Below are 144,179 nucleotides of genomic sequence, written 5' to 3'. Positions count from 1 at the left end.
GTAAATGCTTTTTCCTACACTCCAAACATAATGAATCCTTTGAAGATAAATATGTTGAACGACTATCATTAACGAGGAAAATAACAACACATTATCACAACAAACATTTTACATACACATCCCTTTTTTGAATTACAAACTATCATTTGGGCAGAAGATTTTATCGCTCGACCAGCACCCAGCGATACCATTTCGACACACGGAATGGCCGGCACTCCTCCCTTCAGCAACAGCTGCGAGAGAGCATAATTTTGCGATCACAGTGGGTCATGAGTTCGTGTCCCGATAATCCTGTTGCATCCCGATGTTCTTTAGGCCATTTCTGTCTGCTTTCACTCTTCCTAGAAAAAGAAAAGGTTAACGTGAAGTCTCTCCCACACGCTTGTTCTTTAAAGCCTGTTCTTGGACCATTGGATTTACCTGTTTTGTTTTGCTGCAGATGTGGGTTGTGGATCTGGACTTGTGAATGATCCTGATTGAAGTTCAGAGCTTCCTTGATAAGCGCTTAGATCTGAATAAGAATAAAAAATAGATTATCAAAACATCCTAAAAAACCATAAATTGCTGATTTTAAAAATATTTCCAATTCGACGTTGAGCTTCAAAAGATTTAATAGGAGAAAAAAATGTTGCAAAATTCTTTTGGAAAAAAGTCAAAATCCTGTTTTAGTGCAGTCCATTACAACGAATATCCCATTTCAGCAAAGACTTAGGTACCCAACTAAAATGATAGAGGAACAATGTCGGCATTCGTAATATCGTTTTAACGGTCCCTCGGATTCATTTCAACGAGTTTGACTGTATTTGGCCATCAGTTGTAAATATTGCAATTTAAAAAGAACACATCTGCGATGACCACGTGATACTTCAGAACTGCTTGGTTGATTTCAAATGAAGAGGTATAAATTCATGTCATCCCAACGGTCTTCAGGCCATTCTGTCTGCTTTTACTTATCCCAGAAAAAGAAAGTGTTAACGCGAAGTCTCTCCCACACGCGCTTATTCTTTAAATCCAGTTCTTTGGCCAATGGATTTATCTGCTTTGTTTTGCTGAAGATGTGGGCTGTTGATCTGGACTTCTGAATAATACTGATTGAAATTCGGAGCTTCCTCGATAAGTGCTTCGATCTGAAGAATAAAAAGTAGATTATCAAAACAGATTAAGAAACAAACAATAATATAAGTTCCCCAAGTCAGGGCTTTTCAATGCATGAATGACAAAGGCATTGTTCAAAAGAAACAACATGATACAAATTAAATATTTAAGTGTGCCGAAAAAGTAAGCATGGATACGCGATTATCCTAAGAATATTATGCTCTTACTTTTCTTTTTGTGTTGCATCAATATTTTTAGCACGTTCCGAACAATTATGTCGTTGAACAGATATTATTTTAGAATCAATGATTTTTCAAAAAAAAAAGAGAGAGAGAAACAAATGTACGCGGAGAAAGAAGTAATTTGCCGAAAATTGCGTAATTTTACAAGTTTTGGTTGTCACCGTCAGTTTCAAAAAGTTATTTTGTGGGACCTGTACTCATAAATGTGGAAATTCTCTGTAAGTTTGCCTGAAGAGGGCGCTGGAGTAAGTTTTTATTGTCATTCGAACAGTTGGCCTCGAACGAGGAAGATCGAAATAAGATTTGTGCATCTCTTCACTCAAATGATATTTTATGTTGTGTAATGTTTGTGTCCGTTAATAAAATTCTAATTGTGCTGTTATCGACTATCGAACATTATCCACTGAACCACAAATTGCACTATCGAACCTGTAGGACATTTCCATAATAAATGCTTTGCGAAAATTACAGTTTTACGCTGTGCACAATAATGTATTAAAATTATTTCAATAGAATGCCTTTCTTTTTTCTTTCGTATGCAGAGAAGGGTTCTCTTAACAAAATTACTTGGCAGATAAAATAAGAAAACGTTTTTAAAAAGTTGTACCAGCTCAAGTGACTTAAAGAGTAACGCATGGACAATAACAGTATCAGGGAGATATTTAAGTTGGCAAAAGTTGACCTAAAAGCTTTTGCAATTGATAGAAACAGATGCGGAAATTTTTGACCAAATTCAAAAAATTTACTGGATACTTTCTGATCAACATACTTTATCTATATTGCTTAATGAAACAGGTTTGTTGCTGAACGAATCTGTTCAACTTTTTCGAAAACTTATCTCGGATTTTATTTGTGGATCAGTTTAATCAGAATGACAAATTATGTTTCTTTAACATTTTAGTGAACTGAAATGGTGTTATTGTGTTGTTGCATTGCGGTTTTAAAGAGTAACAATTCGAAACTTCTAAAAATCTTCGTCGTTTTGTGCTTTTTTTCCTTGTATCATAAGTGGATAAGGTTACAGTTATTACGCCGTTAACGTTCTTAATGAAAAATTATCGTCAAGAAAAATTGTACATACTAGTAACTAGTAACTACATAGGAATTCACAAAGATTTTGTAGCTTTTCTCAAATTTCAGGCCTTTGTTTTAAAAAAAAATCATGATTATTCAATTTGAAAGCTGGAACTTCAGTTGCCCTCCTAATTTTTCCTTTCATTGAAAAAAATTTTCCTCGTAAGTTCAAAGCGCAAAATGCTTCATAACATGCAATTTTCATTGTCATTAAGATCGCCTAATTTTCGTGGGATTGATTCAAGAGAAAAAAAAGAAAAGAAAGTTATTTAGTTGGCAGTATTTATTTACTTTTACATTCAGTTTTTTTTTTTTTTTTTTTTTTTTTTTTTTTTTTTTTTTTACCACGTAACATATTTTTGATGAATAAAGAAGATATCTTCACACTTTCAAATAATTGTCAGTTGGTCAAAGTTTTAAAGAGCCGCACAGGCGGCTAATGAGGTCTTTTTTTTTACTACCCATTAAAACAAAGTATCCGCAAATTTTATTTTTCACAGAAAGACAAATTATTTTTAAATAAAGTGTGTTTTCATTTATCTCATGAGAATAAGACTTATTTTGAAGTGGTTCTAGGCCAACCACTTAAAAGCCTGCTTTTTTTTTTTTTTTTGCTTTGTTTTGTTTGCAACGGAAACAATAAAAAAATATATGAGTAAAAATAAAAACGAAAGTAATCGTTACTGCAATATTTTTTCTTTTTTTTTTCAGGAACACTCTTCCAGAGGTTTTAGTTAGGTTTTCAAAGTCAAGGTTCATTATTTTCTTCGTTAAAGAAGGAGGGTATCCGTGAATTTTAGATTAGCCTACGAACAGCAACGTGCAGCTAAATTTCTCCCTGTGTTATAACTAATTTTATTCAAAATGCGTACCTTAATGGCTAAAAAGGCAGCTGTTTTTATGCCACTTTCCACAGTTTTTAGGTAAGACGAAAAGATAATTTGATGGGTTGCGTAACTATACACTGTGTTTACTGATATTTGTAAACGACAGCGTGGCAGATTATTTTAAAACGGATGCAAAAGCACTTTTGACAAAGATTGAAAATGAAACACTTGCACTTTTACCTGATACTTGTTTCTGCGAAATCTACATCCAAATCTAGTCTAGCACAGAACTATTGAGTTGTCCTACAGAAAATAATAAACATCGATTTTGCAAGAGCTTGAATTTGTTTTTACAACCAGATTTTCCCAGGTACACAACAAATATCAACATTAACCTGAATCCTTCATTGTTTTTAGTGCAATATGCTACTCGTGTGGACGAAATTGGTCGTTTTAAGTAGCTTGTACTTCATCTCTGTCTGCCTGAGAAAGTTGAGAATGGCATGACATTACTAGATGGAGCAGTGCCTGAGGAAGATGATATCGCAGAATATCAAGCGGCAGTTCCACCAGCGGGGTCACTGAAGGTTAGAAAGAAATTGGCCAATTCATTACTGAATTTCGATTAGCTGTCACTCGCTGCATGTCAATGAAATGTCCATGAATCTAAGTGTTTGGAATAAAATCTCAAGTTCTTCCATCATACGCAAACAATGGTGAACTTGTATTTGCTGCATGTTTGTCTTCCAAAAGTGATTTTGTTTGCGTTTTCCTGCAAAACCATAGCAACTTCTTCAATCTTTAAAATAACCTCCTCTTTATAACGAACATCGTAGTCGACTTTGTAAAATCTGGGGATTTATTAGAAAATTTACAAAATTTACACTGACTCTACAAACATTAATTTTTTGATGATTGATTCTATCTATCTCCCATCTATATTTTCAACAATTCGAAAGGAACTTGAGGAAAGAGCTATTTCTTTTAGAGCTATTTGGCTAATTTGATTTAATATTGAGATTTAATAAACAATTTTCTTTGTAAGTCTTAGATACATTTCTTTTATTAAATAGGTATTGTCTATAGAAGCATTTAATACATAAATTTTTCATTAATGTAATATATATATATATATATATATATATATATATATATATATATATATATATATATATATATATATATATATATATATATATATATATATATATATATATATATATATATATATATATATATATATATATATATATATATATATATATATATATATATTACATTAATGAAAAATTTATGTATTAAATGCTTCTATAGACAATACCTATTTAATAAAAGAAATGTATCTAAGACTTACAAAGAAAATTGTTTATTAAATCTCAATATTAAATCAAATTAGCCAAATAGCTCTAAAAGAAATATATATATATATATATATATATATATATATATATATATATATATATATATATATATATATATATATATATATATATATATATATATATATATATATATATATATATATATATATATATATATATATATATATTATATATATATATATATATATATATATATATATATATAGTATATATATATATATATATATATATATATATATATATATATATATATATATATATATATATATATATATATATATATATATATATATATATATATATATATATATATATATATATATCTTTCGACACACCTCACGTTGAAAATCAGAGAGTTTCGAACTCCTGGAGTACTTTAAAGTACCCAAGTGAGTTTTCATTTGCAGTTTTTAGCGTAAATAACGTACTAATCTGTAAAAATTTAAGCTGTATAGGTAATGCTTAAACTATTTTTAAAATAACCATTTTATACTCAAGAGTGAACTTCTCAAAAATATCAAGAGGTGGAACTGCTGACAGGGTGGCTAAGCCTGGAGGGGAGGGGAGAGAGCGAGAGAATTGAGGACATTTTAGATTTAATTTCAGAAATCTTACTTTTATTTCAAACAAGTTTATAAGTGCAAAAGCATTCAGTTCTGCATACACAAATACAAAAGTATAGCACCACTATTAAAAATCAAAACCAGCTTTAAAAGCACAAAACAGCATTAAAAAAGGTCAGACGTTTGTTTTAGGGTTACAAGAAACTTCTTTTTCAATGCAAAATGTGGGCTTATATTTGAAAAGAAGTGTGACAACAGTGTATTTTCGTCAATAGGTTTTAAAAAGGGGTACTGGTGACTTTGAAATGCGCATTCACAATTCTTATAGCAAGTTTGTGTTGTTAACATTAACATAGCTACTAAAAAAGAAAAAATAATAACTTTTTCCTTTTTTATTTTTTCGATTTTTTGAATAATTCTTTTTTTTTTATTATTATTATTCTTCTATATATATATAAATGAATGTTTGTCTGTATGTCATCCATGAACTCAAAAACTACCCGGCAGATTTGGCTGAAACTTTCACCGTTTGTTATTTTTGGTACTGGGAATGTTTATAGACCAGTTCGAAAAAAATCCGATCGATAGTTCCTTTTTTATTCCAATTTAAGTCACAATCCATTGGATAAATACGAATAAAATTATCGGCTGCAGAAATTAATTCGCGTGAAAGATCTCATTGATAAGAAGTTAGCTGTTGCCATTTTCTTGAGTTTGAACAAATAAATTCTTTCTTTATTGTTTTATGGCTTTTCATGCAACGGGGGGATTTAAAACTTTTTCTATTTGATATATTTAGCGATTGATTGATCTTGCAAACTGCGTGAGTACAAAATTTGAGTATAGTCACGGCTTCACTTGATACCTGGACCGATTATTATGAAAACTGCTATATATATGTATTTTTCCACGGAGAAGGTGCATAATATGCTCATTTAAACCCTCTTCGCCACCAGGTGGCACTACAGAGTAGCAACTTCTGCCCCGTTCAACCGATCGTCATGAAAATCAGTATAATGATGTTTTTTTTTTGTTGGCGTAGCAACGCGCGTCGGGTAAAGCTAGTTCATGATAATTATTTTCTCCAAAATGAGAAGGAATTCACCCAATAGTCAAAGGAAAGCAGGAATGCAATCAATTAACGGGGAAAAGAGAGGAGAGGGTAATGAGAATGTGAAACAGAAGATTGAAAAGAGTGAAAGATAACACAGGGAAACAGTCACTTTGGTGCCGGGGTATTTGAAACTTCGTATGAATTTGGTGCCCAGAATTCAAATATGACTGTAGTTTTTGCCAAGAAGCACAAATTTCTACGATATAACATTTTAGTGAAATACACATGACACGAGTTTAAAAGATAAATTCATAGATCAAACAGATAACAAAACATGGAATTTTTATCACTATTATATTATACAAAAGTTCAGAGTCTGATTACTCAACAAACAGTTTGAAGGAGTGTTTGAGCACCTCACAACACCCCTGAATCGCCACTCCTGGTGCTTCGTGAGTATTTGTGTTTGTATGGTTTGACTACAGAGGGCTCCCAAAAAGCATTTGTCCTTGGATGACCCAATATCTTAACCGGAATGTTCAAATTGTATATACGTAGATCCAATGCGTCCCATTTCGTGCGAAGCGAACATTTATACAAGGCAAGAAATCCAAATAGACCTTAACTCATTGAAACGTTGTTACTAATCTGGCAAAGGATTTACCCCACCTAGTGGATTTTCCTCTAAATAATAATTTCCTATTTTGATTCAGCGCCCCGAACACAACTAAAATCAACGCTAAAGCTCTGAATACTAAAGGGTAAAAAATGTTGTCGTGCGTAACAATAGCTATAGTTATAGCTATTGTTGCCTAACTTTTGTAATTCACATTACGGAAATATAACCAAAAATATCATACACATTGCAATTTTTCACTTTTCCTATACAAATTTTTCGAAGTGTGCAATTTTGGGGGAACATGATCCGTGGGACAGGTTGCACCATTGAAAAATTTAGGGGAGGAGTGTAATTTGAAAGGGTAGTATATAGGTTTAATGATAAGAGATAAAAGAATTTTTCTTATTTTTTTCCCTAAACAGCCTCATTTGAGTTAATTGCTTAAATTTACAGAAACGTAATGTGCTCAACACATAACGAATCATGCTATTTCCGAACATTTGTCTATTAACAGCAAAAAACACGACGAGTTATTTCGCAGTTTTTGCAAACAATAAAACATTTTTGTCATTTTCCAACAACATGAACTGAAGAAAAGTTTCTCTCTCAGTTAGAAACACGTGTCTTCAATCGTCGTTCCGAATTTATTTTCCCCAATTCATGCGTGGACATTGAATGAAAAATGGTAGAAAAACCTGTTGCATTCAATTAATTAAAAGAATAATAATATAATAGTCTCAATAATAATGTGTGCTAATAATCCGACTAAAAAGTAATTGATTAATTGTAATGATTACGAAATCCTCAACCTCAGGGGGAAAAACCAAGAAAAAATGGTAATTATCGTTCCCCCTTAATTTCCCTCTTTCGGAAGAGCAATTAATGATTCGTGCAACCGAATTCCCTGCGGGCGAGAGAAGGGAAATTTACAACTACTGAATAATCAATGCCATTTATCGTAATGTTCGGCAGAGGCGGAATGAGATCTTTTTTTCGTGACACCGCTCACCTCACGTAGCGACACAGGCGCCCGTGATGGATCTGCTTTTCCTCCGGGCAACAGGTGACGACACCTTTGATCCCAAGTCCTTTTGTGGGCAGTCTCTGCAAATATGCGCTGATTGTGGCTGTCAGGAGCTTGAAGAACTCATCCTGGACGGAAGAAAAGAATGCAAATCATTCGGAATAGGGTTTGATTTGTGATTGCTGCACAAATGAGTCCCAATAATTAAAAATACATTTTTCTAATCAGATACAGTAGAATCTCCCTTAAAGGACACCTCCGAATAAGGGACATCTTTATATAAGGGACATTTTTTCTGGTCCCAGTCCCTTTGAATAGGGACTTCCGTGTATTTGCCTCTAAATAAGGGACACTCTGTTTAAGGGACAGTCATAGAAAAAATAAAATTACAAAAACGATGTACAAGTGCATAAGAAAGAGTGAATTTACTGGGATTCAAGTTTCACTTTTCCTTTAAAAATTAATTGAAGAGAGTTAAACATTAACATATGTTGAAGAAACAAGTATTATACATTGTAAAAATCTAGCTGAAAGTTACATGCATGATTTGCCCACCCAGATATTTATTCAAGTAGGATCAGGGTCAAAGAAGAGGGCACAGAAACTGACTAGCTTTTTATATAAAAATTGAAACGTGAACGCTAATTGTAATTCACAATGTCTTGCATAGTAAATTACATGACACGAAGCAAATTCATGCAATGAATTACTTCAAAATAATTGCTTTATGGGGGAAAAACTTTGAACTTACCAAATTTTTTACTCAATTATAATTAATAAAATAATAAAAAAGTTAAAAAATTATTCAGTGTGAATTTTATTTAGTTGTGTATGAAAAATGAAAAGTATTTAATTTTAAGTGTTAATAGGGTTTGTAAGTTCATAAAAAAAATATACTGAGTAAAGTTCATTGCATGTATAAACTAAAATACCTTCCAAGAAGGGGCACCTCTATTTAAGGGACATAATGACGGGTCCCATTAGTGCCCCTTATTGAGAGTTTCTATTGTATTTACATGATTTTGAGCAGTTAAGCAAGTTGAACGTGCATTTGTGTGATGCATTTGTTAAATGTTATCATTTTACTGCAATTATTTATTTAATACCAGTGTTGTATTAAGCAGTAAGTTGCCGTCCCTAAGCCAGGGCTAAGGTAAAACTGCATTCAATATACCAACCGTCCCGTTATCCCATCCCGAGGCTGCCATTTTGTCCTTATTACGAATTCATCAGTCTAGAATAGGAAATAACCGAGTTGGAGGCGGATTTCATCTCATTGAAGCTGAGAGTGCCATCAAACTGGTGGATAAAGTAAATTTATCTCACCAGGGGATACCATAAGATAGATTTACGTTGTTCCCCAGTTTGATGGCACTCTTAGCTTCAAAGAGATGACATCTGCCTCCAGCTCGGTTGTTCCTTATTCCAGATTGAGGAGTCCATAACAAGGACGAAACTGGCCTTACAGTTCCATTATTTTTGCAATTAAAAAATGTCAAAGATTTCGAGGAACCTCATAAACCCGTGTTCCCCCCCCCCCCCCTCCACCAAATGTAGCACTGTTCAAGATTAATATTAAATTATTATTTGAGTGCTATACTTTTTCAAATTATGTCGCTCACTCATAATTGTGCTGTCCGTCTAGTGGCATAGATAGTTGAGCAGAAGCTCCAAAGACCAAGGTTCAAATCCCGGCAAAGACATATTTGTTATTGATCGGTATTGCAAATTTTCTGATTAAATCCTTCCACTAAAAGCTATTGGATCCACAGGGATACTTTGCGACTGGTCTAGTTATAAAGTAATGTAAAAGCACAAAACAGTTGTTCATAACAACTTAAGTACCCATCCTTTAGTTGGTTGGGGTACTGTTCCAGATACCCCACATACCAGTGGTTCCCAACTTGGGGGCGATAGTCAAAAGGGGGATCTCAAGGGAAAGAGTCTAAAGGGGGGAAATCGTAGAAAAACCTGTTGCATTCAATTAATTTAAAAAATAATGTAATAGTTTAAATAATAATGTGTTCTAATAATCCGACTGAAAAGTAATTGATCAATTAAATTGTAATGATTACGAAATCCTCAACCTTAGGGGAAAAAAACCAAGAAAAAAATGATTATGAGTATTTAAAAGACAAAATAACAATGAAAAGGCAGCGAATATCGAAAGTAAAAACGTATACTAAACATATTGTTCATAATTCCAAAAACGAATCAAAAGTTTAAAAATGAAATAAAATTCAAGTACAGGAGCTTCCTTCATTATACCTCTGTTAAACCTTCTCAAAGGCAAAGAATTTTTTCCTTATTCAGCGTAAAGTTTGATATTTGCAAGGCAAATAGATTCGTAAAAAGCTCAAATTCCGAAACTAAAAAACCATTTAATAACAGATAACCAGATTCCCGAACTTCCTGCAGACAAAAGTACTACAAATCACCTTGACCAGTTAAAAACTGACTTGAAATTAAAATTTAAAGACTTGTCCAAGTAAGAAATTTCAGATTGAATTTTAGATCCCAGTTCAGGAAACACTTTCAAGCAGTACGGTTACAAGTGAAGCTTATGAACCCTTACCCACAACTGTGGAAAAAAACCTAAACCGCTTCTCATCTCGTTCCTGTCAACATTAATTCAAAAAGGATTTAGTTATGTTGTACAGCTCCTCACAAATAGGTTGGTCACTTGCAGTTTCAAAGTCTTTTTTTTTTTTTTTCACAATACGCTAAAAGTTTTAATTTCTCATGATGCCAATTTTAAAGGTAAAATTAATTCATCAAAAATGTACTTCTGTTTTTTAAAGTACGTTAATGATCTTAGTCAAGCATTTCTTTTCAAGTGTAAATTTTTTGTGGGAAAGGAAAAAAAAAGGAAAAAGGTACTTTTATTAATTTATTTATTTTAAGTTTAAGAGTGATTGAATAATATTGCTTAATTATTCACTAGAAATTAAAATTAGGCATTTATATTTATACTAGCTGCGTCGCCCGGCTTTGCACGGTCCACCTCGAAAATAAAAGTTATGTCAAGTGACGCGAGTTCAACACTCAGGCTTGAACCAAAAAAAAAAAAAAAAAGTCAGTGTAGTTTTGCGGCAGATTGCGGAAAACCCCCCAAAAAAGTAAACAATTTAAATCCCCTGATTACAGGAAAAGCCTCAAAACAAAAACAAGAATTTTACCTGTTCATATTCGAGAAAAAGAAATGGCAACAGATGTTTCTTTTCAATGATTTTCTTCACGCTGTAAATTTTAATAAAAGCGTTCATCCGGAAAGTTGAGTTGAAGCACTGAATAATAATTTGAATGGAGGAAAGCCTTCGAAAAATATGGATTTTATTTTGAAATCTAAGAGTCATAATTAATAATTTTTAATTGATATCTCCGCTAATTATTATCGGAGGATTATGTTAAATAGCCAAACATGAAGACGGGAAGATGACGAATCCATCGATACCTGGTTCGATGGTCAGTTCACTGTCGTTCGGGAGAAGAAGCTTGGACATAGATAGATAGATAGATACTCAGATTTTATATGTATAAGATTATATTAGAGGGGGGGGCAATGGGTCCAAAAGAATTGAGAACCAATGCCCTGCTTGCACTATATAGGGTGAAAAAATACTTCCTTTGCTGAACATCCTTTATCATTTCCGTTTTAAAAAAACTGTTTCTCAAAGACATTGATACATAAATCATGTTCAAGAATAGTACTGTTTTGTATTTACCAGAAACTTTTTTAAAGCTATTTACATGATCTAAAAATTATTTATCTCAGTATCTTTCGACTAAAAACTTTCGTCTCAAAATCCATTCTGAAATTGTAACAAATCTTCGGATAATTGAAAATGTTCTCTTAAATTCAAAAGCATCCTATTATAAAAAGCTGTCGATTGAAATAATTAGAAGATGTTGGGGTACAATCTTGGTCTCAAAGTTTTGTATTTCCTATTTCATTCTGAGATAAGGGCATAAACACAATAAGCTCTTACCAAAAGAAAAAAGAAAGAAATTCTGGCGGATGTAATTTCTAGCACAATTGATTTCCCATGAGTTCAAGGACTCCCTATTTGTCTAACCCAGCATGTGGCTGAAACGCCCTTGTGGGTCCCTAATAGGATTTATATTCAGAAGCGCGCTTCTGCAACATTGTTTTGAGATTTTGAAGCTTTTTCCCACTATCTGTAAACCAAAAAATGACAAAATACCTCAGAAAGCTCACCTGACAGCTATATCCCATCCATCCATCATGAAACATTAGACCAATTAGAGAGAAATTCACCCTGGATGCCGTTTGTAAACAGAGAAGTTCAAAAGTTTTTAGCAAGAAGCAGAAAACTCACTTTCACTAAGGTTTTCTAAATATTAGTGGGTTTAATTACTAAATTTCACGATGAGATTGAATATAAATTACAGTTTTTATTTTCGAGTAAAAATGTCTTTTATATTTTGAATTTTAGATTACAAACATTTGAATTTGTTAATTTACATATTTCTCAATTTTTTGAGCAATCACGATTGCTTATTGTTCTCACTTGACTGTTTTGATGTCCTATCATTTCATTTTCCCACCGCCACCCTTCGCACCATCACTGTCGACCGGCTCCTCACGATGCTGCTCCTATAGCGAAAGCCGTCTCCAGGTTGCATCCATGTCCTACACACACGCGCATACATACACAACTACACACACACGCACACATACACACACACATAAACACATACTCACACAAACACATACACACACATACACCTACAAGCACATACACATCCGCATACATACAGACACCTACACACACACGCACACACAAACATACACACACAGACACAAACACACATGCCTGCACACACATACACATACCCCTACACACAATACACATACTCTTACACACAATACACATACCCCTACACACACTATACATACCCCTACACACAATACACATACCCCTACACACAATACACATACCCCTACACACAATACACATATCCCTACACACAATACACATACCCCTACACACAACACACATACCCCCCCCACACACAAACACACACGCCCACATACACACACTCGTGGTTGAGAAAAACGTAATTTAAATTCAAAATGTCAAAATTCAAATTAATTATTATTTTTATTTTTAAAGTAACGGCAAGTTTAAAAGGAAATAACGAATGTTTTGTGGCACAAAATTAAATATTACTGCAGATGCGTGTTTCGGGGTTTCGAAGAAATCCCTTTTCAATGCAAAATAGTGAGCTTTTGGATGCTACCAGATCTAAAAATATTTGTTTAAAAGTCTTTACATTCATTCATTTACTTAAAAGATGAATCAGCTTTTTTTTTTTTTTTTTTTTTTTTTTTTTTTGAGCAATCACGAATGTTTATTGCTTTCATTTCACAGTCCTTGGCGTTGTGGTTCCTTTTCCAGCTTGGACCAGGTACACCAGCACCACCACCCACCGGCCTCCGCAGGCGCGGCTCCGAGCACTGCCTCCTGGAATCCGTTTCTCCTGGTCAATGGCGTCCATGTCCTACACACACGCGCGCTCATACACACACACACACACACACACACACACACACACACACACACACACACACACACACATACACACACTCATGCCTGCACACAGACAAACACACACGCCTACACACACACACACACACACACACACACACATACACACACTCATGCCTGCACACAGACAAACACACACGCCTACACACACACACACACACACACACACTCGTGATTGCGAAAAACATAATTTGAATACAAGATGTCAAAATTCATTTTTTTTTTTTTTTACAGCCCGAAATGTACCTACGTATGTATGTACTTTACGTAAGTTTTGTTTAAAAAGATAATAGTTAACACCATCATTTTTTTTTCATTAATTGGGTAAAAATATAACGAAAAGATATAACGAAAATTATATCATATTTCACGTCAATGTTAAATGATCTAAATGTTAAAAAGAAAGTTTTTGATGCAAAAACAATATTTTCGAAGTGGATTAAAACGCTAATTTTTATAAGCCTGATTCTAGAAGCAATTGGTAGCAGTTCGCTGTAAAAAAAAAAAAAAAAAAAAAAGAAAAAAAAAAGAAAAAAAGAAAAAAAAGAAAAAACGTCATTTTGTAGCCTAGCCTTATTTTCCTATTCTCGTTCAGTGATATTTGGCAATGAAAATTTTCTTATTTTGCAAAGTTTTATTTGTGAAATTTGATTGGTTACTACATACTTGATAAACAAATTACGTCAGTCTTATATCCTCACTTTAAAAAGACGGACTCGGAAGAAGTCGCTTTGAATGTAATCTTACTTTCAGCTTAATAACTGTATTCGATCAATTTTTGTTCCAAAAAATGCTCCATTTTTGTCTACACTATAATCGGTGGATAATCGTTTTAAATATGCTTGATAAATTACAAAATTCTGCATATTCTATAATTAACTTGTTGAACCGATTCAAAAATCTCGTCTTTTTAAACAATCTAATTTTTGTGGTCGGTAAGGAAAAATCCGCTGTTGTAAATTTACAAATTGTAAAGTCAAAAAACATGCTGTCCATCTAAAAATGAAGATTATAGATGGACAGTATGTTTTTCTGTTAATTTGAAATAATATCTTTTCAGAGCTATCAGCAATAAATGTTTAGAATTAAGTGCGATTTAAAGGTTTTAAAATTTAAACCAAACTTGAAATGGTTTGTCTAACTGTATCATCTAAACATTCGAATAGAAAGAACTTAAAACTTATTTTAAAGTTTTCTTCAATTGGTGGCTAAATTCATATTTTCTTAGAATCACTGCATTTTGCTGAACTATTTAGTGAAAAGCTGGGTTTGTAAATTATATTAATAGGCCATCATGATTGTGCAATTTTGGTTCATGTAGTATTTTTAGAGTATTATTTGGACTAATCTTGTTGGAAGAATGCAAGTTCAAAACCTCTTGGCATCTCTTTTTGGAACCTATTTCCGCTCAGAGATTTATACAGAAATGTAGCAATATTTTAAAGAAATAGACACCATTGTGTCATCTGCTATCTAAATTTCTTGACCTTTACCACATTTTGCTCGCATCTTATTTAAGATCTACAAAGAAATTTCCTCAGTTTTTCTTCGAGGAAAAATGATGTCAGTTGGAAAAAGAACGCACACGAACACCTTTAAGACGTAGCTGTTGTCAGAGTTTTTATGCTGTACGATAGATCAAACGACACTTTCACTGGTGTGAAGTTGATTTCTGTAATCTATTTTTCACAGCTATACAGGTCATGACGGTCATTTCAAAACAGACATAGCTTTCAACGATTTTTTAACCACAAATAAAAGCTAAACAACCGTACAAAACAACTCAATGTACCCGTAAATTTAAACCCTATTTATAAAGAGAGGAACGTTTTGTTTCTAGCAGCTATATAGAAATTGCTTTAGCAAACTTATTCGAGATTCACGAAGGAATTATGAATTCTAATTCACTGAAAATGGGGTGGAGGGCTAATAGCATACACATTGCTTAACTTCACTGTAGAAATGAATTTTTGTTTAAGAACAGCCGAGACTGGGGTGAAAGGTTTGAAGCAGAGTTAAGTAGTAATACAGTTTGAAATGGAAAAAAAAAAAACGCACGAAATGCTGAATGTTAGTGTTCAATCAAACATATTCTAGGGTCATTCCGTAGTGACGAACGTAATTTTCAGACTCTGTTTCGTTAAAAAGAGTTTTAAACGTTTAATAATCTATTACTTGTAGTTTTGCGTAATTTTGTGAAAGAATAAAATTTCTGTGTAATACTTCATACAAGAAAACACACTATAAATTGGTACATTTTTGCACAATGTCATTTATCACAGTACATTTTTGCAACCTTGATTACTTATACGAAATTCAGCTCTGTATTTCTCTAAAGTTTAGGTGATATTATTGAAAAAATAATGTATTGCGTTATTTTCATTCCTAAACTTTATTTTTCATGCAGAATAATACTGATTTTTACTTACAATGAAACAGAAACTAATATTTATTCAAAATATGACGTGTGACGCGCAACTCTGAAGATGGAACATTTTAGAAATTGACTCGTTTAGTTTTTTGGTCAGATACATGTCTAAATATTAATTAATAAGTAAGCACTGTTACTTTGTCTTAAAGTTAACACTTCTTTCAACAAATTTTCAACTAGAATTTAATAATGCTTTTTTATTTGCTTTTTGCAAAATTTATACTTTTCGCCTCTGTTTTGAAGTGAAACGTTTCATGATAGAGCTTTGAATTTCTGATTCCAACATTTTTGCGTGGCGGAAGTGACGTAGTTGTTTTTAATCGTTGTAAAAAACAATGAAAAATGATAGAAATTATAAAGTTAGTTATGTTCTGTTCTGAACATGCCTAAGTCAGGTGCAGAAAGAAGAATATTTTGCTTAGATCAAGCGCAGAAAGGAGAAGAGTTTGCCATGAGAAAAAACGTTCGGGGGACAGTTTGGAATGTAAAAAAAATTAAAGAAAAAAAATTCACTTCTGTCGTGGGTCTTTGCCTCACACATATATATTATTTTTATCACGCACAAGCAGAATACCTTTTTCGAGACGACTACCAAGAATTGGGAAGTTCTTTACAAAAAAAAAAGGTTCAATTGTAAGAAATATTTCATCAAGAAGGCTTCTTCTGGGAACCTTTGTGACTTTATCAATTTTTAAACCGTGTAGCTATTAGAAAAAGTTACCAGGTAGATAAGTGAAGGAATCGCCAGTCATCTTTCACACGACAGTCAACTGTACTTGATATGCACAGCACATCAGGCACATGTGTCGATACCATTCTCTTCCTGACAAGTGTTAGCAACTTTTTAGTTAATTACACTCATCGGGACATTGCCAAGTGTTTTCTTTACACACAAGTAAACTAGTTGACAGTCAACTCAGATTAGTTTTAACAGCGTCGTGGAGCAACTGCTCGAATAAATTCCGTTTATTAGAAGAAAAGTTGATTCAATATAAAGTTGCCCATTGTGAAAACAACGAAAAGCGACAATCAACTAGTTAACAAGCAACTTTTTCGAAAAGTTGATTCCACTAACTGCCTCATGTGTAGCCCTAAGGCTTTGTTTTTTAAATTTCAAATATTCTTCTATTTTTAATTACCTTATTCTTCTATTTTTAATATTCTTCTTCTTCTTCTATTCTTAATATTCTTATTCTTCTATTCTTAATATTCGTATTTTCTTACAATATTTTATTTGTAAGAAAATAGGAATAAAAACTTATATTCAGATTTTTTGTAAGAGTTATTCTCGAACTTCGCAAACTTTGTATTATATTCTTCAACTCTACAGGATCACGGTGGTTATGTCCAAGAGTCCATGAGTGTCAGTCCTTCGTCACAGTATAAAGGCTCAAAATTTTTTGCGTAAGCACATCACAGCATGTAAGAAAAGTTCACGATTATTTTAGCTAAGTCACGTTGGTTTTGGCAGGAAATAGGTAGCAAAGGTACGCGCGCGCGCGCGCGTAAAATTGCTTCAAAAACTAAACATCATAGATTCATTCCCTGTCACGTTACTTGGTGGCCCTCATCTCACCATCTCCGATTTGGAGAACGTTTTAGAGAGGTGCAGACATGCCTTCGAAACTAACCAATGCAAATTTTTAACTTCCAAGATATAAATCCTGGAGATCTAGGATAACTCAAAAAGAAAAAAAAAAGTGGGCTCCAAAATGGCCTCCAATGGAAGATCAGCCTGAACATGGCAATTCGTTTCACAAAGCTGATCCACCATTTTGGAGCCCCCCCCCCTTCTTTTTTTTCTTATTGATCATAGATCCTCAAGATTTGAGTCTTCGAAGCTGAAAATTTGTACGGATTAGTTTTAAGACATGTCTGCACTTCTATAAAAATTTCTTTCAAATTGGGGATGGTCGGATGGAGACGACGAAATCACTTGATATGGAATGAATGAATGATGTTTAATTTTTCACGCACCTTTGCAACCTGTTTTTTGCCAAAGCCTGCGTGATTCAACTTAAATAAGCGATCCCTTTTTACCTACTTGATGTGCTTAAGCAGAAAAATTTTAGGCTTTTATAGTATGACGCAGGTCTGGCGCTCACGGGCTCTTGCTCTACTAAACTAAGGACAGTTTATATTGTTTTATTCATCTGATGTGCAGAAGTACACCAACAAGATTAGCACATGTCACATTCATCTGATACAAAGAAGACAGACACTCAATACAATAACAATAAATTAAATCTACATCAACTAAAAAGAAGTCGGATAATATATTTTACTCAAGCATCATCAATTCAGAGATACCGACACAATGGATAGGCGAGACGCAACTGTGAAAAGAAAATTTCATGGTAAATTATTCTAACATAGGCATAAAAAATTCATTACTCTTCTTTCAGTACCAAAAAGGTTATCAGACAGTAACGGTTCTCTCTTCACAGGCGAAAACATTCATAAATTCATTCTTATCTGAAACACGTGAAAATGTTCATTTGTGCATGCAAATGAATGGAGCATTTTTGTTATTCAAGTGCGAAGGAACTTTCAATGTCACCTTTTCCAACCTCGAAATTCCCACTGACACCACATGCGCAAAAACTTGTTCATTGGGTCGAGATTTGAGCAACGTTTCATTTCGCGTTTTTAGAATGCAAAGAGAAATTTATATTTACTCATTGAACGATTTTTTGGCGGGAAATGAGTGAAACCCTTCGCTAAAGCTATTATTCTTTGGTGTTTATTTTATTTTACTAGAAAATCGACCGTCAAGGTATGACGGGTGAAAATTGCTCTTCATTTGAACGAAGGTGATATTTTGATGGTTGAAATTGTAACCCTAACTCCAGTGGATTAAACCTCAACTCCAGTAGATAACGTTGGTTGTCCACCTTTTTTTTTTTTTTTTTCATTCGCTTAAAATGAGTCTTACCGGTAAAACAGTTAAGTTACCGGATCCAGTTCAGCTTTGTCAAAATAAAGTATTTCCCTGCATGTCAAACATTACAAAAAATATTGTCATTTTCTCATGCTGTGGCACGAATTTCATTGCTGATGACGTCAGTGTTACGCGATCAGTGAATTTGCTATTATCTTAATATATAAAAATCTTCTGTGCGGACCTTTGTTACCATAAGGCTTTTAAACGGCTGGACCGATTTTGATCAAATTTTTTGTGTGTAATTAAGTTGTGGCAAGCATGGTTTCGAAGCGCGATGGATCGAATCGGAAACGTTTTTGTTAATTAATTAATAAATTAAAACATTGGATGGTTACATCTCCCAAATGATTAATATTTATTTTAGCCTATTGTTGAGCGAGAATTTGAAATAAATATTTAACCTGTTGCCAAAGGACAATAAGAAAGCCAGCTCTGCTTTTTGTAATGAAATTTCCTACTGTGATATGTCAGTTGAGAATAGAAAAAACGTAGAAAGAGAGAGAAAGAGAAACCTTTATTTCTTGAAAGCAACGATTTTAGGTCTCGAGATATATTTTAAAGTAAAGTACTGGTAAAGTTTCACGCAAAACGTGTGCTCTGTCGTTGTAGTTGAACCATGTGACCGGATCGGTGATTTAGGTTTTCCTAACGCAAATGATCAGAAAGTACCGTCCCCAACAATATTTGTTTCTCGGCTCAAATCATTCTGAGTTTTGTCACCAATGTCAAGAATATTTTGATATTAAACTGATTAGTTTGATAATCCTTAAAGGAAAAGATGATGGAATTTAAAGACGAAACAAATTTTATTTTCGTCCAGATAAGTTACAACAGGGTAGTTCTGTACACAGAAGTATTTGAAGTTTTAAAAGTTTTCATTCAAAAGATCGGACCGCTAATCGGTCAGCGTTAGCTTCGCTCACTGATCCGCTGGATTACAGTAACGTGGTAGCTTGGCGGCTTTGGCTCTAAACAATAGAATTGCTTGATCATTTTTTTACATTTTAAAGCTACTGTTAATGTAATTTATTGTATTTTTTTTGTTTATTTGGCGAAATATTTCGAATTGCAAAGAATTTTTTTTTGTTTTTGAAGAGTGTTTCGTATTTTAATTGAAGAATGTGTTTATTTTACATCGGAGGGGGGGGGGAGTGATTTTCGCTTATGCAGAGAAATGTTTTTACCTTTATCATTTTTTTAAACGATATCCTTTCGATTGTTTTATTCTTTTTCATATAGGGGATGTTGCAGCGGGATTTTCCGTTTATTCTGGGTGGGTAGTTTTTTACACTTATTATCTGAGGACGCTTCTTCTCCTTTGAGTATGGCTGAAGGAACAAACCATCAAGTACGGGAGAAAAAATAATTAATAAAACAACTACCCAGTGGGCATTAGATAAATCAATTTGTAATAAATGAATGCATTCTGACACCAAGCAGCTTAAAACCTTTTCTTTTTACTTATTTTTTTCAACAAAACGGTTCATACACTTGATAGTTTATTGAAGTTTTTTAACATTTCAATTTACAAAGTTTGAACAGAACAACGTCTGTCGGGTCCTCTAGTATATATATATATATATATATATATATATATATATGAGGATTTTCATTAATTCGTTTGTTTTCCGCCCTCAGGCCAAGTCTTGCTATTTTAGCTTTTGGAAAAGTCAAAATTGATTCAGTTTATTTCAGTATTTCAGTTAAATTTTCAATATAAACTTTTCTGTGCGTAATCATTGTTGGTTTATTAGTGTAAAAAAGCGGAAAAAACCAAGGTAAGCTTTGAATGTAATTTATGAAATATTTAAGGTGTTCTAACAGCTGATCCGTTATGTAACATTTTCACTCTATGACTGCAAAAATTTGAAATTTATTTCAAAATATATATATATATATTTTTTTTTTCATTATTATAAGGTCAAGTGACAAGAAGGTGAGGAACAATGTTTGTATTGCCGATTTTTCTGAAAATGTTTGGGCACGATGCATTGGATGTGGGCTTTAGACCCACAATTCCTGTGCAGGGATAGAGAGTGAACACGATGTGGTAGTTCACATGTTCACACCTGTGTATTGTGAGTAAGTCATAAAAAATATTTGATAAAAAAGGCATAAAATGATAAGTGTTTAAAGTTGTATTCTGCCTGTAGACGGTTAAATAGCAATATCTTCAGAAATGAGTTTTCGAAATAGTTGAAGAAACGCGTTTTCGATTTAATATTAATACTATAAAATAGGAAAATGTTGGATAGATTTTTTCAACGGAAACCAAATAAGCAAACTTGTACATTAAAAACTTGTTACGCAATAGAAAACAAAAATTCAAAAATATTAAAAAATAAAAATTTGCAGTTATTGTCATTTACTTGCCCACGGCAGCATTAATTTTCGTTTCCCATCTCACCTCGCATGTTGGGCAAGATGAAAAATAAGTAATTGTCCGTTTTTCACGAGAAGGCACTTCGCCCTGCCTCCTCGAGCGCAGAGTTCCATTTTACACGGGGGTGATCGGTAAGCAATCCACGCGCTTGTAATGAGACAACTAGACAGCCTTAAATTGGGCGTGCATTTTAATGAGCAAAAAAGTCTTGGCGTCCTTTACATCACTTGCTTCACTTGTCTGTTGTCATTTTAGTTATTCTTACATTTTAAAAACTGTTGCTTTTGCAACAAAATGCTATGATCCGAATATACCTTCTGCCGAAACCAGCGAAAAAGAATCATCGGATACCACGTGACAAAGGAGGAGTTAAGTGCCTTCTCGTGGAAAACGGATAATATATTTTTTCTTTCAACTTGTTACACCTCATGATTATCACTACATTTTTTTTTTAAATTTCTCTGCGCAGTATTGCAGTAATGTTCAAACAAACAAAACGAAATTAAAATGATTTTTACCTATTTTGTGAAGGGTTAAAGTTAGAGAGAAGGCCCAACGTGAACAACAGATGAACAAATGAAGGTAAGCTCTTTGCTTATCTATTATCAATCTTGTTTTATTTAAATTGATTTCATATAAATGGATAATTATTATTAAAATGGCCTACCGAGTCATAACAGATTATGAGACTGATGCGCTCTTTCGCTCGGATCTCATTTAAAGGCAAAAGCTAATTAATACAATTGAATTAAATTATTATAATATCCAAGCACATCTAATAAAGGTCAGAAAAATGGTATAATTAAAATGGCTTCTTCTTCAAAAGAAAGCTTTACAATTGATAAATTAAATCAAAACAATTATGCCGTGTGGAAATTCAAAGCTGAAATGCTTCTCATTAAAGAAGATTTGTATGACCATATAATCGGTAATCCACCGAACCCTCTAACTGAAGCTTGGACTAAAAAAGATCAAAAAGCAAGAGCGTTAATAAATTTATCCATTGATGATAAACAAATAGTTCACGTAAAAAATGAAGTCTCTCTCGAACCACCGTAGTGTGTAGATATGTGATGTAACGTTAGCTAATAAATGTATTTAATTTCTTTATTAGTTAAATTATTGAGCAGTGACTACATAAAGCATGTAATAATGACAACACTACACAATTAAAGGAAATATAAAATGATTATAGAGAGAAGGCCCAACGTGAACAACAGATGAACAAATGAAGGTAAGCTCTTTGCTTATCTATTATCAATCTTGTTTTATTTAAATTGATTTCATATAAATGGATAATTATTATTAAAATGGCCTACCGAGTCATAACAGCTTACCCATCTTGCCCCGCTTTCCCTTATTTTCATGGATTCAAAATCTAAGCTTTATTCTTAGGCTTATTGTTCTTAGTTGAAGTTACAATGTATCAAATAGTTTTGAAAGTCATCGAAACTCTCAGACAGCATGGCTTCGAAAGAAGGTTAAGCTGAAGGACGAGCTGAGTGGAAATTAAATTCAGGACAAGACTCCATCCAATTAAACAACTGTGTAATTATGCTCTGAATATGCATCGACAACAAGAAGTGCACAATAAAAAGGCGACGAAGAGTAACGGAAGTGTGTTTTGCATGACAAGATGCGCATTTGCCTTCCTGGATCCATTATGGCGGACAAAAGCAATCGATGGGAATTAAGAACAATGATTCTTCTGAACAATTTGTTTCGGTGTAATGTTTAAACTCTGTGCTCATAAAAGAGTTTCTTATTCCGTTTCATCACACTTGTTTGGTTTACTTAATTTGGAACGTATGGAATTTATGATAGTACGGGACATTGAAAATTGTAGGGCACAAACTAATGCTAGGAGTTTGTCACAAATTAGTGTAAATCATCGTAAATGATAAATTATTTTCACATTTAAAAAAAAAATGCCACCAAAAAACTCCCAAGAACTGAAAAGCAAAATATAATTGGCCGCATTTACATACGGTTTCCTATCCAAACCTATAAAACAAATTTATTTTACAATTACAGTACAAAAACCAATTAAACTAAACACCGGATTATAAAATGAACACTGAGTTTAGTTACTGTACGATAAATTATTTTAATGCCTAACTCATTATGTGTTACGATTTATTAATTTTTAATTACCTTTTTAAGTCGATGCCTCCTATAAACTACTACCTAACTTAACTGACTACCCACCGAATCCTGAATTAAACACTAATTTAAATAAACACCAAATGGGTCTTTAAAACCAAACCTAGTCAAATAGGTAGGGTAGTTGTTTACAGGAGGCACCGACTTCAAGAGGTGATTAAAAATATCATAAATCGCAACACATAATTAGTTAGGAATAAAAATAATTTACAGTAATCAAAATCAGTGTTTATTTTATAATCGTGTGTTTAGTTAAGTGTGACATGAATTTCTAGTGTTACAGTACAAACCAAATCATTTCGAAAGAGAATTTCCTAAATCAGATGTGTTCATGATATAACTAAATCATTTTTTTCTAATCTATTACTTCCGTCTATCAACCACCAATTTATTTGAAATCGACTAATGGAATATTCACAAAAAATTCTTGTAACCACTTCCAAATGTCAAATAAATTGAATATATGAGTTTAAAAATGTCAAAAAATTGACAATAAAAAAATAAATAAGTGAAATGTTAGTTCCTGCTCATTATATTTTATAGTTCTATTCTGGATTATATAGATATAACGCCAGTTTAAGAACAGCGCTCGTTTTCTGTATCAAAAAATTGACAGTTGCGAATCAAAAGTGACTTGTGATTACTCACTCATAACTTTGCCGTGTGATGTTTTGCTCTGATGCAGAGGTTTTCAACCTGTGCACCACGGAACCAGGGTTCCTTAGAAATTTGACAGGGGTTCCACAAGTGTTTACTATTTGTCCAATAAAAGAGCCAACATTTTTGAAGATTTTAGCGTATTTTAGAATTCAAAAAAAAAAAAAAACTCATTATCTACCTTACCCATCTTTATCCCATTAAGATGTTTCTATTCTGTTAAAATCAAGAATCAATAATATTTCTGAAATTTGAGTAAAATAAAGCTTTGATGTCCTATTTTTCTGCCCTTTGATCAAAAAAGAGACTCCTTCAAGAAAATGGTAAACTGAAAGAGTTTCCCAAACTATAAGTTTGAATACCCCTGCTCTTATAAAAGGTGTCCACTGTAGCATAATAGTGAATTTTTGATGATTTACGTTGATTCACTTTACGCATACTTTAGCACACAGAGTTTTTGATTTTTTTTTTTTTTTTTTTTCATAGCTCTCAATGGAGTTCCTGAAAACAAAAAGGAACAAACTGATCCAGTAATTGATTTTTGTTTTTCACTTCTAAGAGCAAAAACCATTATCTCCCATTTTTTGGGAAAGAATACTAACAACCGGACGCTGCACGCTTCATTTTTTTTACTCTACATTTCATATTAATCCCGTTCTGAAAGAAATATGAATCAACCTATTTGCATAAGAATTAAATTGGGCTTCCTGCCCCTTTTGTGATAATTCGTCGCTAACAATTCTTACTGGAGCCACCCACCCGTAAAGATGTTTTCCAAACCGTCCGCGGACCTCTCTAAAGTTTCAGACATTTTCTTTGAATGTTGTGGTCACATTCAAATCGCTACCAGGGTTAGAAGTGAAAGCTCTGGTTAGGATAATAACCCGGAAGAGCTAAAGCGAGAACAAAGCGTTCGTCAATTTATCACCTTTGCTTTCTTAACCTGCCTTTGGGGGATTTGCGCACTCATCGTTTTCTACATTAAGCTCATAGACTGGTTCTGTTCTCATAGTAGCGACTTCTCGTTTCGTTGGTAACCTTTTTTGGATGCAAACAGCATGATGCATCTTTAAAGTCTTAGTGTAGTTTATTGTTGTTTGTGATTGAAGTACAGGTTTAAGAGTCATTAACGTCAGTTGATTTGTTCAATTTATTTCTACTGAGTCAAAATTGGTACGGAAACACCAAATAGTTGTTGAGCCATTCCAGAAAAAGTCAACTCTTTGTCCCGCACGAGACGGTTCATATATTTCATTAAAAAGTATTAATTTTATAAATTGTAATGCGAAATTTTTTGCGAAAGAAATCACACATAAGTTTGTATTGTTAACCAGAAGAAATTTGTTCATTAATGTTTAAAAGTATTATTTTTAATGAAATGTATGAGGCGTCACGTGCGAGATAAAATGACCGTTTTCCGTGGAATGGCCCGATTTAAGTTCCGTAATAAAACAACAAGCAAAGAAATTAGTTTTTAGTGTAATTGCAGTAGATTCTCTCTATAATGAACACTAATTGAACTGAATATAAGTGTTCAGATTATGGGGATGTTCATTGTAGAGAAAGAATGAATAATGCATGTATATTCGCCAGGACCATCGAAATGTGCCTCCGAATATCGCGGTGTTCACATTAGGGAGTGTTCAGATAGAGTCCACTGTATTACCAATAAGATCCGTAAAGCAACAAAATTTTGAGTGAGATAAAAACGAACTAATTTGAAAATTGTGAGCAGAATAAATGTTAGCTTTACTGTTATCATCGAGAAAAATAGCTTGAGTAGATAAAGCCAGGAGAAATGCGTCGATCTCGATATAGTGCATAAATTATCTGAAAGCAATTCATAGTTTAAAGCTAGCAAAAATTAGTTTTATTCTATTTGAAATCGAACAAATTAATAAATAAATCGCAGTAAAATGAATTACGAGAAGCACTTTATTTACCTTCGTTCTCTCTTCCTTTTGAATAAACTGTAGCTTAAAGAGCACGAGAAATAAATTGTACATATTTTGATTTATTTTCGGTATCCCTTCGCATTAAATTAAATATAACTTTAAAAACCCGGAAAATAAATTGCGCAATATTTTTGTTTTCTTTCAACATTTCATCTCATTGAATAAATTTTAGTTTAAAGAGGGCGATAAATAAATTTTATCAAAAAACTAAAGTGAGTGGGACAAAATAGGAAACCAAAACTGTTACTTCGCAAAAATAGTTTCTACTATCAATGGATTTGACGCTAAGCATGTTTCATCTCTACATAATGGTATTATCTCTACATAGAATAAAATAAAAGTCTACAAAAAGCGTCTGTGGGTTTGAACTCGCAAAAACTCGAGAACTACCTGGCCGATTTCGTTGAAATTTTCACAGTTTGTTCCTTTAAATCCTGAGAAGGTTTGCAGACCAGTTTGAAAAAAATTCGAAGAATAGTTCTTTTTTTTTACTCCACTTTAGGCCCATTTTCACATAAATTCCTGAATATAGAGGTGAAAGATTACTTGCACATATATTAATATTATCTATCGTTGGAAAGAGTAGAATTTCCCGCGTTCTACGCAATTTGCTTCAATGCTCTACCCCACTTACGGCGGGAGTTTTTTGCTTTTTTAGCTCGAATTTGTTTAGGATCATCTGAAATTTAGGCACTACTTTCTTTATTAAATCCATCAATAAAAGTAAAGGAACTGTCCAACAGTTTTCTTTTTGACACCATTGAAAAAAGCGACATTTTTTACTCCAGATCCATCTCGACCTATGGTCGCAAAACTAAGCTTCTTTCTCAAAAGGAAAAAAAAGTTACAAGCCTTTTTAAATCAAGTTCAAAATTCGCATTTCCATTCAAATTATTTTAACCATTTTCTTTCGCATTTTAATTCCTTAAACTTACTTTATTTTGTGTTTGTTTCCATGGTTGCGCCTTTTAAATCTATCTTTCTCGATTTAATTTCTTAAAAGTATTTTAATATCTGTCGTCATTGTTTGGAAAAGAAATTTTGCATGATGTTTTTTTTTTAATTTATTTAAACCTGATTGTTGAGTATGCATCACTTGACACAATTTGTGTTTTCAAGGTGGATCGGACAAAGCCGGGCAACGTAGCTAGTTTTACATAAAATGCATGAGTATGAAAAGGGTTAGGAGTTTTACTTACGTGAAAAATATGATAAATAAATTTTCAAACGAAAAGACTTTAAACTAGAACCATCAGAGGAAAATTTATAAAGCGACATTGAAATTAAAATCAGTGGCTTATTAAGTAACACTACAGAATCATTTGAACTTTTCCTTGCCGAAATCTTATCATAAATTGGTTAGTTACTTGTTTTAAATTTCATGGCCAAACATTAAAGGTGTAGTTTGTGCTTTACTTTTTGAACACATTATTGACAGTAGTCATTCTTATACTTGGCATAGCAGAATTTCAGAACAACTTTCATGTTGAAATTTTTTTTGCAGCAGAATTTTTTAATAGTATCCATTTTTGTTTTGGCATAAAACGATTAAAAAAAATATATTTAAAAAAATCGTGAGAAAAATTCCTCTACTTCATTGCACTTCTTAAACATTTGAAAATAAAACACGAATTCAATTTTCTTGTTGGGGCCACATCAATATTTCCTTCAAGCAATGATTGATGTTGTGCCATATTTTACCCAAACGCATGAAACAATAGTAAAAACATGCACCACCAATTATGGGATCGAACCATAATGATTTAATAATGCATTGTTAGTGTTATTTTTACTGCTCTCAAATAACAATGACAGAGAAGTTAAAAGTACACCCACTTAGAAGCAATCCTGTTCACTTATAAACAAGTAAAAACAGTTGAGAGGCAGAGTTGCATAGTGCTTATGTGAAGCGGAAGCAAATACCCAACTGCGATTCCTTACTTACTAGCTTCAAGTATAAAAATAAAATATGAATGAAGTAAGTTTAGTGTAGTCTCGATTTACGCAAGGGATGCGTTCCAAGATCCTTCGTGTAAGTCGAAGTTTCACTTTGTGAAAAAGGGTATGTATACGACGTTTTGATATAGTACATGCACAATTATTTTAGACACTTCTAAGCACCCATAAAACTGTTTAAAACCATTCCTTAAGAAAATATCAACGCATCTCACATGAACTGAATCTGTATTGTATTTTTAAAACAATCTGCGTTATTCAACATAAAATATTGTTACGATGCACAAAATAAATGATCAATGGGAGAGAGAAGCATAAAGTAGAACATTGTATGTACAGTATCGATAATGATAGTAAAATGCAGCACTATAATACCACTGTACAGTAGATAGAGTTATAAAAATTATAACTTTAAAAAAAATGAAGATGATGATGATTTGTGCTGTGCAGCTAATAAAATCGTTATCTGTATTTGTTTTCTTGCTTACAGAAAATCTTCACCTTTTGTTTAATTGTAAGAAACTTTCTTTTTCATAGCTTTAGATGAAGCATCGCGCTTAGGTGCCATTATATTTCATCATTATTTAGAGTAAAAAAATAAACTAAAAATGTGGAGTGATTATTTGTATGCGCTAATAAAGCAATGTTTAGACTAGTGCGGTGTGGGAGCTTCCACTTTCAGAGAGAGTTCTATTCATAAAACCAATTATTTACTTATAGTAGCCTTCAAAGGAACCGATCCTTACCTCCCCCACAGGTTCCCTTCTGAAAATTTTCGTGTTTGCGAGCGAGCAATTCGCGTTAGCTCTAAACTTTAATTCGTGAAAAACTCGCGTTATAGCTATTTCGCGTAAGTCGAATCGCGTTGTAGCACAGGTCCACTTTATAAATGTTAATTTAATTAAAATAAAGTATCCTTGCTGGTATAAGCAAAAAAACCTGGAAATTAGCATTTTATTTTTTATTGATTCCACGTTTTAACTAAATTAACAATCCTAAGCATCATCACGTATTTATATTACGAATTAATGCTGTTAGTAATGTCTGCTTTGGAATTAAGCATTATTGAGCAATGTTTTCTCAGATCGATAACTTATTTTGGATTTACTCATCATTTTAGATACCGTGCAATATCTCCTTGACACATTTTTTTAACACAACATTCAATGAACATCCATATTCGGCCATTCACTGATACGCAAATTTTCATAGTCCGGAATCCACTGATTTACAACATCTTTAAATAAACTACCATTAATTAGTAATGAAATTTAATAATTTTTGAAATGATAAATAAAATTTTAGCGGCATGATTTTATTCATCTGCTCAAAGATTACACGGATAAGTGAAGGTCGTGTTCTCATTCAAGGAAAGCTGAGGTGGGAGGCAAAAGGTCAAGAGAATGACCTTGAGACTACGTGTTGTATTTAATGATTGTGGGAGTGGATTTAAAACTTAGACTTGATCTTTTTTTTCTTTTTCCCCATTTTGAATTGCATTAGGAAAATATAAAAATATAACCTTCGTTTTCGTCCATTTTTGTTGCATTCAAAATTACTGAATAAATGCAACTAGTGAAAAATCTTTACCTGCAAATAAAGTACGTAGTACAGATCGTGGAAAGTAACTATCACTGCTCAAGTTCAGTACTCAGATATGTTATGAAATTGCTGTTTTTACACAACCTCAGTAAAGCGTTCATTTTTCTTCGTGGTAATGCAGAAAATGAGCCTAGAAAAATTCAGTTGGAGAGTGAAAATCTCTGTAATTCGACATATTTCAACACAGAACTGCACAAAGCATGAATTTTTTTTATGTACCAAGACAGAAATTTCAAATTTTCGGGTTTTTTTTTTTTATTTATTTATTTTTTTTTTAGATACCTTTTTTGGAACAAGAGCACAGGTACATTAAGATAAATAAAAACCTTTGTGCTGTGCTGAAAAATAAAGTCAAAAAGCACAAATTGAAGATTTTGAAACAGATCGATCGTATATATATATTATGATCGTTACTATATTCAAACTCATTTTTTATTACATTCAGTAAGCTTCTTTTAGCTTACTTCAGTTCTCTTTACTAATTATCCCTAAAGAGTTCATCTTCAAATCGTCTGTTGTTTCTTCGCTTAATTTTGACTCGTCATGTTTAAAAAGTATTTTTCCATGACTTATTTCCAACAACTAAAAAAAATGTTTCTCAAGTCTTCACAAACTTTTTCTTACTTTGGGTTAGCTCGCGCCCACATCATAAGTTGAGGTAACCTGTGACCACATAATACGGTGCAAATTTTTTATGAAAAATGCATATCCTTCACAGCAATCCGTTTCCAAGCACAGAAGTAGGCCTTCCTTGTAAATCTGAAACACGTCCATGCAGTTGTAAGGCAAAGTCATGGTTTATTAGTTGGCTAATTGTCCAAAACCCTGACATTTTCCAATCACAGTTTTTACAAGTAGAACTTTTTTTAAATTTAAAACAGAAACGTTGTCCAAGAGAGAGACAGGAAAAATTTTTACACACCCCATTCTTGAACTTCAAACTTTTACTAAGAGCAACAGACAAATCATTTTAACAAAATACTCTAGGAATCTAACAAAATGGTAAGAATAAACATGGTTGTACTACAGCAGATTAAAATTTACTTTTTCTTTTATCAACAAACATTGAACTCGTTCCTAGGCCAGGAGAGTGACATGAAAATCTTGGGATAAACTTTAAAATGATGTACCTTGATTATTTAAATGATTAAATAAATTTAAATAATATTATTTTACACCTTTAAGTACGCATAATTTAGTACTACAAATTGAATTTGCGAAATGCTGATATAAAATTTTAAAATAATTTAAGTACATTCAAGAAACGGACAGGGACAGACTTTCTGGGAAGGACTTTCTGGTTATACAAAAATTTTCGTAGGAAAAGTTAAATGAGCTATTGTTTTAACAAGAATGGAATAACATCGGAAGAGTTATTTCTAACTTTTAAAACAGGAAGAAAAACTTAGTTATGCTTCTGACACATGATATTGTTAGGATTTTGGAGAATCACCAAGTTGTTTAAATATTAGAAGAGTTGTAAAGAAGCCATCGCGTGAAACAAAAATATTTTTGCAGATATCTTGAAACAAAAATACGAGTAGATTCAAAAATTGTGCAAGTTTTTTAAATTACTCTATTTTTCTGTTTTTTTTTTTTTTTTTTCTTTTTGACTCCCTGTCACTAATTTCGTTGCCATAATAATCAATCATAAAAAAATAGAAAAATATAGATTTTACTTGAAAAAAAAAATTAAAATTGCTTGTATCCTTTCTCTTTTAAAAACGAACAGAAGTACCATCTACTTCACGGTAAGCGTTCTTTCGAAAAATGCTGGGATCTGAACATTTTAAAATGTTTCTAAAGTCCCTGGGATATTATCAGTTAAATTCTAGAAGCAGATGGCAGATAGCAAAGTTTATAAAATTGATCAGCTCTTATAGGTAGCCATTTAGTCAGTGGGGAAAACGTAGAACTGCCATACATGAGCAATTTTCATTTATTGAGGACTTTTAAAACAAGCCTATTTATGTTATCAGACACCGAAGCACATTACGGCCTTTACATTAAACAGTAGGACATTTAAAACATTAAAAAGCATGCAGTCCAAAACAGATTTTATTTCAATTTGCAGCAGGAATTTTTCTTTTATTTTCTTTCTTTTTTTTCTTTTTTTGAAATCAGCTTTTTGTTAACACTGACAGTGTTTTTGAATAAATAGTCAATTTCTTGACCTAAATGGATAGCATTACAGAAAACTTAGCATGAGATAACACATCAGACTTGAAACACTTGTCGTTGGCGATGGGGTCAAAACAGAAGTCGCGTGGTGAAATCTATATCCCAGACTCATCATCCAGGTATCCAGTCATAAAAATACGAGTTAATTTTTAAAAAAATGATCACGTTCCGAAATCATGAGACCAAGAACTGAACAAGTTGAATGATTGAACCTTCAGAAACTTGTTGCGATGCCGAATTGCAGTTTTTTATGGAAAATCAATATTTTCCTATAGACTAGACAGCGTTCCCCAAACCGGATCCCTAGAGTAACTGGTATCTCTCCATTATGTTTTAGTGGGTCTCAATACTCAAATAAATATTATATTTAGTTTTACAGTTGGAAAATTGTTTTCTATCCAACTCTGAAAATTATTTTCTGTAATTGAAATATTATGAAACAAAGCAAAAGTCAGAATTTCGTTTTTTTATTTTTAGAAAACTTCGCTAGAAAATTTCACTTTGTACATAAAGGAACAAAGGAACAACTAAATTTTAAAAGGTAAAAGTTCTAGGAACTTTTACCTTTTAAAATTTAGGAAAAAAATGTTTTAAGATAAATATTAATAATAAATAAATATTCTGTTCCTTAGGGCAGTTCCCGCTTAAAAATAAATATGAAGTTAAAAGAAAAAACAAAAGCATAAGAAATTTCTCTTTCTGATGTGTTTATCTAAGTAATGAAGTATGGGAGTGTGGAGCAAAGTGAAATAGTTGAGATAACTTGCTTTTTTGAAATGAACTAATTGGAAATTTGTTCTGAAAATAAAGAAAGAATAATGTATTGCAATGAAACATTATTTTTTGTTTTTGACAGTAAAATTGTACCTCCAAAAAAAGGTTGAATTTTTTCACTTTTTTCTGCTATCGGGCAAATTCAAAAATTAAGTATTTTTCTAATGGAATATTTTTTATTCGATCATTAAAGATATTTTAAACAAATAAATGCGTAATATTACGATATGAGTATAATTTTTTAAATTTTTCTTGTATTATCGTATTCTTTGATTTTCAGAGGCAATTTTTTTTCTTGACTGGAATAGACTATACATGTTTTACTACATAGTTAATATATTACAAGATAGGTTGCGCAAAAGCAGAGTAAATGTTTGATCATTTGACTTTGCCCCATTATTTCACTTTGCCCCACCTTTCACTACTACATTTTTTTTTACAAACATGGGTAGCATTGTTTAAAAATTTGAGAACAGGTAACATTTAGCGGGAACCAAATAAGCAAGTTTGTAAAATAAAGCTAACGTACAATAAAAGACAAAAATGCAAAAAAAATGCAAAATTTGCTGTTACTGCCTTTTATCTGCTTGCGGCAGAATTGTAGATAATAGCATGCTTCGGCTCACTACGATGCATTCACTATTGCATACTCTTACTATACGCGCACACAAAACTTCGTTATTCTAGGAAATTGACCTAAATACGGAGAACGTGCAAATCAGAAAGTTAAACCGGAAACGTAAGCAAATTGCAAACTTCCCATCGTGTTTTAAAAAAGCGGAATCTTTTTCTATCATTGCAAAATAATATACGAAGTTGCCCGCGGGGCAATAAAATTCGTGATTATCACTCGTGATTTGCAGAAAGGCGTTTGCTTGGATTAATAAACGGTTTTTCAAATCACGACTCAACAAGTATGATGCTCAACAAGTTTTATGACGAGTTAAGGTAGAAAAAGTAGGGTAATATTTTTTAAATCTATTCATTTTCTCCTTGGATGATGTGCTTAGCAGTTTTGCAAGCAAAGTGCTTACTAACAAATATGTGTTCACACAAATGTTTCAAATGCATTATCAGTATACACTTTTAAAAGCCATATCCAGAACTACGAGAAATTAATGTTTTTATTGTTATTTCTTTGACGAGCGTGTTTTATACACCTCTTTCGCAACCACCTGTCCCCTGTAGGTATAATGTTTTTGTTCATGTTCAAACAAGCTATTATTAAATATGAAGTTTCTTTGAAGCGTATAAATGTTGCAAACAATCTTAATGAATAATGTGATACTGAAATAAATGCAGAGATATATTTAACGCTCTTACCAGCATATTTCACGCGTTGCAAAATCGAAAAGACTCCTCAAAAATTTTGTTAAACTTACTCTCATGGTTTGTGTTTTAAATAAAAATTTAGCGGCAGGGAGAATGGAAATAATCAATCGAAATTTTAGTATTTTATTTCAAAGTTTTTCGAATTTTCACGAATTCAAAATGTTGAACACACTCTAAAGGGTAAAAATCAAACTACACATTTTTTTCCTTGCAATTTTCTATCTCGTCCTCAGGAAGTTAATCTTTTTATGGGATTCATCACTATTATCGTCTAGACTCTATTCGCATTTCACTCCTCTAAAATGTGTCCAGGAGTATTTTCACATCTTCAGAGAAAACAAAAAACTCTACTAATATCTATGAACATATGTAAACAAATTACTTTTTACTTATTTATTTTTTTTAACTTGGCTTGGTTTTTCCGTAAAGTATTGGTAACACATTTTAAGCGTTTCGATTTTTAAACGATTTAAAAACCGTCTGGGGAGTATTGCTATTTTCTGCTAATTTATCTGCGTTGTTCGTCTTATTCTTATCTGGTTCTTTAATTCAAAAGTCTGAAATTCATGCTGCCTGCTTTCAGCTACACTGAACATACACTCTTACAATCTTTTAACAATCCGGCTTTTGTATGTACATAGTGCACATTGTGGCGCTTCAATAAGTTTAACTGAAATACTTCTTACCATCTTCTAAACTACAAATTTTGATTGTCATTTTTTTTTTCTTCTTATTTTTTTTTTTTTTTTTTTTTTTTGAGTTAGCTTCTTTATTAAAACACTAGCTGTACCAGACGCGCGTTGCTACGCCAACAAAAAAATACATCATTATACTGATTTTCATGACAATCGGTTGAACGGGGCAGAAGTTGCTACTCTGCAGTGCTAAAGCCCTGGATCTGTCTCTTAAGTGGCGACACACTTTGATCCATGCACTGCGCGCCGCTTTCGACTGCGATTGGAGGCGGGCAGTCACGTGGGTTCTGTCCGCCATTTTGTGTCGTTGCCTGTGTGATTTCACTGTGCGGAATACTAGATTATTTCTCTTTGCTATTCGTATTTTTCATCAAACGCTATCTTTAATGTGAAGATGCTTTGGTGTAGTGCATTAAGATATTCTAACAGTTCAAAATTACTAGATTGAAGTACATTGAAAGATTATTTATGTATTTTAAATGTTTTCATCAATACTGCTGCGCAATTTCAGATACTTTATGTAACTCTTGTTGAAATTGTAATATTTTTTTACTTTTCATGAAACTGTCTGATGGTTTGTTAATTTTCATAAGGACATTCACTAAGGGATAATAAGGACATTCACTAAAATCATCATAAATAGTTCCTTCAAATATTGTAAAGCTCAACTATGTAACGGCACCTAATAAATTACTAGCAGTAGTAAAATATTTGCCCTGTTTTCAAAACTGATTTTTCTGAGTTTAGGATAACAAAACCGCCAAAATTTAAATATACTAGTTATTTTATTTGTTTTTAATGTAAATTTTCTATTGTTTAGTTAGTTTCAAAATGTCTCAATAACTGTAGCAAAATTATTTTAAGAACACGTCGTTTTGCTTTTAATTGTGTCATAGCCATGAGTTTCAGTGTGTTGCCAAGTTAATTATTTATCTATTTTGCGCGTAAAAATTAAGATATTAAAAGTATTAAAATATTCATATTAAAAAAATTAAGCTTCTTTGAGATTACAGTAACATGTAACTCAAGTCAAGTTATATAATTACGTGAATTTTTTTTTTTGTCCGGAAAAAATCTGTTTTCGTTTAATTTTTATTTTGATGTGAAAACTTTTTTAATAAAAAAATATACATATATATATATATATATGATTTATCCCAGTATCTGTAAATTTACAAATTCATTATTACTATTTATAACAGTTCGTCACAGATGTAATCTGCACTCTTTTATTTGAATTCCTATTGGTATCAAATATTTCAATTATTATCATTATTTTTAAATATTGATTTAAAACTGGTTACATTTTATTATCAGTTCGTTGAATTTTTAAGAACTAGTAGTATCCTTAAAAATCAGTTTTAAATGAAAGGCATTTTTTAATGTAAAATCGTCATGAGAAACAAGAAAGTGTTGGTAAAAAAAAAAAAAGAAAGAAAGAAAGAAAACTACACACATTAGAATATAAATGATACTGCTTTGCATGAATAAGTTCAAACTGTTGCCCACAAATAATTTATGACACAATTAATTTAGATCACTACTGTTCTACTCAGTAGTGGATTTAAGGAGGGGGGGGAGGAGGCCCGTGCCCCTCAACCCCAAAAGGATGAATTTATTTAAATATTTTATTCACAATTTTTTAATTGACTTCTCCATAGCGTTTTTTTTATATAGTTAATTAAACAGAACACAAAACACACATAGAGCATATTTTGAATAATAGCATTTTTGTTTGCTAAAGAAGTCATACTGGAGTCCTAGAGTGGCAGAATACATTTATACATTTAACTCGCTGGTTTTGAATTCAAGGGAACGTAATATCGCGATTCGTCCATTAATTTTTCTTTGATGGAATCAATAACTAACATTCTTCAAAAAATATGCAGACGTGCCTAAAATAATTATTTTGATCCAGGAAGCTATTTGCGAAATAATAGCTTTTTCTTTTTCAGCTTATAAAAAATGCAAAATGAAAGAAATCGTATCGTAGTTTCTTGAGAAAACCATGATATTAATGGAGACGGTATGTAATATGAATATGTTATCTCAACTGTATCATGGCTTCAAGAACAATCAGCAACTGCTTCGAAATCCACACAGAAATTGTCCTGAATTTTTCAGTAAAACTTATATGTTTAATAGCTATGATTTTCTTAATTAAATAATATTTTATAGTTAAAATACTATAAAATAATATTAAAACCTCAAATGAGATATGGGTATATTTTTTTATTGAATAACCTTGCCCTCGTGTTATAATCATTACGACATTGTTCCTAAAATTAAAACCGCTAATTGTATAGTATTTCGGTAACATTATTATGGTTTAGTATTTAATTGGCTTGAAACGTTAAAGATGTTTTACGTCCACATTCAAAGTATATTGGTACATAATATGTATGTTCTTAGAAATGGATCATTAATTTAAGGGATCCTAAAAAAATTAAAAAAAGACATTTTAAAATAAAGTAACGAAAACTTTGTTATGAAACACCGTATGTGGCAGGGGGAAGGAGGAGGTGCTATTCAATTTCCCGGGTCCCCTCCGAGAGATTTTTCTGTATCCGCCCCTGGTTCTACTACACCAACTTTCTAATAATAAAACGCATATTTAAAACACTTCAAGTAATTTAACTCAGAAGGTCTATATGAGGGAAAAAAAGAAATTACTCTTAAAAATAGTCGAAAATTTCTTCAAAACACCTTTTTACTAATATTCGGTTTAATAATAAAAAAAATATTTTACTAAGGTAAAATTCAACATTTTTGTATGTATATTATCAGTTACATAAGTTACGATCAAAAATCTGCAAACATTCGTTGATAAAAAGATACTTTTCAATGAGCGAAACTCTGCATTTTTCTACTGTTGAGATAGGGAGAAAGTTGCGGAACGACACAAAATGGCGGACGCTGGAGCGTGTCGCCACTTAAGAGACGGATCGAGGGCTTTATGCAGTGCCACCTGCTGGCGAGTGGCTTCAATGAGCATATTATGCACCTTCTCCGTGGAAAAATACATATATATGTGGTGATGTGTTATTTTCTAAGACACTTTATTAAGAACTCGAACTCTTGTGAATTATGTTTTTATTATCCTACGCGCGGAATGAGATTGTGCGCGACGCGACCAGTTTTGGCGGGTTGAAAAGGAAGGAATGATGGGAAGTGTGGTGGAAGACGTGTTGTTCTCGATGTTTTAATGTTTCTTGTTCTCTGTTCCTGTATTCGTCTTGGGCTGTCAATTATTAAATGTTTATTACTGTACGATGTCGTCATTATGCTCTGTTGTGTGAAGAATACCCCTAGACCAGCCGAGATCCTTACATATATAGCAATTTTCATTATAATCGGTCCAGGTATCAAGTGAAGCCGTAAATATACTCAAATTTTGTACTCACGCAGTTTGCAAGATCAATCAATCGCTAAAAATATCAAATAGAAAAAGTTTTAAATCCCCCCGTTCCATGAAAAGCCATAAAACAATAAAGAAAGAATTTATTTGTTCAAACTCAAGAAAATGGCAACAGCTAACTTCTTATCAATGAGATCTTTCACGCGAATTAATTTCTGCAGCCGATAATTTTATTCGTATTTATCCAATGGATTGTGACTTAAATTGGAATAAAAAAGGAACTATCGATCGGATTTTTTTCGAACTGGTCTATAAACATTCCCAGTTCCAAAAATAACAAACGGTGAAAGTTTCAGCCAAATCTGCCGGGTAGTTTTTGAGTTCATGGATGACATACAGAGAAACATTCATTTTTATATATATAGATGTCGCTTAGTGAGAATGCAAGTGTTCTGTTGAGCTTAAAATATTTATAAACTACTTTTTACCGTACCCGCATCTACTTTACACAACAAAAAACACAATTGTATATTTTACAAAACATTCATGCGGAAAGTATTTCAAGCACATAGACACTAGATTCAAAACAGTTTTATTTTTCTCAGCAATACAGTACAGTTCTAGTGTTATATTTTTCTTATCTTTAACTTGATCCGATTCTACTGATCGAACAAAAGTTGCTGAAGAAGCAAATTAAGAAATTATCTGATGAACATATATTTTTCTGATAAATCATTTATATGAAATATAGTAAGGTATAATACTATCCGAGAAGTGCTTTCTCTACCAAAGAGAAAAAAATTGAATTTCAAAGATCTAATCTTGAAAATTTATATTGAAAAAAAACTTGATTAAGTGTAGATATGACTTGGAAAAAGCTCGCATAACCACTGGGAGTATAGCCATGAGCTTAAGCATCTTCAACTGTTCTTGGGACAAACTTAACCTGGCTGTATTTGCATGTTGCGGTTAGGATCTACGTAGCCTTCACGATGCTGCCAGGTTAGGTTGACCCCATCTAATAGTCATTAATGAGATTCAAAATCGCTGCTTCTTAAAACCCAATTTGACACTGCTTGCCAAAATAATTACAAAGTATTTGGGTTCTTCTTTTCTTTTTTCAGCCATTCCACGAGTCAAATCCTACACATCGTAATTATTGAAATAAAACTTCGAATCAAACAGATATGAGCTACCGTGAAAATTTTTACGAGCAGATATTGTTAAATAATGCTCTTTGGTTTGCAATATCTGTGAATTTACGGCTCGACTGATAGCCTATTGCAAACGCTAATTGCAGTGACCTACGTGCCCAAAGGCAGTGAAGAAACCCCATTTTTCGATAGTCGAAAGGATACAGGAAAAAAAAACGTCTTGCAGACAGCGAAAACTCGGAAGACAATATTCTATTGATTTTACGAGCGCCATAAAATTTCAAATTCTGTCTGGATCGCAGACGAGATTTTGCTTTGAGAGGGTTGTCTGTCCAGTTTCAAGGATAACGACGACATAAATATGAAATCTCTTTCATCACGTTAGTTCCTTTAAAGAATAACAGGATAGACTACCAGTTTTCAGTTAGTTAGTTATCTTTTTATGAATTTCAAACTTCTTCCATCCGCACAGTGTAAGAAAGTTTTATGTATTCTCATACAGCACATGGAGGATTATCCTTATTGTCGCGTTCTAGCAAAGCCGTGAAGATATAACATCCTCATATAAATAATAGCCAATGATCGAGTAACCCGCGAGTTTCAACAATGAAATCGCGCCATGGCATGATAATTTGATAATATGTTTTGGTAATGTTCAACATGCAAGGAAAGCTTTATTGTGACAAGGCTGAACTCGATCCGGTATCTTAACTGTTTTACTGGTAAGACAGTCATTTTAGGGGAATGAAGAATAAAAAAAAGTGGTTGAAAATTTCCGCTATCCACTGGAGTTTAGGATTAATCCACTGGAGTTAGGGTTAAAATTTCAAGTATCAAAATATCATCAAACAGGCAGTGGCGTCGTTCAAATGTAGAAGAGTAGAAGCAATTTTCACCCGTCATACCCTGACGGGCGACTTTCTAGTAATACAATAAAGGCAAGATTATTTATCGACGCCAATCTAAGGCACAGTTTATGTGACTGCTGTTTAACGACCGGTAATAAAATAACTTTCTAGTTTTAAGTAAAATCAGTGGTAATAAAATAGTACTATAAGATGCAATATACCAGACAGCCCGGTTGTTACATCCTGAGACTGCAGTTTCGTTCTTATTAGAACTCCTCAAGACACTCGCTGGTGAGATAAATTCATTTTTATCTACCAGTTTGATGGCACTCTCAGCTTCAATGAGATGACATCTGCCTCCATCTCGGTTATTCACTCTTCCTAACTGAGAAGTTCTAATAAGAACGAAGCTGCAGTCTCAGGATGTGATACCGAGCTGTCTGGTTTACTGCATGTAGTTCTGCCTTAGCCCTGGCTTAGGTGCGGTAACGTACTGCATGGTACTATAAGAGTTGCTTCGAGCAATGGGTAACAAATTTTGATATTTTCAGTTCAAATACATCTCTACCTTGTGAATAAATTGAGATAACATTGTGTGCGTTGTAAGCAAGAAGAACGACTTTCACTTGCTCCAGAATTGAAAATTGATGGACTTCCACTTCAATAAATTTAAGTATGCCTTTGTCCAGACTTTTGAGACCCTATTACATATGATTGAGAACTATGAGCAGATCGCATATAAAGTGACTTGGTTTTTCATCCGAAGCTCCTTTACTTTTTTGTGTGTAGCCTTAGAATTGCCTTATAGCATGTTAAAACATAAAGTAACTGGATCCTATATCGGTTGCCTCTCAATAATTCAACCGAATATAAGTATAGAGATTGATGTTAGCGTTAGCTGACCTCATGTAGGTCACCTCACTCAACTGATGCCTCAGAAGATCTTTACGGAATCATTAGTCTTCATCATATGATGGCAGGTTTTTTTTTTTTTTATCTATTTGCTTTTTACTTCCATTACCATCTTAAATTTCCCTTTTTTTCTTCAATTGTTTTTACGCACCTCTCTCCTAGTTTCTCACTTCCCAAGACATGCTTGCCATGCTTGCTCTTTTGATGTTTTTACACCATTTTATTCTCTTCAGCTTCTTCTAGTTCGTCAAGAACATCGTCGAATTACTTTTACATAAAATACATATGAAATCATAATTCACAATGTAATCTTACGTTTCTATTTTTTTTTTTTTTTTTTTGGAAAAGAGCAAGTAAAGTTAAAACACGTCCAAACGCAACCTTAGATTATTGCTTGAGAAAACTTCTCATGAATTAAGTTACATACCTACTAAAGTTAAGTATAATGCAGTCGGAAAGTAACGTTTGTTGTCCTTGAGAGAGACGAAAAGTACATTAAACTTAACTGGAGTAAACCAACGCAATGAAGGCACAAATACACGGATTACTGCATACATATATTTCGGGGTTTTGATGAAACCCTTTTCAATGCAAAAGTCGTGAGCTTTTGGATGTTAAGACATCCGGTAAAAGCTTTACATCCAAAAGCTCACAATGTATGCATTAAAAAGGGGGTTCATTGAAACCCCGAAACATATTTATAAAGTAATATATACATATATTACTGTATATTTGTACTGTATACATGCATATTTGTACTTTCATTGCGTTGGTTTTCTCCAGTTACTTTTCAGCACAAAGGTAATTAGTTATTTATAGATTAAACTTAGTTTTTTTTTTTTTTTTCAGTCATTTTAAATTGCAGTGCATATGTAGTTGGAAACAACTTGTATATCAAAGATGAAAGAGAAGATGACATTTATTATAAAAATATTTAGTAACCTCCAGTATGACAAATAAAAACAGTTAGAACCACTTACTTTACCTCTGCTGACCGCTGAGGAGAAAAAGATCACAAATCACCAAGTTGCGGTAAACGTCTTTTGCACAACGTCAGTCTCCAACAAAGGTGATGGATCCACAGCACTTTGGTAAACGCATAATGTCCTCCTTACTTTGCATTACCAATGTTTAGGTTAGCCCACTGAACCTACTTAAATCTACCATAAAATGTATGTTTTCATCTACATAATGCAAATTATTTACCAGAATTTTTATGTGAAAACTATAAACGTCTTTTAGTTCCTCTAAGCAATGTAAAAATTTCAAGTTTGCAGGGCATCACTAGAAATAGTTCAGTTGATAAAATTACAGTTGAGAACTCAGTTAGTACGAAACATCAAAAATCCTCTAATTTGTTCGTATTAACAGTTCGTAATAACCGTGAATAAGTGATACTGTGAATAATTTTAAAGAAATGCTTCCCTGTAGTTAAAAATAATTGCTACTTGTTATTACTGTTAATATACACATTGTAGTCTAATTAGTAGCATATTCAGAAAAGTTTAACTGATTTCTTAAAATTGTTTGTGGAAAATTTTGAAAAGGGAAGATGCTAATCAGCTATTGCGGGACAGGTTAAATTCCAAAGTGGAAGATAAACAGTTTTATCACCGAGCAGATGTCAAGCAAGTTCATCGTCTTTATTCTAAATGAAAAACATTCAACTTTTTTCTTTTATAGATACACATGGGCCCTCTACAACCTCACAAAATAAAGAATAATTTCTACACAGAACATTGCAGTATTCAACACGAAAATTTTCATTGAAGAGGTGAAAAATTTTTTGTTCGTCTTGGCTGAGATTATCAATTTAATGTAAATAAGTCAAGCTTAACGAACAAAATGTTCATTATAGCCGTGATTTTGCATTAAACGTGTTCATATAAAGAGAGTTTAACTGAAAATGCGAAACATTATCATTCAAAAGCTCTTAAATATAAACGTGTAATGAGAAATATGATTATGTAAAATTAAAATGTAGTTTTGCAAAAGAATCCATAACGATTTCCTTTAGAACTATTTTGTTACTCTTAGAGTATTATATTCAACGTGAGGAGCAATTGAGGAATAAGCAGTCAATACATAAAGTGACTTGATAGTGTTAAGTCCATTGCAACCAGAGGGCGCATTGACCGTGTGCAGAAGAAACTCACACGTGCCTCAATGTTATAAAAACCTTTTCTTTTTTTAAATCATTTTTGGTTAGCTGAGTGTATTTTCTGTTGATATTGCTTAGTTTATTTCATTATTGTTGATTATGATTTTAGAGCTGCTAAATAAACGTATTTGATTTTACTATGAATTGAAAACTGAAATGAAAATTGCAGCTTACATAAAGTATTAAGAGCATTGAAAATATAGCAGAATAAGTAATGTGGGTCCTCAATGAGGAATAAAGAATGTTTGATAGTGAATACTGAATAATGCAAAAGAAAAAAAGCTAAGTAAATGCAGAAATTAACTGATAATGAAATTTTGGGTAAGTAAAATGAATTTCCTAAATGCAGCGGAATATTTTATGACATGAACTCGTATGATCAGGTTTAGTAAAATTATTTCTTGACTTTAAAATTTATGTCTTCTAACCAAGGCTTGATTTTCGCTAAGGTGCACGACAGTTCAAATCCAGCACTAATTATTTATATTATATGGTATTTTTTATCTTAAACATTTTGAAAGAAATTCAGACTACTTACGTATGAAAATAAGTTCTGAAGACTACTTCTTTTGTTAGAAATTGGACCCTGTTTTAAACGATACACTTAATAATTATGGGGATTTTAGTTATAAGTGCCTTGGCTACTTTGGGCGAAGGGCTCTAAACATGAACTAGAAAGTGCTAGAGTCCTTAGGCGTGGTTTTCCATTGCAGTAAGTCTACAACCGAATTCAAAAGAATTATGAATGCCTTGCTAACATAAAAAAAAGTGTAGGTTCATTGTCATATATAACTGCATCTTTACATCTTAATACTTTTAGGCAAGCTACGAAAAATGTAAAAGTGAAGATTAACGCTTCACATTTAAATTCATTTTTAAAGAGTTCTGCCCAAAACTAAACGAATCTCTCAAATATTTAAATCTACTGCGGATAGTACAACAGATATTGGGAGACATAACAAAATTCCTTTTATTTTAATCTTCTCAATATTCGTTGGAAGACTGGCACAGTGTGGTCAAGAAGCAATTTCACAAGATAAAAATTTTCTGAAAACCACTTTTTTTAGGCCATAAATGTTTTTTACATAACAAACAGGTGCTGATTTCTGTCAAGGAAATATAGACAAACAATTAGAGATCAATTATTATAACTTATCGCATTAGCTACTTTGAAGTCGAATAAAGTAACCGACTTAAGCTTAAACCAACCGAAAATACTGATTTGATAAACTTATTCACTTACACCGCTATATAATGCTAAGTAATATAAGAATCCAGATCTATTTGGCAAGGATTGGTAAAAAGGAGCGAACCAGGAGATTGACAGCAAACATAAATGACATAGTTTGTAGCTATTTTTCAAGATTCAATACTGCATTCACATTCGCTATGCATACATACAAGGTGAACAGTCATCAAATGTCGAAAAAATATTTTTTGACATTTATGTTTAACTCCATATTTCAAGTAATCAGTAATCTTAAATAGGTTACCGGCAGCACACACTTATTCCGAGGTTAAATCTACTTGAAATTCTAAAGCTGTAAAACATGCGAAAGTTTGGCTTTTGTGTCGGTAATTTCTTGTAAAATGTACCAAATATGACGAAGATAGATTTGTCACCGGCTTTCCCCCTGACTTCCCAGAATGCAAAGTTAACAAATTAATCATTGTTATGAAACTGACTTATGTTTTTTGTTTACCTGTTTTTCAAAAATATGTAAATGTTTGACTAACATCAAAGAGATTATGAGATACTGGAAGATGCTGTTTGAATTTTCTTCAGCTCTTATGCATTTCACTCTTGAACCAGTTTTTCACCCTTTGCTAGAATAGACTAAGGTTTTTCTCAAAAGCTTATTTGCGTCTATTTCATTTTGTACAACTAAGAAAAATTGTAAGAAATAACGAAATTTATTTGAAATGTCTAGCTTTAGATTAAATTTTCAAAGAAACGATAATTTAATGTAAGTAGAACCTCCCTTAATAGACCAGTGCCAATAGCTTTGAAAATGGTAAAAAGTCGAAAAAATTTAGAACAGGATAAAACCAGTTAGAAAGGTAAGAAAATCTAATAACATTAATAGGAAAAATAAATTACGGGCGAGCTGAGTTCGGGAAAGGGGGTGTAGGGGGGTTTAAGGGGGGGAAAACGGTTTATCACAATTTCCGGAAAAACTAAGAGTCCTATCGAAAAAAACAAAATTGCAAAGTTGTTGGTAATAAAAAGATCTACAACTTTTGTATTTGCACTTTTTTTCTATAACCTCAAAATATATGCGAAAAATTCAAAAAACCGACTTTTTGGTTTTTTATTTTTATCTCCCACAAAAAAATTTTTTTTTTCACTAAATTTAATGAAAAGTTACCTTATTATGTCCCAAATACACTGTAATTTTTTGGATTTAAAATATTTATTTTTTCTCCTTATTTTGATTCAGTAGTAAAAAATCATCAGAATTTTCAATCAAAAATTCTCACGTCAAAATATCTGATTTTTTTAAAAAATCGGAGCAAGTTTTTTTCGTTGGAATCTCTACTTTTTGATGGTATAAAAAACAATATACAATACTATAGAAATTTTTCGCAAAAAATGAAGAAAATCAAAAAACTCGAATTTGAAAAAAAAAAAAAAAAATGTCATAACTATGTAAAAATTTTAAGCTCCTTATTAAAATGTACACTTTAATTACTCGAAAAATGAAATTTTCCATGTGACATTGTCACAAACTGAAAATAAAAATATATTAAAATAATTAAAAATCAATCTACAGCATGCATTTGTTTTATACCCTTCTCATCCATCATTAGACGGTGACTGCAGTGCCCCCTATAGTTCTTTGGAGTTACGAATATCAAGCTACACTGTAGGATGGGATAAATGAGTAATTTCCGCAATTTCGAACTGTGTAACCTTGAATATTATGAAAAATAATCAGTTTTCCAATTGTGTTTGCTGTTAATTATTGTGTTTGCTGTTAATTTAATAAATAGCTTAAAATTTTACATAGTGATGATTTTTTTTTTTTTTTTCAAATTCGAGTTTTTTTGATTTTCTTCATTTTTTGCAAAAAGTTTCCATAGTATTGTATATTGTTTTTTATACCATCAAAAAGTAGAGATTCCAACGAAAAAAACTTGCTCCGATTTTTTAAAAAAATCAGATATTTTGACGTGAGAATTTTTGATTGAAAATTCTGATGCTTTTTTACTACTGAACCAAAATAAGGAGAAAAAATAAATATTTTAAATCCAAAAAATTACAGTGTATTTGGGACATAATAAGGTAACTTTTCATTAAATTTAGTGAAAAAAAATTTTTTTTTGTGGGAGATAAAAATAAAAAACCAAAAAGTCGGTTTTTTGAATTTTTCGCATTATTTTGAGGTTATAGAAAAAAAGTGAAAATGAAAAAGTTGTAGATCTTTTTATTACCAACAACTTTGCAATTTAGATTTTTTCGATAGGACTCTTAGTTTTTCCGGAAATCGTGATAAACCGTTTTCCCCCCCTTAAACCCCCCTACACCCCCCTTCCCGAACTCAGCTCGCCCGTAATTTATTTTTCCTATTAATGTTATTAGATTTTCTTGCCTTTCGAACTGGTTTTATCCTGTTCTAAATTTTTTTGGTCTCAAACATTATTGGCACTGGCCTATAAGGGTCACCTCCGAATAAGGGACACTTCTATTTAAGCGACATTTTTTCTGGTCCCAATCCCTTTGAATGCAGATTTCCATGCATTTGCCTCTAAATAAGGGACACTCTATTTAAGGGACAGTCATGGGGAAAACAAAATTACAAAAAATTATGTACAAGTGCATAAGAAAAAGTGAATTTACTGGAATTCAAGCTTCACTTTTCCTTTAAAAATTAATTGAGGAGAGTAGAACATTAGCATATGTTGAAGAAACAAGTATTATACATTGTAAAAATCTTGCTGAAAGTTACATGCATGATTTGCCAACGCAGATATTTATTCAAGTAGGCTCAGGGTCAAAGGAGAGAGCACAGAAACTGACTAGCTTTTTATATAAAAATTGAAATGTGAATAATATAATTGTAATTCACAATGCATACATACAAGGTGAACAGTCACCAAATGTCGAAAAAATATTTTTTGACTTTTATGTTTGACTCCATATTTCAAGTAATCAGTAATCAGTCAAGCATTGTAAATTACATGACATGAAGCAAATTCATGCAATGAATTACTTCAAAATAATAGGTTTATGGAGAAAAACTTCGGACTTACCAAATTTTTAACTCAGTTATAATTAATAAAATAATAAAAAATTTAAAAAATCATTAAGTGTGAATTTGATTTAGTTGTGTATGAAAAATTAAAAGTATTAAATCTAAAGTGTTAATAGTGTTTGTAAGTTCATAACAAAATTATACTGCATTAACACACTGCATGTATAAACTAAAATGCCTCCGAAGAAGGGACACCTCTATTTAAGGAACATTATGTCGGGTCCCATAAGTGTCCCTTATTGAGAGGGGTTCTATACTGTATTATTTTCTCTCTTCCTTTCTTTCTTCTAACTGTATTATGTATAGAGCATATGTATCTTCAATGCCCATTTTCTGGTATTTCTTGATACAAATTTTATTCGGACTCGATACATTTATTCAATGGTAATGAATACGAGTTGTGATCTTGAGTTTATAAAGTAATTTGAAGGCAACTGTTTTTCTGATGCCAAAATTCAGAAAGCTATCGGATTTTGTTACATATTTTCAGTACTTAAAAAAAAACTACTTAAATGTTTTATATAAATAACCGTCAAAATGCTTTAAGATTTGATATAAATAACCGCGAAGAAAGCTTCACTTAAATTTCGGCAAAAATTTTGATTTTGCTCACTCCCGAATGAATGTTGGGATTACCCCCCCCCCCTCCCCAGCCCAACCGCACTTGCTTATGTACCAACGTATGGACAGTAGAAATACTAATTTTGACTATCCCTGAGTTAATAATTATCATGAGTTTTCCCGTGATGTCTGCATATACGTATGTAGAGGAAAGTGGGGTAAACCCGGGACCCTAAGGTTTGCAGGCTTCTAGAAATCACAGTTTTTGTCATAAAGGAACAAAATTTTGCAAAAGTATGCACTACTTATCTATTAATGTAACCACAGTTTCAAAAACATAGGTGTTTTTTTTTTAATTTTTATTAATTTTTTTGTAAAAAAGGTCATTTTACCCGGTTTTACCCCACTAGTTGGATAAAACCGGGTACACATGTTATTGCTGTGGGAAAATAAAAATTATAAAAGTTTCCACAAAATTCAAGTTTTATTTAGTGACCTATGTTGACTATTGTCATAACATAATAGAATAAGTATAAAAGGACACATATTGATGACTTGTCAGAAAATTTAATTGTCTTTATCTTTAATTTTTCGCTGTAATATAAAGATTATTGACACCAGTCGCAAGAAAAATAGTTCCTCTTCACCCCAGAGCAGCTTTCATGGACCCAACGACGACATTGAATGCATTGGATCTATCCCTCACCACCCTTGGAGTCCGAGTAAAGCTCATTGCAGTAAATGCAGGCAGTATTGTCATCCTCTTCACCGGACTCATCCCTCATTTGCTCCTTCGGTTCTTCATTGTTTGGATGTTTTATTTTCTGCCTGTTCCTTTTTGGAATCTTTATAATGTTGTCTTTTCTTTGATTCGTTTATCTTTCCTTCAGGTTTTTTTTTTTTCTTCCGTCCATCTTTGGTCTTCATTCCATCATTTTTCTTTTTCTTTTCTTCTAATATTGCCTGAAGATGAAGCTTTAATATATATTGTTTTGTGACCTTATTGTAAAATAATTTGGTCAAATAAAAGTTTTATTATCATTATATAATAGACTTACTATCGTTTAAAAATCAAGGGGCAAAACCGGGTACTACCCGGTTTTGCCCATCGGTTAGTATCCGGTTTTGCTCCGACGTACAGCTTTCATAAAAAATGTCGTCATATGACTATACAGAACGCTACAGACAATTACTTAGAATGATAATGAAATTAATTAAATGTTATACAAAGAGAGCTAAATACCTTTACTGTTGCAGAAACAGAAACGCAGTATAACTTTCTAGTTCTGTTCAAACATTTTAAGCAAAAACCACTCAAACAGAATTTTCTTCACAGGAACGAAAGAAGCGTGTCTATTTACGTTCTTATTTAATTGCCGCTGCTTCTTCATCAAGGTGGAAGGTAGTTTCTCTCTTGTCCACGCGATGCAGCGCTTTCAGGGGCTCGAAGGGGGTACCCGGTTTGCTCCCGACTTCTCGGTTTTATCCCACTTTCCCCTATATATATAAGTATCTCACATAACTCAAAAACGCTAGGTTGAAATTTTGTTAAATGTCTGAGTGAGACAGTGAACTTTCTCATCTGTACGATTTAAATGTCTGAGTGGAGTAAATCGGTGCTAATTTCAATACGCACTCAAGTGATGGTTCAATTTGGCGACCACTTACCATTATATGCCCATGATTATGGTCGCCGATAAACGGGGTTTTTTTTCTCAATTTTCCTCTGTTGGCGATATTTAGCGATGATGAATGAATGATAATAAACTGCTGTAAAACACTTTTTGGCATCAGTTTGCACTTTAAGGTACTATTATATATTGTATTTTTGTTCTTAAAGCACGTTCCATAGTTTTATGCAAATTTAGATCGCACACGCTGACAAATGTAAAGACAGGGACTTTTTTACATCCCTTTTCTTTATACTTGAAAGTACAATTCTGTATACTTTTCCGTTGCAGGTATGCAGGTATGACATTTTTACTTTCTCTACCCTAAGCGAAAATAGAAAAATAACATTTACTTCGTCGCCATTCTGGCTCCCCTTTCACTGATCAAAAATTTTAATGAAACTCCATGTTCAGCATTTGGTTTAACATTTTGTTTTGATTTCTTTTCATTTAGTTTGCGGATTATTTGAATTGCACTTTTTATGTTATTTAATGGTTTGTTCGTGACTTGGCAATTTTTTTTACATTTTAATGCGTTTCTTTAATTACGAGTATTTCGTGGGCTTTATTTATTTTTTTTAGTGGAACTTTTAGTCTTGTTTAAAGTCCATTAAAAATCCAAAATAACTTATGGCTTTTTCTAACGAAGTAGTTTGTATGTAACTTTGACCAAACATGACGGCAATGAACGAAATGAAAAATGATCGATCAGATTTAAAATTAGCCAATTGGCGTAAAATGGTAATGTATCCAATTCTCTTTGTTTACCATACTCTTTATATGTGTAGGAAAATTTCTAAAAATATATTCATGCAAGAAGTATTGCTTCTAACGCTCGCACATGAGTACATGCACCCATACTTTAGAGTTATAACTGCACAATTATTATTTAACAGACGTAAAAGGAGGCAGTGTGGGGTCCACATCAATTTTGTTCGTTTTTTTAATTCAATGAAGACTAGTTCAATGGACTAGCCCCGTCAACATTCTTGATTTCTTGGGAGAATCTGTAACGATGTTTTGTGGAACACTTGTGGTCTACTATGAATTTTATTAAAAGCACCGTTTTCTACATTGCGGGTAGGAATTATAGTTCCTTTTTATGAGCACCTACTCATTTAAAGGGAAAAGACATTAACATTTAAAAACTCCTTACCTGCAACAAAGTCCTTACCTGCGTAAGGGTTTTTTTCCTGGGTGGTCAAAACCTGCCAATTTATTTTGGAATATGTTGTGTTTGATGTACTGCTCATTTCAGAGTTCAGTTCGGTTTCTATTAAACATAACACATAGGAGCTTTTTAATCTACATGATGATGTGAAATTATAATTTATTTCACTTTCATCTAAAGCATCAATTCTCAGCTCAAAATTTTATATCCTGATATTAAAAAACCTTTCTGACGCCAGAAGTTAAAAAACATTTTCAAACGTTTCAAAATACAATTGTCTGAAGAAATTTGCTGAAACTAAAAAAAAACTTCTCAAAGTCATCCAGAAAACATCTTCAGGTAGTTCCAATAATTTCTTACACTCAAAAACATGGCCTGGCGACTGATATTATTTTTAGAGATACATTGGTCAAATCTTAAAAGAGCCAGTTAAAAACTATTTTAACAGACCTGTCAGAAAAATAAAAACATGAGCTTCTTTCGAATGTGAAACTCTTTATCTGCTAACAATGAATTCAGATTCATCTTTTCTTCAAAACTGTAGGTTCTTTAAAAAAGCTTTTAATGATTACATGATGTTTTTATCTTTTATGCAGACAACTTACTGCACAAAGTTTTGGAACTTGAAAGAAAACAAACGACATCGGCGCATTGAATTATCATTACTGAAGTATACATGTGCAAAAAAAAAAAAAAAAAAAATGGCATCAAATGTTATTCATACGTGCATCTTTTTCTAACATATTGCTGCTGTTGGCTACTTTTTCTTCAAAGTATAGTCGAAGTAAAGTTATTCCGTGTCCCAGACGCTTATATAGGACAAGTAGCATGTTTGCTTTTCAATCCTCTAAGGAAGATTCATATATCATGGTGGATTAATACTCGTGTCGACTTGCAAATCTTGACCTCACTTCCGACAAAAATGTTTTATGAGTTTCAGAATGATAGTTTACTAGAAATCGTTTGGTAAATATTTTTCGTGACCCTGAGCGAATTTTTTTTTTTTCGAAGGAAATTAATTCAGCTTCTGAAAGGTAATATTCACTGTTTATTTTTTCTCCCCTGAATGGTAACTACAGATCGCAATATCTGTGTCTGTAAAATTGCTTCAAATGAATATAGATCAACAATTAATTCGAAAAAAGAAATTTCATACAGATATAAGCTTTAAAAAAAAAAAAAAAATTTGAACTTGTTTTTAAACAATAATTGCCTTGCAACCAGGCCTGTCATTTACGGCGGGTCAATGACAACTTTCCCACTGACTTTGGGCAATTAGTGTGGTTTCTTGGAAGTGAGCGTGATGTTTTTCAGTTTTTTGGTATAATTTACATGGAGTGTATAACCTTTTTTCCCCACTAGAAAAATTTCAACTGACGTGTTTGCTCGCAACCAAGGATTACTTGAGTTTTTTTCCTCCGTTAACACTTGCTAAACGGTTCCATGATAGAAAATTGAAATTTACTAAAATTGTCTGGTTCCTTATAGATAGCATTAACATTGTTTATCGATATGTCCTTTGCAGAAAAAAACCTCTTATATTGTTGCCAGTTGTCCTTGGGAACGTGGTGTAAGAGCAGTTTTTAGCAGTAATGTCTACTGAAAAATCTTATTACAACAGGCAACTATAGCTTTACTCAAAATGCCTACCACAAGCAAACGAGAGTCCAAAGAAGTTTTCTGTTTTGAATAGTGACTGATATTTTTTATCCGGTGAAGTTAGGAATGGAAGGTGCGCTAAATATGTGGGATAAAATTTCAAAAAAATAAAAGAGTATACTTTAAATATGCTGGTAAAAAGACGCTTTGCGAATATTATTCTATCTTCTATTCCTTTGCTTGTAGAAGAGAGAAAAAATATCCTTACATGAACTTCATTGTTTGCTCAAAACAAAAAGTAAATGATTACAAATACAATTTCGACTAATATTCCATCCTTTAAATTTTGTTTCAAAATTTTATATTTTAAATGACCGAAATTTGTATTTTAAAACATTGAAATGTACAAAGGCAAACGGGGGATAGCATTAAATTATAAAGCAGCGCGTCGAAAAAAGTTGAATACGCAAACGAACAGTTTTACTAATATAAATTACAAATGATTTTTAAGTACACAAACTTGTTTGTTTCTGTGTAAGGAATAGGAACCGCATAAGAAAACTGTTTTCTGTAAAGTAATTTCCATACAGTATAACAATAAAGCACATTATTTTCAGCACACTAAAAAATGTGTATTTATGCGATAGCCATTGATTAAAAAAGCGCGTTGAGTATACTTAATATAAATGTATTTTAACTGATAAACCAAATAAAAATTTTGAAAAGAGTTTCTGTGATAACTTAAGTTACTTTATAAACGACCTAAATGACAATAATATTTTATCACTTGGCACTTGGCAATAAAGACATGGAACAACAAATCGTGAGCTTAAATAATGTCTTTGATATGGAGGGAAACTTTCGAGGATTAGGGTAAAATTTATGCATTTTACTTAAATAAAAGAAAAGTATTTTAAGTCTCAGATATTCTCCCTCCCCTCCCCCCCCCCCCCAAATAAAAACTTATGCTCAAAAAAAAGAGAAAAATATTTTGAATGTGTCTAAAACTTTGAATGAATTTAAAATTAGAAAACATAAAAACAAATCTGCATAAAAACTACCTCATTGAATTTAAATTCTACTTTTTAGTTTGAAATATTTGAGGAACTCCAAAATTATTAGCATCACGTTTTTACTTTTGTATTTTATTGTTATTATTATTACTACGAGTATTAAAACTAGTTACTTCTTTCACATCATGAGTAATCGTAATCGATCCATCGAAAATAACTTACAAGTCTTACTGAACCGAAATAAACCAGATTCCCCACCACCATCCCCATCTAAATTCAAAAAACAACAAGTATATAGTAAATTAACTTGAGTTTAGCAACTCAACATTTTTTATTTCAACACGAAAGTTACCGAAAAATACAAATGAAATAATTGCATAGAGTCAGTTGGGGAATAAGAAATGTAGGGTAGATGGATACAAACTCTATTACCAGGCTTGTAGTTATTTTTGTAACTAAATTGTTGATGTATGAAGACTAGGTAGCATCTGTAGGAGAAGCAGACCCGACAAGATGCCATGTCAGTCTAGTCGGAAACTAGGGACCGGGGCCTTGGGGGAGGGGGTGCGACACTGACGCAAAAAAAAGAAAGAAAGAAAAGTAGGAAAGAAAAGAAGGAAAGAAATAAGAAAGAAAGGGGGAAGAACTCCGAATAAGAGAAAACGTAAAGATAAAGTAAAATTTACTGTTTTGGTATTTGTTGCTGTACCAATTAAAATAGAGTTAATTGTTTCCTAGTAAGCAGTTTTGACTCTCCCCCCCCCCTTCGCTTTTTCTTCTCCTCTCCTTTTTTCTTCTTTTCTCCATCTTCTTTTCTACCCCCCCCCCCCCTTTTTCTTTTCTTTGTTTTTTACGGGGGGGGACGGCAATTTTATTGACAAAAGGCCCGCCTTGGCTTTCTGCGGCCCTGAGGAGAAGAGTTGAACAGTTTGAGCTTGAAAAGTTTTTAAAAAATGACAACAGTAACACACAAAATTTCATGTTACTGCAGACACGTGTTTTGACGTTGCAAGGAACGCCTTTTTCATTGCAAAAGAAATGAGCTTTTGGATGAAAAGACAGTCGGCAAATGACTTTTGAACTTGTTAGTTTCTGTCGGATTTCTTTTCATCCACAAGTTCATTTCTTTTGCATTGAAAACGGCGTTCCTTGTGCCGCCGAAAAACGTAGCTTCAGTAATCTGCAATTTCGTGCAATTAAACGTTATTATTTCTTATTTTGCTACCTAGAAGAGATTCTGAGAACTTCGCGTGTTGGCGCTGAGTAGAGTTGGATTACTTTCTGAGTATGTTTGAAAAAGTATTTGAACTCAAATCCGTGCCAATAACACATCTCTTTTTCACTGAACTCCTCAAAAGGTGGGAAACAAATTCGCGGTCATAGCTCAACTTATCAGGGCCACACTATAACGTTCCTTATCGTTATCTTCTTCATTATGTTGAAATATTTGCAGCACGAATTACAATTCCAATAGCATTGGAAGAATGCAAGAAAATATGCAGGGTGTCTGAAAAGTCCTTGACACATTTTAAAAAATTCATCGAAAATCAGCAAATTGTCGTATGAATATGCAGTTTGCGCCATAATACTTCAAAAGTCCAAGAATTTTTATAATATCATAAAAAAGAAAAATGATAGAGTGTAATTATAAGTAAGAAAAAGAGAGAAAGAAAAGAGTAATTATACGAAATCACTGTATATCGTCATAGTAGAAAAAACAAAAGTCCTGTGAGTTTGTTTAATCATTTAATTTGGCAAAAAGCAATACCTTTCGTTACCATTGCTTGAACCACATCTAAACGGTACTCAAGTTCATCCCATGTCCTCAAACGGTACACACATTGTACTGTGGTATTGAAAGGTATTGCTTTCTGTTTCATAAAATGAATTAACACCCCACATGACGTTTGCTTTTTCTTACCGTGATGTAGGCCCCGACGACATGTTTGAATGGTTGTCTTTTCTGGCAAATCACGTTTGATGATTTTTCACGGCGAGCAATTATTAACGGCATTCGTGAATTGTTTATTAAATAAAATACTATTTTTGGCCAATTTGGAAAAACCATAGATTAATAATAGGAGTATTATTATTAGTCTCTTATTATTAGTCTTTGGGCAAAACCGCTACCGTCGTAACGGCAAACCCGAAACTTTGTTCTGGTAACCCTACCTCCGCAACAATGAATAAATCCGATCCAAAATGGCTAAACTATAGCTGATGCACCGGCCTGAAAATATCGTCGCCTCAGAGCAACACTAAAACATCTAATCCCAGGAATAGCGCTAAGATATCCTACTGTTGCTCTGAGGCGACGATATAGCTGCTCCCTCTTGATGATACGGCAATTTAGAATAATTACACTTTTTTTTTTCATTAAAAAATCTGGAATTTTGCTATGGCGCAAACCGCATATTCAAACGACATTTTGTTCATTTTCTGTGAATTTTCAAAATGTGTCAAGGACTTTTCGGACACCCTGTATATCAACGCAATGCATTCGTTAACTTGTAGGAGACAAAATTTTAACTGTGGGAACTTCATAACTGAGGAGATATTAGCTGAAATAGCACACACCTTTTTTATAATTAAGTGAACCCTCAAAAAAACCGAGGTGGGAAATATGGCTAAAATGTCTTACAACGAAACTGACATACTATAAGTGTCATTCTCTCACACGAACAAATATCAAAAGTAGGTGAAGAAAAAAAAAGGAAAATAAAATACTTTCTAGAAATGAACAAAAACTATATGCAACAATATAAAGATGTCAACTACGTTGTTTGAAACGCAAATAAACTTTAAATAAAACACGAATAAAAGCATTCACTTAACAGGAAAATCTAAACTCCTTTTTATGTCTTCCTGATTGTAATAAATTATTTTTGACGTGCTTCAAGTTTTGATACTTTTCATGCCAGTCGAAGATGAGATAAAAGAAATCGTAAAAAAAAAAAAAACAGCAAATATCATATTTAAGTTAAAAGGGTCGGTAAATTTAAGGCTTACTTTCATATTAAATGGCTCATTTATTTATTTTATTATTTATGTTTGTTTATAGATTTTTTTACAAAATCAAACGATGACTGAAGAAAAACAATTATAACATAGATGCAAGTTTTTAAAACGGTCCAAAATGCAATTTCTAAAAACGTTCCAAAATGCAGTTTTTAAAAACATTCCAAAATGCAGGTTTTAAAAACGTTCCAAAGTGAAGGTTTTAAAAACGTCCCATAATACAGTTTTTAAAAATTCTCTGAAATTCAGTTTTTGATAACGGTCCAAAATGCAGTTTTTAAAAACGTTCCAAAATGCAGTTCTTTAACACCGTTCCGAAACGCTTTTAAAACATTTGCGTGTTTCGTGTGAGGATATCCTTTACAAAACAAAAATAAAATGCGATTTCAAAAAAAAAATCAATAGTATTTTGGATTCCTCAATGCAATAATAATGCTTCGAGATAGTCTGCATTTTCATTATTTTGAGGGCTCTACATACACAATAAGGTTATTATGTCTTGCTAAAAAACGCAATGAAAATAAGAAATATTTCTCTAAAAGAATACAAATTTTCTGCTTTATTATATAACTCTGTTGCATCTTAGCTTTGTGACTAGTCTTTTAAGCCAAAAATTGCGACAGACATTATTTTCGTAAGATGAAAAAAAAATTCACATTGTTCACGTGATCAAAAATTTTTCTCCACAAATGCTTGAATTTGTTTTTTTAAGTATGCACAAAATGTTTTGATCAATATTCAGACACTTACTTAGTTTTGTATATTTGTGTGTAAAAATAGAACCAAACACGTAATTCTTAGAAATAAGAGATAGAATTTCTTATTTCGCTTTAGTTTTACGATTATCGCTGATTTGTGACACTGGCCTTCAAATGTTATCCAGGAGGTAGAAAAAAACCTCTTTCGCATTCCGTAACGGTGGAGAAAAAATAAATGTGAATTTTCTTCCAAATCTCTATGAACAAGTTTTAAAGATATAAGCAGACGTTTTAATGGCATGGCTGCATTCATTTGAATAATTAATGTATAGATTGTACAGATAATACGCAAACGCTGTAAAACAAGTATTACTTGATAAGAGGTCAGTTCACAAATTTAGACATGAAATATACTTCTGGCATAAGCTCATGCATCTTCAAACTTTAGTAATGATTCTTTAAAATACCTTTAAGATAATTGATTAATCTGTAATTGATTAAATTTGTTTAGTTGCTAGCATTGAATGCATTTGAAATCAAGAAATCATTGTAACAAGGGAAGTCAAAAGGAAAAGTTATTCCACCAATTGTTTCTCTTTTACTTGTTTAACAACTTCTACTTCACGTCATTCACTGCTTGCGATTTTCTTGAAAAAACTGAAGTAAGATACGCCGTTTTATAGAACTCAAATTACAATAAAATTCCTTTTGGAACAAAATTTCTTAAGAGAAACAAGAGGTAGGCAATGTCGTTCTTTTTAAAGATCCGTGCGCAGAGGATCGTTCATTTTTTTACCCGTTTATTGAACTTATTCATTTGAACGACGCCATTCGTTTAAAAAAATTTCAAGTGCTGCGAGAGTTGCTTACATACCTTGAAAAAGGTTTTTTCAGTCAGCAGTGTTATTTTAAGCAAAATCAACTAAAATTAGTCAACTGCAAGAAAATATCCCGATAAAAATTTAATCCAAAAATATTTTATTCAGGTTTAGATGCATAAAGCAGCTATCGTTCATCTTGTGAGATATTTCTTGATGACTGAGTCGAGTAAAGTATCTGCTTTCCATTCCAAAATTCGCGGTTTGATTCCAGCTTGGTGCAAATTTAAATAAGTAAATTTTATTGAATAAAAAGAAAAAAATAAAACGTGGCGTAATATGAAGTGGCGTCAGAAAACTAACAAATTGATCTTTAAAGAAACTACGGAACCCTATCCTCTAAAACATTTTCAATGTTACAAAAATAGTAATAATAAAGTACAAAATAGGAACTTAAATAAATTAGTGAATTAATTTAAAACATAAATATCGTATCTCCAAGTGTAGCCGGATCACAGGTGAAAATGAAACAAAAAAAAATGATTTTGAATGTGTAAAAAAATGGAATTAATATCAAAAAGATTAAAAAAAATAACTAAATTTAAAAAAATGAGAGAGAGAGAGAGAGCTATAAAATACGGGGGATTACACTAGGCCTACAAAAGGCTAAATAGCCTAATTTATCCCCTTTACAAATGACAAAGAACATTGAAATATTTTAATTATGTTAGTAAAAGTTACCATCACTAATTTATCAGTTTTTCAACGCTCAGGATTTTTCCTCTGTTTGTAAAAAAACTGGTTAGCGAAAGTTTTTAACCAATTTTGCTTTTTCGTGGACCAAAGAAAGGTTGTGAAACGCGGTATTTGGAAACTTCAAAAAACATTATCAACAAAAAAAGGTGTTCATAACGTATTACTTCTTAATTTTTTTTAATACGTTCTGTTATTTTTCTCGCCAACGGCGCTCTTTATCAATGTATCAAACTCAGACTCGAACAATACCAATAAACTCCATTTTAAAACTTAAATTTCACACGCTATTTCTAACATCTCATTAATTCTAACAGCAAATTATTTCCTAGCTTCACTACCTCCGACAACTCGCTGTCGAAGACCCAATTCTATCACACTGTCTATAATCTCCTCCAAAAAATTACCAAGATTCTCGACGGGAAAGAAAAGAGCATACGTAATCACATCAACAAATCCGGTAATGGGGAAAGACTCAAGGAAAATGGTTTCCGTGTTAAATAAAGTTGGCATGTTGCAAGCATTTGCAAGACTGTTTCAAATCTCTCGGTTTTGATGAAACCGTCAAATGCTTAGCCACAAAAGATCTAACTACAGACGGAATCTTCAGTGTGAAAGAGAAATTTGTGTCATTCCGGCGGGTCAAAAGACATCCCACAGATCACGAGGTCAACGGAGTAATAATCACTTTTCTCCAACTTGCTTGTCTGAAGATGCTGGGATTTTGCTTTTTTTAGAGAACAAGTCTTCAAAATAAGATATAAATGAGAAGAAAAAAAAAAGAAACTTTAAAAATGATTTGAACTGCAGATTTTTTACCTACGAAAAATGAAGACGATGTATTTGAATGGACATACACAAGAAAAAGGAAATTTGAGAGGACATTTTCGCTTTAGCAGAAGTGTTTCTATTGCAATTTTTAAACTTTAGAGCATATATAGCTCCAGAAACAATCCCTTGATTTACTTAATTTTTTAAAACGTTCTTGTCTGTGCGTCGTTTTATTTTTTTATAGCAAATACAAAGCGAAATAAGTATGTGCTGTAGTTCAACAAATAAACGAACTGCATAGAACTGAACTTCGAAGTCTCGCTGGATTTTAAATTAAAAATAGAAGTTTTACAGGCAGCAACGAAAATGAGAAGTCTCCTAAGCAAACAGAGAGCTGAAAGTCAGTTGTTTGAAAGTATGCTGCAAGCAGAGCTACAGTGAAGGGGTATTAGGACATTATGAGTCCCCCCCCCCTCCGAAAAAAACTTTCTTTCAAATCATATTACCAATTTAACATGTTAACGTAATGACCAAAATCTTCCCCAACAGGGGAAAATCCTAGTATGTTATTATGAACAAATCCTCCCTCTTCCCTATGTAGAAAATTGTGACTGCTCAGTAACATTAGTAAAATTTCTTCTCCTTTATTTATTTATTTATTTATTTATTGGATTGAATGTTTTGCACTAAACATGAGTCAAGAGTATCACCAAAAGAAAGATATGGCTGCGACAGAATGTAATTCAGTTTGAATGACATTCAAATGCATCGCTCATCAAATGCATTCATCACGCTCTTACTCAATGTTTTTACTAGTGGTACCCACACGGCTTTGCCCGTAGTAGAAAATTAAAAGGTCTTTTGGTTCGCCTGTATAGAGAGAAATTCACCATACAATTCACCTGCGAGAAATTCACCATACAAATAATGTATGGTGAATTTCTCGCCAATTGGCTTACACCATGTTACGGTTCCACATTAACTTGGTAATTTTCTCATCCATCTTATGATAATTTTGCTCAGGAAAATGTTCTTAAAACTGGAATAGAAAAAGAACAAAATCGAATTTTTGAAAAATCGCTTCGAGGTGCACACACCCAAGCTACAAACTAGCTTTGTGCCAAATTTCATGAAAATCGGCCAAACGGTCTAGGCGCTATGCGCGTCACAGAAACTCAGACATCCTCCAGACATCCCGACAGACAGAGAGACTTTCAGCTTTATTATTAGTAAAGAAGACAATTTTTCCAATGCAAAATGTTCAAACAGGCAGAATAGGCAGCTACCTAGGGCAACAAACATTTAAGCACAGCAAATTTTAGTTTTTATAAGGTTTTTACTGTATTTTTGAAAACAAAATATTAGTACAGTGAATTCTCTCTATTCTGAACACTCATGGGACCAAACAAAAGTGTTCCGATTATGGAGATGTTCATCATAAGGCAGGTGCAGGTAATAAGGCCTACCTAAGAGAGATTTGAAATAAAATGAAAAACTATGCATCCGAAACAACAAATTGTAATATTAATTAAACATTCAAATCAATTGCTATAGGATACTAGCAAAAAATCACCACTTTTGCCGAAAACAAGCATAAAGTAAAACATGTTTAAAAACCTTGTCATTAGGCCTTATTATACTATAGTAGAGTAATAAGGCATAAAAGCTTTAACACTCATAAATAATCAAACTGAGCTTCTAACATTGGTAATTGAGATCCATTATATTATACATACACTAATCATGCTTAAAGTCGTCAAAATGACAAAAAAAAAAAAAAAAAAAATCTTTGTCTAATAACCGTAAGGGCACTCAAAATTATCTTTGTCATAGACTCAAACCCCGCATACCTTATGATACCACTACCGCATTTTAGATATTTGTAATGCCGACATTACATTCTTTCAAAATGGTCTCATGTTATTCTTCTTATCTTCTCAGAAGTGTGTGACAGTACCAACTAGCATCGTTTTCTTTAATATCATTTCCTTCTTTGAGGGTTTATTTTTTAACCTGCTCTTATTTCCTTCTCTTCATAAATGTGATTATTTCCTTCTCTTTCTTGCTTTTGTCAAACAAGTCTTTGGTGACTGGATATCCCCGACAATTAATGGCATTTCTTCTAAAAATTGGGGCAGTGAGAAGCGAAGGGATGTAAGTGGACTTTTTCAAGTTTTGAGTAAAACGCGTTTTAAGGTAACTTAGGCTTTCATTGATTTTTTTTTTTTTTTCTGAATCATGCTGTACAACAGCACTTACCAGGGCTACTAGTACTATATCTGACCAGAAGACGTAGGTGAAAGGTAGGAGGTTCACCTACCTTATGTACTAGTTATCTCCAAGTTTTTAATTTTGCCACTTACATCCCTTTGCTTCTCACTACCTCAATTGTTTTTTTTTTTTTTTTTTTCTAAATTTTCTCTGGTGTAGGCATAAGCTCCTGAAATTAATTGAGTGAGCCGTACATTGTCTTTTTCATCGTCTAAACTAGAACCGTAAACCACGTGGTAAAACCTTGCATAAGATCTGCTTGGGATACTGCACTGAACCAATTAGTAACTAGTCGTAATTACTTATAAACATCTATAACATAGTGAGAAAAAATTACGATAAGGTGTGAAACTGACAGACAGTGTTACAAAAACAAAGGAGTATAATAAGGCCTACAGTCAAATTTGGTAGACCTTATTAGCCCCTGATATCGTGTATATAGAAATACACAAAAGCTCAATAAGTGATTTATATATGTTATTCAGACATGAACGATCGATAAGGGTCATTCTCTGTAACTTTTGAACTCAATTATTTTGCAATTTCGAAATCTTGTGGTTTTTTTTTTTTTTTTTTTCATTCTTACATGAAAGTGTTACCTACTAGAAGTAACCATAAACAATGGCCCAGCTAAATTCCAAATATTTTACTCATAAATAAAAAAAAATTAAAAAATGCCTTGTTCAAGGAAATAAAAAAAAAGAAAAAAACTTTTAATGTTTAAAAATTGAGGCTAATTCAATATCAAAGTAGTAATTTTGTTAATTGTGCACAAAATGAGCTATTTTAATCTTTAGTGGGAATCTAATATTAAACTCTTTTAATTAAAGTACGGCTTAATTATTAGTTATCCTTTTAGTTCGAATGTGTGTTAAAAATAGTATGTAGTAAATTTACGAATATACTGGCAATTTATAATTTTGGTAGAATGCCTGAAATTGATGTATTTCCCCTCCATCATTTATTTTCACCTCAAAAATAATGACATTGACAAGATCTGTCACGGAGATGAGATTCACGGAGGTGAGGAATTTTCCATTAGTATCGACCTAATGGATACATTTTTCAGGGAAATTTTTTTTTTCTTTGTTGCTACAATCAGGGTTGGCTTTTTGCCGGCAGAAACTGGTTTTTGCCCTGCCGGTGGCAGAAACTGGTTATAACCGGTAAAAACCGGCAGAAACTGGTAGAAACTGGCAAAAACTAGAAAACGTTTTTAATAGCTCTAGTAATTACTTAATGACAGGCAATTAAGTAAAATAAAATATATAACTCATTTCGTCATTGCAAAAACTTAATATAATAGTTATTTAATAATTAGTGTAAAAATATGTTAAATAACAAGACTGACATTTCTAAAGCAAAGTAAAATTTATCGTAGTTTAAATTGCTATGTGTTAGAAATTTTAGCCTTGTAATGTTGTAAGTAACAAATTTTTCAGTTTGTTTATAATTATTTTGTTTGCATTTAATATAAAGTGTGATATATCAAATATTTAAATAAATACAGATTTTTTTTTATTTCATTAAATTCTAAAATTCAGAAACTTGTCATTTTACACTTAATATAACTAAATAAAGCTATTCTCAAAGAACAAAGAGCTCTCCCCCCCCCCCCCCCCATTTTTATTTCTATGGAAAGCTAATAATCCAATTATATAAGTACTAACACAGTCTTCAACTTTGCTGTATGTAAGAAACAATATAATTGGTTAGATTCACTGACTCATAAATGTAAAGAGTTTCATTGGTTGAAACTAGGGGTGCAACATGGATGTCGATGTTTTGGAAACATCGATTTTTTTGTTAAAACGTCGATGTTTTTAACATCGATGTTTTACTTTCAATGTTTTTGGACTATCGATGTTTTGGTTTCGATGTTTTTTCGATGCTGATGTTTTTGCATTTTAATTGAAAATTATCATAAAATTTTGCTCCAATCTTCTCGCTAGGTAATTAAGTTTACTTATGGAGTTGCCAAAAAAAAATCATTTTTTGCACCCGTTTTATAAGAACAATTTTTCTGCATAGAGGATGATTTTTGGGAAGATCACTACAAGATAGTAAAAGATTAACTAGAGGGTAAAAAAGAGATCAAAGCTATTGGAAGAACCTGACACTGGTAGTCTGGTGCCAGAACTTGCAGTCTATTTCAAGGCTCCAGTTCTTAAACTAAAGGAAAATCCTATACGCGTTTGATAGTGATGGACTTCTGTTCCATCGAAAGAGATGTTTCTCAGACTGGTGGGATAGTCTGCGAAAAGAGAAATGCCCTTCTGGGGGGACAAAGTAAGGAAACTTCTTTTTCTCCAAACTGTCAACACCAATATTCGGGCTTACTTATCAATTTCCTCCAACAAGTCATCCGTCTATTACCTTAAATCTGTGTTTAATTATTAACTAACAGTACAACACATATTTCTTACTCTTAAAAATTATTGTTAGAGTTAATTTTGTATTTTTAAAATAATTAGCACAACTTTTTCTCATCATTCAACTGACGGTAAGTGCATGATGCATTTTTTCTTAGATTCTTTTTTGATGTAAATTTACTTTTAGTTTCATTCAGTTTGAAAATATTTCCTTATTACTATAACTAGATTGTATTAACCGGTGCTTGTCTTATTATCAATTTTTGCCCAACTATAATACCAAGCTGTTGCAAAATTATTATTATTAAATTATATTCATGATTTGAGTTTCAGTATTTTCAATATATTCGTCGGATACGTATTCTTTTGTATTGCTTAAATTAGTGTAGTATATTCAAAAATGTAGGTTATACATTGATAAAAAGATCGATGTTTTAATTTCTAACATCGATGTTTTGATGGGATTGAAAGAATCTTCTCAAATTTCTCCTTTGTGCACAACAAATTAAGAAATTGTTTAGGTTTAGAAACAGCGTCAAAACTTGTATTTTGTTACAGGCTGCTGCAGTGTGAAAACAATGTAAAATTTGATTTTGAATGGTGATAGTGTTGTAAATAAATTGTATTTGGGTTAATTAATTATTTTTCTTATACATTTTCTATTGTATGTCAGGAATTGCATTTATGTCATTTTTTGAGTTTCTGCCAGTTTCTGCCATAAATGTGGCAGAAAGGGGTTTTTGCCATGCCGGTTTTAACCGGTTTCTACCAGTGGTTTTTACCGCCTTGGCAGAAACCTGCCAACCCTGGCTACAATATGCACACGTTAAAAATATGAAAATATGTTCACTTCTTTCTTTTACATTAATTTACATCCGTGAAATTCGAGTTCACGGAGGTGAAAGTTCACAATAACCACTTAGTTTTTAAACAAAATCTATCTTCTTGTTTCTCGACAAAAATCTCACATCTTCTTTATGGCTGAAAATAAACAAGGTGGGTCCTTAGCATCATGTAAAATAAAATGTGATGTCATTACTGCTATGTGTTAATGAAAAATGGTGTTTTGTGTTAAGGTAACTTAGGTGAGAATTTATTGTGTGACATGATAATTTATCCTACTAAAACGAACTAAAACACAATATTAAACAATTAAACATACTTAAAAAATAGTATTTGAGACACTTGTGAAAGGAATGATAAATAAATAAGTATATACTTTTAATTAAAAAAGTTATTAAGCAACATAAACACCAGGTGTGTGATATGCCACGGAGGTGAGAATTCACATCTTGTGAACCAAAAATATATTAAAATAAAAATTATTATTAAAAAATTGTTAACAGGTTTAAATAGATATATTTTTGATGAAATTAAAAAGCATTGTTAAATGAATTGTTCCTTAAACATTTTACAGTAAAAGGCGTGCGACAGAAAAGTTACACTTTTTGCAGAATGACCCATAAAAGCATTCAAAACAGAAAACTGTAACGCAAAACTTTTTTTTATCTTATTTTAATAGCACAAAAATTATTTACGATTCAGTCGAACGATTTTTTATTATTCGTGTTGCACAACCGCTCAGCGCAAACTAATCGCGTCGCAGTGGTCAAAAAAGTGAACAACGTGTCACTACCAGTATGAAGTGCCATCACCTACATGTGCGTCCTTGAGCGGCTACACCAGTATGAAGTGCCATCACCTACATGTGCGTCCTTGAGCGGCTACGAGCATTTTAAATTGTATTTTTGTCGTTTAAACCTTATTAGCCGACAGGTTTTAATACCCGCACCTACCTTATAGGGAGACTGAAATACATGAATGTATATTTTATTGCGTTAATGGATTACGTTCAGTACTTTATGTTCAGTACAACTGAGCTATACCAGTTATTGAGATAGAGATGATGAATTTTGGATTGGCAACTAGTGCAATGCCTGATTAAACTCAGTAGGACGTAAACTCTTGCATTTCTTTCCATCTTTCTTATTTTTTAATCAAAAAGTTTTTAATTAAAAAAAAGGAGTCATCTACTATAAAATAATGTCTGAAACCTCTCATACTAGTTAAAAAATAATTAATCGATCGTGTAGACACGCAAATAGTTAATTATAGTTATAATCTTTAACGATTCATATAATATATGTTAACGTATTATTTAATAGCATTTTTTTTTATTTGCACATGAAAATGACATTCAATGTAAGAAAGAATTGTACATAAGCTAATAGCTAATAGATAAGCTATAAATAGTAGTTGAATCACTTTTCATATAATTTTATATATCCTTTTTCTCCCCCTCCCCCTTTTTTTAATTAATATTTGCGTTGTTTAAACAGTAAATACTCTTTTTCAGCACTTCAAGACCACTTACTGTTATGTGGAAGAAATTTTGTTTTTTTTCCCCCTTCAATTTGAGAAACGTTTTGTTTTTAAAAACAAAACTGAGTTTCAGCCCTTAATTTTGCTTCGGATTAAAAATATTTTCAAAACACAGTAGGCACATTACAGCATCGTGATATAGCACTGTCGGTATATATCACAATGTAGAAATTTCAACGTCGAACAAATTAATCATTTCCGCTAAAATATTAAAACAAAGGTAAATTTCAAGTTAATGTAAAACTTCAGCTGCTTATTTCAATACCTGTTTTGATGAACATTTTTTACAACTTTACCATTGCTCTGCGTACTAATGACAAAAAAAAAAAAAAAAGATTTCATGTCACTTTTTTTTTATGTTAAAGTTTAATAATCATGAAGAAACTTCAATAAAAGTTATGACCTGCGCAAATGATATAAAATGATACAGTTTATAACTTCGCTTCCTTTTTAAATAAATTAAACAATGGAAGCAAAATGAGTACGAATAAGGCATAAAACTATTCAATTTTTTTTTTTTATCTTTTAGTACTTAGAAACAATTAAAATTAATCTCATATTTATGAGCAATAGGGTTCAAAAGCTTTGACAATAGCTTTCAAGCGCTACTTTTGAGATGTTTTAGAACCAAAATGCTTCCTCTATGCATATCTTTCTCTTACATTCATCGTTATTTGAAATTAAAATTTCTGAAAGTTATCTATCTTTTGCACGATAGTTACAAGCATGTTCTTTTATAAATCTTAATTATGTCAGTTTCTGGTAGAGGAAATTCAAGGTGTTGAGATATAAATTTGCAATGAAGTATTTTTTGAGCATACGTTTTGTAAAGTCACTAATGAATTCTTTTTCAGTGGAACCGAATTGTTTCACTCACCACTCATACAACAGATATATAAAATATGCAGTAATTAAAATTTTACTGCAGTTTAAAGAGATGAATATGCTTCAATTGTCACCACAGACAGCGTTGGCCCTTTACTGCATGCAACTACAACTGGGCATGAATCAAAGTCCTCAAATTGTTTGTCGGCAAAAATATACACCGCAACAGATTTTCCAAACCTTGACGTAAGATTTGAACTTCCATCCATAAAACCTCATTATTATTAAATGTATCTATCTAAAATGATAAAAAGTATCACTTATAGCTAAACTTTAAATTTCTTGTTTAAAATGAACTGTTTAAAGAAATTTTTTACTTTTGTACGTTAATTTTTGAAGTTACTTTTTTAAGACAATAAATATTTGAAGTAATTTTGGTTTTTGTTGCAAGTACGTTCGTCATTTTCAGACTATTGTATTCATACTATACTACTGAAGAAAAACCAGGGATTCCGTGAAAAAAATTGACATTAAAAAGGGTTCCACTCATCGAAGAATTCAAGAAACATTGAGCTAGAGTGATATGCTTTTCATGTTTTTCGAAAAATAAAATATTGCATAAGCTATCTCTTATAAAGTTATTCAGTTTTCAAAAAAAAAGATGTAATACCTTTTCCTTAAGCCGTAAGGAGATTTCCAAGCCACGCGTACTAAAGAAATCTCACGTCTTCGTAATTCACAGATAAGGTGAGAATTTCGTAATTTATACTGCTCATTTGCGGCGTTACTTTTTGCTATTATTTTTCTCAGAAACGACTTTTTAGAATACGAAATCACTTGACAAGATTGAAGTTCAAGGATTAGGAAGGTTAACAACATTTTCTTCCACTTGCAAGTTGCGACAATCTTTAATTGAAGCCATTTGCAAAAGAATGAAATTGTTCTAGAAAATGACTCTCTGAAGGACGAACATAGGGTCCCTGTAAAATACTTTCTTTGAGCAACTTTTATTTCTTAATCTTCATTTTACAAAAATTTTATGGAAATGTAACTTTTTAACACATCAAATTTATCAAGGCTTTCGTATGAATCAATGTTCCATGCTTCAATGGTCAATGATTCTCATGGTCACTGTCTCAATTCTCAATGGTTTCTCAAAACTTCTTTAAATGATTTAAACACTTGAGTTCCACTTAATGTGAAAAACATTTTCACAAAATTGAAAAGAAATGCAGGAGCAGAAACAGGAACTCAGATCTTGTGAGCGCAGGGACGGATACAAGGGAGGGGCGATGGGACGATCGCCCCTCCCTTGAGGGACTCTCCACGGGTAGTTTTTCGAAAATGAAGTTTACAAAACGCAAATTTAGTAGAGTTTCATCGATGTTGGGAGAAGGGAGGTTTGGGTCTGGGACAATATCCCGAAACTGTTTCGGAGTTAAAGTCCAAAATCTTTGTGATCAATATTTTAAAATCAGTATACATAGTAAAAAGTATGTAATAAAAATCAATCGCCCCTCCCTTGAAAAATGCCTGGATCCGTCCTTGTGTGAGCGTCCGTGCAAATTAAACCCTGGTTCATTCATTGTGCTTTACAGGAGATCCGGTATTTGAGACTCTACAAAAAAAAAAAAAGCATTTCAAGTTCTCAAACCGTTCAAAGTACGTGCCTGCTATGAATGATTCGACAGTGGTCTCGATTTTGAACCCGCAGAGCGGTCAAGATTCATAAAATTATTTAAACCAGGAGAGGTTTTTACAAACAAATAATCTCATCTGTCTTTTAATATCTTGTTCACAAGTTAATTGCAAAAATTTTATTGTGATTGACTTTGCAGAAATTCTTGTACGGTTGTAATTACTATGCACCTGTAATTGAGCCTACGAAAAAAATCACGAAAAGTTGTGAAAACTAATCACAAAACTTAGGCATAAAAACATATCGGAAAATGTGTTTGACTTCTTATTTATGAATATCACGTTTATTTGTTGAATTTATTTTATTCATCTACTCTTTTAACAACTAGAAAATCGCCCGTCAATGTATGACGGGCGGAAATTGCTTCTGTATTTGAACGAAGCCATTGCCTGTTTGGTGGTATTTTGATAGTTGAAATTGTAACCCTAACTCCAGTGGATTAGCCCTAAACTCCAGTTGGTAGCGTTCATTGTTGACTATTTTTTCGTTTCTTTATTCCCCTGAACTGAGTCTAACCAGTAAAACCGTTAAGTTACCGGATCGAGTTCAGTCTTGTCATGGTAAAGCCTTTCCCTGCATGTTACCGAAACATATCAAATTATCATGCCATAGCGCGAGTTTCATTGTTAAAACACATGCGTTACTCGATCATCCGCTATTATATATAAGAGGATTAGAATTCTTTTAACGCAGACAGATAAGATTTCTTGGGTGTCCTGTTAATTTTTTTCCGTGAGGCCGGTGCTGGTTCGCCGGACCGGTGGTTGGAAATCGCTCTTCCAATTCTACCACTGTTTGTTGAACTTACTTAAAAAATTTGGTTTTGAGTAGGTAAATACTGATAAACCTGTCAAATATAAGTATTGTCACCGTATTTAACTGTGTGGGAAAAAAAGTTCCATCATAAATTCATTTTTTCTAGATGAGAGGGGCAGATAATGATGTCTGGAACAGTACCAAACAATGGAAATCGAGCATTCATTGTTCACTTTGATTAATTGCAACGTTTTTAATAAATTTAATACGTGGGTAAATACGTGAGTATTTACAAACTCAAAAACAAATTTGCTTTTGAGTTTAAATATATTGGTAACTCTCACTGGCGTCCATATGCAAAAATTTAAGGTGGGGCTCAGATATTTTAACCATGGTTTAGCGGGATATTTTTCCCATGGAAGCAGATTTCAGGACAGATTAGTCATCACAATTTGACATTTTTAATTACTTATTCATTAATGGCTGGAGAACAAATGTTTTTACATTTTTGCGAAGAAAAAAGTACTAAAAGCAAGAACGCTTTAATTTCTAAGGGGGGGGGGGCGAGCCCCCTCATGCCCCTTATATTATATGGCGCCCTTGGTAACTCTGTCAGATATTAGTATTGTCACATTATTTTGCTGTGTTTGAAAAAAAAATCCATCTTAAAATAATTTTTCTAGATGGGCGGGGCAGAGAATGAAGTCTGGAAAAGTACCACACCATGGAAATCGAGCATTTATTGTTCACTCTGATTACTTGAGATGTTTTTAATAAATTTAATACGTGGTGCAATTTAAGACTACTGAGATGTAAGCTTCAAATAAACACAAAGAGAAAAGCTTATTAAGAGCAGGAAATTGATCATCGACATGAAGACTACGCAAGAAACAACACGAGTTCCAAAAGGAATTAGAGAACCATTTTGAAGTTCAGTAAATTACCGCCCATTAACCAGGGCTAAAGCAGAGGTTTTAAAGACATGAAATTAAGAATGCAGAAATCACCTCTCCCCATGGACATTTTAACGAAAGTTTGCGAACTGCCTAGGGGTCCACGGACCACTAGTTGAGAACCACTACTTTAAACAATTGATAGCGAGTTCAAACCAAAAAGTAAAACATAACCATTTTGAAATGTCTCCCTTGAAACACAATTAATAAAAATGGAACAATAGCTGTGAATTCACAGATGTTATTGTTTCATTCACGCTTTAATCCTAGAATCACTTATTTTATGCTTTTTTTTTTTTTTCAGATGATATAAAGGTTTGTTTTTCTCCAAGTAGAAAGCTTGAATGTAAGATGTATGAAAAACAAAGCATAATATTACTCCCAGTTCCTAATTCTGTTTTAGCGCATCGTATCCATTAGATTATATTTCGTTGCATTTAAACAACTCGTTTTCCTTTTAATGTAGCTCTAGTCTCAATATTCATTTGTCTAATTCTTCTTACACAAGATTTTTTAAAAACATCTACTCAGTTCATTGCAAAACGATTTGTATTTTGAAAACTTGACAAGTTAATGAGGCAAAATGCAGGTAATTTGTCTCACTATAATTCAATAATGTGTCAGTTCTTATTTGCCATAACTAATCGTTCTTTAATAAAATAGTAGAAGAAAAAAGTATACATTTTTTTAGCTTAAGTATGTCCTATGATTATATTTTTGAGGAAAAAAAAGTAAACATGATTAGTTATTTTATTATGGAACATAAGTAAGCTTCCAATCAAAAAAATGCCATAGAATTACAAGTAAATCGTTTTCTTTCGTGACAAAAATGACACAACATTTACTTTCTCATTAAAAAGCACATGTCAAGGAAGTAGAGATGAGCAGAAAAAATATTTCATCCGCTAATTTACTGATTTTTGTTCGATTACGAGAAATATTTACTGATAACTTTCAATTATTAAGTGTTGAAAAATCTTATGGAGAATACTCAACTCAAACTATTAATTTTGTTTATTTTTATAGCAGTAAATTAAAAAAAAATAAACTATACGGTATCTGAAAAACTCTGACTAACCTTATAGCATTCACTAAACTGAATTAATCGAATGTAATATAAAGTAGGGAAATGTGGGGCAAAGTGAAATGGTGAAATATTTTCAGTTTGTAGTGCCACCTATCTAGCAACATTTTAAACACGGTCTTAGACGTATACTTAATTCCAGTTAAGCAATTATTCGTTCTGAAGATTAAGGCAGTACAACTTCGATAAGTCGAAGTTGCAGGGGAAAACGAAAAAACATCGAGTTGTAGAAAACTCGGCTCATTGAAAACGAAAACAGAACTATAGAGTAAAATAAAATACTCCCACTGAACCTTATGAAATTTATAATATGAGCGAAAATTGATAGAATAATGGATCAAGGAGATAGCATATCGATTTTACATAATTAACATGTAATTTAATTACTGTATAAATTCAAGAATAGGTATACAGTCGACTCCCGCTACAATGCGATCCAACTTACGCGAAAAGGCTATAACGCGAGTTTTTCAGGAGCAAAGAATTTTAGAGCTAAAGCGAATTTCTCGCTCTCAACACGAAAATATTTGTAAAGGAGTCGTGATGTAATGTTTAGTAGCCAATAACAAAGCGTTTCGGCTTTGTTATTGACTACTAAACATTGACTTCGTGAATGTACTTTCATCCTTACGCAAGTTACCACACACCACACTATAAACAAAACTTTATTAGTGTGTATATATCACCACTCCTCATTTTTCATTCATTTATTCTAAATATGAAGGTGATGAAAAATTGGCACCTAGGTCTGTTTCATCTAAAGTTTGAAGATGGATACAAAAAGTGAAAAATTGCGACAATTTAAGAAAAGCTAAAAATTCTTTATACGCTTGATCAACTAGAAAGTGGATCGAAGCACGATAATTATATGTATATACTAATCTTGCATACGTATAATTAAAAGTCAAGAGAAGGCAATCCGTATAAGTCCTGACCTTAGTTTTAATATGAAGCTCGCAGAGTAGTGTTTAAGCAAAATGCAAACAATATGAAATTGGAATCTGCGCTTGTACTGTAGATTATAGAGACCCTGAAGGAGGGGTGTGTTACCATAGATGTAAATGTTATAAAAGTTAAATGCGAAACTACTGTATTTAAAAATATATTAGAATAACGATCTGATTGCGCAGTACGAATCATCATCTTCAATTTTTAAGTTTAAAATGTATTTATTGTATCTACTCTTACAGTGCAGTGTTTTATTATTACTACATATTGTACGTACCGTACTGTTTTATTTTTATGTTTCTCTTTCCCATTGATCGTTGGTTTTGTGCATCGTAACAGTATTTCATGTTGAATAATGCAGCTTTTTTTTTAATTACGTACAAAATACAGCTCTTTGTGTAAGAAACGGTAAAATATAGTTAAAAAATGGTCTAAAACAGTTTAAAAGGTGTTTAAAAATGTCTAAAAGGATTGGATATGTTAATTAAAATATAATGTACACAACAATTTTCTATAACGCGAAATTTCGACTTACGCGAAGAGTCTTGGAACGCATCCCTCGCGTAAGTCGGGATCCGACTGTAGTTTGGAAAACAAATTAAATTTTTATGCTGAAATATAAGAGTTTTACGTACCAAAAAAAATAAGATATTTTATTTTTAAAAAATCTGTAAGCGAGAAGTCGGGAGCAAGTAAGGACGGGTTTCTATGAAAATATGCAATACATCTGCTGCTCTTATAATATCTTGAATAAAAGGTAATTTTACCACACTGGCTCAAGTTCTTACTTTTCTTCAACACCAGAAACGTTTTCGCTTATGCAGGGGCGAAATTATAGATAAGTTAATTTATTAGATTCCTTTCCTCCAGAGGACTTTTGATAGGTACAAATTGACTGCCAAAAATAAAAAAATATTTCAGTTCAAGTAATTTTTTTTATTTTTTTCAAAATACATTATTCCTTCTTAGTTACTTTTATTTTCGGAACACATTTCTAATTTCTTCATTTTGAAAAAGGGTAAGTCATTCTAATTATTTGTTCTTTGCCCCACATTCTCCTACATCAGTGGTGTCCAACCTTTTTTTACACGAAGGACGCACCTGATGCGAAGATGACTCTCGCGGGTCAGAGCACCAGAACACATATAAAATTAAAATACATTTTAAAAGGTTTATAGGAAACATGGGAAAACGAGGAGAAGGAAAGAGAGTAACAAACTAAGAACTAAGTTTTTATCATGCTTATTTTATTAATATAAAAGTTTAAAATATTTGGCTTCAAATTTGCAACAATCATTCGAAATACCGAACAAACATCATCTGTTGTTTTGGAAGGACCCAAGGCTGGGTTGCAGCTTTGAAAGCTTGGTATGTTTTCTCTTGCTTTGGCACTCTTTTTTTGGAAGGGGGGGGGGGGCGGGACACCTTTAAAACTGCGTTTAAAAACAGAAACCCTAGTTTTTCAGCAGTTTTTGGTCACTTTTGTAGTCCCGGAAAATTTTGAGGGAATTTCAAGCTTCCCAAGCCTTTTAGTACCGCCCGGCATTAAAATTTATACCGAAGCTCGTTACCGGTAATGGTGACTCTGATTTGCAGATATTTTGCGGTTGATATTTTTTACTGCTATATATTTCTTTTTTCTGCTTGTTGTTTATCTTTTCATTTTCGTGTCAAGAATTTACACGGCACATTAAAATTAGATTCCTCGACAAAAAAAAAATCATTAAAAACATTAAATTATCCTCTTTCTAAAATCTAAACAAAATGATTCGTCGCTTTCATTCGTTACGTACGGTTCTTTGAACAATTCTTCACAAATTATCTTGACGTTATGGATAAAAAGTGACGGTTACAACACACAAAATTACAGAGTTGTAATCAAATCGGAAAATGCCTTGCAAATAAGCCTCATTATGGAAACCACGAACAACTAACTTGACATCCTTGACCAAAATACAAAACACTTTTTTCTTGCTTTCAATATCCGTAACGTGCTGGATTCGATTTTTATTATAGCCACGATCGTCATAAACATGAACTTTGACTCCAAAAAAACCATCTCGCCCGCAGTCACAAGTTGACCCTCTGATCACAGACGACAATCCATTGCTCCAATGGTGTGATGTCAGTGAAAATGTATGATCACAGGTCACGAGAAGATATTTCTGCTTCTTTGATCAGTGATTAGGTGTTATTATTGTATTAGAAAATACATATGCAAGCACTGGATGAATCACCTTTGGGTTAGTTCCATAAATGCCTTTGATATCATGCTCATTTATTTCGCCATCAAAATCAGAGCATTAAATAACTCGCTAGGTCGGTAAAAAATTTGCATGTGTAAGTAATTAAATTTCAAAGTAACGAAATCTTCCTGCTTTAAAAAATTATTTTTGTTACAAAAAAAAAGCATTATTAAAAACAAAAACCGAAACGATATTGAGAGATAAACAAAAAACATATGACAGTATTACTTACATCCGAGAATTCTAGTTGCTTTTCACCATTTAGTAACACAAAACTATGTACAATTACAATGTCAAACGTAGTTCAAAACATAGTCATCAAAGCCCGAATAACTAAAAATCAGGCCTTGGGATCACAATAATTCGGAGGCCGCTGAAGACTCTATTATAGCGGGATACAATGGTTAATTTACAGGTTTGGGCCCAGTCGGAATGCATTTTTGGGACCTCTTTGTCTATCCCAGAATTACGTAAATCATTAACCATGTGCATTTATGAATCCCTCAAGGGACCTTCATAGTTGTGACATGGTAAATTCGCTAATAGCAGAATGAGTAAAAATTCTGCTTTAAGATAAAAACTTTCCTTTAAGAAAGTTTTTTGCGATTAATAAGTCATTATTTTTTTTTTATTATTATGCATCATTTTTTAAGAAAATTGAAGCCCCTTAGGAAGATGGGGCCCCAGGCCCCCAGGCCTAGTCGGCCTGTGCTATAGTCAGGCCCTGATAGTCATTCAACGTTTAAAAAAAAAAAAGCACAAGTCTGCAAATAATTGCTGACATGTGTCATGTGCTTCGGAGTTACAAGGGACTTCGCTTTCAATGATAGCAAAAAATGTGAGCTTATGCACGTAAAGACATCCGCCTGAAAACGTCTGTTGAATATCTTTAGATCCATAAGCTCACATCTTTTTGCATTGCAAAAGGTATTCTTGCTACTCCGAAAAACGTGTATTTATCGGATATCTTACATCCACAAGCTTGCTTAGTTTTGTATTGAAACGATACTTTGCAGTCCTGACCTAAAACAAGTGTCGGAAGTTTTCAAAAAAAAAAACTCCTTTTTACGTCGTTTATTGTACTTTTTTCTTACTACAAAGGCATTTACTTTTTTATTGTGATAATAATTTGTTATCAACAACCATATTTTAACAGACCAGAACTTTTTTTATACACGGCCATATTTAAGAGGTGGGTTTTCAGGGCTCAAACGGTTCAAATCCTCTCCGAAAATTTTCGAAACTATTCCAGAAATGCTTTCCTTTTTTTTTTTTTTCCCCCCCTTTATTGAATAGATGCGCATTTTTTACATTAGCTCATGTTATTCCCGTCAAATAGCACCCCCTCATTTAAATAACCTATTATAACAAAAAAGTATTAGAATATAGAAATGAAATCAAATTTTATTCATCATTTAGATTTCACGAGAAATGTGTTTCGTAAAACCCTCCCCGAAAAAAAGGTCCATTTACCGCTCTGTTTGTATATGTTACGATAAAAAGGCTTAGAAAAGACGAATTTAGTCTTCGTTTTTCTTGCTAGAGGACCATTCCATGGATAATACGGTATCTGCCGATGGTAATTTTGTCCCGCACGTGACGCTTCATACATTTTATTGAAAATAATAACTGAAACGGATAATGAACAAAATTTTGTTCCTTAAGAAATCACAAACGTATGTGTGACTTCCGTAAGTAAAAAATCCCCCCCCCCCTCCCGTCATTACCTTTTAAAATTATTTCTTCTTTATGAAATATAGGAACCGTCACGTACGGAACGAAATGACTGTTCTCAGTGGAATGCCATACACTTTTTTTTCTTCTCAATATAGTTCAAATTGTTATTTCTCAACAAATGAGACAAGTTTCCTTTACGTTGGAGCCTTAGCTTTCGAAACCTGAAATTTTGTTTTGTCATTGCTGTATTAATAGAGCAAAAATATTAATTAAATGCACATAGCAAACTACAAGGGGTTTACTTTGGATGTGACGCATACAAATAAATTTTAAGGAACAAAGTTATTTAATAAAAATAATTCTGTGTCAGGAGTATCTTTGCATCAAATGTAATGATTAAAAAATTCAATTGTTCCTGCTTAGTTAAAATATTAAGATCTGTAACAAAATTTTGCTGAAATTATGGAGTCAGATTGTCCCGCACCTGACGTTGGGATGGTCCTATAGTATTGACCATTATAACGAACATACTTACACTTTTTAATTCAAAAGATTTCCTGCTGTCTTTTAATACAATTTGTAGGACGAAAATGTCTTTTGTAGTGGCCATGATGGATGTCGCTGAGGCCTGAGGCGTACTTCATAAGCAAATGTTGCCACATTTTACGCGTCAAATTTCCAAATTACCAAGTACACTGTGGTATCCCTCAGATCAATAAATACATTGTGATAGTTGTTTGAGTGTAAATTTATTACTGTATTGTAAGAATGAAGGCTTTCACGGCAGGTGTCAATAATGTTGTAAGATTCCGGGCTGTTGTGTCGTGGTATGAGTGTTGTCACTCCAAACATTTCGGCCGCATCTGCGCCATCTTCAGTGTTAGCATGGTCCAGCATAAATAAATAAATAGAGTAAAACTCAATTTGGGCCATCCTCGGCTCTTTTCTAACCTAAAACATATACAGTCCACTACCAGTGAGCACCACATTTCATAGACTTTAAAACGAAAATGACATTGAAATCTGCAGTTAAAAAGGACGTTCAGCTTCTATTGGTCTGGCTAAGGATCAGTTGGAGTAAAGGGAGAGACAGAATTTCAAAGTTTCAACTTTAGATCCTTCCTTTTCTTTTGGAAGAATTGAGAGATACTTACAATTTTGTGCACTGCGTCAAAGAGTGCTCTTTTAGAGTACTGTCTGACCACGGATTGTATGGAAAGGCAAACATCCGGTTTACACGCGGGAATGGACGCATTTGTCAGTTTTTAGGGATGTCAGCTTTTGCAGATGCATGTTAGCCGCTAAATTAAGCAGTCCCATTCAATAAAAATTGAAAATGTGCATAAATTTTTACTCTTCCCCCTCTTTCAGATGGACTCGTCTTAACTGGACGTTTACCAATTCCATACAATCCGTGGTTCGACAGTAAGTGGGTACGAAAGATTTGACTTTATAACTGCTTGTAAAAAAATGTAATTATGTTTCCTTATATCCCAGCATGTTTTCTTTCACCTCAGACACTAAGAGATAAATAGAAACGCCTCATTTATTTACCCAATGAGGTTTATGTAGACATGGAGGTAAATAACCGCACTTTACACAACCAGTTTAGAAGCTTAAGAAGTTCTACACCTGCGTTTCTCAATTGAGTTGTTCCCATCAGTCAAAAGTACTACTCTTAATCACTGAACTTGATAGAATAAGCAAAAAAAAAAAAAATAACCTGGAGCAAGGAAAGACTTTTATTTTCAAAACTTTTAATTATTTTTTTTTAAATTTCCGATTTTACAAACAAGGCATGGTCTTTATGACGTCACAAGTGATGAACTTTGGCACGCTATTCTGCTGCCGCACTGAACGCTTACACTTACTGTCTACCGCGTTTACAGGATACGATAATCAAGAAGCGAATTAAATACTGCGCTTTAAGCTTGTTATCAAACATATCGCTGCCAGGGCATATGAGTAAAGAAGCAAATTAAATATTGCACTCTATGCTAATGGCATCAGTGAATGGCATTTCATCACTTGTGATGTCATGCACAGAAGTGTAAAAAATGAAATTGAATCTGCACATCGATTAAAATAATTGTTAAAAAGTATTAAGTTTTGTCCAATTATTTTAAAAATGGTCAAATCCTATGTTTTTAAACATGTTCTTTCAGAAAAAATATACTTAAAAATTACAGAAACGACCCCATTTGCTAGGTAAGAGGAACCCTTTTGAATGTCTATATTTTATGTGGAACCCGTTTTGTTTCCTCAATAGTAGTTTGAATGCAACATCCTACAAGTGGTTCATTTGCTACAAAGTGCTTTTATATGCAAAAAAAAAAGTTCACTTTTTATGGTTCATTTATTTATTTTATTTTCCTATTTATAGATCAAAACTAGAAATAATAAAAAAAGCAGAAGTGTCAAAGCTTGCAGATCATAATTATTTGTTTTACTTTGTATCTCTGTTTACGAAATATTTTTGAGCACAAGCAGTAACTTTTAGTTTATGTATTCACTGTTCAAATATTAGTAAATCAATTGTTTAACTAAAACAAGCAATACTTGCTTAATGAAATTATAAGGCAATGTTTGTGACACCTCAAAATACTTTGGGGGTAAGTAATGTAAGTCTAATTCATGTCTATTTGTTTCTTTGGGGAAAATTATTGTGTACGTAATTCATCAAAATCTTAAGAAAAACGTGAGTTAAGCTGTTAAATTTGCATCAATTACCATTCATATGCTATAAAAACCAGCCTTAGCAAAAAAAAAAAAAAAAAAAAAAATTTTTTCTTTTTTGCTGCTGTTAAAAATCCTATGGTTTTAAGTTGTCCTTTTTCTTGCCCCCCCCCCCTCCCTTTCAGACCCAATCACCACCTCTGGTTGAGAACATACATTTAATTGCAAATGGTAAAACTGCCCTCTCTAAATTTTGCGACAGTTGATAACATCCATCTTTTAATTGCACTAGAATGTCACTGAATTGAATCAATTGAAACTTCTGGTGCATGGAAGGATCAAATGTCATTTCTAAAAAGAGTCATATTCTAGAATAGACTTAATTGAAGGCATTGACAGCAAATGGTTTTTTAACCCGCTATTGATATTTTCTCAGTTGTTTATTCGTGATATACTTATCAAAAACTTCACTCAATCCTTAGCTTTTTAGTGACTCATTTGAACAAAAAAGAGAACGCAAGTTTTGTGGAACCCGTGGTTGATCTTCGTGGAATCCTAGGACACTGCAGAACAAAATTTAAGAAATGCTCTTCTACACCAACAATACTCAATATGTGGTCAGTAGGTCATATGAGATCAGCAGAATCCCCCAAATGTAATCGGAAAGCATTTAATAAGAAAAGTCAGACAAAAAATTAAATTATCAGCAGAATTTATGCAAAATATTCCCAAAAATATAATTTACATTGAAATTTAATCTTCCAAAAAATAGGAAGAATGAAAAACATAGCCCATTTACCCTACTGTACTTCCAGGGGTAAGTGGAAACAACTGAATTGCAAAACACAAGTACTGGGAAAGTGAATTTCATAAATAAAGAGTTTTAGCAATCTTTCATGTGAAAAACAAAACTAGTTAAAACTAGAATTTTCGCATTTATGGGCCTGATAGAGAGAAAAATATAAAATCACTAGACTTTAAAGAACTATGTTTCCCAGTGCCCTATTATCAAACAACGATGACTTTACAGTGGGGTTGTTTCCTTAGTAACTGAAATTGACAGAGTAAGCAAAAAATAATAATATGGACCCCGTTATAACTTTCATTTTCCCAACAGTTATTTTTCAATTAATTTTTTTAAATGTCCGATTTTTTAAACAAGGTGTGGTTTTCATGATCTCACAAATGATGCACTTTGGCACATCTTTCTACCACGTTTCCACGTTATGATAATCAAGAAGCGAATCAAAAAATTGCCCTCAACGCTTACTATCAACCATATCGTTGCGAATACATGTGAATTAAATATTTTGCTTTGTGAATGGCAACAGTGAATGGCATTTTATCATTTGTGATGTCATCGGCAGAAGTGTAAACAATGAAAGCGCACCGATTAAAATAATTTTTAAAAAATATTAAACTTAGTCAAATTATTTAAAAAATGGTCAGATCTTTTGTTTCTAAGCACGCTCTTTCAGAAAAAAAAAATACTTTTTAAAATTTTGGAAACGACCCCATTGTTTATTTATTTATTTATATCCTACCAATCACTACCGTACGAACCTTGGGGAGGATTTAACTGGATGTGATGATTGGGGAGAACAGAACAGGTCACGAGCGACCAAGCACTCGTTGGAACAATTTTGAAACAAACTAATACATAAACACATACAAAAGAATAAAGCATTTTAAAGCACAGTAAACGAGTGAAATAGAAGTTGGAAAAATCTTGTAGGCTGGAAATACAATAATAATTTGTTTGAAACCTACAGAACTCTATGAAACTCTTCTATATGTTACCCAGCCTTCACTCACTAACAGTTTAATTTCAAAAAATTACCTTGTAGCCTTGTGCGGTAATAGAGCTTATTTCCATTTACACCATGCTTCCTTTTACCCTCTAATGGACCCTTCTTTTTTTAAACAACCACCAACGAAATTAAGAACATCTTCCAAATTTAGCTTTTCTGGGCGGATAACAACTTCTGTCAATTTAGCAGCAAGCTTGCTGTTATCTATTCAAGCAAACCAATAACATTAGGAACACAAGCTCCTTACAGAAATGTCTACTTCAAATATGATACATAATGACAAAATGACTTATGAGTACTTCAAGACGCATCTAACACACATCACTTGCCAAAACTTCTACTTTTGTGGTAGACCATGCAAAGTCAGGCGATGCAGCTTGTTAACTAAATAAAAGTCTGTTATTAGCAGTTAGAGCTCAATGCATTTCCTGAAAAACTTCACATGTTTATAAAATCAAACACAATTATTTGCTAAGCAAAAACTTGATTAATGAAGGATAATGAAATTCCATGAAATCAAAAATGAGGAAACGTGGAATATTTTATTCAACATTTTTACATTTTATGATGATTTATACAAACATTTACAAAAATCATTCAAAACTCAACATATGTAGATGTAAGGGAGACCGGGGTTGGTTGGCATTGTGATTTTAAAAAACTCGACAACTGATTCAGAGCGCCACTGAGCCTGTCACATGATCATCATTGATTCGTCTATCTAGCATGAGAACACCAGCTGAATCCAGCCATTGCTTTGAGTGAAAGGATTGAAAATGTGATTTTCGTATCAGTAAGTAAAATTTTGATTATTCAGTATTTTTCGTTTTGTATAGTAGCGTATTCGCACAGAGGTAACATTCACAAGTTTTTAGTATCTTTGGACATTTAGCTAAGAGGTTATAAGTCCATTTCCGTTGTAGTTGATAAACATTTGGTTTGGTCGCCATGCTTATTTTATTTGCTGTATTAGGGTTAATTGGCATAAGTACTCAGGGGCTAATTGACATAAGTTGACTGGATATGGCAACGAACCCCACAACAACAGATTAGTTGAAGTATGCTAACATTTATGCCAACATAATTTTAGTTAAGTATAGGGTACTTCATAATAATAATTTATTATTATTTTTATCTGTATATAAATACGGAAGGAATTTTCTTTTCACAGTCATGACTCAATAACAGCTGGATGGGTATTAACGCTTGAGGTGTCAAATTAAAGGTACTTTTATGCATACTGTTGTTACTAGACAACCACAAATCACACGGTTCTGTGACTGCACTTGACTACTTCAAGAATAATGGGGTAACAATCCTCGTGTTCCCTCCACACTGTATCCATAAGTTACAGCCCCATGATCTGAGTGTATATGGTCCATTAAAAAAGTATGTCAACACTGCATGTGATGTATGGGTGACAGACAATAAAGGGAAAAGAATAGACATTTATGATATCCCTGGAATTGTGGCACAGCTATTAAGGGTGCTAAACCACAATAAACACCAAGAGAGGGTTCAGGGAGAGCCGGCCCCATTTCTCCACTTAATCCAGATGTATTCACTGAGGCAGATTTCATGCCTGGTTATGTAACTGATTGCACGAACTCAGTCATAGAAGTGATCTCTGCTCCTTCAGTATCTAGCCTAGAGATATCCCTACTTCTTGACCCAGTTGATCCTGATCAGCCTGGGACATGCGATGAAACCGAAATCGAACTTCTTTTTACACCAGGACCATCTTCTTATAAGCCAAGCACTTCAAGGGATACCTTTCCAAGATATTAGGCCGTTCCCCAAAGCAGGGCCATGAGTAGTAATATCCAACAATGGTCACAAAAAAGAAAAAAGACATCCTGCCATCTTGACAAGTACATCGGAAAAAAGGCTGCTGGAAGATGGACAGAAGAAGAAAGAAAATCCAAAGTGAATACAAAAAAAAAGTCTAGATCAGGATTAAAAAATACAAAACTGGCAAAAAAGGCAAGGAAAATTAAATGCGTACTTAGCTCCACTAATGAAGAGGAGGATTTAGAGATTAAATATGTAGAGAGTAAGAATATTTTAGGTGGACTTGGATTGAGTGATAATGATGAAAAAGATGGAATTTTGCATTTGCAAAGTGAGGTTATAGTGAAAAACTCAAACAAGAAAAAGGTCGTAGGGACTCAAGAGTCATAAGACTTATGTTGGGGGTCTCATTGTGGGGGGACTATGTAGCTGTGAAATACATTTACGGAGTATACCCTGGAAAAATTACAGAAATTTGGAATGGTGAATTTAAAGTATCTACAATGGAAAAATACAAGGGAAACTAGTGTTGGCCTGAAAACATGGATATAACCTGGTAAAAATCTAATAAAATCATCAATAAAATTTAACCGCCCATTATGATAAGCAGTGACCCCGCACTTTATTCAGTTGCCATGTGACTCAACTGGATGATTTGATTTTGACTTCTTATGATTTGTACATTTTCGTTTGTATACTTTTTGTGTACTTAAAAATGTTTTTTTTTCTTGACACAATGTTTGATTTTAAGCACATTAACATTATTTCTGACTGAACCTTACATAAAGACGAGTAGAAACGCTTGCTTCACATCATATGCCACCTTACCCCACTACCTATGCCAACTAACCCCGACTCGGGTTAGTCGGTGCTGTTGAGGTGTCTTTGAAGAATATTTTTCATGAGTTTCCCAGTGAGTTTTAGATGATGCTCCCAGTAGTGTTTTTTTTTTTTTTTTTTTGCCAAGATTTTACCCTATTAGAGGCATAATCACTTTTACCGTAAATACTACAGAAAAAAATAGAAAAATCAAAAAGTGAAAACTGTGCCAACTATGCCCGGTCTCCCCTACACAATATTAATGAGCTACATGTCACATTGACGAATACATGAAAACCTCTTCATAAACAAAAGACATGATTACTTATGTATTGGCATGTTAGCAATGCAGTGGCTTAATTCTGCACCTGCAATAAAAATTAATAAATAATTAAATATATTGCTGCACTGTATGTCATACTTTAGTCTTTGAAAATAAAATACATTAGAGATTAACAGGAAATATCCAACGTTGTTTAGCACAATTAAACAGATTACAAAATACGCGTGTTTCGGGGTTTCAAGGAACCCCTTTATCAATTCACAGGTGTGAGCTTCTAGATGTAAAGACACCCAGTAAAAGCAATAAAAATGGATAGCAGGCAGTTTAAATATCAAAATAAGCAATTAACAAAAGCAAAACAAGACAAAATGGAACTCAAAGTCAAAATTTATTGCATGATTCCCTGTTTCCTGGCCATGGTAATATTTCTATGCCTTTATTTTGAAGCCATGCTTTACATACTTTTGCTGTGTGGCATGGAGCTGAATCCTGCAGACAAATAAATGGTGCTTTGTTGGGGAAGAGATCCTTGATGGAAGGTATCAATTTTGGTTCCAGGACAGTTTCGATGTATTTTTTGGCATTTAGGATGCAATCAATCACTTGAATCTGGCCCACACCATCTGCAGACGTACATGCCCGATTCATGACATTTGTTGGGTTTTTTGTAGTTGCTTCAATGCAATCAGGATGAAGCGTTTTACCTACTCTACATCTCACATATTTTCTACCATCACTACCAAAGAGCGATGTTTTACCCTCATTGCTCCAGATTACTTGCTTCCATTGATTTTCTGACCATTTGATGTGTTCTTTTGCCCACTTAACTGGTTTTTTGCGTTGCTTTTGCTTTAAATATGGTTTTTCCCTTGAAATTCTAGCTTGTAGTCCAAATCCCGATATTGTTTTTGAACTTACTGCAATATTGCAATCATTTCACATCTAATGGCATCTGATGAAATTTTTCCATCCTGAAGGCGTAGTCGTTTTATTTTTCTATCGTAAGTAGCACTCGTGCATTACGTTCGGCCTGATTTGGCCTTATTTTCCACTGATTTCGTTTTTTCATAACGTAAACACAACTTTCGTACACTAGAACAAGTCACCGAACCACTAACTTGTCTTGCAATTTCAGCATAAGAGAGGCTATTTTCTCTCAGTTTGACAGTTTGGCTTATTTTTGGAGATGACCAATCAGTTCTTTTTGGTGGTGACATTGTTCAAAATTAGTTTAGCTTAAAAAAGGACTTGAAATGTTCAAAAACAGCAATACTCTATTTAATTGTACTAGTATGCACCATTCCGCAAAATATTTTCACAACAATAACGCTTTTACCATCCTAATAGCCTAAACTATAGTTATAGACATTTGATTGGTCCTGAGCACACTGTTTGTGTTTGTTTGTTCTACTAAAATGAGCATAACTTTTTTTGTAATTCAGATATTTTAATTCTGTTTTTTTAATTAAATTCTACATTACATTACCTTTGATTTGATATGTACACATTTATATTTAAGTAAAAATTAATATATTCTACGAGCACACAAAGTTGAAAAACATAAAACTTTCAAAAAATGTCCACACTTTTGGCCACCACTGTATACTCCATTATCGAGCATGCTCTCATGTTTTTTGCTGCAATTTGAGCTATGAAAAAAGAAATATATCAAACAATTTTTTTTTTTGCCTTTTTATATTTTGCCACTGTGAAATAAGCCATCACCAATATATGCCACCCTAGGCGGTGGCACAGGTCACTTACCCTCAAGAGCTGGACCTGACTGCATCTGAACTATAATGACAAATTTAGATTGACCGTGTTCATTCAACACATGTGTTTGAACCAGAAGACAACAGACCGTTTCTTTGTTAAGAAATTATGTAAACAATTGCTTCAATATTTTTTACTGTCTTTTATACAATTAATACTATGTAATTTAGCAGCAAAACATGATTTTCCTTGTAAAGGACGAAAATTTTGCTCATTTATGGATTTGTTTTGCTTATCACCCATACTACCCTGATTTTCAATTACCCATATTGCTTTTAAGCCCAGCCCCAGCTAGTCTGGATAAACAAGGTTTTACTGTAGTTTTACAGATGATCTTTCACGCTCAAAAATTTCCAGACATTTCCATGACGATTTGATGCAATATTTAAATTAAAACCAATTAAGGATTACAGAAAAATAATTTTCTTTATGAGCTTCATGGAGGGGAAAAAAAGAATTTTTTAGAATTGTTTTACATTTGATGCGATACATATTTGTCACCTGCCGAACAATAGTAGGATATCATACTGTTTGTACCACTTTTACATTCATGACCTGACTTGAAATAAATATATAAGATACAGTAAAACCCCTCCTAACGGACACCCCCTCATAGGCGGACATCCCTCTTATGCGGACAATTTTTAATTTCCCTGTTCCAATGCAAATAACATTATTAAACCCCTGTCTTGCGGACACCTCTCTATTGCGGACAAAAATATTTGTCCCGTTAGTGTCCGCATTAGAGAGATTTTACTGTATATCCAGATTAAATAAAGAACTTAGCCCAGATAACTCTTTATTACATCGCAGGCTGCCTTTGTAACATGGATTGCTGTTCTGCTTAGCAACTAATGATGGGCTGGGTCTTAGTAAATGAAAATTTAAAAAATTCTATTGACATAAAAATTGTGTTTCAGCCTGTGAACAACAACAAATTTAAGACATTAAAAACTGAAACAAGTCTACCCATGAGAAACCAAAGAAACTTTCTGAGGATCCAGTCCCCAATGGCTCCGAAAGATGTTTCTTACACTAAAGAAACACCAGAATATAAATTTCCTCACCAATTGAAAACTTTTAGTTATTTTTTTCTTCTTGTAAAAAGTATTTGTACCTAAAGTTCTTGATCATAAAGTCAACTCATGCAAATTGTAGAGTCCTCTAAGTATTTAACGGTGTATATGAAGTTTATTTGATCTAAAATTTTAATTTTTCAATTAAAAAAAAAAACTTTTTGCATTCTTATTATCAGCAGTGTATCATTGTTTAAAAAAATAAAACTTTGATATCATAGAACAACTAGATTCAGAGGCAACAGAACTCGATTTCAATCAACTTTTTAATGTATTTTTATCAGTGACCTGCAGTCGGCCCAAGCAAACCAAGCAGAACTTGGGTACTTCAAAAATAACTTTCTTTCTCATTTGCACGCTCATAATTGACAGGAATTATGAATTACAAGTATATTTTGTATCTTGACTTCCATTGAAAATAACTTCAAAAAAACATTTACTAGTTGCTGAAACGCCAATTTCCACGGAGCATGTATCCCTAGGCAAAGGAAAGAGAAAACCACACTGCAACCAGTCAGATCTATGCAGATGGAGGGAAAATTGGGATTGGATGGAAGGGAAATTGCCATGAAAACACTGTCACTGTAGCTCTTATCCAATGAAAAAAGACTGCTGTTAGCGATTCTTCAGGTTTGAAACCAAGTAAGCAGTTCCAAGCATGAGGAGATTGCAGGGTTGCCTGACTGGCTTTTTTCGAAATTGTCTGATTTGAAAAAATCATCTGGCTTCTTGGCTTTTTTTTTTTTTTTTTTTGCTTGACTTTGAATAATTTGCTGCTAATAAACAAAAAATTGAATTCATTTATAAACAAACTGTTAAATTGAATGTAGTATTTGCTACTAAAAACTGTATAAAGTTGCAGGTATTTTAGCAGTATTTTGTAACACTGCATATTTTCGACCACAGTTTCAGTTATTTGTTTTCTTAACATGTTGCAATAGGCATTTCAAATATATTTTTGTAATTAATTAGTATTATGTATTACATATTTGGTTTTGCTGTATAAAAAATGTTCTATTCAACATTGCAGTTACTAGAATTAAGACGCTTTATGCAGAAAATACAGATATACTGCAAACAAATGTTAAAGTATAAGTAATAATATGAAGATAATTGGATATATTACAGCTGCTTGGGAATTTGCTTTGGACCACCGCCCGTGCCTGATTTTTGTGCGTAAGGTTCGCAAAATGACATTTTTTGCCCAAACTATGTTTAATTAGCACTTTATTTTTAGTTTGTGTGTTGGTAGGACTTCTACACTGGCGTAAAATAATTTATTTATATCTCTTAATGTAACAAATATTGATATTAAATGTTTGTAAACTGCAAAACATTCAAATACTGTGAAATGCTCCTTATTCAAATAAAAATTATATTCATGATAATTTACACGCATAACGATTAGAACAATTTCTCTTCGACACCATTTGCAGTCAATTTTAAAACCTTAACATTTTCCAAAGAGAACATTCATTTTTCTTTTATTTTTAATGCTGATGCAACAGCTGCTGCCATTAAGTGGGACCAAGGCTCTATAGAAGCAGTTCAACAACAAAAACCATTTTACCCTGCCGTATGCACTTTTCAGGTTCTTGGTGCAATGCCAAGGCAATACCTCTTTTGGCTGGAGTAATTGTGTAACACATTTGAACGTGTTCAGCAATTCAAGTACATTATTTATTTATTTCTCTTTTTTACTGCACAGTTTCATCTGAGATTTTTCATTCAGTATATTATTTACCGTAAAATAAATAAATAAATTACTTGTGTGCTAAAAAGTAAAAATGGTAAACAATCATCCCAAAAACGCTGAAGTTTGTAAAACGAAATGCATATGCATGCTTTAAAGCTACAAGAAATAATCTTTGCCAATGTGAATATATAAGCAGACAGGAGATTTTAATTTACTTAAAAACCTAATGAATCAATTTAAAAATATGTATCTGAATTATTTTGAAGAATACATGAAAAGCATTTTAGCTTAGGCAGTCATTTTTGTTCTGTGCCTAATGCTTTTGAAAGAGAGCACAAAGATCTTCAAGCCTTGTAGCTTCAAAAAAAAATTGCAGTTTTTAGTGAAAGGATTTTATTGAAATAAGCAGTGCAAATATTAAAATCATTACCCAAGATGTCCTTTACCACTCCACTCGTCAGGAACCAGTATTAAAGGTACAAGCTTATCATCTCTTAGAACACTCACATGAATGGGCTTCTGAAAAACAAAATAGAATTTAATAAATCAAAGCTTTCGTAACTAAAAAATGAAAGCAAAGAACAGCAATCTTTTAGAATATTTCATCCATACAATAATCTATAAAAATCATTTTAAAGCAAAATGCATTACAGTAAACACCTGATTATCCGCGGGCGGCTTATCCATGGGGTGGATTATCCCAGACACTTCAAACATTGAAAAAAAAAAATGGCAATGATTAACTGAATGCAGACAAATAAACACATTACCACTTAACAAGTGTCAAAATCTTTTCTAGATGTTCTTATTTCTTTCTTTCCCTTTGCTTCCAATGACATCAAATATTCCATGTCACCGAAACCTGACTACTTGAACTTGATTTTCAGATCAATACTATTTGCTGCTTTTAATCTACACTAATTACTGATTTCTAGATATTCAGGACTTACGCTCAGAATTGAGTGACCGGACCAGTCTGGATCTGTTTCAGTTGATCTCTTTGCACCATTTGCGCACCTATGTATAATCTATTTGCAATAATGATCGAAAAAATTTTAACTATTACATACATCTTTTTATACAATGTTATCATTTTGGCTATATTTTAAATGTATGCATGCCTTATTGACCTTTCTAAAGATATTGGCTACACTAGTATCGTTTTTTACTAGATTTGTGTATCATCTCCGAGTTTGGTTACCCCCAGTTATCACGACACCCTATTCCTTGGATAATCAGGAGTTTACTGTACTAGAAAGTTTCTATTAATTTTTAAACAATTAAAAATTTGATAATACCTATTATTAATATTTTATTACTATAATGTTAACAGGAAAAGCAAAAATAAAAACAATAATTAGTGGTACAATAATTATTACAATAATTAAGCTATTAACTAAAAATGCTTGAGCTAGTTAAAATTACTAATTACACTTTAATAATGTCTCTCATTCAAACAGTTAAGTCATTTAAAGTAATTTTAAAACATGCTATTTAACTTTGCAATACTTCAATTTTTTTTAGTATATTCGACATTTAAAAAAAAATCTAAAAGGTCCAGTGCTGAACTCTCCTGCCAAAGTTATGAAATACACTGTCTGCTCTTTATTTTACAAAAATAAAATTGGAAATGTTCACACAAATAACTCCATTGTCAACAAATATGAAGTTGCTAGCTATAGAAAGCTAATTCCGAAGTTAATGAAAGTCCTATTTCTACATTGCAGTATTCTGAGCAATATCATAAATTATAAAATTTAATTAATTTTATTTTATTTGAAATATTAATTTTATTAATATTTCACTCCAATAAAAATTGAGTTTAAATACAGTGCAACACAATATATTCAGCATTACACCCAACCATTTTCTATATACAAATAAATCTAACATTACACTATTGCTTAAACTCAAAAGCCTCCAAAGTTGCCTATAAAAAAGTTAAAGTTATATAAAAGTTAACTTAAGAATGATTTTAGCCTCAGCTTTTGTTATTTAACTAAGGGCCGTAGCTGGTTTATAAGGTTCAAACCCCCTCCGAAATTTTTCATTCAAAGAAATGCTTTCCATTACTTATTTTATTTATTTATTTATATTTTGGTGACAAAAATAGTATTGTTGTTATTATTCTTATTTCAATTTTATTTGTGAAATAAAATTAGTATGACTGAAAAATTGTACAAACTCATTGTGTGTTTATGGTAGCTATTACAAAATTCATTTATTATGTAACAATATGGCGTTTTGTAAGAAAATCCCTTCCCTCCATTTAGATAATCTATCGTAACAAAAATCAATAGAATACACATGAAACCAAATTTGATAGACCATATAAAAGTTTAAAAAAACGTATTTGGTAAAAACTCCTCTGAAACAAAAGTCTGGTTACGGCCCTGATTCAACCTGAGCAACAAGAATGCAGGACAAGCCTCCTTGAAAACTTGGGTACTTTCAGAAAAAAAAAGAGTACCCAAAGTTTTCAACATTGAAACCTAATTGGTCAGGTTGTTTGTTTAAATTTTAACTAGCATTGTTTAAATAAAATATTATTTAAATTCATTTTGAGGTGCAAAATTTTTGTGTCCTGCAGAAAACATTTATGCAACCTGCTAAATAAATACATACTTTTAGATTTTCATTTACAAGTTTGGCAACTTCAGAGAGGTTCTCAAAATTTCTGAATTTAAGAGTTCCAAACTTGACAAGGAGATCACCAACTTGAAGATCCTATTAAAAAAAAAAAAAAAAACAAAGGATAAACTAAGGACTTTCAGGTTGAGAAATTAATATAAAAAGAACAGGCTAAAATAGTAAAAAACCTAATACAGTAGAATCCCAATTTAATGTGTTTTTCCAGACTGACAAGAAAAAATTAATAGGCAGGAAAATGTTATACAGCAGTCAACAAATACAATAAAATAACTTGAATGGAAGTAGTTTCTCACAGTGGAAAACGTTTTGCAACATATCTGTTACATAAAATTAATTTTATACAGTTTGACAAAAGAGAATACTTAAAAAGTAGCTAGGCTTTAAAATTTTGATTAATTTAGCTTGCCTTAGTATATACATTGTTTGTCAAAGGTGTTTTTTGTAAGAATACAAAATAACATCCATTATATCAGGCCAACTAATAAATGTCTGACTCGGACTCCTAGATTTTGAAATGTCCGACTCCAACTCTGGCTTTTTTATTTATTTATTATTTATTTTTTTCCAAATCCTTCCCCCCTTATGGAAAGGGAGGAAAACCCTTAAACAGATACTGAAATATTAATTCCCTTCTTTTAAATTTTTGCATTGTATTTTAGTGCTAACTTAAGATTCACACAAGTTAGAAATTCAATTTGTAAATCAAATTATAAAATAGTTGCAATTTTAAAAGTGAAGTGTGAATGTGGGATTACATATGTTTGTGTTTTATTAACATAAATACTTAATCTAACACCAAAGCAGTAATTGAAAGAAAAAATCTACTGTTTGAAAAATGTCATTACCTACTTGATTTTTTTTTTTAAATATATCAACAACAAAAATTAGAATGGAAAATTTTCTCAAAAAGTTTCACTTACCGCTTTTTCAGCAGGTGAATTTGGATCAACTAAATCTACTTTTGCAAAGGGTTTCAATTGCACTTGATTTTGGTTCGTACAAGATTCACTATTGACAATTTTATTTTCTGCATGAAGTGCATATAAACCTTCCTCTATTTCTTTTGTTAAAGCTTTGTAATCATTTTCTTTACCTAAAAAATTAAACAAAACATATGTGTCAAGAAACTGAAAGTTTCAAATAAATAGCTAATTAGATGCCAGCTCAAAAGATTTTCAAACAAAATTTAAAAATGCTTTCACTTTAGATCACTTCAGACCTTGCTTTCTTTTACATTGTCACAAAAAAAAACGTTTCTTACATCAGTCCCCCACTTAGGAATTTTTTAAGGGCGGTCCACCTTGCCTGACTTTTCCTGGAGATAAACATGCCCTCATAGTCCTCTTCTGGATATGAATGACCCCCAGGGCTGCGCCATCCCTATGTGCAAGGCCGTGCGGCACACGACGGCGCCAGAGTCAAAAAGGCGCCGAGCTCTACCAATCAAAAATGCTCCAAATTGAGGAAAAAAATTTCCAACCAAAAAAATAAATAAAATTGAACTTTTCACTATGTCTATAAAAGTAGCGGTAAAATTATACTGGTCATTAAAACAAGCAATCCTCCTTGTTGCCTGTTAAAAGGAAAAATTATTGCCTTGTCGTGTTCAAATATGCTATTCAAGAGCGCAATCTTTTTTTACAGAGAACATGATGCTAATTAATGCATACATTAGCATTTTTCTTCATGTGTGGAGCCATGAATGTTATTTCGGTATGTCTATAATTTCACAAGATTGAGCTTACGAAGCAGCGGAAGAAATTTGCTATTCTCCATTTTCGTTCTTGGGATTATAATGGGATCGTTTTCAAAATTTTTAAAGAATATTTTTTTCTGAAAGAGCATACTTAAAAACATAGGATCTGACAATTTTTCAAATAATTTGACTAAGTTTAATATTTAAAAAAAAATTACTTTAATCGGTGAGTTTTCATTGTTTACGCTTCTGTCGATGACATCACAAATAATGAAATGCCATTCAGCGTTGCCATTCACAGTCCACAATATAAAATTTGCATCTTTACTCTTGTGTACTGGCAATGATATGGTTGATAGCAATCGTAGAGCTCAATATTTAATTCGCTTCTTGATTATCATACCGTGGAAACATGGTAGAAAGATGCGCCTAAATGCATCATTTGTGATGTTATAAAGGCCACGCCTTGTTTGAAAAATCGAAAATTTGAAAAAATTAATTAAAAAATAACTGTTGGGAAAATGAAAGTATTTTCTGGATCTACGTTTTTTTTTTTTTTTTTTTGCTTATTATATAAATTTCAGTGACTAAAAATTAGGGCTCGACCGATGGCATTTTTTGGCCGATGGGCCGATGCCGATTGTTCAAAGATGGCCGATGGCCGATGGCCGATTGTTTTCCTCCAAATGGCCGATGCCGTTGGCCGATGGCATAAAAAGAAAAAAATCAAACAGAAATAAATTAATAAGATTATCAGGGATTTAAAGGATCGTTTATTCATTTCACTTTACTTTCTACGAATAAGGAATGGTATAATCGCAAAAAAAAAAAAAAAAAAAAAAACAGATTTCGACCTAAATTTCTATTTTACGATCACCCAATTTAAATTTCATAAAGTGTTTCCGGCACATTTGTACATGCATATGTACTTAAGAACATATAGATGACCGAAATATCCTTTTTGAACGCCTCCTCAGTTAATTATCGCAAATTCTCTTGTGATCTCTACATGCGCGTAAACTTGCGTCACTCAAAAACGTTATGTAATAGTAAATTGAAAAAACATACGTACGTAGTATGATCTAAAAGTTCGAGGACAAGTTGTATAAAACCTTACCCTGAATAGTTCACATTACCGAAGCACATCTATCTACAAAATAGTACCTTGGACGACTATGCACTTCTGCCAACGTTCGTTTAGCTTTTAGAAGTACTCCTGGAAGACATTTTTCGCAACCTCCTGTAAGGCCTTTTGCGCTGCTGCTTTAACTTCATCGTGGGGAAGAAGGCGAGTTTCATGTTGAGGCTTAGCTCCGAGTGACTTTTACCTGTTCCCAGCCAAAAAAAAAAAAAAAAAACTGTATGGACGTCGCTTTCTTCCGTCAATAGAAGATAAAGCTGCATCATAAAATGTAGCGAAAAATGGCTTCCAGGAGTGATTCCAAAAGTTTTATGAACACTGGCAGAAGTACATAGTCCCTCAAGGTGACATTTTAAAGGTGGACGTGCTTCGGTAATGGGAACTATTTTGAGTAAGGTTCTATACAGCTTGTTTCCGAACTTTTGGATCGTACTACGTACAATCTGTATAGTGTGTAGTTATGCTTCTCCTTTTTTGACTGCTGTATGAGGAAAGAGAAAGAACAACAGCCAAAAAAAAAGAAAAGAAAGAAAAAAAAGAAGAAAAACGAAGAGACTGTTTAATAACCAATATATATTTTTTTAATTGAACATATAACTAAGATTTCAGTAATATTGTAATAATGTATGGATTTAGGTAAACTAAAAATAGTTTAAAAACATTAAGTTATGTTATTTAGTCATTAAAAAAAAAGAAAAAAGAAATAATAAAAATAAATAAAAATAATAATAAGAACAAAACTATGGAACCGTCAACAAATTACGCAATTAAAGTGGAAAGATTGCACGTAGACATTTTTTAGTCTTCAAATTAAACAAAAAAGGTATCAGATAAATTACAATATTAAATCATAATAGGAATATTTTTGTACTTATTTAAAATTTATGAATAGAAAAGTTTGCATTTTTCATAAAAGCTATAATATTGAAATACATTTTGCTGAAAAAAGGAATAGCCATAAAAAGAGCGAGGTTCTTAAAACGCAGCTACAATAAAAAAAACTCAATATTTACACCAAGTTAATAACCGAAATAAATATACTACTTGATGTTTGCTAACATGAACATGAACATATGACTGTTTCTGGAACGCCTGGAGCTTAGAGCTCCTAAATTCCCTGTATAATAAGTCTAGTATTGAACAATTTGATTGTTTAATCTTTTATGAAGCTTTACAAACAAATTTAAATTAAATTTTTAAATTTAGCAATAATTTTCTGAAATTAAAAAAAAAATGCATAATAGAAAATTTTTGAAATTTTTCTATAAAAAACGAAAATAACTTATTCATTGATTTTATATAAATACATAAAAATCGTTACTTACAACAGAAAAAAAAATCGATCGCTATTAATGATGCAAAAAATAAGGCGCATTACGAAATATAGGTGAAACAAGTATGAGAAATACGCAAAATGACATTTCTTGACCAAAATAAATAATCGCAATAAATATTTAAGAAATGCTTGAAACGACGAGGGAGGGTTTGGGGGGGGGGGGGTCACCCTCTGATTTTGGAGTAACTCACACTTCGGCCCCAACTTCGGCCTCATTTTTTTAGTACAGAACCGCTCACCAACGCCTCGGAAGAGTTTCTGAATCTACTTCAGCACTTCTGAAGAAAAAATTCAAAAGTCCCTTTGATTTTCGAATTATGTCACCATTCAAAACGTCTTTAATCAATTTCTTACATTAATGCTTTAAATTCTTTCTAAACAATAGATAAAGTTTGAAAAAAAAATCTAATTTTATGAATGGTGTTAATTTAAAGAACTCAGAAGTACAACTAGAGTTTAATTTCAGAAATTGAGGTAGTGGGAGGAGGGGCACGCAAGTGCTCTCGGAAATTCAAAAAATAGTCGTAAAAAATCGAGTTCAAAATAATCATAAAAATGGAGCAGTAAAAATCTTTTTAAACTTGCACCCGAGTTTGTTTTGACGTGCAGTGGCGGATTTAAAATATAGCAAATGTTTCAATTGCACGAGAGGTCCCATAACTGTAGGGACACCGTAGGAGTTACAAAAATGCTTATGATAAATGTTTTACAACTTCTGTAATAGAGAAATGGGGCCCCAAAATGTATTTCGACGGGCCCCAAACTTGTAACTCCGCCGAAGCGATACAGAAAAGACTGCATTACTGTGATTCATATTACAAATATTGAAAAATTAAAAATTACCGTCGGTTCAACGGAATCTAACAAAATGACACAAAAACCAAATCGCCATCTCATATTTGTTTCCATGGTTTCCAATGCAGCAATGTATCACCAAATGATCGTCAGTCTGAGACACTATATTAGTTTTACATTGAAATAAGTAATTAGTAGCTACAAAAAATGAGTAAACCGGCTTTTCGGAACACCCGATTGAAAACAAAAAGGGAAGTGCACAACTGGAACGTACGCACACCCCACATGTGAAAACTTAACCTTCTACAGCTTACCATCTTTGAGTTATGACTTATGAGAGATACAGTCGAACCCCGCTTAATGGAATATCGTATAATAGAATACCCCGCTTAATGTAATAAACTTACAATGTACTACACCGTTGAGATGTGTTATTTTTATCCCGGATAATGGAATATACCGCTTATTAGAATAATTTTCCCTGGCAAATTGCCTATTCTATTAAGTGGACTCGACTGTATATACGTACATCCAACTTCAAGAAACAACGCAATAATTAACTTGTTTGGTACCTGAATGTAGTATTAAAAACTCTTTCAGGGGTAACTAAAATAGAAATTAATACTGAAATTTAAGTAAACAATTTTAAACTCCCAAAAACTCCCTAAAATCAAAAACTCCCTTTACTTTGTATTAAAAAGTGAAATAGCAAAGGTCCTTTAAAAAAAAAAAAACATCGGCCTATTCCATCGGCTTTTTGATGTATTTTAAGGCCGATGGGCCGATGTTTCCTGCAAGTTAGCATCGGCCGCCGATGCCAATGCCGATGGCTAAATTGTTGAACCATCGGCGCCGATGCATCGGTCGAGTCCTACTAAAAATAGTACTTTTGTCCGAAGGAAAACAACCCCATTCATGCATATGTCTTCTTGTGATTTAAAACTGTTGTTCGTGGTAATTCCACTGCATCAGGTTATCATACATTAAAAAATACGTTGAGCACATTTGCATACTATTTACTTGTGCGTAATATATATATATTGTAGACAATAATGTAGATAAACTTTTCAGTTCCAAAAAGTAATGACTTGACCATAATTACTCAATTCTTCCACCCCCTTTTTCTTCAACTATTTGTGTATCAAATTAAAGAAAGAGCTTTGGACAATGTGTTTGTTTCAGATATTAAATTCAATGCCTTTTTAAAGATTTCGTATTTTAGAATTATTCGTCTCACCCGCAAGTTTCACTTTCGGATTTTAAGGTGGAATATCCTGTACAATATTGTCCTTCATTATAAGAATGTAATCAGTACCCTCTTTTGTTCTGTGGCGCAACCTGAATGGGGTAGAGGTCCACAGGGCACCCTTCTGGTTCCACCGCCCCGTGCCCCTCCAAAATGCTTAGTTGAATGTTTTGAATGTTTTTCAAAAAATTTTACAGCTGAAGGGGGAAAAAACTTGTCTTTGGGAAACAAAGTGATTTCAATAAGGAAAAAATAATGGTGTTAGGTAAAGCTTTATTTTCTCTTAAAACTGAATACTTTTAAAAAGAAATCTTTGAGTAACAAATTCTCAATATTTTCAGCTAATTGGTCAGCTACTCCCCCTTCATCCTATTTCTTTTCTCTTTTCCTTATTATTTTTCGTTTTTTCGAGTTCACCTGAAAATAGAAAGTTTTCAAAATGCCACTCCTTCGAATCCCCCCCCCCCCCGTCAAAAGCATTACGGAGCATCTCAAATTTTGTTTACAGATCTTCAATTACGCTAAATTTTGGGAAAGCTCACAAAAATCACTGAAAATTGCGTTTTTAGAGCTTCAATTTTGAAAGGTTTCAGAAAATATTCGGGCAAGGGCTTCCAGACCTCTTTCCTTTAATATAATCAAAAATTAGGTTTTTCAAACATGACTTACGAAAACTTCAAGTTAGAATAGCCTCTGAATCACTTCTCCTAATATCATAGAATACTGCTTAGGTTTTTAGGACTTAAATTTTGAAAAATTTTCCAGGAGGAGCTCCAGAATTCTCCTGTAAAAATCTTCAAAGTTGTCTACAATTGAGTTTTTGGAAGTTCAATTTCAAAAAATTGGAGCGTAGAAAAGAAATTGAGTTCTATTTATAAAAAACCAACGCATAGAATCCCAGAGTTCCATCGCTTATTCTAACGCCAATAAATATGGCCTATAATCATATTTTAAGCTTCAACTTCTATAAATTTCCGTGGAGCCCCTTGTACTTTTTCCCCATAACACCACCATAGATGGTTTAAAATTGTGTTTTTCAAACTACAAGTTTCAAAATTTTCCCAGGGAGAACCCCGGACCCCCCTTATTAAAAGACATTTTTTTTTTCAATTTGTGCCTCCCTAAAACTATTTTCTAGCTGCGCCACTGCTCCCGTTGTCATGTTTTGACAGGCATAAAAGTTTTCTTTATTGTTATCACCTAGAGATTAGATAAATATTCAAAGTGGCTTTAACTTACAAGGAGAGGTAACGGTCTCAGAAATTCAGATCGGGATGAGATTTGGTAGATTAGTAGTATCCTTTAAGGGTACTCTCAGGATAAAGTAATAAAGCGCACTAGCCATAAAATTCCGAGAAAACAGCCTTTAAAGATTTAAGCGCAACTTATAAACTAGTAGAGATGGCTCGTAAATAAGCGCCCGGTGGTCATGTGGGCAGCGCTCTGGGGTTCCATGCGGCCGATCCGAGTTCAAATCCACTGCAAGTTTCTTTTTTGTTCATTTATAAAGTGACTATTACCACTTTTTGCAGTTTGAATTGAAGGTAATGCTTAATTTTAAAAATATGATGTATTTTTAATGTGTGATAGTACATTAAATTTCTATTTACTATTCTCACAAACAAGTGATTACACATTTTTAGATATTATAAACTTTGACGAAGTAAATGATTTTTGCAATAAATGCATAATCAGTTTCTTTGTGGATGAGTAAAAAGAATGTTGTTTTATTGCACATAAGCAGGTAGTCAAATTTTAAAAACCCTAACCGCACTTATCGAGCAATGGTTTTGCTCCTTGATTCTGTTATTTGTAAATTTGTCGTCTGCTGTATTTTACATTGAATATTCAACTCTTTATTTTCCATCTATTATCGTCTGTAATGTTCATGTTTGTTTTCATCATTAAATTTATTTATCGTCTGTGCTGTATATTCGACTGGAAAATTCTATACCGTGAAAAAGGATTTGAGTTTTTTAAATATTGTGAATCGAAATGGTCGGTTATTGAAGTAACCCTGAAACGAATAAAATCTGTTAACAAAATGGATAAAAATTCATTGCACAGTGAAATGTTGAAGCAGAGATTAAAAGATGCTGTCGTTTATTACGAGAGCTTGCTTACTGAAAATCATTTGATTGCATCAGAATCATATCAAGTTCAATTTCTCGCATCCATTTTTATATGTGCAATAAAACAACATTCTTTTTACTCATCCACAAAGAAACTGATTATGCATTTATTGCAAAAATCATTTACTTCGTCAAAGTTTATAATATCTAAAAATGTGTAATCACTTGTTTGTGAGAATAGTAAATAGAAATTTAATGTACTATCACACATTAAAAATACATCATATTTTTAAAATTAAATATTACCTTCAATTCAAACTGCAAAAAGCGGTAATAGTCACTTTATAAATGAACAAAAAAAAACTTGCAGTGGATTTGAACTCGGATCGGCCGCATGGAACCCCAGAGCGCTGCCCACGTGACCACCGGGCGCTTGTTTACGAACAATCTCTACTGGTTTATAAGTTGCGAGTAAATCTTTAAAGGCTGTTTTCTCGGAATTTTATGGCTAGTGCGCTTTATTACTTTACCCTGAGAGTACCCTTAAAGGATACTACTAAACTACCAAATCTCATCCCGATCTGAATTTCCGAGACCGTAACTTCTCCTTGTTAGATATTGAAATTTTCTTCTTCCAAAAAATGCATTATATTAGCCTATCAGAGGAGCTGCTGAGCGTGGAATAATTTTGAGATATGAAGTAAAAACGTACACCATATTGCGAAATTAAATATTCACACATTATATTTTATATAAACTAAATGCCAACATATTTTTTTTTTTTCATTTTATATTTGTCAGCAAAACCTCACTCCAGATGGTAACTATATTTTCATTGAACGCCAGAGCATAAAGGTGCTTAAAAGACATTTGCACGACTGCGCCGATCAGGCTTGGCGCGGCCCTGATGACCATTTTTGGAGAAAAAAATCTGCTGGCATCACCTTTTTAAAAAACAGAAGTCATTTTTTTTTAAAGGCAATTTCTACTTTTTTTTTTTTAAATCAGAAGGACAGAGATGCCATACAGATTACAAGACAATAACATGACCCTTAGTTTGACAGAAAGAAGAAGCAATCATGTGCTCCCAGCAAAGTCATCAATTGATGCCTCACCCAGTACGAGGTAAAGAAGCTCTAAATGTTTGCTTCAGGCCAAAAAAAAAAGAGGGAGAGGGAGCAGCAGTGTCAGCTAATACTCCAAAAACTGAGACTGCTCCACATTTATCTGCTAATAGGAAAATTCCAGAGTAAATCATTTTTATTTTCTCAAGGGATGTTGATATTCGATACAGAAAACCAAAAAGATCATAGTGGGTGACAATACTATCAGCTTGGGTGAGAAGGTCACGCAAAATATTTGAAAGCACTCGTTTAAAAAATAATAATAATGCTTTATTTTTGGTCTTATTTTGTACAAAGTCCTCAGATATGGAGCTTGAGGCCAGTGAGCTTAGTATCTAAGAGAAATATTAACAAAGGAATAAGTAAACCCAGGATATCTGCAACATTTCAAGTTCTCAAATCTATAATTTTTCACAAAAATTGTCTTAATTAGTGCTTTGTGAAAATAAATACAAATACAAAAGCGACGACCAGCAACAGGCTCTGGGCCCAGCTAGACTGGTCCTAGTCAATTTACAATCCCCAGTGAAGATCAATGGCCCTCTTAAAACTATCTACTCCCTTGCTCATTACCACCTCTTCCAGTAAGCTGTTCCAAGGTTCCACTACCCTGCTAAAATAATGATTTTTCCTAACATCCATGTTAGCCTGAGATTTAAATAGCTTAAAACAATGACCCCTTGTCCTGTTTTCAGTGCTAAACTTCAGCCCCATAACATCTTTCATTTTAATAAATTCAAACAACTGAATCATGTCCCCTCGGTCTCTTCTTTACTCAAGACTGTACATTTTTAGCCTTCTAAGCCTGGAGTCATAGTCTAAATAAGAAAGTCCATTTATTAGCCTTGTAGTCCGCCTTTGAACCCTTTCCAATACATTAATGTATTTCTTAAGATAAGGAGACCAAAACTGAACAGCATACTCCAAATGAGGTCTTACCAAACTTCTATATAAGGGCAGAAGAACTTCTTTAGATTTGTTTGAAATAGATCTATTGATAAACCCAAGCATCTTATTGGCTTTGTTACTAGCTATGCTATACTGTTGGCTGAACTTTAAATCCTGACTTATTAAGACGCCCAGGTCAGTAATTTTTTCTGCCTGACTAATGACTGAACCTTGCAAATAATAACTTGTACACTTATTCCCATGCCCTAAATGTAGCACTTGACATTTCCCAACATTAACAGCCATATCCCATTTATCAGCCCACTCTGTAATATGATCATCACGATATAAACTATCGATATAAAGCTATCATCACAATATAAACTAGGGAAGGAGGGGGCCCTATCAAAGATCGTTTGTAATTGAAGTCCCAAAAAATTTCATTTAAGTTGCTTTTAAGCAAGTTAACTGATAAGGGTTGGATAAGCTAGTTTCCGTTGACTTTTTCGCCAAATAAAAGACTTAAAATGCAATTTTTTGCTACATATCAAGGCATTTGTGAAAGGGCACGGGAAAGGGGGTTCTCCCCCTAGTTTCGATATTAAAGCCATAAAAACGAAAATTTAGGCTCTCTTTGGTCTAGTGAACAATAAGTATACTCTGAGAACAGCAGCATATAGAGATCGTCCAAGTGTCTGTAGTTGCAATCAAGAAATGATGTGAAAGATGGAGAAAAATTTTGGAAATAAAAGTTTTGTTTTGAGGGTAGGGACATAATTTATCTCCCAATTAAGGTCTATGCTTCTTTTTCAGTATAACACATGTGTCCCCCCATGCCCCCCCCCCCCCCTCTAGATCCACTCCTGTGTTCAATTACAGTGTTGTGGACTTGAAATAATGGTAAATACAAAATTATTAATGTCCAAATGGCAGAGAAAATTAATTAGAAATTAGAATTTCCTTGCTTTTAGTACTTTTTTGTTTGCAAAAATGTAAAAACATTTCTTCTCCAGCCATTAAGGAACAATTAATTAAAAATGTCAAACTTTAATAACTCTAATCTGTACTGAAATCAGTTTCTATGGGGAAAATATCCAGCTAAACCATGGGGGAAATATCTGAGCCCCCCCCCCTTAAAAGTTTGCATATGGGCGCCCATGCTCTCAAATGCTTCAATTTTAAGCAAAATTAGTAAAATTTTGGTATTAATGTATGTTTCAGAATGCAAAATCCATTACCAATAGTCTGTTTCCATCACTTTTGAGAATTTTTAGCTGAAAATCAGGACTTTCCATGATTTTTTCCGACTTTCTCAGTATGCGGATACCTTGTACAATGATAGTTGCATAGACTGCTTTACTATTTTCCTAATTGTTCTCAAGTCTTTTTTTTTTTTGGCAGAGCAGTATCATATAGCTCTTTTGGTGTGAAGAGCTATCCTTTTGATGCTCTTTAAGTGCCCTTCAAACCTGAAGTTGCCCTTTTTTGGATACAAGCTCTAACCAACAGGCTTTCAAAAGAGACTAATATAGTCAGAGTAAACCTAACCCTTATTTAAAAGGAAAGCAGATGAGCATAATTATATTTTTAATCAGTTGGAAAGTAGACAGTAAAAATACAGATCGATAAATTACTAACTGGAGTAAGTCTACCTAAACTTTAAAAATTTAAATTAATCTAATATTAATTCAGTCTCTTGCTCTCTTGGTACTTACTGTATCTTCAGTTCCTTACTCAACTTTAAAAAATTTTAGTCAGTACCAGGCTTGGAGTAAATTACGAAAGAATCTAATGGACATGGGCGGATTTATGGGGGGGGGCAGAGGGGGGCAATGCCCCCCCCCCCAGTTTTGGGAGGACTTTATGTAGTAACAACACATCTTCCAAAAAAAATTTTTAAAAAAATCATTATTTTTTCATTTTTGAATAGTTCAAAAGAGCATGGGTGGATTTATAGGGAGGGGGGCAAAGGGGGCAATGCCCTCCAGTTTTGGGAGGAGTTTATATAGTAACAACTTATCTTCCAAAATATAACAAAACAAATCATGATTTTTTCTTTTTTGAATAGTTCAATTAAAATGAAGAGGATAGCGAATGTCCTTTTCTGAAGGGAGAAAAGAAAAAGAAAAAAACCAAACGTTAAATACAAATAGTACAGCTGTCACTGGGGTACTGAAAATTGGTCTAAATTCACTATTTCGGATTGAAAACCATTTGGGCAAAATATAGGATAAACGAGCTATGCATTCAGCTGTAACACTTATAATAATTGACGTTTGGGACCCTCCCTCCCCCTTCCCCAATTTGCGCTAACAGAACGATCTACTCATTACGATTTGTTTTCTCTCTTTTCAGAATGTTTATTTTCAATTTGCGTGATTTCAAAAACTAGATGTTTTGGGTTGTTACAGACGAAAGATTTTGAAGAACCTTCTGGATTCACACGTTCAAATGAAATTGGCCGATTTGAAATGTATGCTATTGCAAAAGAAGTACATAGCTAAAAGGTTTTTGTACAGCAAAATACTATCAAATGTAACAGTTAACACCGTAGCACAACTCTTGTAAGATCGCATTATTACCTGATGAAATGTTTTTATAACTGTGTTTTCTTTACTTTTTTAAAGGAAAAAAATTGTATATATGAAACTAATAGTTAGAACTGTACTTCATGCGCTCGGAAAATTTTCGGCTTGTCTTTTTTTTTTTTTTTTTTGAGAAAGAAAAGTAAATACTATCGCAAACTGAATAAACTTCAGTTATCTGAACGTTCTGATTAATTGAATCTTTTTACTTAGAGGGGAAGTACCATTTTCCTTACTTTCTAAAAAATTAAGGTAAGTCATAATCATCTAAGTCTAAATTAGACAGTTATTGTCATTATTGAAATCTGAGTAATTCAGTCATCAAAAGTTTTGGAAAAATTTGCTGAAATTTGATAAAAACCGATAAAAACCTTACACAGATTGGTAACATCATAAAAATCCTTAAACTGTAAAAACTGACGAATTTTCGTTACAATTACAAAAAATCAAACAAAAATCTGCAGGTAAGAATGAATTACATGCAGGGCTGGATTTGCCTATAAGATAAACAAGCTATAACTTAGGGCCCTTGCTTTGAAGTGGGCCCCTAACTCCCAAAAAATTGTGATTCATTCCTTAAAAAAATGGAAAGTGCTTGAAAAACTAATTTCATTTTCAAGTATTTGGAAACCTTGAATATTTTTAAATGTGTGGCTAACCCTTAAATTTTAAAATTTCTAACAAATTGTAGGGGGAGGAATGCCAAAATGTGTCAAATTCAGCCATCAAGAGGTAGTACTCTCTTGATACCTATTCTCTGAATCTCATTTCTTTTAAAGTATTAACTTGCATCTCACAAAGCACTTTTAAAGTATAAAACTTTTTAAAAAAAATATTTGTCTATTATTTCCAATTAACCCTTATAAGACATCAAAATGCAGAATTTTATATCCATTTTATATAATTTCCTCCGGGGGAGTAACCCCGGGGCCCCCTAAAATTAGAGATATTCTATATCCCACTTAAAAGGGAGCCCTGCGTCACTCTCTTAATACCAGCTCTTTTAAGGTCAATTCAAAAAGGACAGCATGATTACACACAGTAATGAAAATGACACATAAAAAAGTAAAGAATGGCCTTATGAATCACAGAAAACAGACAGAAACATGGGAGAGGGGGGGGGCAATTAAAAATGTTGCTCCAAAAAAAAAAGTCCTGCCCCCCCAGGAACTCAGTCCTAAATCCGCCTATGGTAATGGATTACGATTATGATTACAAGCTTGACAAATAGGAGATTACAATTACTTTTACAATCCTCTGCCAAAACGTAATTGCAATTACAGCAATGATTAGATTATTTAAAAAATGTAATCGAGTAGAATTATTATGTGCCGATTACGATTTTGATTACGATTACAGACTCATGGGAGAAAAATGCATGCACATATATTATTCACATTGCTGGTTTGCAGTAACTACGTCATAGTTCAAAAATTATGATTTTAGTTTGCTTTCAATTTTCTCTTTTATGAAAGAATCAACACTTTTGGAAGTGTGAACAGGTTCTTTTTTCCTTTTCTTTTTGAAGGCAGTTTTGATGCCACGGCTTCTGTGAATGAAAGTAAAAAAACACCGAAAGGTTATACTGTTTTTCAAAACATTCTCGAAGCGAAAATATATGCTAGTACTCAGGGCAGGATTTAGACTTAATGGGGCCCTAAGATATTTCAGGTATGGGGGCCCCTTTTGAAGTTTGAACAACGTTTCTCTCAGTGGTTTAAGAGATTTTTTAATTTTTTTCCCCTTTACTATATTTGTCTGTTTCCTCTGATACATACAGCAATGCTTTTACTTTTTTGATTGTGTTTTAATGTGTTTTCCTTGATGTCCTTTTTAGATTGACCTTCAGAGAGGGAATAGTATCAAGAGAGTGACCCAGGACTCCCCTTTAAGTGGAGTATAGAATATCCTCAATCGAAGGTTTTCTCCCCCGGAGGAAATTTTGAAAAATAGATAGAAAATTCAAAATTTTAAGCATTATAAGATGTAGTTGGAACTATAAAAATATCAGGACAGTTATTTACTCTTCGCAAATTAAGATAATACACAGTAAAAATTGTTTTTGATTCGACAAATCAATGACAGCAGTTGATAGAAAGAAAGCGCGCAGGAAGAGAAAAAGCAAATGCATTGTTACTTGCTCACATTGGAATTCGGTATGGTACAATTAGTTTTTAATCGCACCTCCAACCCAGAAATGTTGGCAAATTGAACAATGAATCAAATATAAAATGATTAAAACTAAAAAATTCTTTAAAAGAAATGGTGTACAGATTTAGGAAATAGGTAACAAGTGAGTAACATACTGCCCACAAGGGTGCTCATATGCAAAATTTTAAGGGAGGGGGGGCTCAGATATTTTCCCCATGGTTTAGCAGGATATTTTCCCCATAGAAACCGATTTCAGTACAGATTAAAGTTATTAAAATTTAACAATTTTAATAACTTATTCATTAATTGCTGGAGAAGAAATGTTTTTACAGTTTTGCAAAGAAAAAAGTACTAAAAGCATGAAAGTTCTAATTTCAAGGGGGGGGGGCTTGAGCCCCCACTTGCCCCCTATATGGACGCCCTTCACTGCCCATTTGATTCATTCAAAATTTATACACTTGTTAAGCAATAAAATTGGAGCCCACTTTACTTAGGATTTTCAAAGACTTTTCTAATTTTTTTCAAGGACTCTAGAACAATTAAAATTATTTAATGCACTTTATTCGTACTTTCCAGTCTCTGATATTTTAGTACTTGATTGTAAATTTTACAGTCCAGTTCTAACTTAGTAAGAAACATGTATTTTCAAAGAAAAAAGAAACTATTGATTTCTCATGACAAAGTTGCAAGTGGGGGCAGAGAATGAAAAGGAAAAGAGGTAGTGCATTTTATTCCCATGCTAAACAGATTGAGAATATGCAGAAGTAAGATGAAAGCAAGCAATAACAAAAGAATTTCTAACTTATTTTCCCATTTGTGGTTTGTAGCTACTTTTCCAAATTTTCAAGTAATAGAAAATGAAATTTATTTTTTAAAGTACTTTTCTTTTTTTTTCTGGAACAAATCATGCTAATTCCCGGGAATTCGGAGTTCCTAACAAAGCGGGGGCCTTAAGCTATAGCTTGCTTAGCTTTTACATAAATCCAGGCTTGCTAGTACTGTTCATATTGTTCTTTTTCCGAGGCAGTAGCTTCGCTTGTGTGCCTGTCATTGAGTAATGAAAAGGAAAATTGATGACCAATCCTAAAACCCCGGGAGACAGACGTTCTTGCAGGGTCCCTGTCAATGGCACTTAGTATAAACCACTTACGATACATTTTGTTTATGATCCTCATTTTGACAACCGTCAGCAGTGCCCAAAGGCCCTCCTTTTTACATTTGATTGAAGTCTTATCTTCTCCGCTGTCCAGATGCCATCTCATTTATACCATTGTAGAATCTCAGCTAATAAGTTTTCACTAGCAGCAAGTCAAGATTACATGATAAGGCTAAATTATGATTATTGAAATTTAGATTGCGGTTACCATTATGCAAGAAACAGTTGATTAAAATTACAAGAACAAGATTACGAGAGTCTCATTCCCAAATTATGATTACACAAAAATGTAATCGATTATGTAGATTATGGTTACGTAATCGGCGATTACTCCAAGCCTGGTAAGTCGACATAATTGGGCACTATTAAGTTAATTATGTTTTTTAAAGTTAATTAATAGCCATTTTGTGAAGAACTTTTATTTTAAATGAAAATAAACGGGAAATTATAAGGCATTACAGTAAAAGGAAGGTGTAAAGAAAATTATCGACAGATTAGGCTCGTTGCAGTACAAGTTTTATATACATTAATAGAAAAAAGGGCACTAAGAAATTAACACTGCTTCAGCCATCAGTTGACACAAAAATATTAACCTTTAGCCAACGGCGGTACATATGCTGTACCGACAAAAAGTGTTCTCTTCCTACGGCTGTGGTACAACGTCTGTACCAGTCCTTCCCTTCCCCCTCCAGTTACTTCCCGCAGTTGATAATCCTTTCACACACGCCTACGCAGGGAGAAAATGAATGAAACGCACTACACCCCTTTTGGGGGTCTGTCAATCAGAGGCGTTTGGCATAGTTTTGTTCCCAGTGAAGGAATGTGTGGCGAAGTTTCGAAAAAGAGGGGAGAAAGTTAAGCAGAAGTAAAATACTTGAAGGAAAGAAAAATTTTTGATAGCCTTTTTCTGTTTAATAACCCAATAGTAAGGCTTCCTATAATTAATAACAGCATATTTTACTGAGTACAAAACACCTATTTAGTTTAAGCAGTGTAGATATTTAGGGAGCAGAGCGCAAGAAACATCATTCTCCAAAATATTTCTTTTGTTATGGTTTTATAAAAATAATTAAACACTTGAAAAGCATATCTTATTTTGCTAACTTTTCGAAAATGAATATCATGCTGAATAAGAAACAACTTATCAATTTGCGATTTGCCACTTTTCATTTATTTCTTTATTTACATTTTAACTGAAAATTATTTGTAATACCGTTTCAACAAAACATGGAAAACATTCTAAAATCAATAAATTTGAAAGAGAGGTTCAATTAAGAATCTGTGTCGTGAATCTTTTGGTTTGAAAATTGAAAGTTAGACTAAATGCTCATTTTTTTTTTAATTATAAAAAGAGTCACTAGCACAGCCAGAATTATCTTCTAGAGAGGGTTTTCTGTTCAAAACGAGCCTTTTCATATGTAAAAGTTATTGCACTAGGGATGGCAAGAATGTAAAATCAAGGGCTCTGAGGGGTGTTTCCCCCCCCCCCCCTTCGCTACACCTCAAAATCTATCTAATTGATCACTTATTGAGTGAAAAGCATAAAAACTTAATTTTGATATTTTAGAAAATATAAATGTATTTCCTTGATATTTTGTCTATAGCGAATATTATTTCAGTAGAAAGTCAAAAGGACTAAGGATATGCTGAATGAAACAAAATAAGTATGGTACACCAGGGCACGTTTACGAGGATTTTTTTTTCGCTGAATTTTTTAATTTTATGGTTCAACTTAGGAATTCTTAAACGTTATGGCCTTATAAAGCAGTTAATAAAGTATAAATTTGTGCATTCAGTTTTCCCCCTGTTTGTATTTAAGGGGCTTAAAATGTTAATTTTTTAGTCAAAGTCGGTTGCTCCTCTTTCTTCCTTGCGCAAAAAAAAAAAAAAAAAAGAGAGGTTAGGTGAAAAGATTTATAAGAGCACCTGATATATCTTACTCAGTTTTCAATGAGAGTCTAATGTCTGTTTATTTTTTTTTTCTGTTAATTAATTCTTACATTTGGAACTGTTTATGCCAGTAAAAAATGAAAGAAAGAGGTTGGTTTTCTGTTTACTCATGCGTATTTTTTTTTTTTTTTTACTTATCTTCTCTTACTCACAAATAACAACGTACTGGGTAGTGAAAATGTATTATAAAGATAGTACATAAATAGGAAATGTTGAAAAGAGGAAAGACTTGGAATCTAAAACAAATTTGCCCAGATATATTTCTTGTGCTTTGTGAAGGGAGCGGAACTTAATCCTTCAACAATTACTAGAGGTATTTCAACCACAATTAGAAGAAAGAGTGAATGGGGATATCAGGGGATTTGTAGGCTGTCTCTCCATATTATCTCACTCGACAGTGATTGACTTTGAAACGCCAGCTTCATATACAAAAAAGAATGCCTTGCATGCTCTAAAAGATAGATAAGCGCTAACGTTCTTTATGTAAATGAATACGGTGTTCAAGCATATTCCGCTTGCACCTGCTCAGAAAAGCAAACCAAGGAATTGTTCGCTATTATTGTGGATTCTTTCTTGGACACACGTATTAGTGTCATCATTTTTCTGAATAGCCAAGCTGAAAAGCAAATTTGCCTCCCTTGAATCTAAGGTATTCTACATTGTATTTACAATGGCTTTGGTCTCAGTTGAACGCTATTTACCTCCGCATTTTAGCGCATAGATAAGGACATCTGGCATTTATTGAATCCAGTGGTCTACCTCACAAATAGAGTTTGATATTTATTATTTTGTTGTCGTTAGCCTTAGGTTAGATGAGAAGCGTTATTTCAGTGATTTCAATTTTAAAACTGAACCAAATATACTTACAGAAAATCTAAACCTAGAGAACCCCATAAGGAACAAGGAGGGAAAAAAATTATTTTCAAACCATTGAATAAGTGATGACTAGCCAAGTATAGTGTCCCACTATAGTAACCCTGTATTGCGGAGAGCTCAGCGGTCGAAGTGGACATCGCCCCCTTTATGCTGTCCTATTCGGGGGGGGAAGGAACTAAGAAAGCTTTGAGCCGTAGGGAGAGGGAAAAGATAATTGTATAGTTGCCGTAGCCTAAAGGTTAAGCATGCCCATTGTACATATAAGTTTAAAAAATAAATGTAATTTTAAGAAATAAATATCAATTTAAAAGTCTCTGTTTTAAAAGCATACTGCATCCAAATTGCTTGAAAAGATCACATATAATTTTTAAATAATGAAAATTGTTTATGAAATGGTTCAAGAAAATAAGTAGTTACATATAATTTGATGTCTGATATGACGAACTGCATACACATCTACATCACTGCGGGGATATCCTTCACCATCCACAAGAGGCTCAGTCATAGTTACGTTATACTTGGAAAGAAAAAAAAATACAGTCAATTCAAGATAACTCAAACATTACTATAACTTGAAGTTTTTATCAAGTCACGAGCCCTTTGTCTTTAATTCCATGCAAATTATTCTCAATATCTTGAATTTAACTTCCTTTAACTCAAAGTTTTTTCAAAGATGACTCTAAATTTATTTCGAAAGAACGGGAAAAAAAAGAAAGAAAGAAAAACCAAGTGACTGTGAGAGAAAAATTAATTCACCTTCACTTGCAATTCCTGCACGATAGACCTCTAAAGCAAGAAGAGCACCTGTTGAGTCAAGGTGCGAAAGAGCACTTATCAAAAGGTGGGAGCAAACACAGACCTCAACTTTGGAGCTTCAACACCGAATAACTTTCATTTTAATTAACTCAAAAATTTTTGAGTTAAATTATAATACTTTACAGAGACAAGAATTGACATAAATTATGGAAAAAATGCTCTTCAAATGCCCTTAAAAAAATATTTTCTTTGCTAAAAGGCACAATTTTGGACATTCCAAAACATTACACGAGCTCATATACCATTTAAAAAAAAAATTATTTCCATACATTTCAAAAAAAATTAAGGGTATTAATCTCAAACTGAAAAGTCTTTTGATAATATTTTCCACAAATTAAAAAAATTAAAGACAGATTATTTATTTCGTAAACAATTTTAGAAAAAATGGAAGTTGGAAATTTTGATGTATGTCCAAAAATTACGATCTGGACAATGCTATTATTTGAGAACTAAAATATGATTTATATGTTTTAAAGCTATTTTTCGATCCTCAAAATCAATTGTCAATTATTTTAAAGTGTTTTCATATGTTTTTATGCAGTATCTTTGAAGCAAAATCATTTTTCTTAAACATATCATATATGTGAGATGTCCAAATTGCATTACGATCTAGACGCCGATAATTCTGTCCATTTATTCATTATTTTAAATGCTCTTCTGTCTTGTAACATTAATAAAAAAGGCTAATATAATGTTGATTTCTTCAATCCATTGACATTTTGCAGAATTAATACGTTATGCATTGAACATTACATTAATAACAGTAGGAACACAAGTTTTGATCGTAACAAAGGTATTTAAATAAACAAAACGGCACAAAAATCGCCAAGCAAACTCCGATTGGCGACAATTCACAGCATACGATAAGCGAAGGGTAACCAGCGGGGAATTCCGGTTTTCGCCAATAGTGTCAGGTTTGGTGATTTCATCACCTGCGCTGGCAAAATGGTTGGCTTTTTTTTCGGATTCTACAAAACTATAACAAAATTTTATTATTTAAAAGCCAGTATTTAAAGTCATTCAAGTACTTTAACTCCTTTATTTTTCATTGCAGAATTTAAAAATAGATAAAATTTTCATTGGAAAAGTTCAAAAACTGTGAAACTTACATTATGGTGATGTCCAAAATCCGTTACCTACTGGATAACAATGTCCAAAATCTGTTACCTACAGACAGATCATTAAATTTGCTATTTATTAATTTTTATAAATACCTGCTGTCTTTTCATGTTTGTATATGATGTTCTAGGTGTACATACTATGCAATAAAAACAAAATTGATGTCAAATTTCAAAATTTTAAAAATTGCTCAGAATTAACTTTTTTGTTCCCACCTTTTGAGAACTGAACAATAAAGGAGTTACACTTGCGGAAATGAGTTAGCTTGTTTTCTTTTGCTATACTGTACTGTTTACACTTTGACATGTTGCTGGACTACGAATTTGCTTTTAAGCTACCAAGTTGTCAAGTCTTTTATTTAAAGGCTGACCTAAGTTAAGATGCGTTCCTCTTCATTCTTTAGTTCGATCATTTGCTGATAAGTTCCTGAGACAGACTGAGTATTCTTTACTGTTAAAGATGTCTAAAAAAGTACTCTGTCAATGATATCAAAAGAAAAAGAGAGAAACTTATAAAGCAATAAAATCCATGAATCCGAATTTGAAACAAATGAAGATGTGCACCTTTCCTGAAGTAGAATCAGCTCTATTCAAGTGGTTCCGGCAGTATTGAAATCAAACCCATGCTTTTGAATTTTTTCTCTCAATATTTTTGATCAAACAGTGCATACTGTGCTTAAACATTTTAAGTTCCGCAGTTTTGTCTGTTATGTGCACAGATTAATTAAAATAATCGATGGTTTTTAATATTAAAATGCCGAAAACTGAAACTAGCGGTAAGTCGAACTTCCGATAAGTCGAAGTGTTTTGTCGATCCCTTTAGGTTCGAGCTATCACAAATTGACCATACATCTATTTTATATTTAAAAAGATCATGATACAAAAGTAACAATCATAAACAAATAAGACCAAAATATTTAAGTACCAAGATTATATCACTTAGAAATAAGAGCAAAATTTTACACCTTAAGAGAGTGTGATCTAACTGTTTGGTTCCCCTAAAGAGCCAATCAAACTTCAATGTGAGGAGCAGAGACATTCCAGATAGAAAACAAATCATATTTTATTTTAACCTTTTTCAAAGTAAAAGAACTTCAATAAACTACTTAAATACACATACATTTACAGTCCAGAAATTCCGGTGAAAATTGACACTCCAATCCCTCAAAAAGTTTTTATATCTAATTTTAATGAAAGAAGTGCAGAAATAGAGTGGATTTGTCCCCCTGCCGAGAGGGACAGCATACTCCCCTTCTGCATAACATTCATGCGTTTTCACTCTGATGAACTGCCATTTTCAGTAATCTTTTGAAGTTTTGTTTATGACATGTTTACGATCGTGTCGAACTGTTCTCTTCCTCGTGGGTCTGTGGCAGTGGCAGTTTAGTAGTAGCTCTCGTGTGTAGTGGTTGCTGCGTTGCAGCCGGGAGATGCACGGGCCGGGTGTTTGGCCCTTTTTCTTTTTGTAGTTTTTTTTCCTTTTTTAGGCTGCTTATGGCGTCTCCCTCTTGTTTCTGGGACTCCCTCCTCGTCTAGTTTGCTTTTTTGTGCGTGCGTTTTCCTTTTTTTTTTCGGGTGTTGCTCCCGCAAGCGGCGGAGCCCAAGTTGTTGCCGTCTTTGGGTTTGGCGGGCGCTTCCATGCTCAGGTAAGGCAAATTTTTCTTTTTTTCCTTTTGCGTCAGCACCATTTTCCTGCTTACATTCTCATGGCAGGTATTGACGACCCCAATGTTTTTCAAAGTATTTCGGATTACCCGACCACCATTGATGCCATTGCTGGCAACGGTGGTTCTAATTTTTGTATTCTTTTCAAAGTTAAAGACCAGCCCTCAGCCGGTCTCCCCCGTAATAAACCTTTGCTTATTAAAAAAGATTTTGAAGAGTCGCTCATAAACCATAATCTAATTGAATCTATCGATTTTACTCGTACCAATCACATGATAGTGAAAACATACAACGCAGCATGTGCCAAAGAAATTTTGGCAAAAAAATCGATACTAAATATTCCTACAGAAAGTTCACTGTTGAACGACGGAACCACGACTCGATTCCTTCTTCGTAATATCCCTATCGAAGTTAGCCTAAATGAATTAGCCACTGAATTATACGAGCAAGGAGTATACAGCAAGGAACTTCGTAGATTTTCTTACATCAAAGAAGGAGTCAAACACCAAAGCGAGTCGGTTTTAGTAACCATTTACGGCACCAACCTTCCCTCCTCAATCAAATTGTGGTACACGAACTATAACGTGGAACTGTTCATAGATAGACCAAGGGCTTGCACTAAATGTCTTCAGTATAATCACAGCTCCAAAAATTGTAATTCAGAAGCAGTATGCGGCCGCTGTGCTGAACAGCACACTACAGCCTCTTGCGGGAGCAACACCATTAGGTGCGCACTCTGTCAGGGGGATCACTTGGCCTCAGATAAACTTTGCCCTAAGTACATCGAAGAAGCAAATTTTTTAAAATTTAAATGTATCAATTGTTTATCTTTTCCGGAGGCCAGGCGCAGATACCGCAAAGAAAAAAATCATTCATTCGCCCAAGTTGTCAGGATAGAAGGTATCCCTAACTCCCAGGAACAACTAAACCTTAAAGTCGAAAGTATCCTCACCGAGGCTCTAAAGAGGATGGAGGATAAGTTCAACCAAATTGTCGAAATTCAGTCAAAAATCTTCGAACAAGCAATGAACAGTACCCTCTCTAGCATTCAAAATATGGTCACCAATATCTTTTCCAAATTGCCTCTTAGCCCTGAGCGTCCCAGGAAAGTTCCTAACGCTTCTAACCCCACGTCCTCTAATGCTATGGATACCTCTGGCAACTCTCTTCAAGTCAGTCCTCCCAGCTCTTCCCTGCCCAACCAGACCCCCGCCCTTCCTCCCTCCTCTCTTGGTCCTCGGTGACAGTGGGCCTCCCTTTTTGGTCCCTCCCTCTTTTTGGCGCTTTTTCTTCCCTCGGTCCGGTGGGCCTTTTTTTTCTGTTTGTTCTTTGTTGTCGCTGAGGGTGTGTCTTTAGTCCAATGGAACTGCCGTAGTATCTCGAATAAGCGCCCGTACTTTAATCAGTCCCCTTTTTTTGATCACAACATTTACGCTTTTCAAGAGACTTTTCTCAAAAATGACCATTTTTCTTTTTCCAATTCCACCATTTATCGCAAAGATCGAGGAGTGGGCGTGGGTGGCGGCCTTATGACCATCATTCCCAGAACCTTCCCGTCTGCTGAAATTAACCTTAACCGGTTTCATTCCCCTCATACCGAAATTCTTGGCGTCAGCATCTGGAACAATAACAAACAAATTGACATCATCAATATTTATTCTCCCAAAGGCAAAATTCAAACAGATTGGCTTGAGAACTTAAAAAATTCCCTCTCCACGTCCTTCTTTATTCTCGGAGACTTCAACCTTCATCATAATTACTGGGGCAGCTCGTCCAACTCCCCCAACGCTGACTCTCTCGCCAACTTCATTATCAACAACAATATATGCATTATCAACAATAGCTCCCCTACTCATAGGGCCCCCTCCGGCGCCCACTCCCTTATTGATATTTCACTTTGTTCAATAGACCTCTTCCCCCTCTTACAGTTTTACGTCCACCCGGACCTCTTTGACTCAGACCATTACCCCATCATCATTGACCTCTCCCAGATTTTTACCTCCAATATCTCTACAATTCACAAGAAGAATAGCCATATTTGGAATCGCGTAGTAAACCACATCAATAGCAACTTCCAGGACAATTCTGACTTTCAAGAGCTCCATAATCTTTTTATTACTGCACTCAACACCAACAAGAAGACTCACACAGATCAGAAATCTAAATTCCCTCCATGGTGGACCCGAAAATGTAGCTTCCTTCTTGGACAAAAACGAAAGTTCCTCCGAAAAGCAAAAAAAAACGTCTCACGTGACGACTGGCTCAAATATAAAAATTTCTCCGCTAATCTTCGTAAAGAAATTAAAAAAGCTTCTCGCAACTACTGGGACAATATATGCAATAGTCTTGGTTCCAGCAAAAATGCCTATCGCATGATTAAAGCCATCGTCTCTAATAAATCCAAGGGGATCACCGAGTCAAACAACATCATCAATATTGGAACCACCTCTGTCTCCTCCGCCCTGGCTCAAGCCAATGCTTTTTGCTTCCATTATTGTTCCCGCTCGTCTCTTCCTGGCATCCCACTCGACTTTAACTTTAATCATAGCCACCATTTAGATAAAAACTTCACCATTCAAGAACTGAACATTGCTATCAACCATATGAAGAACACCTCCCCTGGCGAAGACGGGATCCCCGCAAAAATCTTCAAACTTATGCCTGACAAAATCAAAAACAACCTCCTAAAGAACCTCAACTCCATGTGGGGCAACGTCACCATCCCCGAAAATTGGAAAACTTCTATCATTATTCCTATAAAGAAGCCTAATAAACCCGCTGCTGACATCTCCTCTTACAGACCTATCGCCTTAGGTTCTGTGTCCGCCAAGTTATTTGAACGTCTCATTCTCCGCCGCATCGTTTCGTGGTCCATCTCCAAAAATCTTTTTCACAGTAATCACCTTGGTTTTCTCCCTTTTCGTGACTGTAACACTGCTTTAACTAAATTCTCAGAAGACATCCAAACAGCCCGCAGAAACAAAAAGTTTATCTTTTGCATCAAACTCGACATTAAGTCTGCTTATGATAGCATCTGGATTGACGGCCTATCATGGAAACTTTTGAAATGCGGCATCAGCGGTAAAACAGCGTGTTGGATCAATAAATTCCTTTCAGCCAGGGTAATCAAAGTTCGGTGGAGAGGAGCCACCTCTTCCTCCCACACCCTTTCTTCTGGGGTTGCCCAAGGATCCGTTCTGGCACCCCTGCTTTTCATGATCTACATGCATGATATCTTCGAAGATATCCCTTTTGGAGCAAAAATTCTTATTTACGCTGACGACATCATCATTTTTTCCCAAGCAGATACTTCAGAGAATGCTAAACTTAAAGTTGAAAAAACCCTCTCCCATATTACCCAGTGGACCCAAAATTGGAGACTTACAATTGCTCCGGAGAAAAGCGTAGCCATGAATTTTTCTAGAAAAAGATATTCTCCCAACTTCCAATTTCATTACAATGGGAAAGCCATTCCCTGGGAAACCAACATGAAATTCCTTGGAGTTATTTTCACTAACAATTTTTTATTCAACAGCCACATAATTAATCTTCAGAAAAAAGCTTTCCAACGCCTTAACTACCTCAAAATCATAGCTAATAATAACAGCGGCACCAATGCTAAGAACCTTGTTATCATCGCAAATAGCCTCATTAGAGGATTAATTGACTACAGTTCTATCGTCTACGACGCTGCTAGCCTTTCCAGCCTCAATAAGATTGAAGTGATCTACAATAGCGCTCTTCGATGGGCTCTCGGCCTCCCTCGTTGGACTCCTCTCCCTATCCTCTACCAGGAAGCTAATGAAAACCGTATCAGCGACAGACGTGCTTCAATGATTATTAAGTATACCCTCCATCATTTCTCCCTTGATTGGATGTCTCCTATTTCAAACAAAACTAAAGAACATAGTATCGATAACCGCTTCAAAAGAGACAATCACCACATCTTTCCCCGCCTCTTCGACTATCTCAGAGACAACAATATTCACTATAACAAAATAATAAAGAAAAGATTTAAAGAAGACCTGATCAACATTAATAATTTTTACATTATCTCAGATGGCCTCCCTTTCCAAGACAAGAATATCAACTCGACTATAGCACGCTCATACTTTTCTGAATATCAAACCAATTTTCTTCAAGGTAAAATCATCCTCAGCACAGATGGATCAAAGAATAATAATTTCACCAGTATCGCTGCCATCAACGTTTCTCATAATATCAATGCTGCGGCCATCATTGATAATAATGCCTCTATATTTACAGCTGAAGCCCTAGCTATATCCCTTGCTATCATTGAATTCGCCAATAGCTATGAAGATTACGTTCTTTTTTCTGACAGCAAATCCAATCTAAGTGCCCTCTCTTCGTTCAATCTGAAATCCCATTCAGCTATTTTTTATGCCATCGAAGCAATTGTTGAAGCCCTGCACAAAGTCAAATCTATTACCATTATTTGGGTCCCAAGCCACCTTGGAATTCCGGTAAACGAAAAAGCAGATCTCCTCGCCAGAAATGGGCCCTTTTTAAGCCGCTCCACGTACGATATTGCCTCTGAAGACATCATTACCATGAACAAAAAAGAACTAAAGTCAAAAATCAACAGCGACTGGATTAACAGCAAGTATTTCAACCATAAACCCTACCTTGGATCCATCAAAGATTACATCAACTGGACCCCTAACAGAAAACTTGGAGTTCTCCTAACTAGACTTCGAACTGGGACTCTCCCTGTCAACAAGACTCTCCATCGTTTCAAGTGCAGCGTCTCCCCACTTTGTCCCCTGTGCAATCAAATCGAGACAATTGACCATTTCCTGCTTCAATGTCCCTGTCTCTCTAGCCTGCGTCGTTCCCTTTTTACTCGCCTCAATATCTCGGATCCCAAAGCTCCTCTCGCCCATGTGATCTCTCGTATTTGTGCCAATTGCTCTTCCATCCGTGCTTTCTGCACTTTCCTCGCTTGTTCCAATCGCTTTTGAGTCTTTTTAAATTTTTTTTTTATCTTATTTTTTTTTTTGTTTATTTTTATTTTTTTTTTATTTCTCTCCCCTGCCCGTGCATCTCCCGAGCTCTTCCTCCCCTTTTTTCCTGCCGTGGTACAAGCCTCCTCTCGTAGGACAGGCAAAAACCACTCAACTCGTTCAATCAATCAATCAATCAATCAGTAATGTTGACAAGCAATACAGTGAAACTTCATGAGCGACCACCTGCATTAACGACCACTTTTCTGAGGCACCGAATTTCCCCCGTATATGGTTAATGTTAAAATACCTCTGGGAAAGACCATTGAAACCCATCACAACGGCCGGCAAATTGTAAACCTCAGCATTCAAAAATATAGGAATTTTTGTTAGAGAAAAAAAGAGAGAGACAACAGAAGAAAAGTAATAGGAAATAAAGTTCATATGTACACAGAACAGTTTTCTCATATTAACAAAGGTGGATAGAAATCAGAATAAAGGATTAAAATATATTCTCCAGTGTGTCCAATGGGGTCCTCGTTAAAGTTATAAAAAGGAGGGCGTTTTTCAGACCCTAGGGAAGCTAAGGTGGCACAATGCAAATCTCAAGGCAAGTCAAGTGTGCACCTTTCATTGAGGGAGGTTGATAAGAATAGAACTTTGTTAAAATGTTGTTTCTTGGAATTTCTTGGTTGCTTACGGGAGAGGGGGGGTTAAAAGGGAGCATTCCTATTTCATCAGAATGGATTTTTAGTGCCTGTGAAAGCTCAAGAGTTGGTTTTAGTGAATTCGCACTCTGTTTTTCATCACCATACCATACATTGCAGTTAGAATTTCGAAAAACCAAGCAATCTCATGCTCGAGAAACGTGCACAAGTCTTGAACTTACACAAGAAAGGAAAATCAGAAAGGAAATTAGCAGTAAAAAAAAAAAAAAAAGCTGTCAGCACAACAAACTCTAACAGAAATAGATAATCTTATCTTGCACTAATAATAAAGACACATTATTAATTAATTTTTGCAGCTGAAAATTAAACTAGAAACTAAAGTTGTTTTAGGAAAAACAAAGAATCTGAAGCAGGCGAATTTTAAAGCTATTAGTTTTTAAATAGAAAAATCATGTAAAAAGTATATTTTACATTTAAAATATAAAAAAAAGTTTCTTCATTTAAATACATTCCTATTATGATGTTCTTGGTTAAAATACACTGCATGAAGAAGGTAAATAACAACTATGGTGCTATATTTGCATGTTCGAAAATGACCTCCAAGAGCGACCAACCTCCTAACGACCACTTTTTTCAGGAACGGAGAGTGGTCGCTCCAGAGAAGTTTCACTGTGGTATAAATATCATGCAATCAGATGGTAAAAATATATAATATTTGAAGAAATATGAGGACTTTCATTAAATGATGCAAGACTGCATTGTGCATAAACACTACATATCCATGAACTGCTCGCATAAAAACTCCCATAGATCATCATAAAAATTCGTTAGGATGAGATATGAGATTCTTCATATGAGATTCTTCATATCAGTTTTATTCAAAAAGAAACAAAATAATAAGGTGTTCCTCCGTAGAGTTAAGGTAATATAGTCTATGTTTGTTCAAAATATTAATAAGAAAACCAAATAAATAATAAACAGCAAAACAGCAGTTACCAAGGAATCTGTTAATAGTACATTTCAAAATTTTACCTCTTTCAGTTGATTGTGAAGTTTTAAAAGTTCAGCTTCTAAATAGTCTCTTCCAGCAATAAGCGCAGACAAACTGGATTGCGTATCTGTAGAATTTGACATTGTTTCAAAATTAGAAATCGAATTCAATTAGAATTGTTTGAATGTTTAGCAAAAACTTCGTAATTAGTAAATTCAAATGTCAGAAGATCCCATCGTGTGTTTATATTTTTCGTACTCCATGACAGGCAACACAGATAGGAAAGTCTTCTTCTTCGACTACACTCACTAATTTATCTTTCAAGAACGTAATAACGAATTCTTGTTATGAAATAAATATTGAGTAAAATAGTGCCATAATGTTACTTCACATTTAAAATCATAATTTTAAATTTAAAAGAAGCACAAGTGTTATTCAAAACTAAACGCTCAATCCTTAACTGTAACCAAAAATTCTTTTCTCGCGCATGGTGGTTGTAATATCTACCACATAACAGCTTTCCTGAATTATTATAATAAATACAAAAAAAGCTATCGCCCTCATCAATTTGTAATCACTGTATCAGTCTTGATTAATGAGTCAGAAGACAGAGAAACCGACACTTTCGGGGCAGAGAATCAAGACCCGTAAAAGGGACGAGAAAGAAAAGTATGACCCTGCGAGCTTCAGAGACGCAATTTTACAAGGCCTAAATGAAACAGGGACAGATCTGGAACAGGTATCTAAATTTTTAGATTCTGCGGGGTCAAAATTAGATTACAGGCGTTACGGAGAGGTTCTATTTGATATTTTAATTGCTGGGGGCATTCTAGCTCCAGGTGGCACGCTCGCGCCCGATCTTGACCCCTTGAAAACCTGTAGGGCTGATGTCTGTGTTTTTTCTGCTGAAAATGATTTAGGAACACTAAAAAATCATGCACAAGTGATTACGAAGTTGATCCGGAGATACAAGTATTTGGAAAAAACTCTAGATGATGAATTCAAAAAGATTTTCATGTTTCTTAAGGGATTCACCCCTGAACAAAGGTCAAAACTCGGAAAAGTTACAGCTATTTTACTCTCCGGAGGTCAGCTAGGTCCAACTGTTCTTTCCAAAACACTTCAAGATCACTTAGTTAAAGATGGCATTGCTCTGGAATTTATCATTGAAATTTTTAAAGTTTGGCTAGATGAAAAAGACAGCAATGCTGTGTGGGCTGCTCTTCGTAAAGCTGGATTAGATTCTCGGCTTTTAGAATTTCTTCCAACAAGCAAAAGATCAATCGAATATTTAAGTTCCATCTTCAAATCCCATGGTTTAACCCAATTAGCTGAGTATTTAAAAGCTCAAGAAAATAAAAGTGTAAAAAAAGAACTCCATCAACAAGTTGCAGAATTATTGACCAGCAACGTTCCTCTGGATGAAATCATATCAGTTGTGAAAGAGCAAATGAAAAAGAATTCAATACCTGAACAAGAAATTGCCGTCTTGCTCTGGACGTCATTGATGACCATTGTGGATTGGAACAAACGCCAAGAACTTGTTCTTGACCAAGCTGTAAAGCATTTAAGAAAATACACTCAACTTCTCTCAGCTTTTACTTCCAGTACAAAAGCTGAAATTGCGCTACTTGTGAAGGTTCAGGAATATTGCTACGATAACATGGCATTTATGAAAGTATTTGAAAAAATTCTTGTACTTTTTTACCGAGCCGATGTATTGAGTGAAGACGCAATCCTCAAGTGGTACAAAGAAGCTCATTCACCAAAAGGGAAAAGCATATTTTTGGACCAAACTAGGAAATTTGTTGAGTGGTTGCAGAATGCTGAAGAAGAGTCTGAAGAGGAAGAGGAAGATTAAGAAAGCAAGTTTCTAACTATCAAAAGAGGAAAAAAAAAATCTGATCAACATTTCATTTCTAAAACCAAACACTTATATACCCGTAATGGTGCTGCTCCTTTTTTATTGAAGGTTTTAGCCTTTTATGAAAACTGAGATGCACATGTAGAGTTATTTTTATATGGCAACAAAATAGTATTATGTAAAATGTTCTGTAATCAATATTATCTGTATAATCATGGGTTTGGAATTATGATTAGGTTGCAAAAAGTTTTAATACTTTGGGAAGTATATGCATGGAAATATTTAATTAGAAATTCTTTTTGTATTTTACTTAAATGTTCGTGACAAAACATTGTTCTTTTTTATTGATTTATATACGTATGTGTTTTATTTAGAATGTATCACTGAAAAGTGCTTCAAGGATGTCCTTTTGTTTCTTCATATTACCTTATTCTTATGTGTTGTTAACTACTTTGGTAAAATAAAATAATTTAATTTGAATAGACAGTTTCAAATTACTTATGTCAATTTTATCTAAAACTTTTTAGACAAGATTACTCATGATATTTAAACTTAAAATTGATACTTTTAAAAATTACAAAACCATTATTAATTTTTTTTTTTCATCAAGAAACTTTCATAATGTGATGTAAAACCAATTTGGTACAGACAGTTGGGTTTTTGACGTCAAAATCTCGGAATTCTGAGATTATTGTCAAATACACTTTCTTTATTGGAATTTTTTAACCCAAGATGCTCATGTTGAAAAAGTATTAAACTATAATTTACACATCATACCAATTGAGTTGATTTAAAAAAAAAATGCTCATTTGAATTAATTTGTTATGCTTTAACATAGTTGTGGATGTCAAAGTACGTAAGTTTCTAACAGCTTATGAAGCTGAATCTGCACCATATCCTGAAAGTTACATCTTGGTTCGGGGAGTACATGGTGGAAAAGGTCTTCAAAAAAAAAAAACTAAATCCCACGTAGTTCAGCATCAAGATGATCTTCTCTAGTTTTGAATACATTCATTCCAAGTTTGAAATGAACTTAATATACAAAAAGCTTCAAAACTGGAATTTTGTTACCACATGCTTTGAAGGGGAAAAATTTTAAATAGGACTAAATTTAATTCATTAATAATAACTATTCTGCCACCCTAAGCCCAAAAGTTGTGTCTGCAGCCGAATATTCAAAACAAGAAATTACCTCAAGTTTTGTACCTCCATGCATTTGTTGCAGAAGCAACATGTTAAGAATTTTTTTTTAAACATATTTACCAATGACAAATAACTCAATTTCGATGAAAAGTGCAAATACTTCTTGCGCTTAGCAGGGCAATATATTTTTATTTTTTAGTGGCCAATTAATTGAGACGTATGTATAACCCTGTACTTCCAGCTTAGAAAAAACAAAGGAATTAGCATCTTTTCACTATTCTGATATTTAAAATTCTTTTTATTCTGTTATAAAAGCTTATATTTATCTTTTATTCTACAGACAAGTAGCTTGTTGAATAAAAATGTTTGGGATTTTTTTATAGCACATTTTGAAAAAACCTATAACGGTCAAGAATTTTCTTTAATGTATGGAGTCAAGACTTAAACTAAGAATCATTTGTTGAGGTAATTTAGTTGTCAATATCAATTTCAGATAAGTTTTTGTCCGAAATTTAGGTTTTTGACAATTGTGCAAGGACGGATCCAGAAAATGTTCAAGGAGGGAGCGATTGTTTTTTTACTCTTCAATCTATAAAACTTTATTTTCTAAAAACTTTCAAAGGAGTGTACTAAACCCCATAGCTTACTCTAATGTAATCAAAGGTATTCTACAGCTGTGTTTCTTTCGAAAATTATCCAAAGTGAGCCATTGAACCTAGCCCTAATCTCATCTAAGATCAACTAAAATAGAGATTTTGGAACTTCCCTTTCGAAAAAGATCCCGTAGAAAGTTCCGGTCGCAGAGGAAAAAGAGATGGGCTACAATTGCGTTTTCAAGACTTCAATTCGGAAGAGCTCCCTTTCTTCTAACACCATTGAATACAATGTGAAATTGAACTTTTGAAATTTTAATAACGAAAGTATACGCGAAGATAGTTCCTGTCTCTCGGCTCAAGGAGGGGGCGATCGCTCCCATCGCCCCTCCCTTCAGGGTTCGTACGCCCTTGAAAAACCTTGAAAAGTGCTTGAAAAAAGAAAGTTCATTTTCAAGTGCTTGAAAACCTTGAAAAAGTTTTAAAACCTTGAAAAAGTTTCTTAGTGCTTAAATTCTCTCAAAAATCAACGAATTGTGCTTAGAAGTTTTAAAAAAGTATTTCACCAATGCAATTTTCTGAACATGTGTTCAGTATGCAATATCGCGAAAAATTGCTTTCGTGTTTGGGATTTCAATCCTTTTGCATCTTGTAAATATTTTGATGTTTTTTACAACCGAAAGATATTTTGACATATGGTACCTTAGATTAGTTTATTTTTTGTTTAATTTCATTAATTAACAAAGAAATTAATTTCGGAACCATGACAACATTGAACTTACTCGGGTTTCGCGGAAAATTGCTCTTGTGTTTGAAATTTCAATCTTTTTGCATCCTGCAAATATTTAAATATTTTGGCTAATCAAATGTTAGTTTCGCATATGCTACCTTAGATTAGTATATTTTTTGTTTAATTTTAATGAAAAACAAATATATTTATTTCATGGGAAACATGCCACGTCGAACGAACTCAGACTTTGCGAAAAATTGCTTCTCGTGTTTGAAATTTCAATCTTTTTGCATCTTGCAAATATTTAAATATATTCACTAATCGGATGTTATTTTCATATTTGCTACCGTAGATTAGCATATTTTATGTTTAATTTCAGTAAAATATAAGTTTATTTTATGGGAAACATGACAACATTAAACTTAATTCGCGAAAATTTGCTTCCCTTGTTTGAGATTTCAATCCTTTTGCATTTTGTAACTGATACATCAGATTAGCTTATTTTATTTTTTTATTTTAATAACTAAAGAGTTAAAGAATTTATTACCTTGGTCTTGTTTAATTATTTGCTTATTTATTTTTGCAGTTTTGAATGATTATCTTTACCTAATTTTTGGTCATAACAGATTTTTTTTTTTAAATTTAAATTTCAGCAGTTGAGCACCTAACAAATTAACTTAAAGTTTGTATTTTAAATATAAAGTTGATTTATATAATTTTATTTATAAGTACATCATTTTTTTATGTCTGCTAAAATAAATAAGGTGTATAACAGGGGTGGTTGTGTTATGATTATTTACTTGAAATCCAGTAGTGTTCGTTTTTATGCTTTTACCTCCTTATATCTCCAATTTTCCCCTTTTCCTCAAATGTTCAAAATTACTACTTTACTGCGGGTACTTGGAGCTTACTGAAAGAGGCTTTAATCAGCAAAGGGGTAGATAGCTTACGGAGGGTCTTTCATCTTCATTTGGATCTAATGAATTGACCAGTACCAGCCTAGCTAGGCCCAGTGCCTGTTGCTGGTTATCAACAGGCACTGGGCATGGTATTTCTATGCAGAATATTTTGACTTAATAAACTATTTTATGAATTGTATGCATAGCAAAAGTTATTGTTGTACATATGTATATTCAAGTAATAGGGGTCTTAGTTTTAAAAATTATTCCCCCCCCCCCCCCCCCCCCCGCCCCATTTTGCTCTTTGAAACTTTCAGGTAATTTTTTATGAACTCACAAATCACAATTACACCTGAATATTATTGCCTTTCTAAATTTAAATTCTAATTTCAACAATAACCCATTTTTTCCCAAAATAAAACTACTTTTGTCATAATACATGTCAACTTCTTTTAAATCTTTTCGATTCCGAAATATGGCTCTATAAATCTGAACTTGCACATTTATTGTCTATTGCAAGTTAATCAATGAAAGCTGAATAGGCTCAAGTTTGCATTCAGAGTATTTATCACTGCTTAAGCTGCTTTTGTATATTTTGAGGTGTAGAGACTGGACTGTGGACTTTCATAAACTTTTCTTACTTCCTAATTTTTAAATTTACTCGAGGACAGTTGAAATGCCTTATTGGCTGAACAGCTAATAAATACATACGAATAATTGATTTGCATACTTATAAATGATTTGCAAACCTAATATTTTTAGAACTTAATAGTGCAAACTGAAATAACTTTCTGGGTAGTGTTTTTGTCCTAACCACCCTTATATTGTAATAAACCACTGTATGGTACTGGAAATAAATGTTGAAACCGGGGGGGGGGGGGAGTGACTTCAAAAACTCCTCTCTGGCAATGCCATTGAACTTAGGTATTTTAGTTTCTTCCCATTAAAGTTAAAAGCACTTATGAAAGGGTTTTTTTTAAGTATTAATTTTCTGATTCTAGAAAATATACAAACCTCTGACTGCTGCAACCTTTGAAAAACCTCAAAATTAAACCTCTTGGTATCTGCTTCTCTTTATGACCGAACTTTTCAAACATTTTCAGAAAGACTTTCAACGCAGTAGATCTTTCATCAAAGCGTCTCTTGTTGTAGAAAAAACAGTTTTGTTTTCCTATACTTTTTGTATTATTGTCTTATTTCTATGTGTTTGTAGTAAATGAAATCTGCATACAATATTTTTAGTACAAATTTATGATATTGCCTTGAAAACAAAATTTTTTACCTTGAAAAGTACTTGAAAAGTGCTTGAATTTTTTTCTGCCTAAAGGGTATGAACCCTGCCCTTGTATCCGTCCATGGGTACTAGTAACAGGCAAGGGTCTAGTAACAGATAAACGTAAGTTTGAATTTATATAATAAGAATTTTAGGCAGGTAAAACTGATGTTGCTGTGACTCATGAATACGGTGCAACCATCCAGTGTTATTAGAGGGTAACACCATCGAATACAATGTGAAATTGAAATTTTAATAACGAAAGTATACGCGAACATAGTTCCTGTCTCTCGGCTCAAGGAGGGGGCGATCGCTCCCATCGCCCCTCCCTTGTATCCGTCCATGCAATTGTGTCAAAAAAGAGGTTTTTGACATGGGGGGGGGGGGGGGTAAAAACCAGATAGATTCTCAACTGTCAAAAAACTTGCCAACCCTGAGCACAAATTCATATGATTGAACTCAAATCAACTGTCTCATTTTGAATGTATTCATTATGTATAACTATTAAATGATAGGAAAAAAACAAAACTTAAGTCTCATGTGACAGGCATAGTAAGATAAAAATATAAAGTATGTGTGCACAGGGCTGATCCTAGCAGGTGTGCAGAGTGTGCACCGCACAAGGGCGGCCGCGGGCCGCATCATGTAGTTCTTATTAGCAAGAAAAAGCCTCAAGAATTTCTCACAAGATAACTTATAATAAGTCGAATAAATATGCTGAATTTTAAATGTTCAATTATCAAAGTAAGTGTCGATTTCTGGACAGCATAGCATAGTTTAAGAAAAATAGAATGTTTGGGAACATTGTGTTGGTTCATTGTCCATTAATATTTACTCTTTACACAAATGCTTCATTTGGCTGCAAAATTTGTGACAGAACCGGTAATCAGGCATGGATACAGGGGAGGGAAAGTGGCCCCCTCCTGAAGCATGAAAGGGTGCCTTCTAAAAGGAGCACCGAGGGTGGCCACTAATGTTTACCCCTCCCCCCAAGCTTTTATAGACTTAAACAATGAAGGCATATTTTATTTATATAAAAAAAAACTATACTGATTAGATACTCTTGCAAGCATTTCAAACAACAAATTCTGTGTTCAACCATCGTGGAAAGAAAGTGGAAAATTGTGACAACTTTGAGAGTCAAACATATGAATGACGAACTAAAATTTTGTAATTTCCTCCCTTTACGGCAATTTTTTCTTATTATAATCCCGAATAGATGCCCGTTTCAGATCAGGTAGGAGGACAGGGCTCTTGCCCCGGATTGCAAATTTAAACGAAGATCCAAAAGGATGCCATGACCTCTTTGACGAGACTAAAGAAGGCTTAAAATTGCGTTTCTAGGACTTTAATTTCGGAAAATTTCGCTGGTTGAACCGCTGATCTTAAGTCTCTGATTCATAATAAAAGTATTTATTAAGTCTTTGATTCACCAATTCCACCTTAACTTAATCAAACATAACCTAAAATTGTTGGCTCCAAAATCCAAAATGTGTTTTTAGAGGACAGCCCTTCCTACTGTCATAAAATTGCTTAATGACATTTTTCGGATTTCTTTTCCCGAAATTTTTGCGATTACTACCAAAGACAGTCTCAATTAGCGTCTTTAGAAAGGCCCCTAATCCCACCCCTCTCACTTAATTTATTGAAAAACAAACAAAAATTGCGTTTTTCAAACACCATTTTCAAGAAATTTTGGGGAAGGACCCCCGGATCCCCCTTTTCTCTAATGCAATCACTACAGCCCAAAATTTCGTTTTTAGACGGTTCATTGGAGTCACAGAACCATTCCTGCCTAAACTAGCCTGAAATTGACTTCAGTTTCGAAAAACAGTTCTTGAGGGCACACTGAACCCCCACCCGCTCATAGTCCCATCGTTATCAAACAATGCCTAAAATACGTTTTTGGGACTTCAATATCTAAAAAATTCCAAAGGAGACCTGCTTAACTTATGTAACTTTCTACCGCGCTAGGGCATACTCCATCAATCGTTGAGGTGAGGTGGACAAAAGTCTATAGTTGTATTTTTCCGATATTAGTATCGAAAAACATCTGTTAAGATCCACCGAAGCGTCCCAGTTTCGTTAAGGCCACCAAAGAAAGTATATAAAATAATTGCGCTTTTAGAAACATCCGCTTGGGAGCTCTAAAACCCTTCCTTCTAAAAAATAGCCTATAATGGATTTTAGTCCTGAAAAATATTTCGGTTCGGAATATTTTCACGTTTCCCCTAATGTTTTCAACTATAGCCAAAAATGGGTTTTTGAAACAATAGTGCCGAGAAATTACTGGAGGAAAGCCGCTAGATCCCCTACCGTGACCAAAGACAGCCTAAATTAGCGAACTTCAATTTCGAAAACTTTCGAGGGGAGACTATTGAATCTCCCTCCCTCTAGCAATGTCAACAAAGGTAACCCAAAATTGCGTGTTTAAAACTTCAGTTTCGGAAAATTTTCGAGAAAAGCGCCGATTTTTCCTACGCTACGGTCACAAAAATAGCTTCAAACTGATTTCAATTTTGAAAAAATTTTAGGAAAGAACTCCAACATTACTATTACCTGAAGTCTCGAAAAAGTTCCTAAAATTGCGATATTTGACGTCAATTTCGAAAATTTCTCCATGCACCCTGAATATTCCGACTCTTTTGTCCTTGCAACCGAACACAACCAAAGATTAACTAAAACTATTTTTCATACGCCAATTTCGATAATTTTCTCAAAGCAACCCCCCCCCTTTTGCTTCCCCCTCCTCCGTCCTTTCTCTGATGTCACCGAAGACCGACTATAAAATGCGTTTTTAAGACTAGTAAATTTCGGTATCTATTACTTTCTTCAAAGATATAAATTGTACCTAAGAAGTTTCTTACTATAAAACTTTTCTTCCTTTTTATAAATTCATCATTCTTCTGTTTTTCCCCCCCTTACTTTTTTAAATTAGAACTTGGTACAGAAATTTGAAGAAAGATTTATATAGACGTTAAAGATAAGTCAAAATATGCAAATTACTCTTGAGGGGCGGCACATCAGGTCTTTGCACACGAGCGGCCGACACCCTAGGATCGGCCCTGTGTGTGCACATAGCTTAAAACTATATAGGAATGAAAATGTGTAGTGGGTAGGTAAAATGTTTAGTAAAAAAATGCCTTTTGCTTTCAATCCATGTATTCCTGAAAGGAATAATTAACAGTTTTCATGAATTTATCTTGAAATTTTGAAGATAATTAGCGTTTAATATGGATATTATTAACAAATTTCAGCCAATGCACATATTTTCACCTCAGAGCAACAGTAAGATATCTAATCCCAGAAATCTAAGGCTAAAAATGTACAGTCTTGAGCAAAGAAGAGACCGAGGGGACATGATTCAGCTGTTTAAATTTATTAAAACGAAAGATGTTACGGGGCTAAAGTTTAGCACTGAAAACAGGACAAGGGGTCATTGTTTTAAGCTATTTAAATCTCAGGCTAACATGGATATTAGGAAAAATTATTATTTTAGCAGGGTAGTGGAACCTTGGAACAGCTTACCGGAAGAGGTGGTAATGAGCAAAGGAGTAGACAGTTTTAAGAGGGCCATTGATCTTCACTGGGGATTGTAAATTGACTAGGACCAGTCTAGCTGGGCCCAGAGCCTGTTGCTGGTCATCACTTTTGTATTTGTATTTGTAAATAACACTTAAGATATCTTATTGTTGCTCTGCAGCGACGATATGTACAACACATATGGTGTGCAAGCATGCGTCTATAGTACCCAGCTATGGTGATAGGATCATGTAACCCTGTATTTATCTTTCCAAAAAAACTTGAATGATTATAAGTGAAGAAAACTTTTTATATTGTGACTAGTTGCGGATCCACAAGCCCCCCCGCCCACAACCGTCAATTGGGTGGCCAAAGATAGCGTAAACTAAGACTTATGTTTTGAAACCAGGGTCGGATTTGGAAGTGTGGAGGCCCCGGGGGCAACGAAGGAGTGGAGGCCCCTTATCAGGGTTCGAAAAGATTATCATATTTTCGAAAATATCTGATACTTTGATTTACATCCGAATATTTTGATATATATGTATTTTTCCGATATTTTCGACCCGTGAAAGTTAGGATATTTTGTGAAAATTCTATTGTGGGGGCCCCTTTGTTGTGGAGGCCCCGGGGCAGTAGCCCCGCCTGCCCTCCCCTAAATCCGGCCCTGTTTGAAACATTCGCCAGAAAATGATTTTTGACCCCATCCAAAACCTGCAACTAAAGTCATGCTTTTGAAGTGTAGAATTTTAAAATCTCTACACATAGAAATAATTTCACATTAAAGCATACATACAAATAAGGTTTTAATAAGATGTTGATATAAATTATTTTATAAGAGATTTTATTTGGAGGACGAATTACTCCATCGAAGTTTAGTAATGTACGCAACAGGGTTCTTCGATGTAAACTAGAGTGGCTTGAATACAGAGTCCCCCTGATTGGTCGAGGGGAGTTTTCGTCCAACCGCGGGAAGGCCCACTTCAGTTTCCGTAGACTTAACATTGTCGAATTCTAGGAACTTCAGAAAATTGCCATGGAAATAAAAATCAAGGTATATATGGATTTTTTTAATGATTTTCAGCATATTGAATGTAGTAGCTACCTATTTTATGTAAATTCTTAGCATATAAAGTGGTTTTCTTTCTGCTTTTGAGCGTTTAAACTTAAGATACAAAATTCAAGTGTATTGGCGAGATTTTTGGGGCCTTTGAAGCTCTTATCTTTAGCCTCTCGTAATCTATGCTGTACGAAAAATAAATAATTATTAAAATTTGTTTTCAAGTAAATATTCAGTAACTTTGAATGTATTGAAAAATGCGTTTCTAAAGTTTCACTTTCTAAAATTAAAATAATGTAAATTAAACTTTAAAAAAATTTGATCTGTTTTTATTTTTCATTCATCAACATACAGTATGATTAATTAACACCACTAATCTGTTATTTGTTCTGTATACATTTCTTACCTTGCTTTTTTCTCCTCTCTCTCTTCTTGAAAAACTTAAATTTTTACTTTTCTCGAAGCATTCTGTAAAATTTCGACAAATGCAAGTTTTTTTTTCTTTTTGTAATTTCTTATTCTAGGACAAAATAATTTGAGCAATCGCTCCTTCATTAAATAATGTGTATAAGCAAAATCTAGGCATTTTATTGATAGTTAAAGAAAAAACGCAGACGTTCGCTTTTTGCCAGGAAGGTTGCTGGTTCGAATGAATCCCAGTGTGTTTTCGTGAAAAATAGTATCAAAACGCTTTCTATATTATTGTATGTGTGCTAATGCTATTTTTTACTGCTAAGACAGTATGGAGCTCATTTTTAATTTTTTTTTTCTTTTTGATTTGGTGAATCTAAATGGAAACCATGCGTCTGTTTTTTTAAACCTATTTTGATAGATGTGGGTTTAAGACTTCAAATGAAATACTTGTTCCACAATTATTTTAGTACAATTACATTATTGTAAAGAATATTTTTTTAAATGAATACTAAAAAAGAAATAAGGAAATGAAAAAATAAAAACCCCATTCTTTCAGAAAAAGTCAGTACTAAAAGCAACATTGTAAAGGAGGTATTTGAAACGAAGCTAATAAAAAGTTTTTATCATTGCGGTTGACATGTTTAATTCCAAAAATATATTTAAATACTATAAGTTAATAATAATATTTTTTCTTTGCTTTACTTTTGAAGCAAATTTTTTGAGCTTTTTTTTTGAGAATTTTTTGAGCAAAATTTTTGAAGCTTTTCTTTGCTTTACTTTTGCCTTGCTGTGTAGCAGTTAACTGCTCCAACAGATCAGAGCAAGGTTTTACTATGAGAGCTTTCCCTCGAGATCCAATTCGCATATGTATTGGGGGGGGGGGGGCGTAAAATGCATCCAAGTAAAATTACGATAACTAACAAAATAAAGAAAATAAAAATGGTAGGTTTTTTTTTCTAAGTTATCATTTCAAAGCTTAATGCCACAAATTTTCTATTAATTAATAATTGTTAAAAATTTGAATTCTCAGTAAGCTCTTTTTTTCTCTTGCTGCCTATTTATCATTATTTCGTACTTTCATAAGCTTGAAATTTTAAATATTTTTCCACTGTATAAAAAATATTACCTATAAGCAAATTTCCCTTCTTGAGAAAAATCTTGTGTGACGGCAATACTGCCTTAAATCTTGGTCCTTGTCAATAAATGCGCCAAACCAGTTCGTCCCACTAAGAGCCTGGACGAAAACCTGGCAGCCGTGCACCCCCACATGACATCACTCTATTATCAAGCCACTCTACTGTAAACCATGTGAAAGACCATGCTGACTAATGACTGAACAGTGTAAAATAACTTATATTCTCATTCCCATTACCTAAATGTAGTACTTGACATTTCTCAACATTAACTGCTATGCCTCACTTATCAACCCAGTTAGTGAAATGATCTAAATCAGCATTTCTCAACCTTTTTGACCCACGGACCAGTAAAAATATGTGGAGAAATTTCATGGACTGGTGAACTTTATCCTTGCAAAAAAATCATATATAGTTTTTCTCAAAGGAGTTCTTTTTCTTTGGAACAGGGAGTGGAGAAATGTAGAACTTTTTTAATACTTCATCAAACTTCAAAGATTATTTTCCCCGCTATCAGTGAAAAAACCATACAAGTCGAATTTTTGCAATTACAGTGAAACTTCAATGAGCCAAAGTGAATCTTTATTCCCGTATAACTGAATGGGGAATTAATTATATAAATTTTCGATAAGCCTAATTTCGTTGAGAAAATATTCGATAAGTTGAATTTTATTTCATGACTCGTCACAGCTTCTTTGCTAACATAACTATATGTCAAAATCGTGTTATCTTTTTTTTTTTTGCTTCAAAAAAAGTAGGAACAAAAAGAAAAAAACTGGTGCCATTGCTTTGTATCAATGGCGTCTAAGTAAAGAAGATTTGATAAATCTCTGAAACCGATTTGTTTTTGCACCTAATTTGCAAGACTTTTTTCCCCTTTTCGTTTTAAATTATTTACTTCATTTCTTTCAGTAGAAAAGAGAAACCTGTTCATGGATGAAACCAAAGCTCTGATTCTGCCTAAAAATGGGATAGAAAAAATCTAAGCAGGGCAGAGTCTATTAGGGATTATGGAACAATTCCATTTTTGGCAAAAAAAGGGGTTGGGGTTACTGGGCGGAAGGTCAATTTTTGGGATTTTGCGGTATACTATGAAGCTGCTGGTCTTTCTAAGACTGGCTTCTTTCTTTCGTTGTTATTGAAAGCGAATGTTTGTGGGGCCTTTTCATTGATTTCTGAACGTTTGGGATAGAACATTAAAATAGGCTAAGAGAAGATTAAAAAATTTAAGCCACAAAGAAAAAATTGAGTTAATTCGATTGTGGCGCAAGAAAGAAAAAAAAAACATGTATTAAAGTTTGATGTGCCTCTGCAAGTTTTCACTAATTTAAAAATGGCAAGGGGGGGGGGGACCGTTTCGATTGGCGGTGCAAGAAAAGCAGCAGATGTATTACACGTTTTCATAGAATCCTGTTCAAATGTCCGCCAACTCTCTTTGATGTCCAAGGACTATTTAAAGAAAAAACAAAGCTCTGCTCAATGCAATGTTTGATAACTTTTTTTTTTTTGAGAGAGAGAGAGAGATCCCTTGTTTTTATTGATAAGTACAGATTTTAATATCTGATATAAATTTATAAATTTGTTTTCTATCCTGTACGAACTCCTGAATTTATAGAATTATATTATACGAAGTGTGTACCGTCGCCTCAGAGCAACAGTAAGACATTTAATCCCGTGAATAAAAGTAAGATATTCTACTGTTGCTTTGAAGCGAAGATATTATCTTAGATTCTATCACTTCTTTGCTCACATTATAAATTTAATGAGTTTCAGTTATGAACTGAAACTCATGGTGGTATTTTATTTTATTCTATTGTTTTGTTTTCGTATTCCATAAGCCGAATTTTCGATAGCTCGATTTTTTTTTACATTGCTGCAACTTCAACTTATAGAAGTTCACTGTATTTAAAAAAAAAAAACTTATAAAATCAGGTGGGTGCTTTGCATGAATTAGCTAGTAAATAAAAATAGATAAAGTAAAACTTTGCTCGGTATTGAAGAACTTTTTCATAAGTTAATCATGATATTTTTATTACGATTTATTTATGTAAAATATTTAAATTTGAAGATAACTTACTGTCTTTTTATACAATGATAAATCACTTTTGAGACATATGAGGAAAAATTATAAAAAGAAATTAAACTATGACAAATAAACAACATCTCAGATCCGGTCAAATTTTCACGGGGTCTTGGGCCAGGCCGGTAGCCAAGAATCGCTGATAGAAATCCTCTTGACGCTGATTTACATGTTTCTTATTTTCTACATTCCCCCCAACTTTGACATCATTAGCAAAACCATTCTTGTTTCCAGAACTGTTTTTAAATATTATTCACAAAAATAATAAACAAAAAGGGCCCTAAAACTGGTCTTTGAAGAACCCCAATTAAAGCATCACTCCATTTAGAATTATTTCTCCTTACAACTACTCTTTATTTATTTCCACTCAGCCAAATTCTACCCCATATTAAAATTTTCCATCCTATTCCTATATCAGCTAGTTTGATGTGGAAAGCAACATGCAGTACCTTATCGAAAACATTTTGAAAATCAATATAAATATAAAGTTTATTTTGGTTGAATTTTCCAGGTTACAAATACAGTATATGAAAGTGTTTCTTAAATATCTACATACTTTGTTATCTAAACCTATGGTAACTTTCATAGAAATGCAATAGATTAGTAGCACACAATTTACCTTTTCTGAAACCATACTGCAAACTAGTCTCTAAAAAATTTATAGTGATCATCTTTTGATCAGTTAGAAAAATTTTCCTAACTTCTGAAGTCTGACTTACAGGTTTATAATTTCTTGCATTACTTTTAGACCCTTTCTTGAAAAGTGGTGTTACATTAGCCAGTTTCTGGTCCTCGGGGATTCTCCCCAAGTTATAAGAAGCATTGAAAATATTTAAATATCAACTTCAATATAATTCCTCTGCACATTCAACCAAAATTTTAAATAAAGATTAACTCCTGGAGCCTTAGTTGCTTTAATAATTTTCAAATGAAATAAAGCATCTTCTCTGATTAAAGACAAGATCCTCAAGCTTGTCTAGAAAGCTTGTGTCAACTGTTGTGATACAGTTATCGTTAAAAGCATGGGAAACAGTTATTTAGAACATTTGCTATATCCCTATCATTTTGAATTAAATTTCCATGATAAATCGACCCATGTCCCAATTTGACCTTTTCAAAGTTTCTCAGAATAAGTATAAGAAAAACATTTCTTAGGATTCCTGTCAATGCTATTTGCTAGCCTTTATTCCAATTCTCTTTTCCAAATCCGTTCCAAATACTTAAAACTATGCCTTGCCTATCATCACACTGACCTATTTAGTTAAACTGATCAAAAGCAGCTTGCTTATAATTTAAAGCTTCTTAATCTCCCTGGAGAAACACATAGGCCAAACTTTAACATTAAAACCTCTTTTCCTAAAGAAAATATAATCCCCACAACCATACTTGCTATTTTTTTAAACTCCGTCCTCAGAAATCTACTTTGCTATTTTCAAATTCTGATGAAAAAACTTCCAACTCTGCAAAATTTGGCTTAAACCAAATATGTTCAACTTTGTACACATCAAATTTAATCCAGAACCTAATACTGTTGAAGTCACTATCTCCAACGTCATCCCCTACACACATACCCTGAGCAGAACTTACCACCTCACAGAAAACTAGATTCATAATTACATCCTGCCTAGTTCCCTGAGTTACAACTTGATCTAAGGAAAACTCCAATTAATTTCATAAATTTATCTTCTCTGCCTTTTATTTGGGTAAAAATTATTCTAATCAATGCCCAGAATGTTGAAATCGCCCATTATGATGACTGGTATCTTACAGGACATGTCATTAATAATACGATACATCTGTTTGTCCACAATTTTTTTGCCCTTATTGTTTAGCAACTCCAACCAAACCATATCAATATCTTTAAGTTTATTATTTATGACCAATTTATTGCAAATGAAAGTGTCTCTAAACATAAAATAAAACCCCACCCCCTCTTTTATTTATTCTATCTTGTCTAAACAAATTATAACCAGCACTACTTAATAAATCTGCATTCTTTTCAGTAACCCACCAATACATCATTCCAATAACATCCAACTTCTGATATATATGTTTTTCAATTCTTCAATCTTGTTCTGCTGTGCTAAGCACAAAAATCGTATCTGCCCTTATCAAAATTGAATTACAGTCACCAGGTGGTTCTTTGTCACATATTTCACCTAAATACAATGTTTTATGGTCATTTGTCAATGGGAAATATTTAAAAAATTCTGAAAAAGTTGCATCTGAATCAAATACATGGAGGCGCAAATCTTTAATCAGCAATTACTCATTTTGAACTTAGTTGCAGATACAACTTTTGTGCTTAGCCCGGTAGTGTTCCTAATACTGTGAGCATTGGTATGGAAAACTTTAAGCATGCTCAAATTACTTTTATTTAACCCCCTCAGATTAAATCCCTTAAAATCAAACCACTAGACATTTTGACCCGTGTCACCAGTGAGTCAATCAATCTCGATTCACCCAGGAAAAAAGGATTGTGTTACCTGAGTCCTCAAGGTTTTGATAACATTTTGTGTATGCAATATTTTTATGGTGGTAAGTAACCACATGAATCTTTTATCCCATATGTGATGTGGTTTTTGTTTCACACAGATCCTCAGACTCTTCAAAAACATTCATTTTCTGCCATTTGCTAAGCCTAATCTACAGGAATACTTATTTCTGCCATAAATTGTGTCTGATGGAGAAATCTTTCAATCGTCTGAAAATTCTGAAGCAAATAGATTTAATAAAAAATTACTTGAAGTTTATATAGTGTAATTTTATTTCAATAAAAAATAAATAGAACTTGACTATCATTTCTATTCAAACAAATCTAAGAAAGTTCTTCTGCCTTTATATAGGAGTTTAGTAAGACCTCATTTGGAGTATGCTGTTCAGTTTTGGTCGCCTTATCTGAAGAAAGATATTTTTGTATTGGAAAGGGTTCAAAGAAGGGTAACTAAATTAGTAAGGGGACTCTCAGATTTAGATTATGATACCAGACTTAATAGGCTTAACATGTATAGCCTGGAGCAAAGGAGAGTCAGAGGGGACATGATTCAGTTATTTAAATTTATCAAAATGAAAGATGTAAATGGTTTAAATTTTTGCGGGGAAAGCAGGACAAGGGGTCATTGTTTTAAGCTATTTAAATCTCAGGCTAACTTGGAAATCAGGAAAAACTACTACTTTAGCAGGGTCGTGGGCACTTGGAATAGCTTACCGGAAGAGGCGGTAATGAGCAAGGGAGTGGATAGCTTTAAGAGGGCCATTGATCTTCATTGGGGACTAATTAATTGACTAGGACCAGCCTAGCTGGGCCCAGAGCCTGTTGCTGGTCGTCACATTTGTATTTGTATTTGTATTTTTCTCTGGTGAAAAACATGGTTTTACTTAAATAGAATTTTCATTATGAGGCAGAGGTTCTGTTCAATAATTTAAACATTTGAAATAAATCTCAAGGTGAGTTCTTTTATTGCAATGAAAAAAATTGGTGGCTCCTGTCATTTCCTTGTTGTTGTTACACAGTATGTGTGAGTCAGAACTGTGATTTAAGAAAAATTGTTTTACGACATTTTTCATTTATCGAAAAAAAAAGGGTCTGAGCCACTGGTGCAGCCGCAAGAGGGGTTTTGGAGTTAACCAGGATCATGGTTATTCAGCACCTCTGGTATTGCTCAAATCCTTTTTAGGGAATTCAGGTATTATGTCAGTTTTTCTGAAGTTCAAGTGTTTCATGATGAGTTCCGAAAGAACCCTATCTGAGTTAAGGAGATGAAATTCTTAGGATGTATACAGCATGAAAATATGTCCTTATGAGATATAGGGGAATGTGGGGCAAAATTAAATAGCGGGGCAAAGGGAAATGGTGAAATATTTTAACTATGTAGTAACTAGGACTCGACCGATGCATCGGCGCCGATGGTTCAACAATTTAGCCATCGGCATCGGCGGCCGATGCTAACTTGCAGGAAAAATCGGCCCATCGGCCTTAAAAAACATCGAAAAGCCGATGGAATTGGCCGATGTTTTCGGAAAAAAAGGACCTTTGATGTTTTACTTTTTATTACGAAGTAAAGGGAGTTATTTTTTTCATATAAAATTGTTTACTAAATTTCAGTATGAATTTCTATTTTAGTCACCCCTGAAAGAATTTTTAATACTGCATTCAGGTACCAAACAAGTTAATTATTGCGTTGTTTCTTGCTGCTGGATGTATGTATCTTTCATAAGTCATAACTCCAAAATGCTAAGCTGTAGAAGGATAAATTTCCGCATGTGGGTTGTGCGTACGTTCCCAGTTGCGCACTTTCCTTTTTGTTTTCGATCGGGTATTCTGAAAAGCCTCTTTACTCATTTTTTGTGGCTAAACTAATATAGCGTCTCAGACTGACGATCATTTGGTGGTATATTGCCAAATTGGAGACCATGGAAACAAATGAGATGGCAAAACCGGTTTTTGTGTCATTTTTTTAGATTCCCGTTGAGCCGACGGCAATTTTTAATTTTTCGATATTTGTAATATAAATCACAGTAATGCAGTCTTTTCTGTATCGCTTCGGCGGAGTTATAAGTTTGAGGCCCGTCGAAATACATTATGGGGCCCTATTTCTCTATCACACAAGTTGTAAAACATTTATCATAAGCAGTTTTGTAACTCCTACGGTGCCCCTATGGTTATGGGTCCTCTCGCGCAATTGCAACATTTGCTATATTTTAAATCCGCCACTGCACGTCAAAACTAACTCGGGTGCAAATTTTGAAAGGGTTTTTCCGCTCAATGTTTATGATTATTTTGAAATCTATTTTTTACGACTATTTTTTGAATTTCCGAGAACACTTGCGTGCTCCTCCTCCTACTCCCTCAATATCTGAAATTAAACTCTAGTTGTACTTCTGAGTCGTTTAAAAGTAACACCATTCATATAATTAGAGATTTTTCTTTCAAACTTTATCTATTGTTTAGAAAGAATTTAGAGCATTAATGTAAGAAATTGATTAAAAACGTTTTGAATGGTGACATAATTCGGAAATCGAAGGGACTTTTGAATTTTTTCTTCGGAAGTGCTGAAATAGATTCAGAAACTCTTCCGAGGCGTTGGTTTTAGCGGTTCTTTACTAAAAAATTTAAGTCAAGGTTGGGGCCGAAGTGTGAATTACTCCAAAATCAGAGAGTGACCCCCCTTAACCCTCTCTCGAGGTTTCAAGAATTTCTTAAATATTTAGCAATTATTTATTTTGGTCAAGAAATGTCATTTTGCATATTTCTCATACTTGTTTCACCTATATTTCGTAATGCGCCATCTTTTCATCATTAATAGCGATCGATTTTTTTTTTGTTGTCAGTAACTATTTTTCTGTATTTATATAAAATCAATGGATAAATTTTTTTCGTTTTTAATAGAAAAGTTTCAAGGATTTTCTATTATGCAATTTTTTTAATTTCAGAAAATTATTGTTAAATTGAAAAGTTTAATTTGAACTTATTTGTAAAGCTTCATAAAAGTTTAAACAATCAAATTGTTCAATATTATGTGTGCAAACATCAGATTAAGTAGTATATGTATTCAGTTATTAACTTGGTGTAAATATTGAGTTTGTTTATTGTAGCTGCGTTTTAAAAACATCGCTCTCTTCATGGCTATTTTTTTCAGCAAAATTTATGTCACTGTTATAGCTTTTATGAAAAATGCAAACTTTTCTATTCATGAATTTTAAATAAGTATAAAAATATTCCCATTATGATTTAATATTGTAATTTATCTGTTACATTTTTTGTTTAATTTGATGAGTAAAAAATGTCTACGTGCAATCTTTCCACTCTAATTGCGTAATTTGTTGACGGTTTCATAGTTTTATTCTTATTTTTTTTAATGATTAATCAACATAATTTAATGTTTTTTAACTATGTTTAATGTACCTAAATCCATACATTAGTACGATATTACTGAAATCTTAGTAAATATTCAATTAAAAAACAAACAAATCAATTGGTTATTAAACAACCTCTTTGTTTTTCTTCCTTCCTTTCTTTTCTTTTTTTTTTTTTTGGCTGTTGTTCTTTCTCTTTCATCATACAGCAGTCAAAAAAAGGAGAAGCATAGCTACACCCTATAAAGATTGTACGTAGTACGATCCAAAAGCTCGGGGAGAAGCTGCATAAAACCTTACCCAGAATAGTTCACATTACCGAAGCACATCCACCTTCAAAGGGTTACCTTGAGGGACTATGTACTTCTGCCAGTGTTCATATAACTTTTGGAAACACTCCTGGAAGCTATTTTTCGATGAGCCTCCTATAATGCAGCTTTATCTTCTTCTGACGGAAGAAAGCGGCGTCCATGCAAATGTTTTTTTTTTGCTGGGAACAGGTAAAAGTCACACGAAGCTAAGTTCGGCGAAACGTTATGTTATTTGTTTGTCATATCAGAGTATTGACCAATCGACTCGTGCATCCTCAACATGAAAGTCGCCTTCTTTCCCACGATGAAGTTAAAGCAGCAGCACAAGAGGCCTTACAGGAGGTTGCGAAAAATGTTTTTCAGGAGTGCTTCTAAAAGCTATACGAACGTTGGCAGAAGTGCATAGTCGTTCGAGGTGACTATTTTGCAGATAGATGTGCTTCGGTAATGTGAACTATTCAGGGTAAGGTTTTATACAACTTGTGCTTGAACTTTTAGATCATACTAAGTACGTATGAGTTTTCAACTTACTATTTCATAACGTTTTTGAGTGACGCAAGTTTACGCGCATGAAGAGATCACAAGAGAATTTGCGATAATTAACTGAGGAGACGTTCAAAATGGATATTTCGATCATCTATATGTTCTTAGGTACATATGCATGTACAAATGTGCCGAAAAATCTTATGAAGTTTAAATTGGGTGATCGTAAAATAGAAATTTAGGTCAAAATCTGATTTTTTTTTTTTTGTGATTACAATTCCTTATTCGTAGAAAGGAAGTAAAGTGAAATGAATCAAAGATTCTTTAAATCCCTGATAATTTTATCAATTTATTTCTGATTTATTTATTTGCTTTTTTGCCATCGGCCAAAGGCATTGGCCATCGGCAATCAGCCATTTGGAGGAAAACTATCGGCCATCGGCCATCCTTGAACAATCGGCCAACAATCGGCATCGGCCAAAAAATGCCATCGGTCGAGCCCTAGTAGTAACACATGTAGTATATTCCAGTGAAGAAAAAATTACCTCTGAAAATAAAAGAATATAATACAAGCAATTTTCAAAAAATAACACTCATATTGTAATATTTTGATGTAAGTTAGTAATTTTTATTATTATTAAATGATAAAGTTCTTGTTAATAATATTTTAAATATTAATTGAGACCTACTCATAATCCGTGCAGTAAATATCATATTTTTCACTTTGCCCATGAAAATAAGTGAAAAAATTCCACCTTTTTTTAGAGGTACAAATTTAGTGCCAAAAATAAAAATAATGTTTCAATGCAAGTTTTATTGTTAAATATAGTGTTCTATACCGTAATATTCAGGCCAAATTTCTAATTTGTTCATTTTGAAAAAAGTAAGTTTTCTTAAAAAAATTCACTTTGCCCTACATTCCCCTACTGCTCTTTGCTACAAGCTAAAAATTAAACTGCTTGCCGGAAATTACCAATCTCTATCAATAATTTGATTTCTAAGGGAAAATGGTAATTTACATGACAAGGGTAGAAATCGTGCCCCACTGGATTTCCTTTTGTGGCTTTCCAATTCTCATGTAAAGACCAAAATCGTTAACAGCTTGCATTTAAGGAAGTGACCATTCTGTTACCTTGATATTGACCTACTTGAACTTAATGGGAGTTTTAGTTAGCTTTTTAAATAAAATAAATGTTTCTCCTTTAAGATCTATGCTGTTCTTGCCTTGGATTTAGAATTTCTGTTTAGCGATTTCAGAGGAGAGACATTGATATATCTGCAGGGCCGGATTTAGGGGAGGGCAGGCGGGGCTACTGCTCCTGGGCCTCCACAACAAAGGGGTCCCCAAAGTAAAATTTTTACAAAATATCCTAACTTTCACAGGTCAAAAAAAATCGAAAATATCGGATATATACATATATATCAAAATATTCGGATATATATATCAAAGTATCGGATATTTTTGAAAATATGATAATCTTTTTGAACCCTGATTAGGGGCCTCCACTCCTTCGTTGCCCCGAGGCCTCCACACTTCCAAATCCGGCCCTGTGTATCTGATATTTTAAATTATTTTTTAAAAAAAAAAGACTGAAAAATTTATGTAAGATTAAAATGAAAGTGTAGTTCAGTCCAGGTAATTCAAATCTTGATAATCCGAGGTAGCTTAAATCCTGGAAGCAAGGGCTTCTCTTGAATATGTATAATATATTTTCTGAAAAATTATCAAGTCCAAGATTTAACAGAGGTCACAAAGTTGATAGTTTTTTAGTTTTAAAAATATAAAATTGTTGCATTTTACATATTCAACATGCAAAGAAATTCTCAGGGAAAAATATCTTTAAAAACTTACACAAACATTGATAAAATTATTTATTCAAATTAATAAAGTTACAAAAAACTTATTTTTTCATGTAGAGCAAGCTGACTTTTAGTAAGCTGAGCTAAATAAATAACCATAAGTAGATCCTGAAAAATAAATATTTAAGTTTAAAAATTGTAAACAAGCATATGTGAAAACAGATCATGAATTTCAAGCAATCCACATTTAGCAGCAATAAAAATTCAAAATTATAGTTACTCAACAAGTGTTTGTAAAGCAGTTATTGTTCAAACTATCTGCTGTGAAGCATTTTTTAAAATTTGTTTTCAAAAGAACCTTGAATTTGTTGTGAAAGATCATGAAAAAAAATTTGAAAACTCACTTATGAAAGAGTATAGAAAATATTGTTTTAAACTTTTTACTAACAGTTGTCAAATTGCCAGCATTTAAGTAAAAGACATTAAGTCCCAATTAATGGACTATTGCAGTGAATTAGAATTTTTTAACTAGTTATATTACATAATACTCCAATCATATTAATTAAAAATTACATCAGTAAACCTGCTGTTGAAGTTAAATGTCTTAGTCCTATTTATTCCCCTTTCCTTGCTGTAGAAAATGGAACATAAGAAAAGAGTTAATAATTAGATCACAATACCGCCCCCACCTGAAGACAAAAAAAAA

The 144,179-nt window shown here is 33.2% G+C and overlaps 3 protein-coding genes and 1 long non-coding RNA gene across 4 annotated transcripts in view; 2 read left to right on the top strand and 2 right to left on the bottom strand.

Moving 5' to 3' along the window:
* The first annotated feature begins 39,386 nt into the window (after positions 1-39,386).
* Positions 39,387-41,743, top strand: LOC129222077 (uncharacterized). The gene is made up of 3 exons (XR_008580565.1): positions 39,387-39,461; positions 40,438-40,559; positions 41,648-41,743. It is a non-coding gene; the product is annotated as an uncharacterized LOC129222077 (long non-coding RNA).
* A 39,767-nt stretch (positions 41,744-81,510) lies between these two features.
* Positions 81,511-120,523, bottom strand: LOC129222076 (26S proteasome non-ATPase regulatory subunit 9-like). Its single transcript, XM_054856507.1, has 6 exons — positions 120,357-120,523; positions 110,511-110,610; positions 91,998-92,170; positions 91,051-91,152; positions 88,856-88,944; positions 81,511-83,965 (listed from the first exon to the last, which is right to left on the bottom strand). Exons 1-6 carry the CDS (start codon positions 120,456-120,458, stop codon positions 83,938-83,940), a joined length of 594 nt encoding a protein of 197 aa, XP_054712482.1. The 5' UTR covers positions 120,459-120,523; the 3' UTR covers positions 81,511-83,937.
* A 271-nt stretch (positions 120,524-120,794) lies between these two features.
* Positions 120,795-122,659, top strand: LOC129222232 (eIF5-mimic protein 2-like). Its single transcript, XM_054856712.1, has one exon. It carries the CDS (start codon positions 120,911-120,913, stop codon positions 122,174-122,176), a length of 1,266 nt encoding a protein of 421 aa, XP_054712687.1. The 5' UTR covers positions 120,795-120,910; the 3' UTR covers positions 122,177-122,659.
* A 20,869-nt stretch (positions 122,660-143,528) lies between these two features.
* Positions 143,529-144,179, bottom strand: part of LOC129221994 (eukaryotic translation initiation factor 3 subunit F-1-like) — a 49,955-nt gene continuing 49,304 nt past the window's right edge. Inside the window, exon 8 of the mRNA XM_054856406.1 lies at positions 143,529-143,641. Coding sequence (XP_054712381.1) covers positions 143,564-143,641 — 78 coding nt within the window. The 3' untranslated portion in view covers positions 143,529-143,563. The remainder of the gene's footprint in view (positions 143,642-144,179) is intronic.

This window comes from Uloborus diversus, chromosome 5 (assembly GCF_026930045.1).
Source record: "Uloborus diversus isolate 005 chromosome 5, Udiv.v.3.1, whole genome shotgun sequence".
Taxonomy (NCBI): Eukaryota; Metazoa; Arthropoda; class Arachnida; order Araneae; family Uloboridae; genus Uloborus; species Uloborus diversus.
The sequence above is the reverse complement of the archived record's forward strand: the minus strand, read 5'-3'. Positions and strand labels throughout refer to the sequence as shown.

Coding starts and splice junctions, on each gene's coding strand:
- LOC129222076 (XM_054856507.1), bottom strand. CDS start 120,458: ATGTCAAATTCTACAGATACGCAATCCAGTTTGTCTGCGCTTATTGCT. Junction 92,171..110,510: donor TATCAGACATCAAATTATAT/GTAACTACTTAT, acceptor TTAATTTTTTAG/GTAAAGAAAATGATTACAAA. Junction 83,966..88,855: donor AGTGGTAAAGGACATCTTGG/GTAATGATTTTA, acceptor TTTTTATTGCAG/GTGCAGAATTAAGCCACTGC.
- LOC129222232 (XM_054856712.1), top strand. CDS start 120,911: ATGAGTCAGAAGACAGAGAAACCGACACTTTCGGGGCAGAGAATCAAG.